At 40.9% G+C, this 130,591-nt stretch overlaps 3 protein-coding genes and 1 long non-coding RNA gene across 4 annotated transcripts; 2 read left to right on the top strand and 2 right to left on the bottom strand.

The window, feature by feature from the left end:
* The first annotated feature begins 11,515 nt into the window (after positions 1-11,515).
* Positions 11,516-24,417, top strand: ALG12 (ALG12 alpha-1,6-mannosyltransferase). Its single transcript, XM_063445061.1, has 9 exons — positions 11,516-11,739; positions 11,830-11,962; positions 12,551-12,724; positions 13,948-14,142; positions 15,840-15,943; positions 17,025-17,248; positions 18,137-18,306; positions 19,254-19,329; positions 24,157-24,417. The coding sequence occupies exons 1-9, from the start codon at positions 11,578-11,580 to the stop codon at positions 24,383-24,385; spliced, it is 1,467 nt and encodes a 488-aa protein (XP_063301131.1). The 5' UTR covers positions 11,516-11,577; the 3' UTR covers positions 24,386-24,417.
* A 3,956-nt stretch (positions 24,418-28,373) lies between these two features.
* On the bottom strand, positions 28,374-32,076 carry ZBED4 (zinc finger BED-type containing 4). Its single transcript, XM_063446795.1, has one exon. The coding sequence runs from the start codon at positions 32,066-32,068 to the stop codon at positions 28,604-28,606; it is 3,465 nt and encodes a 1,154-aa protein (XP_063302865.1). The 5' UTR covers positions 32,069-32,076; the 3' UTR covers positions 28,374-28,603.
* Position 32,077: 1 nt separating this feature from the next.
* On the bottom strand, positions 32,078-43,602 carry LOC134602180 (uncharacterized). Its single transcript, XR_010090418.1, has 3 exons — positions 43,412-43,602; positions 34,056-34,122; positions 32,078-32,295 (listed from the first exon to the last, which is right to left on the bottom strand). It is a non-coding gene; the product is annotated as an uncharacterized LOC134602180 (long non-coding RNA).
* An 8,823-nt stretch (positions 43,603-52,425) lies between these two features.
* On the top strand, positions 52,426-99,719 carry BRD1 (bromodomain containing 1). Its single transcript, XM_063446794.1, has 13 exons — positions 52,426-52,638; positions 58,662-60,044; positions 66,331-66,487; positions 68,442-68,573; positions 69,694-69,822; positions 74,122-74,434; positions 75,712-75,975; positions 82,436-82,930; positions 90,620-90,755; positions 90,942-91,069; positions 91,314-91,423; positions 97,755-97,909; positions 98,879-99,719. Exons 2-13 carry the CDS (start codon positions 58,672-58,674, stop codon positions 99,060-99,062), a joined length of 3,576 nt encoding a protein of 1,191 aa, XP_063302864.1. The 5' UTR covers positions 52,426-52,638; positions 58,662-58,671; the 3' UTR covers positions 99,063-99,719.
* Positions 99,720-130,591: the final 30,872 nt, after the last annotated feature.

Below are 130,591 nucleotides of genomic sequence, written 5' to 3'. Positions count from 1 at the left end.
GTATCACATGATCTGTTGGTACAGAGGGTGTAAATCCCCTACGTTACGGCTGACAAGTCATTTTACATACAGCCCTCCAGCTGCAAGGATGTATCTTTATTTTAAGGTTTAGGAGTTTCTTTTTGGTTAAGTACTATTTGAAATTTTTTATTTAAAGGATACTGGTTGTGGCATGTGATGATTGGATGGAAGGGTTTGGTAGGCTTTGGCAGATGAATATTTATAGATGTATATTATATATAACTATAAATAATCACGTAATGAAACGTACGACTACGTACTATGATCACCAGCACCACTGAAGACCTTGTAGGAAAATATTGGTATTGTTTGATAATGCTGAATTTGGTTTAGTATGAGAATATTTAATATTAGAAGAAAGGGTGCTGCTCTTTCAGTTTTCCCACTGCTGTAATAGTAGCCAAAACTAGATATTTTGTTTTGGAAGACCCAGGGCAACACATTTTCCATAGCAGGACTGCGTCTTTTGATGCACTTGCGCTGGTGGGACAGGAGCCAGGAATTTGGGGCAATCTGGCCAAACCCATCACCTTTGGGAGGGATATGATGGCTAACTCGATAGGAGAAAATGTTAACTCCAAAAAAGTGTCTGATGTATTTACACAATTAAAACATATCTACTTAGGTTATTAAATGGATGTTATTCCTTGTAGCGAGATGGACATTTGCAAGCTACATTTTATCCCATATATTGGCTGTCTGTATCTTCCCCCTGTTATTTTGTGTATTTTGCCCCGGGTTATTTCGTGTGGTTTTTCTTTGGCCGTTCGGGAGACTTCATACAAACGGAATCCATTCGTCTCCCGAACAAGGACCACCCCTGTACCCCATTAAAACGTTAACACCAACCACTTAACTGTGAAACCGCAAAGCAAACAATTAATGAGTGCTTCTCCTGGGTGGCTGCCATTTTGCATAACCAAACACGTGGCTGGGAGAATGGTGGCCATCTTGTCTCCCGAACGAGGGCAGCGGTACTTGGTCGTCGAGTGCCTGGAACTATTTTTGGCTTGGCACTCGTGCAAACACTGATAAACAGTCGAACACTGCCCTTTCCTGTTCCCGACCACCTACACGAACGGCGTTCGGGAGATATAAAGTACCGAAAAGGGGGAGCATTCGTATTATGAAAGCAAGAGATTCCATTGTATGGTTTTCGCACAGCAACCTCATGAACAGAGACCGGCCAAGTCACTTATTCTCCTGGAACTATTTTGGGCTACCACCTCGTGTCTGGACGGTCAAATCTTCCACACGATGCAGTTCCCGTTCTACCGAACCGATCTGAGTTATTCTTGGATATGTAGGTCACTCAGATCGGGGCCATCAGGGAATGTACTTTTTGTGTGGTTCCTATTTATGATTGGGAGACTTTTGGGGTACAGGATACTTTGGGAATTTTTTACCTGAGAGATAATTAAATTGGAGGAGCTTACTCGAACAATTATCTCTCAGGCACAAGGGATTGAAACCATTGCATTTTCTGCCTGTGAGACCCCTTGCATGGGAGATGGCATAAAAGCCGTGTATGTGTGAAAAAAAAAGAGTTATACCCCCAGAGCTGAGTGTCGTCCAGTTGCTGGGGATGAGGTGGGAGATTTCTGGATTATTTTGCTGTGCCTGACTGTTCCATTGGATTGTTTTACTTGTTCCTGAGTATATTTTAGAGTAAACAGCGGAGGACTAGGGCTCTGCTACATTACTTTATTTGTATTATTTATTTTTTTTGTCAATCCATGTAATTTTATTTTATACATTTTCCCTCAATCTGCTTGTGCTGCCAGTGGGAAAATATTGCAGATTTCTGGTGTAAAACCAGGTGAATCTAATCTGCGAATTTACCTTCAACCAGATTTGTTGAAGTAACAAAGTTGAATTAGGTGTTTGATAAATAAGTTAATCCTTTTTTTACTATATAGGATAATCATGTGAGATATACATATTTTCAAGCAGATGCCAAATGGTACTAAATTAGATGTTCTCAATAGTGATGTCCCGAACGGTTCGCTGGCGAATAGTTCCTGGCGAACATAGCTTGTTCGCATTCGCCACGGATGGCGAACATATGCGATGTTCGTCCGCCCCCTATTCGTCATCATTGAGTAAACTTTGACCCTGTACCTCACAGTCAGCAGACACATTCCAGCCAATCAGCAGCAGACCCTACCTCCCAGACCCTCCCACCTCCTAGACAGCATACAATTTAGATTAATTCTGAAGCTGCATTCGTTTTTTTTTTTTGTATTATTATTATATATATTTTTTTGTTTATTATACATTATCCACCATAGCCAGTAACCTGTGTTTATTATACATTATCCTCCCCATAGCCAGTAACCTGTGTTTATTATACATTATCCTCCCATAGCCAGTAACCTGTGTTTATTATACATTATCCTCCCATAGCCAGTAACCTGTGTTTATTATACATTATCCCCCCACAACCAGTAACCTGTGTTTATTATACATTATCCCCTATAGCCAGTAACCTGTGCTTATCATACATTATCCTCCCATAGCCAGTAACCTGTGTTTATTATACATTATCCCCCCATAGCCAGTAACCTGTGTTTATTATACATTATCCCCCATAGTCATTTATCGTTGGACCTAGGCAGCATGATGTCTTAGGCCGGCCCAGATAGTGAGTGAGTGAGTGAATAATATAATATATATGTTCAGAAACATATTAGTAATATATGTAAATCGGGTTCATGCAAAGAGGGTGAAAAGGTATTAAAGAAAAACACACTTATTGCATCAAATTTACAAAGCCAAACTTTTAAAAGCTTTCCTCATTTCTTTCTCGGGATGAGGAATATATCGGTTGTAGACTGAGAATTTCCATCTGCCCAATCTTTTACTAATATGCACTGGAGTGTCAGTGTTGAAGGAGACCGAAGCTGTCCCTATTCTAAATGAAAGACCCGAGACATGGATACAACCCAATCGTAGGAGTAGTTTTCTGATGTAGAAGATGAATTTAGCCGTAGTTAGAGGGATTCAGTGAGAGTAGTGGTGAAATGTGTGTGGCATGACTGAGTGTGGGTTAGTAAGAGTCAAGTATTTTAACTGGGCACTAGTTCTAGGTGGGATAAAGTGGTATAGCGGATGGATGAGTAGTTTGGTTCGTTTTAGAGGTTTGTAGAGAAAGTATATAGTGATCATGATTTTTAGCGATATCCAATATTTTTAAGGTGGTCTCAAACAAACATAAAATACTATATAACATTTGTGGGAATATCGAATAGTCGTGTACAATAAATCAGAGAGGGCTCAGAATATCGAACCATCGATCGGTAACCTGGATGAAGTAGGGGGTCTATCTGTTTTATTAAATACGCGGTAATATGCTTTTAATGGGATAGGACGTTAGGAAAGGTGTGTGATTGGGATAAGTGGTTGTTGCTGTATTTACCTTATCCTGGGACCGACCTGGCTCCTAAGCTTGAGCCGCGCGTGGCTGGATCACTCCTGCCTCCACACGAGCCGCATGTGGCTTGATCTCCTCTTCTGACTTAGCCGCGTGCACTGACCGCAGTGATCGGTCACGTGGCCCGCCTGGCACTAGGAGAACAGCTCGAGTCAAGAGCTCGCTCTTAAAGGGGCAGTGGGAGCCAAAAGTTGATTCAGGCTCCCATTGGCCCACGTCATTCCAGCACCCCCTCACACGAACGTTTTGGGGGCGTAGGCATGACGTCGGACAATCAAATGTTAAAGGATATTTAAACTTCCCTAGCCCTATCCACTTTGTCCTATCGTGGTTTCTGTGTCAGTACCCTTTAGTGCGTTCCTTGATCTATTTTGTTTATTTTGGTATTGACCATGGCTTTGTTCTTGACTCTGAATTTATCTTTAACCCTTTCCTGTCTTGTTTGCCCGTGTGACTGATTACCATCTACCTGACTCTGGCTTGTTCTCGTTTTCGTAGTCTCTCTGTTACCATGACCTCGTCTCGTTTCTGATTACGCTTTATCTCTGTCTGACATTTAGTCTGGCCATTCTAAGTCCAGGTAATAAGTTATATCCTAGTCTTGTCCCTTGCTATCCTAAACTCTGAGTGTTGGGGTATTACATCATGACATTATGATAGGACCATGGGCCCTGCAGGTTTAGGACAGCAAATGGCCTCCTATGAGGCAAGATTTTAAGAACAGGATCACCGTATGGACCACATTGCCCAGGCCCATCAGACACATTTGTCCAAAAATGCTTATTTGGCCCCTGAGACACTGGTATGCGTACCATCTCAACCCGTACCTCCCATTCCAAAGGCATCTATCCTGGCTAGAGATGTCCCGAATAGTTCGCTGGCGAATAGTTCGCTGGCGAACATAGCTTGTTCGCGTTCGCCACTTATGGCGAACATATGCGATGTTCGGTCCGCCCGCTATTCATCATCATTGAGTAAACTTTGACCCTGTACCTCACAGTCAGCAGACACATTCCAGCCAATCAGCAGCAGACCCTCCCTCCCAGACCCTCCCACCTCCTGGACAGCATCCATTTTAGATTCATTCAGCTAAATTTTTTTTTTTTTGTATTATTATTTTTTTTTTTTTTTAGACAGAAGAGTATTATATTTGAGCATGCTATGCTGAACGTGCGTATATCATGGCTAGTTGCACTGAGGGTATGAGTATATAGCAGTACATTGTTGTGAAAGATGGCTGTCATGTTTAGGGTGTAGCTTGCACGTTATCAACTGTGTATGTATATCAGCAGCTCCACCACTAGTTCTAAATCAAGTGTGAGTCGCCCCATGAGATGAGACTAGTGAATAACATAATACATGAACGGTTAAGGTAAAGGCATGTAAGGAACTACGACAATAAACTCTTTAGGAGGTGAAATAATGACATGTTTAAACGCTTGCTACTTTACGATTAGTTAATGTGCAGAGAGCAGTTCATGTGATCAAAGGCATGGTGTGGAGGATCGGCTATAGTGGGACATGCTTGGCAGGCTGCTGTTTACTGCTTGTGCTCATCCGATCCCTTCTGGGTGCCAGGTGCAGACCCTGGGAGTCCCTGATACCTGGAACAACAAAGACAAGTCTCTGGCTTAGTGCCGCGTTCGTGGCTTGAGGTGGTGGAAGCTTGTTTTTTCGGGTGGTCGGATCTGTCCCGGTGGTGCTTCATGTCCGGTGCGGGATTGTGGTGGCTTAAGGTGGAGGCGAGTGCTTGACGTGGGGCAGGCTCTGCATTTCTGTTTGTGCCTCCGGTCCCGTCTTCAACGCCTTTTGCGTTGGTGGATTTTAATGGGGACTGCTTCGCTTAGCTGTGGTGGAGCTTGTTGGGGCTGTGGTGGAGCTTTTTGGGGGCTTCCTGCTTGTTATTTGCTTCCAAAATTGATTAAAGAGTCTGTCCAGCTTAGACTCAATATCCTGCCATGCTTTGCTGGTACCAGGACACGCGGCTGCCGCCATATTGGGAGAGTCGCAGATGAGTATGTCAGCCTGGGCGGCTGTGCTCTGTGCGTCCATTAGCTCCAGACAGCCTCTCAGGGGTGGACCGGGATAACCCCCGCCGGTCTGAGGGGGGGGGGGGGTAACGGAGCTCCTGCCGGGAAGTAGCTGCTCCTGGGCATCCCAGGATCGGGAGATTGGTGAGCACCAGGCCACACTTGCCACGCAGAGGTAAGTAAGACTCTGTCGAGTTGCTGACCGCTATTAAGCATGTCGGGTCGGTCAGGTAGGAGCAACATTGCTGGGTCATCCCCTTATGGGGTGAAATTCGCTTGTTGATATCTGCTTAAAGTGAGATATTGAGGGAGCTCACACGAAGTGCGTCTTTCCTCCATGACAGCTAGGCCCCGCCCCCCGGAAGCTGCATTCTTAGTGAGAGGAGGGACAGTGTAGCTGCTGCTGATTTAATAGGGAAATTGATAGCTAGGCTAGTGTATTCAGTGTCCACTACAGTCCTGAAGGACTCATCTGATCTCTGCTGTAAGGACAGCACCCCAAAAAGCCCTTTTTAGGGCTAGAACATCAGTCTGCTTTTTTTGTTTTCCTGTGTAATCTAATTGCAGTTGCCTGCCTGCCAGCGTGTGTGTCAGGCTCACAGCGTATTCTGTGCCCACTTGCCCAGTGCCACCACACATATCTGGTGTCACAATAGCTTGCATTTAAAAAAAAACAAAAAACTTTTTTGACTGTAATATAATAGCAGTCAGTTTTCTTCACACGTGTGCGTTTCAGGGCCTGCCAGGGCACAGTGTCATACCAGTGCAACTCATATCTGGTGTAACAATAGTGTACATTAAAAAAAAAAAAAACTAGAAATTTGACTGTGAAATAATAGCAGTCAGTTTCCTTCACACGTGTGCGTTTCAGGGCCTGCCAGGGCACAGTGTCACACCAGTGCAACTCATATCTGGTGTAACACTAGTGTACATTTAAAAAAAAAATACAGGGGGCTTGTTGTCACCTTTCGGGGACCCTTGGTGTTGTACGTGGCTGGGTGGAGGAAGAGACCTTCAATGACATCAGTGTGGACAAGGAACGGGACATGGCTAGCTTGGTATCCAACCTTGTGCAAATGGGGTGTTTGCGTTTGTGCAAATGGACTGTTTGCGGTGCGTTAAAAGGGGAGTTTGGTCTATCACTGTGAAGCGGGCGTAACCCTTACACTACCTGATCGATACAACATCATACCTGATGTTTTAAAGAACGTTATTCCAAACAATTTAGGAATGTTAGGTGACTTATGCCCTTTATGGATTAAAACCAGACTCTGTATCAACTATGTAATTTTCCATGGGAGTTTTGCCATGGATCCCCCTCCGGCATGCCACAGTCCAGGTGATAGTCCCCTTGAAACAACTTTTCCATCACTATTGTGGCCAGAAAGAGTCCCTGTGGGTTTTAAAAGTCGCCTGCCTATTGAAGTCTATGGCGGTTCGCCCGGTTCGCCCGTTCGCAACCATTTGCGGAAGTTCGCGAACGGAAAATGTTATGTTCACGACATCACTAGTTCTCATCCAATTAATGGGGAACTGTCACTTCTCTAAAATTTGTTAAAGGATCACTATAGTGTCATGAACACAAATGTGTATTTCTGACAAAAACATGTATTCCTGACACAAACGTGTATTCTTGAATGTCAGTGCCACACATTGTGCAGCACTGACCCAGGAAGCACCTCTAGTGGCCGTCTATGTGACTGCCACTTGACGTTTTCCTAGGCAGCAATGTAAACACTGCTGTGACGGACCTTCTGGCACCCGGACTGGGTACCTCCATCAAGCTCGATTCCTAGCTATCACAGAGACACCATTAGTGCTTCAGCCCCTAGCCGCCTCAGCTTGGCTGGGGTCTCTCCGTAGCTTCCTGTCCTGGAACAGAGTCCTGGGTACAGCTTCAAGTGATTATGCTCTCTTGCAGAGAGTATGGCTGTATAGCCGGTTCACCCAAACACTAGCCTAGACTCAGTGAAGGGTGAAAATGAACTGCTTTATTCATGCAAGGCACACAGAATTTATACACAGACCCCCAGCATGGGGCATCCATTGTATTCAACATAACCCTGCCCAGGCATCTCTGTGTCTGGGAGATAATTGAGTTAATAACCGGTAAACTAATTACCTCCAGGACCCAGAGGGTACAACAAACAAAAAAAAAAAAAACACCCTCAATACAATAAAATACCCCCACATGTCCTATATCCCAGAATACCCCTGATCTGAGTACCCAAGTTGTTTAGATCCATGCAGTGTAGGGGAATCACCACTAGGACAAAGTTCTGACCGGCTGCACATGTGGTCCATGCCTAAGATAGTTCCAGGGCGATTAGTGCCTTTGCTGGTCATCTTTCGGGAGCTCCTGCGGACGAACTATGGAGTGCTCCTCCTGGCTCTCAGGGAGCGTTCGTTCCTCACAGTCTCAAGCATCTTCCCTCCAAAAAGAGCTCTCCTGGCAAGGGGGTCAAAACACCGGATAATTTGTGTAGTGCATATATGAATTGACCACTTGGTAGAGATCAGATGACAGAAGGGATAATGAAAAGTGCATTGGAATGTGAAAGGGGTCAGATGGTTTACCATATGGATTGATCCTTTGATTAATCAAAGGCTCTGCAAGGTGTGAGAAGTAACACATAAGTGGCCTGGTTTAAATATGAACTAACTCTCTAATTTGCCATAGGTCTAGATTCCCTCTTAGATACAGGGTCCTATGATATGTTAATAGCCATTAGCCTGGGTTTCTAGTATCATATCCAAAATAAACATTAATATTAACCCACAAATTATTAATTAAGCATCATTTTTTATTATATTCAGAATGGGTCAAGCACAATCTTCTAATCAAACCTAAACATGATGTGCATAACTTAATCATAGGGGAAGGGGTTGTGATGTCCGCCATATTGGGTCACAAGTAAGGAGTGTGACATATCTATGGATTGGAAAAATGGTAACAAATTCATAGATGCAATTAATATTTCTGTGGCAAGTACGTAAGAGGAGATAGAACCAAATGTTTCTATTTGGATTGATGTTGGTCTGGAACACAAGGGGGTGGTCACTTATAGTTACTATAGGTATGCCTTATCTCCACCTCTGGGCGAGGCTTGGTAATCCACAGGGTATATATCTAATGATACTGAAGTGTGCATTGTACTTGTTTGGGGGCCAGAATCTAATTCTAAGTGAGTCACCACCTTTCTTACCAGAGACCCCATTGGCAAAAAAAAAATGTCCTTGAAATCCTGAGTAAGTTATTAGGACTTTTGTTTTTATCTGTTGTTGGTGTAACTGATTTGATTGTCATCTGTATTTTTGCATGCACTGTGACTATTTTTTTCTCAATAAATATTTCTTTATTAAGTTCTGCCTTTGTCTGGTAAAGAATCACATTACCTGAAGAGACTAGTGTTTTGCAATTGCTTAGATATTGTGCTAAGTTGTATTTGGTGTTTTTTTTTAATTAATTAAGTTACCTTGGGGACCAAGGCACCCCATTTATAAATTGTCTTCTCCCCTCCCTTGTCACTCTCTTTCTCCCCCCTCCCTCCCTCGTCACTCTCTTTCTCCCCCCTCCCTCCCTCATCACTCTCGTTCTCCCCCCTCCCTCCCTTGTCAGTCTTTCTCCCCCTCCCTCCCTTGTCAGTCTCTTTCTCCCCCCTCCCTCCCTCCCTTGTCATTCTCTTTCTCCCCTCTCCCTTCCTTGTCACTCTCTTTCTCCCCCTCCCTCCCTACCTTGTCACTCTCTTTCTCCCCCCTCCCTCCCTCCCTCCCTTTTCACTCTCTTTGTCCCCCTTCCTCCCTCCCTTGTCACTCTCTTTCTCCCCCCTCCCTTCCTTGTCACTCTCTTTCTCCCCCTCCCTCCCCACTCTCTTTCTCCCCCCTCCCCCACCTCTATTGTAGCGTGGCCGAGCTCTGTATGATCTGCGGGTACAGGGAGCTTTTGTTTCCTGTACCCGGCTTGACTAAAAGGAAGTGCTTACTGTGCACTTCCTGTTAGTCCGGCCGGGTACAGGAGACAGATGCTCCCTCTATCCGCGGACCATGCAGGGCTCGGCCACGCTACAGTGAGGGAGTGTCAGGAGGGAGCGCTGAGCACTTCCCTCCTGTCAGCCCCTCTCCTCTGGCTGCGCCCGGGCGGTGCGCCCTCATGGACGCACCAGCCCGGGCAAAGCTGCAGCCGTCTGAGGCTTTCTGCAGAGCGCTTGGGCGGCTGCAGCATGAGGTGGGGCGGCGCTCCTGGCGGCGCCCCTTCCCAATGGGTGCCCTAGGCGGCTGCCTAGTCCGCCTAACAGGTAGTGCCGGCCCTGTATTTATATTATTATGGTTAAGTGTGGGTGGTGTTAAGGGGGATATTTATCATTATTTCTGGTCTAGTGCAGACAAATAATGAACTTTAACCCTTTCACCACCACAACTACGTCACACACACTCTACTACTGGAGTAGGGCGCGTTCGTGACACCGCTAAAGTCTATTCGCGGGTTGGTTTGTTCGAACGACCATCAGTGGCTAAATTCGAGAGAGGGAAAGTACCAAACCAGGGGAACCGAGGAGAAGTCTCTTGGGGAGGCTGGGCAAGTTTACTTACGAATGGGGTCTTTGGATGCGGCCCACAGCCTCGGGCAAAAGGCTAGCTAGCAGGCTCCTCCAGGAGCTTGTGGCATAGGCACGTTTGCCACCACTGCCTTTTCTCTTAACAGGCTATAGACACCAGAACGACCACACTAAGCTGTAGTTGTTATGATGACTATAGGGTCCCTTTAAATGTATAGTAAAGATTTAGTGAATCACAGAATAATTCAGTTAAGACAAATCAGAGCCAGGGCAAACATTGCAAATGCATAGGAGAAATAGAAGCATTGTTACTTCCCTTGTGGAGCAGTCCAATACGTGCCCATTCTTGATAGATCAGGTACCATTACTACACAAACTAACCTGAGCACGGCAAGCAGATTCTCTCCACCGAGTAGATATTGTCTCCTGTATTACTGCTAAATGACTTTGGAAATATATTCACTAAACAACAAACTTTAGTAAATTAAAATCCAAATGCAACATTGAGTCTAACGAGGCGCTTGGCGATTTCTGCGTAAATGTTGCACTTTAATTTTAAAGGACCACTATAGTGACAGGAAAACAAACTTGTTTTCTGGGCACTATAGGGTCATTAGGTTCCCCCCACCCTCAGGGTCCCAGTCCCGCTGGGCTGAAGGGGTTAGAACCCCTTCAGCCACTTACCTTTCTCCAGCGCCAGGCTCCCTCTGTGCTGGGGAACTCTCCTCCTCCTGCTGACGTCAGCGCCGAATGCGCAGGTGTGGCAAGAGCCGCACGCGCATTCAAACAACCCATAGGAAAGCATTACTCAATGCTTTTCTATGGAAATCCAGCGTCTTCTCGCTGTGATTTTCATTTGTCAGTGAGACAGCCACTAGAGGCTGGATTAACCCTCAGTGAAACATAGCAGTTTCTCTGAAACTGCTATGTTTTCAGCTGCAGGGTTAAAACTAGAGGGACCTGACACCCAGACCACTTCATTGAGCTGAAGTGGTCTGGGTGCCTATAGTGGTCCTTTAATTCAATATAATTCAAGATTTGGTGAATAAATTCCTTAGTAATATAAATTACTTGTGGACACATAGCGTTGTTTGATAAACTACCTTCTCGGTTTATGATCATTTTTGCCATCTGTTTAACCTAGTCTGCATCTACACTCTGGGACTGCCCTGGCTCCCATCACCCACAGCCACATACCGTACCGGCATAAACCTGTGAAGGAACAAAATTCACAACATTGAATTAAAATGTCTTTTTTTCCCATTGATTTAATTTTAAAAGCATTCACCTTATTATTATTCTATTTTTGGGAAATAATTTCTACACAATCACTGGGTTTTTTTTTGTAGAACAACCTCATAAATAATTGCTGCTTCTGTAACAAATAGAACATTATAGATGTAACAATGTTGCCACACAGACATTGGTTGAAAATTCTTAACAAGGGCCGCAAGAGTGTGCGAGCGTCCCGTACAGCAAGGCTGCGCAGGCTCCTCCCTCTGACACTCAGCCGGTGGGCGCGGCTATCTCGGCCAAGATGGCTTCCTCCAGGAGCAGCACAGGTGAAAACTCTCTGCTCTTCCTCCTGTTCAGCATTGCCTCTGTGCACCTGATCGCGTGCCCGTTCACTAAGGTGGAGGAAAGTTTCAACCTGCAGGCTACCCACGATCTCCTGTATCACCGGTTGGATTTGGACAAGGTACCAGGCTCCTGCTTCCAAGCTGACCCTTTAAATGCATGTGTCTGAATAATCACCCAATCTATATCTTTCTATTTTTTTTATTTCCAGTATGACCATCATGAGTTCCCTGGGGTTGTCCCCAGATCTTTTCTGGGCCCCTTGTTAATTGCTTTTCTATCTGCCCCTGCAGTGTATGTATTGGAATTACTGGAGTGCTCAAAGTTTTACTCTCAGTTGATCGGTAAGTTGTACCCACTAGTCCAAAACACACACACACACACACACAGTAGCTTTATACACAGGCTCCCTGTATAACTGTTAAACCACAGGTAGGTTTTAATAATACATAATAAAATATTAATAAAATAGAATAAAAATATAATACTACCTATTACTATATATGAACTGACATCTAGTTCAGTAGCAAGTTCGACAATTCTATTTTATTGTAACATTGTAGATATATTGGTTCTGAAAGGGATGATACCACTTCAGGTAGCAAGCTGCAGGATATTTGAAAGCAAGAAATGGCTAATCTGCTGCTGCTGCTGCTGCTGCTATTAAATTCCAGACAAAAATTGCTAGAATGCAGAATATAAGTGGTAGTATAACAGCTGAAGAACTATATATGTGTGTTAAAATCTCCTTTGGATGATCTTTGGGTCTGTCCGATTGGTCAGCTGTACAGTTTTTGGAATAGAAACCTGCACACTGCTGGTGATTTTATTTATTTGTTTTGAGGTTGATGCAGAGTGAATCCATACCAGATTAACTGTTTCTTTAAACTCTATTTCCATTTTTTCCCCCTTTCCCTCCACTCCATACACAGTGAGAGGAACATTAGGTGTGACTGTCATTTTTTCACTATGGATGTTACAAAAAGAAGTCCGCAAGCAATTTGGAGCTTCAACAGCAAACTTTTTCTGCTGGATAACCGCCTCTCAATTCCATTTCATGTTTTATTGCACGCGGACCCTTCCAAATGTATTTGCTCTTCCAATTGGTTAGTAAACATTTGTGTCATGAACTCAGTAATATGTGAACATGTGTGTTTTGCAAACTAGTCTGTAATACATCTATGACTATGCTTACCCTATCACGTGATCATGTGCACTGCACAGATTTCTTTGGGAACTGAAATCATTTTGCAGGAATGGCAATGTTTTCATTGCAGGATTAACTCGTCTCTGGTGTCTTCGTGAACGCAATAACAGAGTTAAAGGGACACTCCACTGCCCAAATACAAAATTAATAAAATTAGTTTAGTAGATATACCCCAAATGAAAACTTGCATGCATTTAATTATGCATTTTATTAATTGGGGTTATATCTAAAAAACGCTTGTAAAACCTACATACCTCTTGTCTACAGCCTATACAAGCCCTCCTCTTTTAACCCTGCCCAGATGTTCTGTGGCTGTCCAATCACAGACTTCCCTATGCAGCTCAATGATAAATCTTTGCAAGGCAGGTGCTCTGGGTAATTGCTGCCTCTTGAGTTCAGTGCAAATAAGCTAAACAAACTAGGAAGTAGTAGGACTTGTTGTCTGACAGCCAATGGGGTGTAACGCGGTTAATTTATGAAAGTGTCAATTTCTCTTGAAATCTGCACTTTTTGCTAGATGATAAAATAGGAACCGCTCTTCAGCAAGCTAAAGTTCTTTAGGGATCTGGAGTGTCCCTTTAAATTCGATTATAGTGCAAATGACTCAACAAGAAAGCGTTTGATTGATGTAGAGCAGCATGTTTGTATTCTTAAAGCCATAGTGTTCCTTTAATGAATACATACTTTATATTTTTTTGAACTTCTACTGCTTCTCCTCTTTTTCCCTCTGTTGGTTACTTCTCATTTGTTCTGCGGACCAAGTGATTGGGAGATGCTCCTATTGGTGTACTGCAAGACATATACATAATGATAGATTTGGTGTATATTTTGCAGTACAGAGGTTAGTCCATTTCTTACACTATTTATTTTTTCTCCTTTCCTAATTTGTAAAAGTTCTAAAACCAACCTTCTGCCAAAATCTAAGTGTCCCGATTTTTTTATTTTTTTTTTATATTTTTTTTTTTCCCTGAATTTTGCGTGTGCACAAGTCTACTTTTAACCTCTTGAATACCAGAAAAGAGTGTGGATGTTCTTTACTTTTGTTTTGAATTGCAAATCATATCACTAATTTAACTCTGTGCATATTTGATGCATATGTTTTCTTATTTCATTTTATTGCAGTTCTTTTGGCTGTTACATCATGGATAAAGTACAAACCCGGCCCATTTATATGGCTGTCTGCATTGGCCATCCTTGTGTTTAGATCTGAGCTGTCTCTCTTCTTGGGACTAATGCTGCTGATAACACTTGCAAGAAAGCGGAAATCTTTCTTGAGAATCCTCTGCCATGCAGTCCCAGCTGGACTTGTTTGGTTAGGTGAGTTTTAGTTATATTTTGGGGTGTTTTTTTTTTTTCGCAATCACTTAATTATTATTTCAAAGGGAGATTCCAAGCTAACATCTACCTAGTTTTTAGTGTTTTGTTTTTAAATGTATTTATTCGTGCATGCAAGACTGTCAACATACATTTCTAAAAAAAACAAAACCACTGAATATTCCATAAACTATATTAAGTATATTCCACATGTGACGGTAGTCACCATCACCAGGAACTTCAGACAGACTATTTATGTTGGTCCCTGGACTATTCTTATGTTTTAGTCACCCTGTGCCCATTATAGGTGCAGGGTTTGTGTAAAACATTTAGTGTTAAATGTTTTGTCTGCTCTCCTGTACTGCTGAGGATTGCTACGAACTAGGTGGATATGGCTATGGAGCCTGTGTAGTGCCCTCTGTTGATAGCAACAGCAATATGCACTACGTGAATAGCAATGCTGGTTAATTTGCATATTCAGGTCGATTAGCATATTGCTGTTTCTGCAAGGAGAGATGTTTTGTGTTTATTATGGTCTTCTCCACCCTTTTTATAAAGATGTTATTAGATTATTATAATTCCCTGTATGTTTTCTGACATGTTTTGTTTATTTGTATTTTATTAAGTTTGTCACAGCAAGCTTTATGTAACGAACATATGGTCTAGTCCCAAGTAAAATAAAGCTTGGCATGTTGCTTCCTTCTGGAACTTGTGTCCTGAGTGGGTTTTTAAGCCCAGTGACAGTCTTTGGACTGGTTTGCTGGCTGAAGGATTCCTCTAGCCTTGAGTATAAGTCAATAGATCTAGGCCTGAGAGCCACAACTGTCTTGTAAAGCGCTGTAAGCAGAGCTCCAGAGGAATGGGTAGAGGGGACGATGCCTGGTTGGGTGGAAAAGCTCCAGAACGACGCCAGTCAAGCTGAGGCGACTGGGAGAAGTGCTTCAGGTTTCCCGGTTCCAGCTAGGGAGTGAGCTTGGTGGAGGTACCCTGCCGGGGTACAGGGAGCTCCTTGAGGGGATTTGTGAAAACATGAAAGGACCACTGACATGAAGTGGTGTAGGAATAGTGGCCCTGAAGTTTTACCCCTGCAATGTAAAACGTGGTTAAGCACACCTCTATTGGCTGTCTACCTGATGCTTCTGCATCAACAACCAAATAAAACCTTGCCATGTGTCTAATGCTGCTCCTGGGAAGCAGTAAATTCCACGCTTTATTATAAGAAGCATTAAGATGCGCATGTGGAGTTTCCCGCGCTTGTGCTGTCCACACGAAAAAGCGTTGGATCTAGTGACCCTACTTTGGTGTCACATATTCTCACTTATGATAAACGGTGATTCCCAAGGATTCTGACTCTAATAATTGCTGCCGTTGATTGAGGTGTTTTTCAACAGTTAGATTTAGATGCAAAATCTCTGAAAACATATATATTTTACTGTTGGGTTAATTTCACATTGGGAGAAAAAAAAAAAAAATAGTCCCCAGCTGTGTAATGGTCACGACTTGGCTATTTTAGCCCACATTCTAGTGAAGTGTTTCGTGAATAAATGCAACAATATTGGGACATATGCTCAAATTCCAGTGACACACATCTAATGGGATTGCATGCATGATATTATTATATATTAACAAACAAGTAAAAACCATAAGCACAGGGTAGAATATCTGTATTGTGTAAGTAACCATTCTATTTCTTACTGCAGGATTAACTGTAGCCGTGGATTCCTTTTTTTGGAAGCGTCTGGTTTGGCCGGAAGGAGAAGTACTTTGGTATAACACTATTTTGAATAAAAGCGCCAACTGGGGTGTATCCTTCCAAGATGCAACATATCCTAGTGTGTCGTTTTGAAGACATGAGTAGTTTGAACAGTTTGGTAATATTTCTATTGTTTAGTGTGTGAGGTGTAGGCATTTAAAAGTTAAGTGTAACTTATTTATGTGTTTTAGGCCAAAATGGCTCAATTGGAAATATTTTCTGTGTGACTAGTTTACTTAAAAAAAAAAAAAAAACACAAACATCAAAACCGGTTTGAATTCCTGAAAATTCAGCTTTTACTTAATAACTCTGATAGTTAAAGGGGCACTATAGACAAAAAAAAAACAACCAACTACAGCTTATTATATTTGTTCTGGTGAGTATAATCAGTCCTTTCAGGCTTTTTGCTGCAAATACTGTCTTTTCAGAGTAAATTTAGTGTTTACATTACAGCCTAGCGATACTTCCACTGGCCACTCCTCAGATGGCTGCTAGAGGCGCTTCCTGAGGCAGTGCTGCACAGTGTGACTGACATTCGGTGTCTCCACCCTCCGCACGCAGACACTGAACTTTCCTCATAGAGATCCACTGAGTCAATGCATCTCTGAGGAAATTCTGATTGGCCAGGGCTGTATTTGGCTTGTGCTGGCTCTGCCCATGATCTGCCTACTTGACAGTCTCAGCCAACCCAATGCTTTCCTATGGGAAAGCATTGTGATAGGCTGAGAACATCACGGATGATGATGTCAGCCAAGCAGGCAGAGCCAGCAGCAACAGACTGGAATATAGGTAAGATTTTTTACTACTATACTCAGGGGGGTTGGGCGGGTGTCAGGGTGCTAGATGGTGGGTTTAACACTATAGGGTCAGGAATACATGTTTGTGTTCCTGACCATGTGTTCCTTTTTAAGTAATTTTTTTTAATTTAAAGTATATGTGTATATATTGAAATGACAAATGTATTTGTTGTCAAATGTATTGATTCTTGTAAGGAAGACTGCAAGAAATGCACAGGTCTAAGTTATAATATTTAAGCTCATTGCACATGAAACAGTCCCTGTATTTCTACTACATTTTGCACAAAGAAATTTTGGATATTGCAGTCAAGATTCTCCTTAACCTAATCTTAAAGACCTCACCTTTTCTTTGGTATTTTTATTCAGCGCTGCCACGTTCTCTGGCATTTAGTGTTCTTTTTTTAGCGTTTGGGCTGATTGATAAAAGGGCACATCTGCTGATCGCACCAACTGTGGGTTTCATATTCTTATATTCTTTCCTTCCTCACAAAGAGCTACGCTTTATCATTTACACATTTCCTGTTTTAAACATAGTGGCTGCTAAAGGATGTTCATATGTGTAAGTACAAGAAAACATGTTGCATTGGTGATTTAGTAATTGTTCCCTTTTCTGCATATTTCCCAATATATACGCATTTACATCATTTTCTACTGCCATGCTAATATAATTTTTTATATATATATATATATATATAATCTCCTACAGCTTTTATGACTTGTCCAGTAGTTTAATTCATGTAATTTCATGAATGAAACTGCTCCTGATTGCTGAACTACAATAGAGTCAGGTTTTTTTTTTTTTTGTATTTATTTTTTTAAAAACAATTTGTGGGTCTTATTTGTACAGACTAGAATTATAGAAGCTTTATTCCTTACCCCCTAATTTTTATTTTTTTTATTGAACAAGGTAATAGTTTAATTGGAAGCAATTTCTTAATTAAACTAAAAAAAAAAAAGGTTTAACAAAACAAAACAAAAAACTAAATACTACCATGGAGAGTTATAGCATTTTTTTTTTTTTTTTTTTTTTGTAAAAATGTTATTTATTTATGGTTACATTAGCTGCACCTTCACTGCCGCTTCTTGCGTTACGATCAGGCAGATAGTAGGGACATTTATGTCTTCCTTAAAAGTAAATCCAGGACTCCTGGTGTGGTGTATTTTAAATTCCTGCTTTGCACATGAATGGTTCTGTGATCGCTGCTCAGTTGTATACTATTGAAATTATTGAGTGAAGTCATACCGAAGCACTTGATTTGTCTAATTTCTGGTACTCTGATGTTGCTTCACTTTTTAAATAACCTTTAATGTCGATATCCTTGGCTCTGGTTTGTTAATTTGTGCTATTACCAGCTGACCGGTCTTTCTTGTAACAGAGTTTGTCACTCGCCTCGCAGGTTCTGTAACACTGTATGTTGTACATTTACCTCTTCTTTGCATGTTTCAGACTAAAGAATTCGCGCAAGTCCTGGTTGTATAAAATTTGGTCTTTCGTTGCAATAGCACATCTTGTAGGAAATGCAGCCTACTCTGGGGCATCACTCTACGTGTCCCATTTCAACTACCCTGGAGGGGTAGCCATGCAGACATTGCATAACAGAGTGCTTCATTTAACAGGTATATGCCCTTTCCCCCCCCCAACTTTTAATAAAATTTTCACATGAGAATTAGTCCCATATGGGTATTTAAATTGAGCTTGTCCTTCCCCACTGAAGAGCGATAGGGCCATTATCTTGTATGTCATAAGTTGGCTTTATTGCCAGAACATCTATGATGGAAAGCAGTTTAACTACCCGTGGGAGGATTCTAGTACTTTCACTGTCATTCACTTCTTGACATGCAGGTCTGTGACTGAATGAACAGGCGAAGGAGGTGACTTTTTTTTTTTCCCACTGTTTTTTGATTAAATGTACTGCTCTTTAATCTAAAATAGTGTGTACTGTGGCTGGTACATTTTAATTAACTATTCAACAGAAAAAGTTCAGTTAGATGTGGACATTTAGTAGCCAGCAGATAAGGAGGCACTTCTAATCGCCTACCAATACAAATATACAGTGAAATTTAGAAGTTCCAAAATGTCTAAGGAGATACTCTGGTAGAAAATGCTTACAGCCAGGACCTCCAGATTCTGTAAATAAATAAAAAGCCGGCAATATCACTGTAATAATAGTTTTTACTCTGTCTGCTAGCCTGTTGATATGTTTATACGTACACACACAAATTCATAATAAGTGGCTTTGTTAGTATGTCAGAACATGGACGGGTTCAGTTTCATGGGCAGTTGAATAAAACCACATCGCTCTGCCACAGCGTCTTCACAGTCTTCATTTTACCGGTACTTTAAATAAAACACTAAAGTTTGCTCATTCTTCCAGGATAGACTTCTGTATGCCCCAAGCACGTTTTACTGTAGTAAAGTTTATGGCGTTTAGAATTTCTTGTATCCACTGAATGAGTACTTCATGCGCCTAATTCCCTCCTGCTAAAATAGAATAAATCTTTCACCTTACTTCACTTCTTTTACCTGCATGTTTTACAGTGTGAATATTTATTTCTGTTTTTAGGTGTGTCTGTACATATAGATGTGGCTGCAGCCCAAACAGGAGTTTCCAGGTTTTTAGAAATCCACCCACATTGGCGGTATGTACGAAGAACTTGTGTTTTTACTATGAATTGAAGAGAGCGTTCAAATCCTTAATCAAAATTGCAGGGGAGTTATCTCCCAGAACTCTGGTTGCAACTGAAAAACGATCTTAGTCAGCACCATGTATCTATTGCTTTCCTGCAAGAAACACAATTTAGGGAGGGAACTGAGCCTGCCTTCAAGAGTAAATATTTCACCATGGCTTTTTATGAAAATCACCCCACGGCGCATAAAGTGGGAGTAGCTATCTTACTAGCTGCAAAATTGCAGTTTGCGGCGGTCGACAGTCGTGGATCCAGGGGACAGGCACCTCCCCTTTTTTTTTTTAAAAGGGATATTCTGGGCCGTAGATACATGCTTGCATCTGTTTATATCCCCAATTGTAACCAATCCCAATACATTCGTAAAATCACAACCATACTGTTCGCTTTCACTGAAGAGAGCCTAGTACTGGGTGGAGGTTTTAATGTCCCCTTGAACCCGATTTTGTAGATACATCATCGGGTAATAGTAGAGCTCAGAAATATTCAAAAGTCCCTACCACTCTGACTGGTGGATTGCTAGAAGGAGCTGCAGCCAGTGGATAAAGAGTTTACGCATTACTCAGCCCTTCAACACCAATATGCCCGGATAGACTACCTGTTCCGTAGGAGACTCTATCGAGCTTACGGAGGACTGTGATTGGGGCAGCGGTCTGGTCTGACCACGGTCCTGTCTAACTTGAATTGGGCTCTCCATTTTAGAGACCCTTCAAATGGTCATGGATACTTAATGACTCTCCTGTTGGACATGGAGACCAGAGAGCGGGTCTCTGAAGAGTTATCATCCTACTTTGCAGAAAAATTCAGAGTCCATGCAGGCTTCCATACTTGGGAATAGAGCAAAACTTGTAGAACTTTGGCAGTTCTGGCTGTGGTTTGTGGCACAGAGATGCAAGTGCTAGAATTGTTCAGTGCATTATAAGTATGGGTTAGCACTTTAAATTGATTCCTATAGGATACAGGAAGCCAATGTAAGGACTGACAGAGGGGTGAGGTATAAGAGGATTGACTAGAGGGCAAAATCAGTCTGGCGGCAGCATTCATTACAGACTGTAGCGAGGCAATACGGCTTTTGATAAGATCAATTAGGACAGGGTTACAATAATCCACGCGTGAAATTACTAGAGCATGAATAAGCTCCTTGGTAGCATCTTGTGTAAAAAAGGGGCTATGTTTTTAAGACGGAATCTACAGGATTTGGCAACATATTGGATGTGAGGCTCAAAGGTGAGGCTAGAATCCAGTATGACGTCAAGACCGCGCGCATGCAAGGATGGTCTTATGTGGATACCACTAACTTGAAGGGAAAGCGAGAGAGGAAGATCAGTATTAGGAGGAGGAAAGACAAGGAGTAAAGTTTTAGAGAGATCTGAGTTTCAGTAAGTGGGAGGACATCCAGTCAGAGATGGAAGAAAGGCAAGCAGTGACATGGCAGACGGCAGGGGAGAAGTATATCTGAGTGTCATCAGCATACAGGTGGTAGTGGAATCCAAATGAGGTAATAAGTTTGCCAAGAGAGGCAGTATAAAGACAAAATAGAAGGGGACCAAGGACAGGGCCTTGGGGGACTCCAACCGAGACAGGACGAGGTATCATTAAAAAGGAGAGACTGAATGAGTGTTGGGAGAGATAAGAGGAAAGAGTCACATAGACCAAGGGAATTAAGAGTTTGAAGAAGGAGAGCATGATCAACGGTGTCAACGGCAGCAGAGAGGTCAAGAAGAATTAGTATGGAGTAGTGGCCTTTGGCTTTAGCTGGGATTAGGTCGTTAGTAACTTTGAAAAGAGCAGTCTCAGTAAAGTGTAGAGGGCGGAAGCCAGATTGAAGACTGTCAAGGAGAGAGTTGGAAGTGAGTCACACGGGTAGAGACAAGTCTTTCCAGAAGCTTTGAGAAAAATGGGAGCAGGGATATGGGACGATGGTTAGCGGGGAAGGATGGGCCAAGAGATTTTTTTTTTCTTTCAGGATGGGTACTACAGTGGCATGTTTAAGGTTGGCAGGGACAACGCCAGAAGAGAGAGAGAGCAGTTGATGTGTATTAAGTAAGGCACAAGACAGGGGGAGAGAGATCTGATAAGGTGAAATGGGACAGGATCGAGTTGGCGAGAGGAAAGGAGAAGTGCAGCCACCTCTTGTTCAGTAGCCAGGGAGAAAGTCTGAAGGGTAGGAAAGGAATGATCTATGTGTGGTTGAGATAGAGAACGGAAAGGTGGGGAGAATTCTTTCCTTAGCTGTTCAATCTTGTTGGTAAAGTAACATGCAAAGCTATTGGCTGTAAGGTTAGTTTGGGGGTGGCCACAGCAGGGCGAGAGTTAAAGGTGTCAGATGCCTGGGATTGCGGGAACATGAACTAATGAGAGAGGAAAAGTATAGTACTGTTTGGCAAGGGCAAGGGTTGCGCTGTATGAACACAATATGAATCTATAATGGACAAAGTCTGTTTGGGTGCAAGACTTCCTACAGGATCGTTCAGCACAACGGGTGCATTTTTGCAGGTAGTGTGTTGATTTAGTATGCCACGGTTGGGGGCGTGTCTTTCTAGAGGTGCATGTTTGGAGCGGGGCTGCAGCGTTCAAGGCCCCAATCACGTAAGGGTAGTGTTATATTTGGAGATGGCCAGTGAGTGACAGGAGAGGGAAGGGATGGATAGCAGTTGCAAATCAATATCAGCTGACCACTGCTGGAGGTCAATAGAATTAAGGTTCCTCCTGAGTTGAGGGGGGTTGGGCTGAGATTGTTGGGTGAGGGGGGTTATGAGAGCAAATTATAAGAGGTGGTGATCAGAGAGAGGAAATGGAGTGTTGCAGATATTAGATACTGTACATGCATAAGAGAAAATTAGGTTGAGGGTATTGCCAGCTACATGAGTGGGAGAATTAGCCCACTATGATAGCCTGAGGGAGGAAGTAATTGAAAGTAGTTTAGAGGCTGCTGAGGTCAATGGGAATATTGAAGTCTCCGAGAATTATGGATGGAATATTAGAGAGGAAGTAGGGTAGCCAGGCAGCAAAGTGGTCAAGGAAGAGGAGAGGGGAACCTGGTTGGCGATAAATAACGGCAATGCTAGCAGAGAAGGGTTTGAAAAGGCGAATTGAATGAATTTCAAATGATGGGAAGGGGGAGGTGGGTGGAGGTTTGAAGGAGCAGTGAGGTGAGAGGAGAAACTCTACACCACCACCACCTTTACATTTAGTGTCTTGGGTTGTGGGTTAGTTGAAAACCACCAAAGGAAAAAGATGCAGGGGTAGCAGTGTCAGAGGGGGAGAGCAATGTTTCTGTTAAGGCTAGTAAATCTAGGGAATAAGACATGAAGAGGTCGTGGGCAGCAGTGGATTTTCTAATATTGCAAACAATTTTTTTTTTAAATCAGCTGATCTGCAATATCTATAAGTATGGTAATGACCATACTTGGGTGGGCAGCCTTACAGAGATGATACCTCTGCTTAGGCTTTCCTGCAGTGCTTGGTTGCTTGTGAGTGTTGCTAGTCAATGCTGTTATTAGGGGCCCAGTCTCTGCTTAGGCTTACATCTTTTTGTATTCCTCTCTCTTTTGGCCTGACGGATCTTGGCTAATTAGGGTAACACACATTGTTTCCCTTATGTTTATCACCAAGACACAATTTTTTGATACTGATATTCCCAGTCTAGGGGAATGCCGGAGTACAGGATACGACGTATGCTCTGATGTACCTATTTATCTCATTTCTACTGCACCTCGAGGAAACAAAAAGAAATAGAATAGAAATTAAGGGGAAAAAATGGGTTAATATGTACTGTGCTTCGTGTAATATATGTTGTTAAAGGTCTGACTTTGCAATTAATTAACCTGGATATGACTCTGTATGGTCAGTTTCTATACTGCTATTGTCTGGACCTGTGTGTCCTATTTATTGTATAGATTTTCTGAATGCAATAATTTTATTCCTTTTGTGTTATCCTCAATAAAAACTGATTTAACACAAAACAATAAATAAATAAATGAGACAGTGATATAGGGAATACAAAATATCTGGGGTAGGGCTTTGTTTTCACTCAACAACCCATCTTGTGGATGCACTAGATTCATGTCCAAGGTCTACTTGTCGTCCTGCTCAGAAATGCTTTACACTTGAGAAAGGGAGGTTCTCCAGAAAGCTTGTCATTAAAATATTCTGTAAGTCCAATAAAAAAGGGATTACAAGATACGGATTTTATCTCTTTTCACATCTCTATATAATTTATTTTTACTTTTTGTAAACCAGTAGTGCAAAGGACATTGTGCATCTTGTTACTGCGCTTTTTGATTGATCCTTTTAAAATAAGTCATTTTTGCATCTTTCAAGGAATTTAAAGTGACATTCTACACACCTTTTACTTGCGGAAGTGCTTTAAGTGTCCTTTTTTACCATAATATAAAAAGTGCAGCTTTCAATAGAAATTCGCACATTAATAAACTAACCTGGTTACACCCCCTGACTGTCAAGCAGACACTCGGTCCCATTACTTCCTGATTTATTTAGCTCAACGGAGCTAAACTCAAGAGGCAGTAATTGCTCAAAGCACCTGCCTTGCAAAGACTTCTCACTGAGCTGCATTGCGAAGTCTGTGATTGGACAGCCATAGCAAGTATGGACTGGGAAGGAAGGGCTTGTAAAGGCAGCAGAACTGTAGCAAACTGTTCTAGATATAATTAAATGGATGCACTATTTTGCACTATTAATCATGTTTAGTACAAAATATTCATAGATGACTATCAAAAACTATTCTTACAAAACTCACGTTTTTCTTTGTATCTTTTTCAGATATGATAAGAGAGAAGATATTACCCCAGAGGATACCGCTATGCTTTCATACACACACATTATCATGGAGATGGACACCACTCACTTATCTAACTTTAAGAATACTCACAAAATACTGGCCAACATAACCGGCCTTGGTGGAACTGCATTTAACATCCATTCTTATCCTCCTGTGCAGCTAAAGTTTCTAACAAAATTAGTAATTTTAGAGAAGCTTCCACCATTTTGATAGGTTGTTTTGTTTGTTTTCTTACAGAGATTTGTATATAAAATGCACTTAAGAAGAAATATTTATCGGTCTTGGTGTTTTTCAATATTGTGAGTTTGAGTATTAGAAATGGGGGGAGGGAAGGGACGAGAGGAATGTAGCTAGACATAATACAAATTTCTGATTCTACTGCAAAGAAACATTAAAGTGGAACTGTCAATAGTAAGATTTATACAGGAGCCAACTAACAAAATTAGCTATGGGGTGTGTTATTTCACTATAAATTAAATTAACTCCAGCACTACTAAAGCTAGTGCATGCAATGAGCTAAACTAACATTTCTGGGGAAATGCTAATGTATGCACCTAAGGCATCATTGGTTGGTGAAGTTGTCCTGGGCATGGAAGTGCAGGATAGACAAGTCACCAGAATCACTACAACTAAGTCTCTGCAGGCTTGCCATAGAAAAGACAGGGTTTGCATAGCTGCCTAGTAACACCTCTAATGGCAGTCACTCAGACGGCCACTAGAGGTGCCTCCTCGATCAGGGTTCAGCGTCTCCACACTCTGCATGGAGGTGCTGAACATTTCCAATAGAGAATCATTAAGTTAATGCATCTCTATGACGAGATGCCAATTGGCTCAGTGTAGTTGTGCTACAACAATAGCTTTCAAATGGAAAAGTATTGGATTGGCTGAGATCGTCAAGACTGATCATTTCAGCCAGGGAAGCGGAGACTGCTGTGGCTAAAGTGATGCGGCAAAACAACTATTTAGTGATTGAAATAGTTTAACACTATAGTGTTCCTTTAGGTTTATTACTGTAACAATACAGCTGCCGCATTATTCATATCCCCAAATGTTTCAGTACTGTTTAGTGGGGTGGGAAACAAAGCACTGCCACTTTTCAACAAGTGAAAACTGCATTATACCTTAAAATTGATGCAGTGGGAAGTTTTTGATTGGACAGCTATGGAAAGTCTGGGCTGGGGCAGAAGTGCAAAGATTTTTAGATATATCCCCAAACAATAAGAATGCGTAATTGAATGGATGCTCCTATTTGGGGTATATCAACTAAACTGATTATAGTAAAGTGAAGTGTCCCTTTAAAGATGGAGACATAAAGACAGGCTGATAGACCTCAACAGTGTAAATCCACCTAACTGCTTAAACAGCAGAGTTTCCTTTACTTCATTGTTCTGGACAATTACTTTAAATCCCGTATTCTGCCCTCGGCATTAGGTACAGTACCATACACTTTATTAAAACCTGGATTTGTCAGTCCATTCAGAGGAGACTAGCGACCCAGGAGCAGTAATTCACTCAAAACACACATCACTAAACCGCATGTAAAGGAAAAAGACCATGAAGATTACAGCAGCTTCACCGGAGACAGGGAAATGATCCACTCCAGCTCCCCCAAAGGTAGGGCGGCTGGGTGGACGTCAATAAAAAAAATAAAAAATAAAGTGTCTCTAAGTTACAGCCTCTCCAATCGTATGGGAATGGTATCTGTCTTGCCATGATAATCTCAGCCAACCCAATACTTGCATTGGGAGACTATTGCACATGCCATTCAGCGTCTCATTATAGAGATGCATTGAATTAGTGCATCTCTATAGGGAACATTCATGGTCTCCATGCAGCGTGTGGAGATGCTGATCATAGGTGCTGCACTGACACAGGAAAAAGCAGTGTTTACATTGAAAAGCATTCAGGGATGGTATAGGCACCAGCACCACTACAGTAAGACCTTATTTGGCAGAAATTATGATGGAAGGCTTATATGAACAGCCTGGCCCTTCAAGACCACTGGAAGCTACTAGGTGCACCGATTCCTGCCAATCGCCTGGAGCTAAATATCTAGCTGGATTTGTAGTTTGTCACTATTTAAAGGACCACTATAGTGCCAGGAAAACAAATTCGTTTTCCTGGCACTATTGTGTTAATAGGTCCCCCTCCCATCGTGCGGAGGAAGGGGTTAAAATCTTACCTTTCTTCAGCACCGGGCTCCCTCGGCACTGGGGACTCTCCTCCTCATTCCAACGTCATCAGCTTAATGCGCATGCGCGGCAATTCTCAATGCTTTCCTATGGACGCTAGCGTCTTCTCACTGTGAAAAATCACAGTGTGCAGCGCCTCTAGCTGCTGTCAATGAGACAGCCACTAGAGGCTGGATTAACCCATATGTAAACATAGCAGTTTAGTGGTCATAGCTGAAGTGGTCTGGGTGCCTATACAACCCCTTACACTCATCAGTTGGGGGTTCTTTATTTTGGGTTCTTGGCATTTCATTTTGGAAATCTCTTATGATTAGGTTTCCTAAATGCATAATTTCACACTTGGAAAATGTAATTTTACAACTAAGGCATTTTACAAAAGTTTTTAAAATATACAGATAAACACACTTAGACCCCATGATTTCTTTAGAAATATTGGATTTCCTTCTATTTTGGACTAAAACTTGAAATTCACCCAATGATCAATCATTCACACTTTTAGTAAATAGCCATGATAAACTTATTGCAAATAGGGGGTGCGAACACAATACGAATATAGAAAAAGATATCTCCATGAGATAACAAAAGAGAAATCATTGTAGGGTGTGTTTTATATGGTGTAACTGGAAATGTGACTCTGTATGAACTGATTTGTGTTTTATATTGTTGGTATCCAATACTAATTTTGTAAAAGTATTTGCATATGCTCGGAATCCTCACTCAAACGGGAAGATTCAATTTTACATACAATAAACTCTCACTCAAATTTAAAAAAAATAAGGTGCAATACCTTACCTACTGTAAATAAAACTGTTTAATTTTAAAAACATTGGGATGACCATTTATAAATACACAGTTACAGAGATGTAAAAATTTGAAATCAGAATTCGGTACAGTATTTTAACAAAATGACAAATTAACGAACATTTATTACAGCAATATCAAAAGAAACAGAAAATTGTGGCATCTGGGCTGAAGTATTTTCAGAATACTTCTACAATGTTAGCATGTACTGACTCTTGATACCATATATATATATATATATAGATATATATATATAAAATCCACACCAATTGAGACAAAAGGGCTCTTTAAATAAGTTAACATTAAAGTCAGCAATTGTGTCATGCTACATTTTAAAATGTATGGTGCATTCTCTGCAATTTGATCTGAAAAAAATATATAAGAAATGTGAGGTGTCCCAGACTTTTACTATGTTAAGGATTCTGTAGGTGTTTTTTTTTTTTTTTCCCACTTCTATTTATGAAACAGACAGAATGTCCCACAATAAATCAGACCGGCAAGGGGGTGGAGGGACGACAAAAAAAAAATTAAATTAACAAAACAAACAGGATTCACAACACATCTAAGATTAATAGGACATTAAAATTACCCAACATGATAATGTCATAACCTTAAAACAGTATCAGGAGTCTCATTGCATGTACACACAAATTACTGTGTTGCAGTGTTACACACTTTGTGCTGTTGCGCTTTGTGGATTTTGTATGACTGACAAATGCATGCTAGAGGTTTTGCTGAAAAACAAACCATGAACATTACTTCTCTTCAATACAATAAGATTCTAAAGGGTAATGCAAACATTGTTTTTAAAGCCCAGTTTAAATGTACTTGACCCAAATCCTTAGACAGGAGCATCTGTAGTCAATCACAAATGGCTGTAAACCATACTATAAATATTACCCAAGATGGAAACATGACCTGATCTTTATATACAAATAAAACAAACCAAAAAAACCGCACATATATATATATATAAAAAAAAAATCCAAACTAAAATACAGTACCTTTAAATTTTTTATATATAATTGAAGAGAAAAACTACAAAATAAAACTGTTTACATCTTTTTTTTGCCGTTCTATTATAACAAACAAAGTTCACTTTTTACATATGTATTTACAAATATGAAGACTAAAACCTACTTTTCTTTAAGAATTATAAAAACAAAACAAAAACAAAACGACAAAAGAGACTTGCTACGGTTAAAAACAAACCGAAAAAAAAAAAAATGATATGTACAAGATCTGGCCGTTTGAAAAACTGAGTAAGGCACATGTAGACTATATTTAAAGCGAAAACATTGGAACGTAATTAAAAAATTACAGTTACTGATCGGATGTCGTACATGACCCCTGTGGAGCAATTTAATAAAAACGTAGAAAAAACAGTTAATTATTCAGTAAGCAACAATAGCTTTCACCTGACAATTGGTTGGTTTCAATACTGAAAGTAAATTAAAGGAAGATTAACTTTCAAAAAGATGAGCTGTTCGAAATGTTCCATCATCGACCGAGTTTGGTTAAAATTACTATTTTCATTTGAGGTGTTAAACAGCCGCTCAGGAGGAATAATGCTTGGGGGACAACCTAGAAATCGAACAGCCAGCTTTGATAGAGCAGGCCATGAAGATTTCTTTAAATTCCAGTACGTTAAAGGATCACAGTTGTGCTCAAGCACTTCCTCTTCCAAATAAGCAAACACAATGTCTTCGGGTAACTTTTCCTTTATAGTTTTCGATTTTTTAAGGTTAGCCATAAGCGACCAAATATTTTCTTCAACATTAGTTTTAGGTGGTGAACTTTTGAGACACCCATTAAGAACAGGCGTGTCATCTGAGGTAGAATTTAGTAATTCCAGTTCCCTGATTAATCCTTGTTTATATTCCTCGGCCTCCTCCTCTGCAAATAAGGAAGCCTTGTACCGAGGATCCAAGAGAGTTGCAAAAATGTATCTTGGATCATGAAGAGTTGATGATAGTCTACAAACCATGGCTTCTTTAAGGGATTTCAACATTGTATCAATTCCCATTGTTTCCTCAAACAACATTTCTATCTTTCGATTTAGTATATGGATCATCGGAATCACCTGACTTAAGGTAGCCATATGCATACTCATTTCTCTCCTGGCTGCTTCAAAAGGTTTCAGAGCATGGCAGACAGACTGCATCACTTCCCACTGATCGCAACTTATTAACTCCCTGAAGTTGCACTCAATGGACATTTCATCAATTGCCCTCTTCTGCTCAATCAGCCTCTCCAACATATGAAATGACGTATTCCACTTTGAAGGAACATCTTGAATGAGTGAGTGCAGAGGCAGTCCGTATTCATTTTGCAACTCTGACAATTTTTCTTTTGCTTTCGTTGACCGATGAACACGTTCACAGATCTTTCTTGCAATGCTCAGAAGATTTTGAACCATTCGTTGACTCTTAATTGCCTCATTTACAATAAGATCCACAGTATGGCCAAAGCACTGCACACTTGAATGTTCACTCTCGTTTAATGTTTTCCCTATGCTATGATTATCTGTTACAGTGATGCCCATTATAAGGCCGAATGAGGTGATCCACGAGTCCCATAAGTATTCCAGATGTTTTTGAACGCTGACCCCATTGTAGTCACAGTCAATCTGTGATACATGTAGAAGTGCCGAACAATGGTAATCGTTGCTGTGTGGCCTGAAGGAAGAATCAAATGTTACCCAGTGAGCAGTGAGTGTTAAATATTCCCGTGTCTGGCTACTCATCCAGATTCCAGCTGTGAAGTGAATTACACCACCCTCTGCTTCTTTTAATTGTGAGGAGATTACCTGTTTCACATTTTCATACATATCGGGAATAGCAGTTGTGGAAAAATAAGAAGCGGATGGTAAGGAGTATTGAGGTTGAAGGTATTCAAGCAGTCTGTTAAAACCAACATTGTTTACAAATGAGTATGGCTGGAGATCAAGTGCCATCATTTCAGCTACAAGACTTGTGATTTTTTTGGCAACTGGGTGAGAGTCACTAAATTTGTCATTGGTTTCGTCAAATGAGGAGGTGGCTGTTAGGTCTGTGTTTATAGATGCGTGTCCATCTGCTGATGGTAATGTGTCTGGAACACCGTTATTTTGCAGTACATTGTTGTGGAAGCGCTGTAAGTGTCTCAGGAGGCAGCTAGTCCCTAAATTGGTCGGTTTTTTTCCTCTGCTAATTGTGCGCCCACAGTGCATGCATATAACCTTAGTAGAATCTGCTGAACAAATTGAGAAGTGATTCCACAGTTTTGAGGTCTTCTTGCTGTTTGTAGGTAAGACAATCTGATCGCGAGTCATTACTGTCGGCAATTCTGGGATTTTTGAAGAAGAGCACTCCGCAGAGGCCAATGTAGCGTAAGGTGAATTAGCTAAACCAACATCCATAAAGCTTTTTTGGTTTAATAGTATTTCAGGATGTCTCCGGTAAAGATGTCTCATTAAACAGCTGGTTCCCAAATCACCCTTTTTACCCCTGCTGATCATACAATTGCAATATCTGCAAATTGCTTTCAAGTTATCAATTGGTGATAATGAAAAATGGTGCCATACTTCAGATTTCAGCCGTTTCATAACTTTTTTATTTTGAGGAGAAATGATGGGTGGCTCATATGCTGTAGAACTCTGACCCTCGTTAAGTTTTTCAGGAGAAGACATCAATGAATCCACAGTATTTGTGGAGGAACGGAGAACTGCTGCTCCATCATCAATTGATAAGTCACCATTAGGGGCATTGCATTGTAGGTCCTTGGATACCCTATCTGGAGATGAAGGTTCTGAAGTAGATTCTTTTATGATTTTGCCAGGAGAGACTGCTGCAGAACTGATCTCTCCACAATCAGTGGGTAAAAGAGATGGTAACAGTGTTGGCGGCACAGAATATGGAGGTGGCAAATTTGTTCCACTGCTATTTTCTTGTAAAACAATTGAACGATGTGCTCTCCACATGTGTCTTATTAAACAACTTGTACCAAGGTCCTTTCCATTTTTCCCTCTGCTGAATTCATTCATGCAGTGAATACAAACAGCTTTTGAATTATCCAATGGAGATAAATAAAAGTGCTTCCAGACTGCAGAACGTCTTCTGGAACCAGATGAATTTTTCTGAATTGGAATTTTTTCTGTCAGGTTTTCCCCTGTATCATCACATTGGTTGTTAGGTAAAGACCTCGGAGAAATGACAGCAACATCCTCTTTGCTAATTTTATCTGAAATGGACAAGTCTGAAGACATCTCATCTGAGGATAAGACGGCAACTGAGTCTTCCACCAACTTTTCTGTGGGTGAAATTTTTGAAGACAGCTTCCTAATTTTTGTAGGAGTCGCAATCGTTTCCACAACATCTGGAGGCTGCGGAGGTAGAAGTAACGTAGGAGGAGAGCAGGATGATATACCTGGCATATTTTCATTATCAGAGACAAGGACTCTAGGGTGAGCCCTCCTCACGTGTCTCATGAGGCAACTTGTACTAAGGTCTTTTTCATTTTTCCCTCTGCTAAACTCTTTCATACAGTAATGGCATATTGCTTTGGTACTGTCCCGAGGAGAAATAAAAAAATGGTTCCAGGCTGGAGATTTTTTCCGATTGCTGATGTTCTTATTCGTAATGATGCTTTGCGTAACAGCCTCCATTGCAGCATCGTAGAGTGTAGTCGTATACTGGGAAAACAGGGCACCATAGTCATCGTCATTTTCATTGGACAAAAAGGTATTTGAATTTTCAGCACAGTGTTCTTTATCGTCATGTTCATCACTGCTTTCTGTTTGTTTCGGATCATCAGGTTCCATTTTTATGTGCACATTATCTAGGTCACAGTTTAAATCGTCTTCTTGTTCTTCTTTGACATTGCTCTTATCCGAAGAAAGGTTACTTTCCATCTCATCCATTTTAAAAAGTAAAGGAAGAATGCTCATATGAAATTCCAATACACTTAACTAGGGGGAGAAATGCAAAGTTCCTGTGTTACGGAGTGAGATTTCTTCAATGCTTAGCTGCTGTGAACAATACATATCTCCTACAAGTTTGGTCGAATGTTCTTGGCAGGGTAATGAATAAATTGACAGTTTCTACACCAGTACGATTACAGCCATCCTGAGAATTCTGAAGAAACCATCTAGTAAATAAAAGAAAGGGGGGGGGGGGGGGAAAAGTGTAAGAAACATATGCTGTACTAAAGAGAAACAAATATTAACATCACAATATTGCAACTGATACATAAAAATTAAAGCGGATCTATCAGTATTTCATAAACAAAAAGTCTTTATAGGTTTAGTCTGGTTCTAAAAGATAGGCATCATTTGTTGCATCTCTTATTGTCCACATATATTATATGCATGACTTATAATATAAGGTGGTAGAAATTCAGGGCACTACAGCTGCAATGGACTTCACTACTATAGCATGTGCTGAAAGGTGTTTTCTCGACATCATGGTGATCTTGTCGAGCCATAAGGCAGACAATTCCAGATTTATAGTTCAATTTGAGTTTTAATGATTCTGGAGAAGATTGATCCTGTTTACCCAATTAGATTTCTGATTGTCCTGCACATGTACACAAGGATGGTGCATGGACTATGCCCAAGTGGCTCGTATTCATGTCTACAAAAACAATTTGCACAAAGAACAAAAAATGATGCATCACTACCAACGCAGTTTATTATTGCAGAGTTAGTCCAATACTCATCACAGTAGGGCTCGCAAGTCCTCACAGGTTGTTCAGGGGGTGAAAAATTACTAATCCTTTAAAGAAAACTATAGTGCCAGGAAAACAAAGCTGTCGTCCTGGCACTTTAGCTCCCTATAGTGTCCCTTATGTGCTGCAGAAGGGATTAGAAACCTTTTCTGTGACTTTCCTGATTCCAGCGCCAATGTCCCTCGGCGTTGGTTCAGGTTCCGCCTCTGCTCCGCTGATGTCGGCGATGGCTGTGCTCGCATAAGGACTTCCTCCATAGAAAAGCATTACACAATGCTTTCCTATGGGGTTTCGGGTGACGCTGGATGTCCTCATGCATACCCGGAAGTCCCTCTAGTAGCGGGTTGGTAGACAGCCTAGCTAGACTAGAGGTGGCGCTAACGCTCAAAAGGTAATTATTTCAGTTTCTTAAAAACTACATAAATAAATAACTATTTACCTGCCCAGGGTTAAGGGGACAGGGACACTGCACCCAGACCACTTCAATGAGCTGAAGTGCTCTGGGTGCCATATTGTCCCTTTAAATTAAATACTAAAAAAGAAAAACCCCTGATAATGGAATGCACTCCAACAAGAAAAACAAAACAAATAAAAGCATAAATCCTTTTTATTTATTAAGGGATTACAAAAAAGCAACGTGTTAGGCAAACCACATACCTAGTTAGCTGGAAAAATTTGTGTCAAATCTACAAGCTTTTTTTAAAAACTATATACAAAACAAGGTATCCCTATATATTTCTCTTGATTTTTGTGTTTTGTCTTCATTCATTATTATTTTTTTCAATGCTGAGAATGTGTTCTTCTAGGGTTTTCTGAACATCAGAGCAATTGGTCACGATGTTAGTCGAGGATATTCTTCTCTGTTGCCACACAATACAGAGGAAGACAGCTCTTACACTAACACCACAGATAGACCTCCAATCCCCTCTCACTTCTTATTGTTGATAAGAAGCACTCAGAGAAGATGTGTGGAACTATCTTGACAGGAGGGCAAATGTTGCGTACTGGGTTCTGTTTTTGTGTCATTAAGATACCCTGGATTTATTGAGCACAATATATAGTGTATTCAAATGTTATTTCTCCCCTCCCCCCCCCCCCCCCTGAAGTGTACCAAAAAACCCAAAGTGGCAGGCATCACAAACTGTCAAAAGAATATGAAAAAAAACCCACAAACAACTCACTTGACTAAAGGACTCTGCATAAGCACATCATAAATGGTTATCTGTCATATTGGTCCAAATGCAGCACCTGCAAGAAAACAAGAAAATAGTAGTATTAAAAGGTTACCCATACGTACAGTACAAGGCAAAATTAACATATAAATGAAACAGACAAAATATGATTTCAAACCATCTCTAATGATGCACACTCACAGAAGTAACACTGATACAGCGATGTCATTGGAGACAGGATTTGACAAAGCACGGTCACTTGAGATTTAGGCTGCTCACACCCCTATAAGGTTTCTGCATTTTTTGTTCTGTCTCAACACGCACACCTGGGTTTCTCCATTTCACCATGATTGCTCACCAATTCCCACCGTATTTACACTGTGCCTTCCCATCTGTTTCTTTTCTAAAATCTTATTTCATCATTTCAAGAAGCACATACAGTCTAGATGCCAAACACCACAATCCTTAACTTACTCTCTGCTCTAATGACGGCCACAGAACCAATCCCTTAGTTCATTGCTTAAATTACACAATATACAGTCTTTCGGACTGCAAAGACTTAAATGGACACCATGCTTAGCAATTCAAAAAACCCTAACTACTCATCAATTAACTGTCAATTTACATTTAGCTCCTCCAATTAAGATTCAGACCAGGAACTACCAAAATCAATAATGCAATACCTGCCGCCTACAACTTTCTACTAGAAAACTAGTGAGTTTGTGCATGATGCGTCATGTCTTCACGCTTCCCGTTATAGCACTGAGATCTACCGCTTTTCAATTTACATGCCTTATAAAATAATCATGATGATTAAAAATAAATAAAATATAAGCTTTTCAGTGAACACCCATTTATCAAAGAATCTGATTTACCTCCTTAAAATTATCACTAAAACAAACTGGCTGAGATTTGTCCTCCTGTAGTTTATATTGAAGAATTCCGGAGTATGTACATATAGATAGATGATCAATACAACTGATCACAGGTAAACAAATGCATATCTGAGCATTTCCTCATTGATTACAGAAAAACAGTCACAAAAAGTGACTAGAAGCCACAGGGCAACTTTGAGCTGTATTTTATACAACACAAGTTATTTAATCATCACAATAACCAGGTCCTCTGAGCCACACTCACTGTTCCACTTTCAAACTGCTGTTCCAAGCAACAAAAGTACATGGAATTTGTATGACCGCACAGCAGCAAACAAGTCTCGGATTACCATGTGTTACGGCAAGCAGAGGCTGGAGTGGAGTAATGTTTGAAGCAGCATGACTGTAGATTGCCGGAAGGGAGTTCATTGGAGAAATCCTTAATCAATAAATGGAGGATAATCCGTTTGGCAGATGACTATATACAGAGCTAACTGTAAAGGCTGGTGAGGAAGAGATTTAATGGTTCAAGCTAGGCCGTAGTGTATCAGTGAAGGAGTATGACACTACAGCATTCAATGGCAAACTTATTTTTATTGACTACTTTAGTCTCCAACAGTAAAAACCACCAGGGTTATTCACTAGGACTGTCTGCAATTCAAAGTGCATTTCAAATCAAAACACAATGGAAAACATTAGCTGGCTTTGAGATTTGTTTTCAGTTTTTCCACTTACTTTCAGCCCAACATTTGCAATTCACTTCGAATTCCCCCAGGTCACGTTTTAGTAAATAACTCTGTACAACCATCAAGGCATAGATCTGCTGCCCACATTAATACCGCTTCCAAATAATCTCAAAAGCTATAGATTTGTTTGTGATATTTCCAGAACTCATAAGAAACAAGGAAAATACACTAAGAGGCTGTGACCCCATAGAACAGGTTCTCCAACTTTTAAAGATCTGCTAAATGGGCGTGCTTATCCAGTGGCTTACTTTGTTAATGACATGAATGCATTGGCCAGCCATACAGAGAAGATCCTTAGGCATTGTGTAGAATAGTAAATAAAAATGCAAATTGTGTAATTGGCCAAAAGGCCTTTAGGCACTGTCCGTCCTAGTGAACACATTCAATAAGCAGTTTACTTTGCCTGAGGATCTTCATTCTAAATGCCTGGAAAGTCCAAGGTCTCACCTTGCTGCAACAATATATAGATCGACTACTGAACCAGATATTTCTGCACTTTACTAGCCCATCAGAACTTCCACACTGTATCTGCAATTTACAACGGTCAGGGATATTTATCAAAGGGAGAATTCCAAGAACATTTCAGCTATGCTTCCAGTTAGGCTACTCCGGCATTTACTCCAAGCAACATAACCACTATTATTATTATTATTATTATTATTGCCATTTATATAGCGCCAACAGATTCCGTAACGCTTTACAATATTTTGAGAGGGGGGGGATGTAACAATAAATAGGACAATTTCAAGAAAACTTACAGGAATAATAGGTTGAAGAGGACCCTGCTCAAATGAGCTTACAGTCTATAGGAGGTGGGGTATTAGAAACATTAGGATAGGAAATATCAAGTAGGAGTGAAGCAGAGCTGGAGGAGAGAGCAAAGCACTATCCCATAGGGACAGGTATGTAAGGGAGAGATTACTCTGGGAGGCCATACGCTACAGCAAAATGCGGCACATACAGATACTAGCCACCATGACCACCTCAAAGCCCTGACGTAGCCATTGTGCTTGAAATAAACCTTTAAATGTGGAATTCACTTTGAATTCTCAATTTAGTTAATAACCCTGTGTGTTACTCACCAAGATAATTGATAAAAATGATCACAGTTCTGAAAGACAGGCAGATGTATTTATGTTTATATGGGATTTTTGCTCATCCTTTTGTTTCCTTCACTGTCCATACATTACACGTTTATGTTCTAAATTCTGCATATCTTTGGATTACAGTGTTTTAAAAAGGCAAATTAAAGATAACTAAAGAATTTTGACTTATTATAAGCTGTGGAGATATATTGTCCAACCAACCCGATATTAAATAATAATATTCCCAAATGTAAATGGAGCAAGCGTACAAGGAGTAAAAAATCAGTTTGGAATGTATGAACAGTTCACTGCTCCTGAAGCAATGCAATATTCAATAAATACTTCAAATGCTGCATATAAAAAAAAATAAAGTTTACTTCTTTATTTCATTCAGAAATTCAAGTTTGAAATTCTATCTTTATAGTGTAGATCGTATAGTTGGGGTCTATGGTTCAACCAGATTAGCCCATAGGTTAGATTTCACTATTTGCACCTGACCGGGTTCATTACAAGGGTTTAAACTGCAAGCAATTTATTATGGGATAGCCAACTGGTAGGCCACCATCTCTCATGGCGCTTAGCCAACCTACAAGTTATAAGTCTGTGAGAGTTACACTCCTAAAACAGCTGGTGACACACACTGGCTTACCTTCCTTTAAACCAGAGGTTGACAAAAAGTCAACTACCTCTAACTGTTGTAGAACTAGAGGTTTAAATGGACACTATAGGCATCAAAACAACTTCATCTAAATTAAGTTGTTATGATGCCACAAGGCCCCCAGAGGCACTCATATCAAGGAGTTAAACCGTTCTCGAACTGTTTAACCCCAAAGTCGACGTCAGAAGTGATGTCCACTCCCCGCCACCCCCTCAACCACAAGGCGGCATCTTGTAACCTTGGAAAATTTAAGTTTCTTGTCATGCCAATTTTGTGAATGGGGAGTCACTGACAGAATGAGAGCATCAGCTGACCGCTTTCAGCAAATCAGCGTCGCCCCGGACCAAAAGCACTCCACACTTCCTAAATCTTAAAATTCAGTAGCCAGATGCCCTCGGGGGGAAGTGGACATTGACGCTGGAGGCAACTTTGGAGTTAAACCGTTTGAGAAAGGTTTAACACCCTGAGGTAAGAATGCCTCTATGGAGCTATAACTTAATTTATATTAAGTTGTTGTGGTGCCTGGAGTATCCGTTTAGTGTATCTCCTGCTGTGTACATTAACTTTAATCACAAACAGGAAGCTCAAGCAGTGCCTAAAAGACTTAACAGAGCAGGAGAGAAAAAAATATTAATAACACAGACTGTGCAATATAGGACGTTTAAACATTAGACCTCTCTTTTCAGGAAGTGTTTAGGAAGGCTGTGCAAGTCACAAGCAGGGAGGTGTGAAGAGGGCTGTACAAACAAAGTGAGTAAAATCCTAAGTGACAAAGAATTTAGCAATAAGACTGCAGAGGTATGATCTTACACTAAAACTGCTCCATTAATCTAAAGTTACGCTCCAGCTCTAAATTCTTACCTACCCATCCTTTACAGGGGAGCACAGTAAAGGGGAAAAATAATTATACATACATACACACACACACACGACGTGCCAGGACTGTCATGATAAAATTGTATTGAATTAAACTTTGCCAAGAAGATGTTGTGGAGATACTTTTCTGATGAGATATGAAAGCTCATCCAACTGTGCAAATGCAGCACCCACAATCAACAGGTAAGATTAAGCAATCTGGACTAAAAAAAAAAAAAAGGAAGTCGGGAAATCCTTCAGTAGTGGAATTTAGCAAAGTGAAGACCAAATATAATAAAAATGATGTAACAGACCTCTTAAAACATGCCTGCGTGTACAACACAACCAGACAAACTTGACTAAGAGGACAAACTCCACTGATCAGGCAGAAGGACAAAAAAAAAGATTAAAAGGATAGTCATACAACCACCAGTTTATTTGCAATGCTACTTTAGACTTTTGATAATTATACTACGGCTCTCAGAAGTTTCTGAAGCAAGTCCTAAGTTCATGTTTTGCCTTCGTACCTGCCTCTATTAAATGCAGTTAATAAAATCATAAATGGATTCTAGAATACATCACTCGCTCACCATTTCTGCTTCTAAAGCAGTTTTACAGAAACTGCCCACACAATCACTTAACCCCTGAAAGCTAAACACAGGGTGGCAATTCACCTTATGTGATCTTTTTTGGACTAGCTGTGTTTGTTTCCCTGATAATCTCCCTCCCCACACACTTCCTGTTGCTTGGCATGTGTAGTTATCTTTGATAACCATGTACTTTTTTGATAAAAAGAAAAAAAACAAAACAAACACATTTCAGTCTACAATACTGGTGCGATCCCACCTGCATCTTTGTAGCAAACCTTTAGGATTGTAGAGTAACAAGCGGAATTCAACGCTTAACATTAAGAGAAGCTTTTGTTGAAAATGAAATGGTTCAAATTGTCTCTCCACCCCTTGCCTAGTTATTTCCTTTCAGAAGATCTGGACAGTGATCCGGTGAAACATGAAGATGTGTCTTGAATAGTCTCGTCCTCCCCTCCTCCTCATACAAGAGGAACAATAGAGAAGACTGGCTCAAATCAAACTAAAGGGCTGAGCACATACCTGTGGTGGTCAATGGAAACTAGACAACCTGCTTGCAGCGTTTTTTTGGTGTTATTAATGAGTAGGTAAACAAACGTTAAACTTTGCTCACTAGTCCACAAGTACTTCTACATGAACTGACAAAACATAAACAAGCTTACAATGCTCTTGTGGATCACAAACTGAAGATTTGCTGTTGTCAGATTCACGATAACAGCAAGTAAAATGTGTTTAACTGGTCTGACAAAGATGATTCTCAGCGTGTGGTTTCAGAATACAAAACAAACAGATACTGTGGGGTCATTCATGTTGCTGTTAATACATATCCCGTAAAAATCAGCAGAAAGGCTCGCCAACCGCGGTGCACTGCCCGAATAGGACCTCCACAACCATTCTGTGTGTTGTATTTGTTGGCGTTGGTAAAGAGAAATCCAGAAGCATTTTCACCCTGTATGAGTCTTATATTGACAAAGACACCTATATAGGATGAAAACGCGCTGCGACACTCACTGACAATTCTAAAAAGACCCTTAGTTTGACAATGTTTACTGTTCAAAAATATGCAACATACTCACACCACGAATAGGATATATAAACCTAAAGGCTTATTATATTAGTATCCGCAACCTGCTGCAAAAATAAGGCTTTGCAAACCTGCCCTTTTATTCTCACCATGCCAGCAACCAATCTAGAGACATTTAAACTGGAATACAACCGATGTAACTCAAAACATTGGCTAGATAATTATTAAAGTATTCAGATAAGTGATGTTTAAATCCCCTCATTCTGTTGATCGCATTTAGTAAGGTGATCTAGAAAGTTGAAATTTTCTTTGTAGTAAATTCTACCAGTTTTCGCAGATATTTCTATTTCAAATAACTGCCAAATTAACGATGGTGGGAAAATCCTGTTGAATCCATAAAAAAAAACTGTGCATATTAAAAAATGGCAGGAAGCAAAAAATGAAAGCAAGATAAGAAAAAACTGACCGATTTAAAACATTAGTTTTATAAACCCCTTACTGTTTATTGTAACCCCCTCCTAATTGGTCTTCCCAAAAACTGTATTACCCCGCTAGAATGAATGCTGCCGCCAGACTGATTTTCCTCTCCTGTCGCTCCTCTTACACCAGTCCTTACATTGGCTTCCTGTATCCTATAGGAGTCAATTCAAAGTGCTAACCCATACATATAAAGCACTGAGTAATTCTAGCCCCTCATATCTCTTCATAGATCCATAGGTATGCCACTCCTCGGTCTCTCCGCTCTGCCCATGACCTTCTCCTGTCCGCTGATCGCACCCGTACGGCCAACTCACGCTTGCAGGATGTCTCGCGGGCAGCTCCCTTCCTATGGAATAGCCTGCCTGTCGCCAGACTCTCTCCTATTCTTCAATCGTTAAAGAAGTGCCTTAAAAACCCAACTCTTTAGTAAAGCATACGGCCTTCCCAGAGTAACCTCTACCTCACATACCTGTCTCTTGCTTTCTCCTAAAGGGCAGCACTCTATGCTCTCCTCCAGCTCTGCTTCATTCCCACCTTGTATGATTGCTATTTCCTGTCCTATTGTGTTTTACACCCCACCTCCTGTAGACTGTCAGCTTGTTTGAGCATGGTCCGCTTCAACCTATCGTTCCTGTAAGTTTTCTTGTAACTGTCCTATTTATAGCCAGATCCCCCCCCCCCCCCCTATAATATTGTAAAGCGCTATAGAATCTGTGGCGCTATATAAATGGCAATAATAGTAATATAAAATAATGATGTAAAGTCTTGTTGTCTAAATTTTACAAATGAAGCTGTCCGCTACATATATCCAAAAGGGTGCTTGGCGAACGCACAACACACATTCTACGACAGTTCTATCCATCTTATTCAATTCATAATTAATATAATAGGTTTTTGTTCTACCACCACATAGGATGTTTAATAAGGAGAAGAGACCGCCCAAATACTGCAAATGTGACCTGGTGAAAGACACAAACATTGCAGAGAACTAGCCATAGTGGATGGAGTATTAAAATTACACTGCCATAGACTAGCCATAGCGGAGTGTTATAATCACACAAGAATAAGCAAAGGTGAATAAAGGGACCTTATATCATTTGATGTTTGCATTTGCTAGATTAGAAAGATTATGGCTTGGATATAGATAGTTCTTATACAGTCCTTAGATGTGGTTCCATCTTATTTCACTGAAGTTATTTCAACTAAATTAAAACAAGTTGGCAGTTCAGGATTGGGTATAAATATGGGTCTGAGTTTAGGGTTTAGAGTCCAATGTTTTCAGCAAATTGGTGGATCCTGTTCATTGTAATTTTGCATATTTAAAACTCAGACAAAATTAAACATACTCTATTTACCTGCATGTACTTGTTTACAATATTGCACAACACATAGTTGCCACATGACATGTTGCATTTATACCCTGATATTGTGTCTATATGATAGGGTTAGAGTGAAGGCACTACTGGGAGTGACAATACGGTACATGTCCACTTTAATTCTATTCACATTGACATATGTGTGCAAAGTTACCATTACTGTAACCCTACTGGTTGGGCATCAAGCAGATGATATAATTCATCCTACAAGCAAGGCCAAAAGTTAACTATTACCCATTTTAGGGTTGCTAAAGCAATCATGTGTTCATGAACACACAATCTTCTTCAGGCTAATGGAAAGCACATGACAAATGCTGCAATCCAGTATGTAGCAATCATGTGCTACAGTGAAAGCCATTAACTCATGGAGGCAGTTTGGTTTGGGTTTTATTTCCCCCTGCAGCATATTATTATGTATAGCTGCCAACATATGCCATACAGTTGTACAATTTGAGGATCCTTACCATAGGCGTAAAGCCCGTTTGCAGCACTTTCATAGGAAGTGGCAAGCATGATGGCTCATGAGCTTACAATCTGAAGGTAATACAGGAGAGTTGAGACAATACTCTTACTCAGTCTGATGGAAAGCACATGCTAAATGCTGCAATCTAATATGTAGCAATCATATGCTACAAGGAAAATCACTAACCCTTACAGGCAGCTTCTTTTGGGTTTGATTCCCCTGCAGCATATTACCGTTTAAAACTGCCAACATATTCCGTAGCCCTGTACACTGTGAAGATCTACTACATTCTGCACTTTCATAGGAAGTGGCTAGCATGATGGCCCATTGGCTTACAATTTCAAGTTAATACTGGGGAGTTGAGACAATCTTCTTCAGGCTTATGGAAACTAGTATGTAGCAATCATATGCTACAAGGAATTCCATTAACCCATGGAGAGATTACATTCTGCAGCATATTATCATTGCCAACATATTCCATACCACTGTACGCGGCGAGGATCCTTACCACTTGCTGCTCTTTCATAGGAAGTGGCTATCATGCTGGCCCATGAGCTTACAATCTAAAAGGTAATACTTGAGAGTTGAGAGAACAATCTGCTACAGGCAGATGGAAAGCACATGACAAATGCTACAGTGTAGTACGTAGCACTCATATGCTGCAGGAAAAACCCATAGTAAGTGGCCAGCATGCTGGCCCATGAGCTTACAATCTAAAGGTAATACTGGAGAGTGGAGAGAACAATCTTCTACAGGCAGATGGAAAGCACACGACAAATGCTACAGTGTAGTACGTAGCACTCATATGCTGCAGGAAGACCAATAGCAAGTGGCCGGCATGTTGGTCCATGAGCTTACAATCTAAAGGTAATACTGGAGAGTGGAGAGAATAATCTTCTACAGGCAGATGGAGAGCACATGACTAATGCTACAGTGTAGTTTGTAGCACTCATATGCTGCAGGGAGACCCATGGTAAGTGGCTAGCATGTTGGCCCACGAGCTTACAATCTAGAGGTATTGTTGGGGATCTCTCCCCAGGCAGGGCAGTATGGTGGGCTGGTGCCCCGGGGAGCAGGGGATCAGGGCTGCTGACATGCTGTGTGGCTGTATGGAGGATACAGGCCTCTGCCCACCTCAAACCGGAACTGGAGCCTCCCGGGGGCAGTGCGATAACCCATGCACCCCCTGCCGGTCCGTCCCGGCCCCCGCACTCACCTGGTCAGCCGGGGGGTCTCCGCCGCATGCCGTCACCGCCGCAGCCGCCGCTCTCCCCCCCATTCATTGGGTCAGCGCTCGCTTTGTCTGCCCTCCCGTCCCCGCTCAGTCCGACCAGCTCGCTGAACACGGGGGGCGGGGCCTGCGCGGCACTGCTGCTCACACGTCACGGAGTCAAAGGTTCTCAAAATGGCCGCCCCCTGTGTCTCCCCCACCTTGCCTGTTTACAGGGCCTGGGGCCGGGGCTGCGGAGTCCGGCCCTCGGAATGGAGGCCATTGGGCTAGAGGTGGGTCCCCACACCCACAGACACGGCTTTACCCCGGCTCCCCTGCTGTCCCTGTAAGAGTACAGCCAGGCTTGGGGGGAGCCCAGAGATAAAGCACTGATACCCCCCTCTCTCTGCCTGCCTGGGTTTGTTATTTAGCTATTTGAACTGACCTCCTCAGTGCAGCAGCTGGTGCTTATTTAGGCTCTGTGCATTGTCCACATCATGAAATGTATTCAGTAATTATTGATTGTACTGTTTTTATTGCAAAGCAAAAATACGCAGACACTCAGTGTTTTAAATTTCAAGCAGGTTTATTGGAACATCCAGGTGCACAGCAACGTTTCGACCAGGTCTTTGTCACGATTGAGTATTAAGTAGCTGAGTATTTTTGTTTTACATTATGTGTATGTGGGGAGTGCTCACCCTAACTCCGTGAGCACCCTGTTTTTTGGTCGAGTGTAGCCATTACTCAATCTTACACTGTACTGTTTTTATTAACCTTATTTTTTTATGTGCAGATAAAATTAATGTTCAACTATTACCTCCCTGTTTAACAGAGTTATTCAGGTAAGTTTGTCCCCTCCCCCACCTTCATCAAGCAAGTAGACATATCAGTTGTTGCACTAAGTTGGCTAGCTTTGGGAAAATCAATTATGCAACTAGAATCTTAACAAATTTTTTTAAGTTTTTCTCAACAGAAATGTATCTTCCAGAACCCAAAGGCCCAAGCTAGTAGAAATTCCTATATATTTCAGCACTGTACATGTGCTTGCTTTGTGGTGCACGTTTTTCCAGCTTCAATATTTCCCATAGGAAGTTTTGACATCTACTGTGCACATATGTGAGTGTGATTTAATGATTGCCGCATGGTGTTTCCAAAAATGTATATGGTAATATACTGATTAGCAAATGTTTGGTTAGCTCTTTTTTTTTTTTTTTTTTTTTTTTATGCAGCATTTACAAGTGCATTTTTTTTTTATTATTATTATTTAAAATGAGGGGGAAAAAAGCACATTTATTTTAATTCATTATTGATTTAAGGGATTAGAGGAACCTTCCAGCACCCTGACCAGTAGGCTTGTGCAAAAATTTGTTTAATCTGGTTTGTCCAATTCAAATTCCTTTTAATCCACCCCAGATGAATCAATCTTCCCAGGATTTTCCTGTGGACCTTAATTATTGAATAAGACTCCAGAGGTAATCCTGGGCACGTAATTAGTTTGGGTGTGGATTAAAAGCAATTTTACTTGGATGAAGTTGCTCAATCACATTTATGCACAAGTCTAATACCCCCCACACTTTCTGGCCACAGAGGGATAGGGAAGGATGCTCACCAGTCCCCGGGTAAGAAGTTATACCATTAGAAAGCAGTTTGCCTATTTACATTGGATGGTTGCCAGGACACTCTTGACACCATAACTACTACAGTGTGCTGTGGAGTAACTACTCCTGTGCATGGAGTATTTTATTAAAAATTAAGGGGTCTGGTGTGTACCTCCTAATCATTTGGACACACTTTGTAAAGATATGGCCACTTTAGGGTTAGTATATTGGGCTGAGTTGTGCACTTTTGAAGTTAAAATTAGTTACATGTTACCATTTTTTTTTTTCTTCACACTATTAACAAAAACAACATAAATAGTAACAACCCCTGCATGTTGGGCTAAGGTAACATCCCCAGGACATAGTTGAAAACCAGAGTAATCTGAATGTACCTTTCCTGGTTAAATACTTTTATTATATTCAAAGTTATCATGTCTCACACACCATTTCTTTCAAGGTTACATAAATCAATTAACTCACACAAAAATTGGGAATTATTTCTGGAATTTGTATTCTGAATTCCAATGGACCCTTCAGCCACTTAACTTTCTCCAGTGCCGGGCTCCCTCGGCGCTGGGAAACCCTCCTCCTCCTGCCAACATCATCGCCATATGCGCATGTGTGGCTAGAGCCGCGCTCATTCAATCTGCCCGTAGGAAAGCATTTCTCAATGCTTTCCTATGGACGTCCAGCGTCTAAGTGAGAAGCGTGAAAGCGCCTCTAGCGGCTGTCAGTGAGACAGCCACTAGAGGCTGGATTAACCCTCAGTAAAACATGCTGCAGGGTTAACACTAAAGGGACCTGGCACCCAGACCACTTCATTGAGCTGAAGTGGTCTGGGTGCCTATAGGCGTCCTTTTAGGAAGTGGGTAGCCATCCAGTTAGAAATAGCAGAAAGGCAATCAGAGACACTAGTCAAGAGGGGCGGGGAGAGATCAGGGGAGGAGAGATAGATTTGCATAGAAGAGATATTGGAAGTCAAAGGAAGCAGTATAGATCAAGAACCTTGACTGAACCTTGGGGGACACCAACACAGAGGTTGGGAGGAAGAGGCAGAGCCAGAGAAAGAGACACTAAAAGAGCGCTGGGTGAGGTAGGAGGAGCACCAGGAGGGAGCAATAGCTCGTAGACCGAGATTACGGAGGATGAGAAGAAGCTGTTTATGATCAACAGTATCGAGAGCAGCGGAAAGGTCAAGGAGAATTAGGAGTAGTGACCATGAGATTTTACAGCGAGTAGATTGTTTGATACTTTGGTCAGAGCCGTTTCCACAGAGTGCTTAGCTCGGAAACCAGACTGAAGTGGGTCGAGCAGAGAGTTGGACTTGAGGAAGTGTGTCAATCTCGCATACACAAGTCTTTCAAGGATCTTGAATGCAAAAGGCAGGAGCGAGATAGGGCGGTAGTTAGACGGGGAGTTGGGGTCAAGGTTGGGCTTTAAGGTCCCATGTTACTAAATGCATTTTCATTGCTTACTAAACATTGTAGAAAAATTCCAAAAATCATAACCAGTACAATTCTGTCATCCTCCAAAAGCAGTCAAACCGTTTAAGAGTGGTTTGACAACTTAACCGGGCCCTGTGAAGGGGCACTATGTGCGATGTGTGGATTTATTGGGTTGCTAATAGAAAGCGGTGAGAAAAAAACAACAAAAAACAAAAGCAATGAGAGTCTTTAAACACAATCCATGATAATGAAAACTCCAATGTAGAAACTCTTTATAAACCACAAAGGTTCACTCTTTTGTGGTCCTGTAGTGCACACTACGACAATGGCAGGGACGTCGGATAAATATCTCGGCATGGTCTCTGCTTCCTAAACAGACCTAGCTGCTGCTGCCCAGAAGAATAAGTGGCAGTGCGAGAGTCTTTCTAAAAGCAGCAGGATAGCCAGTCCACACAAATCATCAGGGGAACAGAGGCCCAGAACAACTTCATCCTACAGGCACCAGAACAGTGATCAGGTATGGCATAAAATACCCTTGGAGTTTGCTGCCTGGCTGACACTAGTAGGTATAGGTTACATTATAGTATAGTCATAGTAGTCGTTATTTTATGACAAAGGTTATCCTTTATTTGCTCATAAATGAAACAATATTGTCATTAGGTGAAATGAGCATGGCTCTCTTAGGAATAAAGAAGATTGGAATTACTAGTGTCTCTCTAAGCTACACGGTGTTATAGAAGTTATGGAGGCTATGCACTAAACAATGAGTACTGTGTATATAATATATATTCTCCCACTTCCCCTGTGTGTAACTTCTTATTGTCAGCCACACTTTTTTATTTCCTACGTTCCAATTTTAGCTACATTGAGCTCTAATTGTGTGGTTTTAGCAATGCTATAGCCAGTAGAACTGTCAAGAAGCGATAAAGTAACCAGAATCTATGATTTTTATTCTGCCAGGTGGGACATATTTCTGCTCACTAACATCTGTTACTTTTCTGGTGTTCATGGACATATAGCAACCCTATAGGGTGGGGTTTTGAGAATTGGTTTAATTCAGTATATGTGGGGAGGGATCATAAAAATGTACCCTTGGGCTGAAGACCCTGATTATTTTGTCACTTAGGAATCCCCCCTCCCCCATCTCAGATTCCCTTTTTCTTTTTATCGCTTGCACGGTCTGTCAATCCGACCGATGTCCCTTCTCTCTAGCTTCATATTAGTTATATTCCCATCTCGTCTCTCTTTAAATTTTCTCTCTATTTCCAGGTCTGTCAGTCTTTCATTCTGTTTTAGCCTAAGAAATAGACACAGAAACTAAAAACGATGCCGAGAGAGGGTTATCGTCACAAACTGGTAATATATATACACTACTAGTTATTTTCCAGTTTACCATTCTCTCTCTAGTCATAGTGAAATCTTATTTCCTATATTTTCCCAGATTTTTGTCCCATTTTTAGATTGTAAATTAGTTTTGGGTAGAGCCCCCTTCACTTACTATGCACTTATTATTATTTATAAAGCGCCATCAGATACCGTAGCACTGTACAAAGGGGCATATGGCAAACTTGTTTTGACAGATTTAATCATTTATCTTGGTTTATTTATCGTACAGCGTTCTGAAATATACAATAAATGGGAGTTGGAGATTACAAGAAGGCAGGGAATGTTAATTATGTAGAGGGCCAAGGAATAGTAAGTTGGTTTTGAGGATTTTGAATGTGATTCTACTGAAATTACCTCAATTTATATAAAAATACATAAATGGGTATCAGAGCAACATTTATGACTCTACTGTTTTATTTTTAATTATTAAAAAATTATGATAAAATTTTATTTTGTACCATCTTGTAGTTTTATATAGAAATTGAATAATGATTTATATCATTAGCTTATCCCTGTCCAAACTAGGTATAATAAATACAGTAAAATATTAAAACAAAATTTCACCAGATGTTATCCTATACCGACCCAACACCAGTTTGTGAAAGAGCTAGATTTCTGCTTTAAAACAAGTGGTCTCATGCTGATCATTGTATTTGTTGGGGTTGCAAATCTTCTCTGTGTTTTTGTTATTTATGCATATTATGTTGTTAGGAGATCATGTCTGATATTGAGATTGCCTAGTGACTACTTTCAGCAAATGCTGCAACAATATCTTAACTAGCATATAGCTCACAATCTTGATACATTCTCACCTTCAGTTTTATTATCCAGTTGCCAGGACTACATTCTGGATATTGATGCTCAGATCAGTTCACCAAGAATTGTATTCCTGCTTTATAGCATTTTCTTTACCCACCCTTGGCCATGCCTCCTATTAAACGAACCTCTGCTTTTCTTTTTCTAACCCAGAATCTAGCTTATAGTCAATCTAGCAGAATAACCTATGCAATTAGGGGGCGATCTAGTTGACTTTACCTAGATGTTGGTCAAAAGGTAAAAAATAAATATAAAATATCCCTCCTTGTGGACACAATTGAGACTATTTTTCTCCTCCTTGTTACACTTCACTAGGAGTAAAATTCTGTATTTCTTCTGGCACCTTTTGATCATGATGGCCATAAATGTAAAATTGTACATCCGACTTAATCTTCTTTTTCTTTTTTTTTCCCCTCTTATTAAGGTATATCTAAAAACGGCTTGCAAAAGCTGCATATCTCTTGTCTGCTGCTTTTGCAAACCCTCCCCTTCTAACCCCATTCAGACTTTTTCTGGCTGTCCAATCACAGACTTTCCAATTCAGCTCCATGAGAAGTCTTTGCAAGGCAGCTGCTCTGGTCAATTGCTGCCTCTTGAGTTCAGTGCAACTAAGCTAAACACACCAGGAATTACCAGGACCAGTTGTCCAATTGACAGCCAGGGGGTGTATCCAAATTAATTTATAAAATTGCTAATTTCTATTCAAATCAGCACTTTTCTCTGAGAAATCTCTGAATCTTGGGTTTATCTCCCCTGAGCAAAACAACAAGGAAGTAACCGGACTTGTCTATGTAAATCTGCACTTTTTGCAAAATGAAAAATTAAATAAATAAAAAAAGACAGTCTTCACACAAAGATTTTCCGCAAGCTTAAAGTGACACTGTAGGCACCCAGACCACTTCAGCTCTTTGAAGTGGTCTGGGTGCAGTGTCCCTTTTGCATCTAGGGACTTCGCCTGACATTGTAGGATCTCTTTAAGCGCTTTATGGGTCCGGAATGTCTTGTGAAATCATCACTGTATGCCTGTTATCTGCTTTGCCAGTAATCAGCAATGTATCATTCCTTTCGGTGGCTTTTTCTTGGCTTGCTGTGTGATCTTAATCTCTGTATCTACCGTACTTTATCTTCAGCTGTCCCAATACTGTCCTTCGTGTGCCAATATAGGTCCTTGCTTACATGTGCCAATTAAATTCCCCCTTATAGACTGAAGGAGCCATATTCGCTCAACTTCCTCTGTGGGTAAGGGGCAATTGTATAAGTAGTATGCTTGCATCTTGGTCTCCAGTAATTCCTATGGAAATATGTTTCCCATCAACTATGTATGTAGAATTGGCAAGACATTAAAATTCAACTGTTATCCATAAATCATTCACATCTAGGTCAGAGCATCTCCAAAAGGGCAAGCCTTGTAGGATGTTCCTGGTATGCAGCGGTAAGAACCTACCACAAGTGGTGCATGGTAAGACAACCAGTGACCTCATTCTGCATATATTGCAGCTGAGAATGCAGTCACTTTGACCGAATGGTAAACTGACATGCCACAATACAGATTCTATGGACCTCGACTTTTGTAGTCAGATACTTTGCCAATATCATATCATGTCATCATCATGTTTTTGTTTTTTCATCCAAGGCCTTTGTTGTATTGTTTATATTAACTATTTTACAAAGAATTAGGCGTATTTTGCAAACCCTTTCAAGATAACATATCCACTTGCATAATTTCATCAATGAGGAAGAGTGATATATTTACCTTAAGTCTCCCTCTGCAATATCCTCTTCCCCATTACATCCATCTCCTGGCCCTGGTAGATGACGTGAATTAAATAATTGATATTTGAATAGTTTAGATGAGATGCGTTTTGTTAAACTTTTGTCCCTGGAGGAAAAAAATACAAATTAACGTTTACCTGTCTAATCCAGTTATTGAAAGAGTATAAAACAAAATAAATAAACCACCTATACATTTTCTTGCACAACACTTCCCACCTGTTAATCAATTCTGGGCAAGATGTCTGCCCTCCTACTCTGTCATTGACTTCTAGTGCTTGCGGAATGAATATAGTAACCGACTGAGGTCACTCCCTCCGTTCTAACTGACTTGCTGGCAATAAAACCAATTTATCTGTCTAATGGAAAAGCACTGTCTTACTTTGGAAGTGTCCCTAAGGAAGGCTGACCACATCCAAAAGGGGCAAGAGCAAGGCAAATACCTGAGTGTGGCTGTTTTATGGCTATGACTGTGCTAGCATGCTGAAAATTGTGTAATGGGGAAAAAAAAAAAACACACGAGGTCATAAACCTAAAGCCTTCCCCCTCTCTCTCTATCTACAATAAAGGACTTTTGTTTGAAATAGTTTGTTTTGATATTTCGTTTGACTGTATATGTCACTGAGCAGGGTTATTTCATGTGTCCGGTGTTCTGAATCGCTGATTTTATATACAATAAAGTTTAACAATACAATAACTGCATACTTATATATTTGGAAAAACTCAACAACACAAAAAATATTTGAAACAATAATTGCATACTAAACCCATACATATAAACATATTTAATTGTTTTTATAAGTTTTTTTTTTTTTGCGGTGTTCCTATGCCCCTTCTTCTATTGTGCAATGTGTAATATGATTTTAGTTATGTCTTTATATGCAGCTCATATGCCCAAAAGGTAGATCTCCAACTGTTGTAGAACTACAGTTCCCATGAAACTTTGATTGTCTTTAGAATGACAAAGCATCATGGAAACTTTAGTTTAAAAACATCTGGGGATCTACCTTTTTAACCCCTAATATACATGTACCAACAGTTCTATATTTGGCTGCAATGTCCATGGAATGTATACACGCCCTTTTACATTAAAGGGCCATTATAGGCACCCCGTCCACTTGAGCTCAGTAAAGTCTGCAATGTAAAACATTGCTGTTTTGTCGTCCTGGCGGCCACTAGTACAGAAGTAGGCAACCTTCGGCACTCCAGATGTTGTAGACCACATCTCCCCTGATGCTTTGATAGCATTATGGGAGATGTAGTCTGTAACAATGTGCCCTTGTACTAGCGGGGGCATCCTCACAGTCAGCCTTGGCTCTTTAATGCTTTATGTGAGGACATTGAACGTGCCCTAATGCCTATACCATGAAAGCCTTGGATTCCGATGATTTGCCATACGAACCAGTTGCGCATGCGCGTCTCATCTCCAGTGCTTCTCGGGGAGTCGCATTGGATTGAACGAGAAGATAGGGGTGATGGCGGCGGCAGTGGTTAATATAACGTAACGCATTAAATGTGAAATTCACTCTGAATTCTCAGCAATGCTCCCTTTAGTAAGATCCCCAGTGCGGTGTGTTGTATAAAGTGACATTTATTGGTAATCTCACATTTAGTTATTTAGTTTTTTCACTCTGACTCCCCCCCTATCTGTAATGGCTAACCCCTTTAGTGACCCAGTGAGGGGGGCTGTGATCATGGCTGGCTGGAAGCAGCCGTTGTTGTTGTTTTGTTTTTTTTTTATCCCGCGGGAGAGGCGATAATTCGCGGCTATTCACAGCCCCGCGAACGGCCTGGTTTGTTTACAGCTTCCCAAGCCTGAGCTTCCCTTCCTCCCTCGCGTCGCCATGGTAACCGGTCCCCCCTCCCCCTCCCCTATCGGCCAGCCCAGCAGCGCCGCGCTCCTGCCTCACCTATCATGGCGGCGCGACGCGGCCGTGACGTCACGACGTGCCACTCGGCGGAGCAGAGGAGGGAGAGCAAGAGAGGGGGGGCGGCACGCGCTCGGCTGCTCTAACCGCATTGTTTGTTTGAAAGACGGAATCTGGGCCGAGCTGCGGCGGCCGCGAGGACTCTCCGGGAGAGGGAGGAGGAGGACCAGGAGGGAGCCGTGCAGCGAGCGGGGCCGCGGCTCGTTCCCTCACAGGGAGGGTCGGAGAGCCATCGGCCGCCATTAGCGGATTCCCCGTCCTGTCAGCCGCTCCCAGTCCCGCGCGGGAAGGTAAGCTGTGCCCGCCGTGTGTGTGTGTGTGTGTGTGTCCGGGGGATCCCCCGCCGGGCTCGGTGTGTGTCCAGGGCGGGCCCGCCGGTGTCTCTCTCTCTCTCTGGCTGTGTCTCCCTGTGTCTGGGCTTTGTGAGGCAGTTGTTTTGTCAGGCGCCATGTTTGGCGGGGAGCCCGGCTGGGGGAGGGGGCCGCGCTGAGCGGGGGGGCTCGGGGGGCCCTCACTCAGCTCCCTGGAAAGGCCACCCATTGATTTGAACGGCCCCGGGAAAGTGGTGCAGTGACGTCACAGGGGGGGGGGGGGGGGTGTGGATACACACATTAACCCCCAAACTACCGGGGTGCAGCTCATTAACCCCCAAACCCTCACAGAGACCCTCACTGACAGCCACAAACTCAGGGCATCTACCTACCTCCACAGACAGCTAACCTACTAACTACACCCCTACCATCTCCACAGACAGCTAACCTACTAACTACACCCCTACCTACCTCCACAGGCAGCTAACCTACTAACTACACCCCTACCTACCTCCACAGACCGCTAACCTGCTAACTACACCCCTACCTACCTCCACAGACCGCTAACTTGCTAACTACACCCCTACCTACCTCCACAGACCGCTAACCTGCTTACTACACCCCTACCTACCTCCACAGACAGCAAACCTGCTTACTACACCCCTACCTACCTCCACAGACAGCTAACCTGCTTACTACACCCCTACCTACCTCCACAGACAGCTAACCTGCTTACTACACCCCTACCTACCTCCACAGACAGCTAACCTGCTTACTACACCCCTACCTACCTCCACAGACAGCTAACCTGCTAACTACACCCCTACCTACCTCCACAGACAGCTAACCTGCTAACTACACCCCTACCTACCTCCACAGACAGCTAACCTGCTAACTACACCCATACCTACCTCCACAGACAGCTAACCGGCTAACTACACCCATACCTATCTCCACAGACGGCTAACTACACCCCTACCTACCTCCACAGACCGCTAACTTGCTAACTACACCCCTACCTACCTCCACAGACCGCTAACCTGCTTACTACACCCCTACCTACCTCCACAGACAGCTAACCTGCTTACTACACCCCTACCTACCTCCACAGACAGCTAACCTGCTTACTACACCCCTACCTACCTCCACAGACAGCTAACCTGCTAACTACACCCCTACCTACCTCCACAGACAGCTAACCTGCTTACTACACCCCTACCTACCTCCACAGACCGCTAACCTGCTAACTACACCCATACCTACCTCCACAGACCGCTAACCTGCTAACTACACCCATACCTACCTCCACAGACAGCTAACCGGCTAACTACACCCATACCTACCTCCACAGACAGCTAACCGGCTAACTACACCCATACCTACCTCCACAGACGGCTAACTACACCCCTACCTACCTCCACAGACCGCTAACTTGCTAACTACACCCCTACCTACCTCCACAGACCGTTAACCTGCTTACTACACCCCTACCTACCTCCACAGACCGCTAACCTGCTTACTACACCCCTACCTACCTCCACAGACAGCTAACCTGCTTACTACACCCCTACCTACCTCCACAGACAGCTAACCTGCTTACTACACCCCTACCTACCTCCACAGACAGCTAACCTGCTAACTACACCCCTACCTACCTCCACAGACAGCTAACCTGCTTACTACACCCCTACCTACCTCCACAGACCGCTAACCGGCTAACTACACCCATACCTACCTCCACAGACAGCTAACCGGCTAACTACACCCATACCTACCTCCACAGACAGCTAACCGGCTAACTACACCCATACCTACCTCCACAGACGGCAAACTACATCCATACCTACCTCCACAGACCGCTAACTATCCATGGTGTACACAGAGCTAACCTGCTGATACCAATACCTACCTACACAGACCGCTAACTACAGCCTATAGCCATAATACCTACACAGGCAGCTAAACTGCTAACTATATCCATGGATTGCTACCTACCTACACAAGCTGCAAAATTAACAATACCCATGGTTTGATGTTGATATAGCTACACAGAGCTAACTGACACAAATTATCCTTGGTGTGATCTCTATCTACACATACAGCTAAACACCTAATGCTCTCTGTATGTCTCTTTGTATCTTTATGTATGCAATTACACTTGTCAGAGGGTGACAATAATTAGTTCCTGCCTGATTATATGGGATTATTCTGTACATGTGTCCAAGTGTGTTAAATACTTAATAGATTTTAAAAGCCACTGAGGAGTCATTTGTACCAGAAACGGTCACTCACCTGTTCTGTAACAGGTATGGGCTCAGAACAATAAAAAAAGAACTCACACAGACATGGTTAGTTTACATGGGGGGAGGGGTGTTTCTGCTTTCTAACTTCATCCACTTCAAAGCTAATTCTGGTTACCTACTTTCAGTGATTGCACTTCATCTTTCTAAACAGTTTGCATAACTTTCCTGTATAATTCAAACTTCACTGGAATTGTGTAACCAATATCTTGTAAGTTATATCAAGAAATATAAACTGCTAAAGCTCTGCTTGTTATTGTGATAGCCTTTCGGAGGAATAAAAAATGTATCATGTTGATTGGGGAAGAGCGAGTGTTTCATGTTGCACTTTGTTCACACAAACCACAGAAACCAGTTCCCTACATCAATCTGTACTATGCCACCCTCCCCCTTCCCTTTACTTACATCTTCCTAAACCACTGCTTTGCATGTAGATTGCACGCTTGGGCACTCACTGTGAGATTAATTCCCCTCTGGGAAGTTAACCCCTTAATGACACATGACATGTGTGACATGTCATGATTCCCTTTTATTCCAGAAGTTTGGTCCTTAAGGGGTTAAAGGAGGAACTGCTGGAGGAGGGAATATTGTATGATCCGCCTTTTCATAGTGAAATTACTTGGGTGGTTGTGATTTATGTCTTTTTATTGTGGCTCATATTGCATCTGTAACTGTGTTTTAGTAATCGTCTTAGTACTTCTGTTTTTGTTTTGAAGTACAATAACGAAAGCTGAAAACTCAATCTTGCAGTGTCCTTTTAATTGAATTTAAGGGATTTCCTTGTACAGTTTGTAGTATTGTCCTGCACCATGTGCCAGTCTGTTTCTGTCCGCTTTAGGGGGTGTGTATAAATGTGCATAATTGGTGCTTGTAAATCTGTAAATGTCTAGCATCAGAGGAGCAAACCTGGCATATTTAGTAAAGTCGTAGAAAGTATTTTTTTTTTTTTTTTTTTTCTTAAGGAAGTTTCAGTGTTATGCAAGATTTCTTGTCCGAAACACAAACTTTTATTTTTATTTTTTTATTACTCTCTTCCACCCCCATTGCCATCTGGCTTTCTTGTAAGATTGCTAGACCTGTCTGAGTGTTTTGGTTACTCTCAAAGGACATTCTAATGCCATTTAAAGACGAACTGGTGTCCTTCTCCTCCCCCCCGCCCCTCCACCAGGATAGCAACATGACACCCCCCTCCACCCTTTTTTTTTTCATTCCTAAGAGACAATGGAACACCTGATTTGCTACATAACTAGAGAGTAAAGACACCTACAGCTAATACATTTTACCATATGTGGCAGGAATATTTGGTGGCTTCTCTACTCCATATATCCAAAAGACTTTATTAAAAACAATTTCCCTTTATTTTAACATATGAGGGACAAATTAACACCCAGAATATATGAAGGAGCATGTCATTGGTGATACATGGATAAGAAATTCTGTGGAGTAAAATATGTAATATAGGATATAAACCACGGCACAATCTGCTACAAGATCTGCTTGGAACAAGAAGAAACTGTGATCCATGCAACATTCACTTTTAGGCATTTTTTTTGTTTTCTGTCCACCTATTTATTCTCTTATTTGCTCCAAAATATTTTTTTGTGTTCATCTTTCATTATTTTATTTTCCTGGTTCATTTTCGTACCTTTCTTTAAGTTAACACATTTGTTACGTACACTCATGTATAAGAAAGGAGGTGAAGAGGTAATATTACTAATTTCTTACAAATTCTTAATTTGTAAATATTTGGTAAAACCATCAAAAACTAAAAATATGAGAAATTTAAAACATTTGTTGGAAATCAGCTTATTTTGGCATACTACAAAAATAACAGTATCTAATCCGTGTTTTATACCCCACCTTCTATAGACTGTAAGCTCATTTGAGCAGGGTCCTCTTCAACCTATCGTTCCTGTAAGTTTTCTAGTAATTGTCCTATTTAAATCACCCCTCTCATACTATTGTAAAGTGCTACGGATCTGTTGGCGCTATATAAATGGCAGTAATAATGTATAAAACATGGAAGAAACTGTTATACATAAGAAAATGGTGCATGCGCACAAAACTGGTACAAAAGTAAACACAGCACTTCTTATATGTACAACCCTAAGAGTCGTGCAAGTGTTACCATAATCTAATACTAAACAGCCTACAAATTAGGGATAAACCGATATTGATTTTTTTCTTTCTTAGAACAGATACCGATAATCTGTGAACTTTCATGCTGATAAGTTACTGATAGAGATATTCTGTACATTTACCATTTTAAAAACAACAATAAAAAACTTTTTTGCACAAATCTACTGTTAACTGAACATGTTTATTATTTATTTTTTTGCAAATCTTTATTTATTAAATGCAAAAAATAATCAATGAGAGTATTTGAATACTTTTGAATTTGAATGCAGTGTATGTTTGTGTAGTGGATGCAGTGTGTATATAATGTGTAGTGTGTGCGAAGTGAAGTCAGTGTGTATATGTATATATATATATATATGTGTGTGTGTGTGTATATATATATGTATAATGCAGAGTGTGTATGTTTTTGTAAGTATGTTAAGCGTGTAAAATGGGGAGGGGGGGGATGACAATTTTATTTTTTACATTCCCTGGGGGGCCCAGCATACTCTTACTTATCTTCCCAGCTGCTCCCTTGTCAAACTCTTGTGGCCTGTGTGCCGCACAGAGCGTTGCCATGGTAATCCGTGGCAACGCTCTGACGGTCGCGGCGCTCACGAGAGTTAGACAGGGGAGTGCTGGGGAGGTAATTAAGTGTCCTGGGCCCCCCAGGACCCTGATGGCGGCCATGGTCTGCATTATCGGTAATATCGGTATCTTTATTGACCAATACCGATATTGCTGAAAATACACAAATACTACAAATATTTGGGTAGATTCTGTTTTGTGTCTGAGTTTTTGGAAATTCTGATTAAATATTTAAAGGGACACTATAGTCACCAGAACAACTACAGCTTATTGAATTTGTTCTGGTGAGTAGAATCATTACCTTCAGGCTTTTTGCTGTAAACACTGTCTTTTCAGAGAAAATGCAGTGTTTACATTACAGCCTAGTGATGACTTCACTGGCCACTCCTCAGATAGCTGTTAGAGATCCTTCCTGGGTCATGGCTGCCTAAAATGCATCCAAACATTCAATGTCTCCTCCCTCTGCATGCAGACACTGAACTTTCCTCATAGAGATTCATTGATTCAATTCAACTCTATGAGGAGATGCTGATTGGGCAGGGCTGTGTTTGAATCATGCTGGCTCTGCCCCTGATCTGCCTCCTTGTATGTCTCAGCCAATCCTATGGGGAAGCATTGTGATTGGATCAGGCTACCACTTCTGATTATGTCAACAGACTGCTTGTTTTTCTGAGACAGACAGGGCAGAGCCAGCAGCTTCAGGCTTGAATACATTAAGAATCTTACTATATTTATGGAGGCATCAGGAGCCCAGGGGGGCCAGATGGTGTTTTTAACACTATATGGTCAGGAATACATGTTTGTGTTCCTGACCCTATAGTGATCCTTTAAATTCTTGGCCGCAATAGTGTGTTTGTGCCCAGCTAAACCAGACTTCCGAACTTGGGAACCTGTTTTAGTTTCTGTTGCTCTCCCTGTGCCTTATGCGTGTTATGGATCTTTTGTTTTGCTTAATTTATCTTGTCTTTGTATTTATTTATCTATTTTCTCTTTTAGGTCACCAAAAATGAGGCGTAAAGGACGCTGGCACAGAGTTTCTGCACCACCCAGGACATCTACATCTCCGTGTAGTATTAAACATTCCCCCACTCGGGAAACCTTGACATATGCACAAGCCCAGAGAATGGTTGAAATAGAAATAGAGGGTCGTCTGCACAGAATTAGTATTTTTGATGCATTAGACATTATTTCTGATGATGATCTCACTGCTCAAGAAATGACAGAATGTAACAGCAATAAAGAAAACAGTGAACAGCCACCACAGGTTTGTCTTCGGTCAAAAAGGCATAAAGCTAGTAACGGCAAAAAGAAAAGTGAAGTTCTTCCAACAGCACATGGACATGCTGCCACAAGTGTTCTCCCTGAGCCTAAAGTACGTGTCATAGAATGCAGCCCTCCATCTGCTCCCAACAGGCCTGCAACCTACTACAAGTTTCAAGAAAAGTCTGCGGAAGAACTGGACAAAGAAGTGGAATATGACATGGATGAAGAAGATTACGCATGGCTGGAAATAATAAATGAGAGACGCAAAAGCGATGGACTCTCGGTAGTTTCCCAAGACATATTTGAATTCCTTATGGACAGATTTGAGAAAGAATCATACTGTGAAAATCAAAAACAAGGTGACCAGCAGTCATTAATTGATGAGGACGCAGTTTGTTGTATCTGCATGGATGGGGAATGTCAAAACAGTAATGTTATTTTGTTTTGTGATATGTGTAATTTAGCTGTACATCAGGAATGTTATGGAGTGCCATACATACCTGAGGGACAGTGGCTTTGTAGACATTGTCTGCAGTCTCGTAATATGCCTATTGATTGCGTGCTGTGCCCAAACAAGGGAGGTGCCTTCAAAAAGACTGATGACGATCGCTGGGGACATGTTGTTTGTGCTTTGTGGATCCCAGAGGTTGGATTTGCAAATACAGTTTTTATTGAACCTATCGATGGTGTAAGCAACATTCCCCCAGCAAGGTGGAAACTAACTTGTTACCTCTGTAAGCAAAAAGGTGCTGGTGCCTGCATCCAGTGCCATAAGGCAAACTGTTACGTTGCTTTCCATGTGACTTGTGCTCAGAAAGCTGGACTTTACATGAAAATGGAACCTGTGAAAGAAGTCAACGGAAGTATCACAACATTTTCTGTTAAAAAGACTGCTTATTGCGATGCTCATACACCTTCAGGGTGTGTGAGAAGGCCATTAAATATATACGAAGAGCCAGATTCGAAAAATGGCATCTGTAGAAAGGGTAGTGATCGGACAGTACGGTCAACTTCCAAACTTAGGAAAAGAGCAAAGAAAATGAAGAAAGAAGAAGAAGAAACAGAAGCTTGTGCAATTGTACCCACAGTCAACGTACCAGATATTCCACCTCAGAGGTAAGGAGTAAAATTGGTAATAGTACTCTTTGAATTTAAATGTCTCACTTTGTGTTGTTTTCCAGTTCTGGCTTTTAGTCAAAACTAGAGAACAAAACAGGTTTATTCTCTAAACAACCAATTGTAGTGAGTTGAAAACCTTACGTCAAATTCAGGCTGAAATAAATTATACCGAAGTTGGACCATGCTGTCAAAAATGTACTATTGTTGCTCAAATATTGCAGCTTGTTATCAAATTTACTACAGTTAAGTTTAGTGAATACAGACTAGGAATACATTCTACTATTATAAACTAGGACTAAGTTTGTTTCCCAGAAAGTGTGCCTTAAAATGTCAGTAGCTGTGTATATGTTTCAGGGTGTGCACCTTCTGCCCAGGTCAGACAATTACTTGGCCAATATTGATGCACCTTTAACCCCTTAAGGACCAAACATCTGGAATAAAAGGGAATCATGACATGTCACGTGTCCTTAAGGGGTTAAATTTCTATGACAGAAGCTCATCACATAAATTACAAGACATACAATATATGGGAGTAAAGCAGTGTGTAGGGACTTGTAGTTTAATTGACCGCTTTTTACGATAAAAAGCAAATAGCTGAACTACAATGTCCAGAATACTTTGCTGTACAGCATGTCTAACTCTTATACCACAGACTACTTGTATATTTGGTAACACAGATCTTATACTGTAGCTAACAGGAAAATACTGCAAGTTGGGAGGGGAAGATTTAACTTAAGAAAATATATATTTTTCTAAAAACAAAAACATATAACTGTAATCATACCGGTTGGAATCTGCACCTTTTGAAAAATGAAAAAGAGGACATGTTTTCTTTTATGCGTGAGGTGCTTTAGGTTTTTGGAGTGTTCCTTTAATCTTTAGATTGATCTGGCTGGGTTATATGAAACATCTTGCTATACCATGGTCATGAAGAATAAAGCCACAACAACTGTGCATGTTGCTTGATTCAATGAATATCAAGAAAAAAAAAATATTATTCTACGCTAGAGGCTAAATTCACAATTCTCTCTGTTCACAGTATTCTAACTTGTTAAAAAATAAAATGTTAAAATCTACCACGAGGACAGTAAACAACAAAACAAAAAAAAAAGACGTAGGTTATCCTGGACAAATTTCATATAAAATTCCAGAACGGGATTAAGGGAAAAAAATATATTATATAGGTTTCTTTAGGATACCAGATAGACAGAAGAAGAAACCCCAAAAAGCAAACCCATTTATACCTAACTGATACAAAGGGACAAATTAATTGAATACTGTAGCACTCACTGTCCCAGCAAAGTAACAATATTTTCTGCCCCAAGACCGCTTTTGTTCAAGGGATTGATTATCCAATAGAACTCACCATTTGCATTACAAATGTTATCCAAAATGAACCAATGAACCAGTCAGAAGCTGGTATATGGTCATGTCTTTATTGCAATGGTTCTGAGAGCATACACATTAATGGGAAACTTTAGTGCTAGGAAAACAAAGCCCCCTCCCCCAGGGTGCAGAAATGGTTAAAGAAAACATATAGGAAAGCAATTGTGTAATGCTTTTCTATGGGTTTTGGGTGGCTAGATTTCCTCATGCATGATGTGAGGATGTCCAGCGTCAGGCGACCAAAATTCACGTAAGCCACCCGGAAGTCTCTTTAGTGGCGGTCTAGTAGATGTACATGTACATGTAAACCACCATCTGGCCCCCTTCTTTCCTCCATAAATATAGTAAAATATTACTTGAATTTGTGTGTTCAGCTGCTGCCTCTGCCTGCTGTCTCCTCACATCATCAGAAGTGGTGGTCTGAGCCAATCACAATGCTGAGGATTGGCTGAGACTGTAAAGGAGGCAGATCAGAGGCAGAGCCAGCACGAGTCAAACACAGCCTTGACCAATTCACATCTCCTCATAAAGATGAATTGTTTCAATGCATCTCTATGAGAAAAGTTCAGTGTCTGCATGGAGAGAGTGGAGACCTTGAGTGGCAGTGCTGCACAGTGAGGAAGCTCCTCTAGCAGCCATTTGAGGAGTGGCCAATGGAGGTATCACTAGGCTGTAATGTAAACACTGCATTTTCTCCGAAAAGACTGTGTTTAGGGCAAAAAGCCTGAAGGGAATGATTTCACTCACCAGAACAAATACAATAAGCTGTAGTTGTTCTGGTGAATATAGTGTCCCTTTAGGGGACTGGGACACTGCACCTCGACTACTTGTTAATGAGCTGAAGTGGTCTTGGTGCCTATAGTGTCCCTTTTAAGATCTTGAATATATACATGATATCCGTTAAATTTTAAAGGGACACTATAGTCACCAGAACAACTACAGCTTAATGTAGTTGTTCAGGTGATTAGAATAGCGCCCTTCAGGCATTTTCATGTAAACACTGCCTTTTCAGAGAAAAGACAGTGTTTACATTGCCCTTAGGGACACCTCCAAGTGGCCACTCCTCAGATGGCCACTGGAAGGGCTTCCTGGCTCGGGGCTGCACATTAGGCAGCCCTGCTGTACAGCATCCCCACGCTCTGCATGGGGACACTGAATTTTCCTCATAGAGATGCATTGATTCAATGCATCTCTATGAGGAGGTGATGATTGGCCAAAACGGTGCTTGGCCCCGACCATTGATGATTTTAGCCAATCCAATGCTTTTCTCATGGGAATGCATTGGATTGGCTAAAATCGTCAATTTTGTCATCAAGGGGGTGGGGCCTGCGCTGGTGGACCCGTGGAGAGCTGAAAATAAGGGGAGTTTTAACCTATTCTGAGGGAGCTATGAGAGTGGGGGGCAAGCCACCTAAATGGTGGGTTTTCACTATAGGGTCAGGAATACATGTTTGTGTTCCTGACCCTATAGTGATCTTTTAGGGTCTTGGCAGACTTGGCATACACTGTTTTTTGTCCCACCTGCTTGCCTTGAAAACCTTGGTTACAAAAAAATGTAAAGCTTTGTTACAAAATAATTATATTGCCAAGTATGCACTTTCTATTATCAGACTGTAGCTTTATACAATATATCAGTTGGATTATACATTTTAGCATTGTATAATTAATATATCTTCTTATTATTAAGGCTCTTAACATAATATTCACCACATAAATGTAAGATGCATTAGATGTTTTATACACCTTTTTCAGGTTAATTTCGGGTCACTAGGACTGCTCTCCGGAGGGGAAGATAAGTGCATCCCAGATTAGGCAAAAATAAATAAATACAGTGACAATATATTTACATACAAATACATCTCATTGTAAATCATTCTGATCACATCTAAATAAATCAGATGAATTTTATACTAAACATTGTACTCTCCAGCAAGTATTAAACCTGTGCTGTAGGTCCCCAATGCTCTTTCTTTTTAGTGCTTTTTAGTGCCAATCAGATAACCTGTGTGAGACACCCTAATAGAAATGGCAGTGTTTCTTCTGCTATTTCAGAGGAAGTGCCTCCAGTTGCTGTCACCTGCTGGATGCATTTAAACCCTACAATGTAAACATTGCCCTTCCTGGTAAACAGAAGTGTTTTTACATTACATGGTTAAACTGAGAGGGACATTAGACATAGACACAATGGTTTGGGTGCCTATAGTGTCCCATTCCCACAACCCCCCACCCCAAACACAAAAGTAGGGATTCCGGCACAAAATGTAGTTACTCCGCATTAAAATGCTATTCTATGGTTCTAATGTATTTTTTTTTATTTATTTATTCAGTTGGTCTGAATTCCCTATTCAGTGATTACATCCCTTACAAGTAGCTTGTCTAACTACCATCTGTATCAGTTTTTACTGAAAGCAGGAGGAGGCTGGGAAATATGCTTTTCCATTAAAATAATGTTTTTCTTCAACCGTAGCCATGACAAATTTGTTGGCACAGTTTTTATAATGCTGACGTGTTTCATGCTAATGTGTTTACTAGGGAGAGGTGTGCCATCATGTTCAAAAGATGCCCAGTGTGCTCACTTGCATTGGTTATTAATTTGCTGTGAGGGATGACTGGCTTATTAAAATAAAGTACAGTTACTTCTTCAGTGTCAAGTATTTTTTATTTTTAGTTCCTGAATTGATTACTTTTATGTAATGGGAAGTTAATTAGCAGTTATTATTTTGCTTCTGTGCAATGTTATGCTTTAAAGTGACGTTGATAAAGACTTAAAATGTGTTAGAAATGCTTATTCCTCTTAGAGAAGACTGCTGTTGATTTGCCTCGTGCAGAATCCAGAAACTGGCTATGATCTCCTTGGTCTTCCATTGCTCTCGGTAGAATTTGTGTGGCGCTTAATGAATGAATGACAAGTCTCTCGCACAAGTGAATATAAATGGACAGCAGTTTTGTTTGTGCTTTTCGCTTTCTTTTGGTAATATAGATGCTGTTTAGGGCAGGATAGTGTTTTTTTGGAACTCCATATTTGTTTTATTAGAACCTGACCAGGGGATTGTTGGGAACTTTCAGCTGTAGGTTGCTCACCAGTTATTGGTGGTTCAGTATGAGGCTGTGTGCATAATTTTCCTTTTCCAAATGGTATCTGACTCCGACAACAAGTAGATGTTTTTGTTCCTATACATTCTACAGAAATAGTTATTTTCTGGTAGTCGTTGAATAGTAGAGTGGACTAAGGAGACACTAATGTTATTGCAGAGGACAGACGGCTAAAGGAATGAAAATTACTCAGAGGGACCTTAGGCCAGGGCTTAACAAATCCCAAGCGCCAGGTCGCCATGACGACTAGGAATTTTGTCCCAGCACCTGAATATTTGCCAGACTGTTCCCTCCTAGACGGGCGGCTAGCGAGGGAGTTGTAATCTTGCTGGTCTTCTTGCTCTACTCTCTTGTGTGCCCTGCATTAAAGCCGGGAGACGGAAATGATCTCATGGCACATGAGGGAGCAGAGCAAAATGTGGTTGAAGATTACTGCAACCAGACTGGACCCCAGTGAAAGGATCCCCGCTGGACACCAGGGAAAGAGATCCATTCTACCTCCCCCAAAGCTAGGGATGCTTGGTGGACTTAAATTGAATTAAAACAAAATAATTTGTGAGTGTGTCTGTTAAGGGTTACCGGCCTAAAGAATGAGAGTGTTGTTTTTACTCACTTTATTCCCACAACGTGTTGGCATGTCCGTGGCTGGCCCTGCCTACATGGCTGAAGTAATCAAGCTTGATGATATCCATAGGAAATCATTGTGGGAGGCTATTGCACATGTGTGGCAAAATGCTGCGCTGATCAGCATCTTCTCATAGAGGTACATTGATTCAAGCGCTTCCATGCAGAATGTGTAGACGCTGAATGTAGGTGCTGCACACTGTGCAGCACTGAGATAAGAAGCACTTTAGAGGCAGTATGAGTGACTGTCACCTGAGATGTTGCTAAGTAGTGTTTGCACTGAAAAGACTGCAGGGACAGGTTATAGACACCAGTACCACTACATTAAGCTGAAGTGGTTCTGGTGACTATAGTGTTAATTTTAAGAATTGTAATTTTGTTGTTGAAAATAAAGCTTTTAGTTAAAAAATAAAAAAATAAAGTCTCTAACATTTTTTGCTGGCTCCTAGATTCAAACAAAATGTATCAAGCCTTAGGCCTTCCTAAGAAGTTGAATTTTAAGGATATTCTTAATGGTTATGAGATAAGGTGAAGGACTGATGGGGGAGGGGGCAGGCTTTTCCCTAGGTATGGCGTTTCATCACAAAGCACTATTTGCTGAAACTGTGAACTTGGCAACTAATTCATATTGCAAAATTGGAAATTGCTTTCATAGAAAGGAAATTCTTAATTTTAAAGTTTTTCCTCTAAAAAAAAAAAAAAACAAAAAACCACTAAACAAACCCTAAAACCTCTCCTTATTCGGTCTGTACACTGGCACAGAAATTAGGAGGCTGTACTCTGCATGTCTGCCATCAGGGAACCCCTTTCTCTAGGAGTCTCGCTTGAATTTAGCGTACGGCAAATTAATGTCTGCTGGGACATAGGAGGGGGTCAGGCCGTGTGTGAGCAACCTGCACAGGCAATCTGAGAATGGAGAGAATGAACACATTTTTTTTTATATACATCAAATCAAGCATAAAATGTTGGGGACTTTTAACCTGTTATGAGAAGTAAATCTGTGCTTCTCAAACAGGGGCGTATATTACAGAGCTGTGTCTTACAGCAAGTGTAACACCCACTGAAGCAGGGCAAAATGAATACATTAAAATATGACAGATTCACTTTAAATGTGCTTGGTAACTGTATTCCTGAAATCAGTCTTGTTTTCAGTGTTTAAATCTGTGTTTACATATTTCAGAGTTAACAAAATAATGAACCAGGTGTCTATTCAACGGAAGAAACAGTTCATTGAGAGAGTGCACAGCTATTGGCTGCTGAAACGCATGTCAAGGAATGGCATTCCCTTATTGAGACGGCTACAGTCCAGTTTACAGTCACAGAGAAATATACAACAGGTAAAGCAAATCTTATTTTACCCTTGTTGATATGGGCTACATTCTTATATTTTTGGAAAAGCTTTTCAAATGATCACTATTTGCTAGAAAAACATTTTTCAAATGATTTATGTACAGGATCACCATTAAAGTCACTGGGAATTTTTGTAGATAAATCATTTGAAAATATTTTTTGTAACAGATTGTGATCATTTGTTATGCTTATTCAAACAAATTAAATCAAGGCCATTGTCTGTTGCATTTTCTGTCAATGCTAAATTGCAGTAGGTTAATAAAGGAGACTGGTAATCCGTCTAACTTGTAGATTTATTTTTAAGAATACTATATCTGATTAGTGTGAATTCTAAGATAATACATAGACTTCATATCATAGGCCAGAACAGTCAAGTTTAACTTTAATCTTTCAAGTAACCTTGTTTTCAGTGTAGCTATTTTGTTCTAAAATTTGAATTCACTTTGAGTTCCTAGTAATTCATACTTTATTAATTGAATCTGACAGCTTCTGCTACACCAGGCAACTTTTTGTACTCCAGATTTTGTTTGACTACATCTCCCATAATGCTAGCAAATAATGACAAATGTAGTCCACAACATCTGGAGTGCTGAAGGTTGCCTGCCCCTGGTCATCTTGTCAATAAAGTTTTACAAAAATGTTCCAAATTTGGTGACACGTGTAAGGATCATTTTTTGGTGCAATTTTTGAAGTCTACCTCCCCCCCTTTCCTCACCTTTACTGCTTTTTTTTTTCTTTCTTTCTATCTTGTCCTATTTTCGACCACACACAATTTGAATTTTTCCACCACTTTTTCATACAGGAAAGTGTTCTTTCACTCCCACCTCTTAATAAATATGATCAAAACAATGAAGGAATTTAACAATTACATTTCAAAACACTTTGAGAACTATCCGCTGATGTGCTTTCATTTTAACTTTCATTCACAAAATTATAATTTCTGCTATTCGTATCTTCTTTGGCAACATTATTGTGGCAAGTTATTATACAAACACAAAACTTTGCTTTTAAAGTTAAAATCTTGTAAAGAAATAAAATTTGCTCTGGTGCTGGGCCTGTCTTTGCAGAGCTCAGGTGGGCCAGCGTGATATCTTGCCTAGAAAGCTAGACTTATGCTTTTAAATTTATTATACCTCTATCTCACAGAGAGGGACAATTCTGTTACAGCAGAAGCCTCTACGTCAGGGGTGGGGAACCTTTGGCCCTCCAGATGTTTTGGACTACATCTCCCTTGATGCTTTGCCAGCATTATGGCTGTAAGAGCATTATGGGAGTTGTAGTCCAAAACCTCTGGAGGGCCAAAGGCTCCCCACCCCTGCTCTACGTGATCATTTTATACACAAACACGTTTTTGATAGTAGTGTGAATTATGCTTCAATTAGGCATATACGAGTTAAAACATAGTTAAAAAATTTTTTTTTACTCATACATGTAATATCTTGAGTCAGAATTTCCACACATCTCTACAAATTAATTACATATATCTGTGAGATGGATATTAAAGCATTTCATTAAACTGTTACACCAGCTGTGATCTAAAATTTTCATTTGTCCCACGTGCTGGTTGATATTTACTTTTCTCATTAGATTTGGCCTTACACAAGTTTTGCTTACTTTGATAAACTACTGCAACAATAGTCCCCCATCACTCTCAGCATAATGTAATTGTAACAAAATTATAGCATGGAGAATGTAGCTCTAATTAGCCAGGACATTAATGTTTGTCTTGTGTTTGTGCTTTATTACTGCCAGTCTGTATCTAGTGTAAATATACTGAGAGTTCCTGCTGCTCAGATATTGGAAGCTTTCCATGTGAATTTTACAGTTTTGCCGACTGAATTTAGCTTGAACTTGTCTTTTGGTAAATGTTCTTCTGACTAGCATTTTGTAAAAAGGCATTCTTAAAACAATAACACATTCTGTAACACTGGATTTTCCTAGAGGGAAGATGATGAAGAAGTACAGTCCTTGAAAAATAAATTAAAATATTGGCAACGGTTAAGGCATGATCTTGAAAGAGCGAGGTTATTAATTGAACTCATACGAAAACGGGAAAAGCTAAAACGTGAACAGGTAATGTTATACTTTTTGTTAATACCATTTTATTTAGGACAACCCTCCCCCAACAATGTTTCTATATATACTGTGAATTGAATTCTATTCTATAGTTACTGTGACGAACGCCCTTTGGTCTGATCGTTTGCCACAACGACCTGCTAGCCAGCCTCCTGCTCCAGGACTATGGGCCATGGAATCGGCTCATAAAAAAGACTTGGTTTGTGGGATTTATTTATTCTGTTCGGGAACCGAACCAACTCACAAACTGCGGACCACCTCTGTGCTTGCTAACCTCTCCTGACACTTCTATCATCATGTGTTCTAATTGTGCTGCTGGGTGGCCACCATTCATATGCACAAACACTTGTTCGCGAGATTGCAGGCAGCGGTGTTTGAGCGTCGATTACATGGAACTCAAATCAGACACTAAAACTCCCGAATATCGCTGAACTTTGAACGTCTGCTTCTTCCCCACACATGTCAGGAGAGCGCCATTCGGTAGGTTTCTTCATATGAACCCGTCGAACAAGCGCTACCAACAAGCCAGAGTGTGCTTTCGGTATTTCTTTTACGTGGAACTCTCGAAGTTGACCGGCAAAAGCACCAAACGCCCTGGAACTGTTTTGTGCATAGGACCATGTGTGCGGCCGGTCAGAAATTTACCCCGGTGGCGATTCGGCTGTTTTGGGGGGATCTGAGTGCTTTTTGATTATATACTGGTCGCTCAGATTGGATTGGCCTAATGAGTGAGAAGACCATGAGAGAGAAGCAGTAATGCTGGAAAAACTTAAATAAAATATTTTTTTATAAAAAAAATTGGGGCTAAACAGGAGGACAGGGACACTAAAGAATTAGGAATACAGGTTGTATTCCTAATGCTTTAGTGTTCCTTTAGGAAGCACTAAGTACTATGATCGTTTCAGTCTATAGTTGAAGATATGAGGCTTTTAGAATTCTGAAAGACTTCAACATTTTAAAATATGAATATTATATTTCAAGAAGAAAATAAAAAAGTACGTCTTACTGCTAGATGAATAAAACCACATGTTCATTGTCTGACATTGTCTTTTATTAGCTTTCTGTTAATTATGTATGAAGGTTGACTGACCGTATTCTTTATTGTGGGTATTTTTAGGTTAAAGTTGAACAGGTAGCTATGGAGCTCCAGCTAACACCGCTGACGGTCCTGCTACGCTCCCTTCTTGAACAACTGCAGGAGAAAGATCAGGCTCGGATATTCGCTCATCCTGTAAATCTCACAGAGGTGAAGTGCTTTTTATTTTTTTACTATTCCGGTGCCTTGTGTTGCAAATAGGCCTGCCACGTTTTCTGGGTGCACATCACTTATGTAAACTTTTGGACAGGATATAAAATGCTTCCCTGCAGCATGTAGAAATAGGTTGCAGACAGTATAGTCGGTCAATATATACCCAAGGCAAACTACACCTTGATTTAATTTCCCTTTTGCAGCATAGGAATGCCACATATTACAGAGCTGCATTGTACCAGTAGAAGCCTATTTATGAGGAATGCATTTTATAGTGTATAAACATTGGAAAAAAAACACCATCCCTAAAATGACACTTCTGTATTATAAATAATCTATTTAAAGGGACACTATAGTCACCTGAACAACTTCAGCTTAATGAGGTTGTTTAGGTGAGTGCTACAGCTACCCGGAGCCTTTTTCTTGTAAGCACTGTATTTTCTGAGAAAATGCAGTGTTTACATTGGAAGCTTGGAACACCTCTTGTTGCAGTCAATCAGACGGCCACCAGAGGGACTTCCGAGTTCAGAGGCCCTAAAAAGGCCTCTCGTCCGATGCATTCTGGGTGAATGCATCAGACGGGCTATCAGCACACAAAGCACTGTGAACGCGCTTTGTGTGCTGACAGCCTGTCAGCACTGCTGTGGGCGTGGCTTCAGCTGACAGCTGAAGCCCGAACCCACAGGGATGCTGTCCGGCCACAATAGTGGTTGAAGGGAGGGGGGGGACGGACCTACTCTCCTCCCCCCCCCCCCCCCCCCGGCCCCCACCCCTGAGCGGTGAGTGGGGGCCCTAAAAATAAGGGTGGCACATACTGCCCCCCCGGCCCCCACCCCTGTGCGGCGGGTGGGGGCACTAAAATTATCAATAAGGGGGGACCTATTGTCCCCCCCCGGCCCCCACCCCTGTGCGGTGGGTGGGGGCCTTAAAATAAAAAATAAGGGGGGGGACATACTGCCCCCCCCCGGCCCCCACCCCTGTGCGGCGGGTGGGGGCCCTAAAATTCACAATAAGGGGGGGGGGGGCCTACTGCCCCCCCCCCCGGCCCCCACCCCTGAGCGGTGGGTGGGGGCCCTAAAATTCACAATAGGGGGGGGGACCTACTGTCCCCCCCCGGCCCCCACCCCTGTGCGGCGGGTGGGGGCCCTAAAATTCACAATAAGGGGGGGGACCTACTGCCCCCCCCCCAGCCCCCACCCCTGAGCGGTGGGTGGGGGCCCTAAAATTATCAATAGGGGGGGACCTATTGTCCCCCCCCGGCCCCCACCCCTGAGCGGTGGGTGGGGGCCCTAAATACAAAGGGGGTGGGGACCCTAGTTAACCCTCTCCCCCCCCCCCCCCCCAAAAAAAAAAAAAACTTATCTCCCTACCTACCCCCTCACCCTAAAAATAATGAGGGGGGACCCTTTAACTAAAAACCTGTAAAGAAAAAAAAAATAAGATAAAAACAACTTACCATTCGATGTTTTCTTTCTTCTAAAATCTTCTTTCTTCAGCCCCAAAAAAGGCCAAATAAAAATCCATAATAACCGACGCAATAAAAAAAAAAAAAAAAAAACCCGAGCGCAAAAAAAATAATCCATCTTCACCCATGGAGGGCTCCGCGCAGACTGAGCTCCGCAGGGCGGGGGAAGGCTTATAAAGCCTTGCCCCGCCCTGCAATTAGGCTAAGAACACTCTGATTGGTGGGTTTAAGCCAATCAGAGTGCTCTTTGTCATTTTACAAGCGTGGGAAAGTTCTTTGGAATTTTCCCACGCTTGTAAAATGACGCAGAGCACTGTGATTGGATGGATTTCAAGCCATCCAATCACATTGCTCTGTGTCATTTTACAAGCGTGGGAAAATTCCAAAGAACTTTCCCACGCTTGTAAAATGACACAGAGCACGGTGATTGGATGGCTTGAAATCCATCCAATCACAGTGCTCTTTGTCATTTTACAAGCGTGGGAAAATTCCAAAGAACTTTCCCACGCTTGTAAAATGACACAGAGCACTGTGATTGGATGGCTTGAAATCCATCCAATCACAGTGCTCTGTGTCATTTTACAAGCGTGGGAAAATTCCAAAGAACTTTCCCACGCTTGTAAAATGACAAAGAGCACTCTGATTGGCTTAAACCCACCAATCAGAGTGTTCTTAGCCTAATTGCAGGGCGGGGCAAGGCTTTATAAGCCTTCCCCCGCCCTGCGGAGCTCAGTCTGCGCGGAGCCCTCCATGGGTGAAGATGGATTATTTTTTTTTGCGCTCGGTTTTTTTTTTTTTTTTTTAATTGCGTCGGTTATTATGGATTTTTATTTGGCCTTTTTTGGGGCTGAAGAAAGAAGATTTTAGAAGAAAGAAAACATCGAATGGTAAGTTGATTTTATCTCATTTTTTTACAGGTTTTTAGTTAATGGTCCCCCCTCATTATTTTTAGGGTGAGGGGGGTAGGTAGGGAGATATTTTTTTTGGGGGGGGGGGGAGGGTTAACTAGGGTCCCCCCCCCCTTTGTATTTAGGGCCCCCACCCACCGCTCAGGGGTGGGGGCCGGGGGGGGACAATAGGTCCCCCCCCCTTATTGATAATTTTAGGGCCCCCACCCGCCGCTCAGGGGTGGGGGCCGGGGGGGGGGGGGGGGGGGGACAGTAGGCCCCCCCCCCCTTATTGATAATTTTAGGGCCCCCACCCGCCGCTCAGGGGTGGGGGCCGGGGGGGGGGGACAGTAGGTCCCCCCCCTTATTGATAATTTTAGGGCCCCCACCCGCCGCTCAGGGGTGGGGGCCGGGGGGGGGGACAGTAGGTCCCCCCCCCCCTTATTGATAATTTTAGGGCCCCCACCCGCCGCACAGGGGTGGGGGCCGGGGGGGGGACAGTAGGTCCCCCCCCTTATTGATCATTTTAGGGCCCCCACCCGCCGCTCAGGGGTGGGGGCCGGGGGGGGGCAGTAGGTCCCCCCCCTCATTGATAATTGTAGGGCCCCCACCCGCCGCTCAGGGGTGGGGGCCGGGGGGGGGGGGGACAGTAGGTCCCCCCCCTTACTGATCATTTTAGGGCCCCCACCCGCCGCACAGGGGTGGGGGCCGGGGGGGGGGACAGTAGGTCCCCCCCCCTTACTGATCATTTTAGGGCCCCCACCCGCCGCTCAGGGGTGGGGGCCGGGGGGGGGCAGTAGGTCCCCCCCCTCATTGATAATTGTAGGGCCCCCACCCGCCGCTCAGGGGTGGGGGCCGGGGGGGGACAGTAGGTCCCCCCCTCATTGATAATTTTAGGGCCCCCACCCGCCGCACAGGGGTGGGGGCCGGGGGGGGGACAGTAGGTCCCCCCCCTCATTGATAATTTTAGGGCCCCCACCCGCCGCACAGGGGTGGGGGCCGGGGGGGGACAGTAGGTCCCCCCCCCTCATTGATAATTTTAGGGCCCCCACCCGCCGCACAGGGGTGGGGGCCGGGGGGGGACAGTAGGTCCCCCCCTCATTGATAATTTTAGGGCCCCCACCCGCCGCACAGGGGTGGGGGCCGGGGGGGGGGCAGTAGGTCCCCCCCCTCATTGATAATTTTAGGGCCCCCACCCGCCGCACAGGGCGGGTGGGGGCCCTAAATTATTATTGATAATTTTAGAAAGCGAGCTGAGCTGTCAGTCAGACAGCTCAGCTCGCGAACGCGCATTCCGCGCACATGCGCGGTAAAGCGCTCAGGTTCTTCATAGGGCGGCATTCAATGCCGCTCTATGAAGAACGCGATTGGTCCAGCGCGAAGCCGTCCCATTGGGCCCCGCGATTTCGTCATTTTGACGAAAAAGGGGGCGCGGCCTAGCGGGGAGCTCGGCGCTGGAACGGAGGTAAGTTTTTAATATAAAAACACCGATTTTTTTTTTTTAATGAATGAAAGTTCATATAAAAGCAAGAAGGAAGGCTGGGGGACCTGTCTTTCTTGCTTTTATATGGTGACTATAGAGTCCCTTTAAAATTGCAGGGCTTCATATAGTGGAAGCATTGAGAGCAATTGTTTTGTTTGACAACGGGGATTTGGGGGAGCAACCCATACACACTAGAAAAGATTTCAGGAGAAATTGGCACTCTTATAAAGTGTAAAACAAGAGACATTCTACTGACCGCTTTAGACAGCAAGCTCTTTACGGGTTTGGGGTCTTTCTTTAACCCCTTAAGGACACATGACATGTCATGTTTCCCTTTTATTCCAGAAGTTTGGTCCTTAAGGGGTTAATGCAGTCAAACTGCAGGGCAGTGAGGAATAAAGAAATACCCCCAGTACATTGATTTATTCACAATTAACTTACCCTGAAAATGTTCCTCCCAGGTTCCAGATTACTTGGATCACATTAAGCATCCCATGGACTTCACTACCATGAAGAGACATCTAGAAGATCAAAGATACAAGAATCTGAATGAGTTTGAAGAAGATTTCAACTTAATTATTGAGAACTGCATGAAATACAATGCCAAGGACACCATGTTTTTCAGGGCTGCAGTGAGGTTACGAGATCAAGGTGGGGTGTTACTGAGACAGGCTAGACGTGAAGCAAATGCTGTTGGTTTTGATGATGAAACGGGGATGCATTTACCTGAAAGACCAAAAATTGAACCACCACCACAATTTACATGGGAAGATGGTAAGTTGCATGTTCCTGTTAGCAAGCCTAACACATTTTTGGGTTGTTTCTTTTCCTCCCTGAATTCAATTAGTCGAAATCTAATTGTACTCTGAAAGATTTTTTTTTTTTTTCTTCACTGTACTATTTGTGCCCAGAAGTTTTTTTTTTTTTAATTTTTATTTATTTATTTATTTTTTATTTTTTTTATCCACCGCTGCCATACTACCTCTCTGATGTCCTGTTTTCTTGTGAAAGCACAGGTCATGGGTCACCAGAGCATCTGTTGCCAGTATAGACCATTTGTGATACCATTTGAAGTGCAAATCTGTTTAAAATGTATAAGATTTACCCCAGCCTCCCCCATCCTTTATAAAACCTATAAGATTTAGCAAATATCCTATATAGTTCAGACAAGGCAAATGTTGCAGATGAAGAGGAGAAATACGTTTTTTTCTTATCACTGCGTACTTGATTTATACGGACTGCCGGTGTCAAAGAACAAAGATTGTAACAATAACTCACGGGAAGCTAAGATGGCGCTGTCTAGTAGCAGGATTAATAGGTGTTGATTTCTACTTTTAATTTTATTTTTCGCAGTTCCAAAATAAATATTTTTTAAAATATAAAGATAAGTAAACAAGAAAAGAATACTGGGAAAATATATATATATATATATATATATATATATATATATATATATATATATATATATATATTTTACCCTATTTTATAAACCTTTATAAACCATTCAAATTATATATATCTATCTATCACAATACTTAAAAACCCCTAATGTAAAAGTTGGTTGTAAAAGTACTTGTTGAACTGTTGAGACAGTAGATTAGATCTAAATACCTGTGTGTGTGTATGTGTATATATATATATATATATATATATATATTCCCATTGTAGATACTTAGGTGACAACATATGTTGATCAGTTCTTGCCTGGTGTTCTCTTTCGGAGCAGATCACAAATGGCCACCAATATTTCCTCTATTATTATTTTTTTTGTTTGTAGCATTAATTTGGTTGGTTGAAGTGTGCCTTAATGAAACCTGTTTGAGTAATTGCACTTGATGTTGTGCTTAATTGTCCACTTAACCTTGCCTACGCCTGCAAAGAAAAATATATTTTGTGTATCCTTAACAGTGTCCTTTCCCTAGGTGCTAATAGTCAACAGTGCTAATGTGGATTGTTGGCTTTGCAGCCATGAATGCAGATAATGTAGCCAATAATTGTTTCTCTCCTCCCTCTACAAAGCATGTATTAAGCCTCTGTTTGTGTTTATGCAGTTGATAAACTACTGAACCCGGAAAACAGAGTGAACATGTCTTTAGAGGAGCAACTGAAAGAGCTTCTAGAAAAACTAGATCTGACCTTTGCTATGAAATCCAGTGGATCAAGAAGTAAACGATTAAAGTTGTTGAAAAAGGAGATCAATAATGTACGTCAGATGCTGTCTCAACAACATGTCCAACCTCCCCAAATAGAATCGGGTATCGGAAGCTTTGAAGAGGAGAATGGATCTATAATGGAAAATGATGGCGAAGAGGATGGTAAGGAAATTTAGAAATTTACAATGTGTGTGGTTTGTGTAGGTTAACGTGGATCTGTCGCCTAAACATGTGTTGGCTTCTTTTAGATAAACTTATAAAAGGTAACCATAACTCTGGCTTCTTTCTTCACTTCCGTGGGATTAATTTACCTAGGGACAATAACTGCTTTATATACTCTAACCAGGAATTTGTGGAGAATGCAAATGTTAGGCAAGCATAGCAAAATTGGAAATCCTTTTCAACTTTACTATTGATCTAAAGCTTGCAATTCTCTTTGCGGTTCTCCACAATTCCTGATTTACTTTGAAAAAAGAAGAGACCAAAGTCTGAAGAGAGAGAGGTTTTGGTCCTAGAAAAAGGATATCAATTGGATATAGTGTAATCCAAGAATATGAGAGCTCTGAAAAATTGTAAAATAGCTAAAGAAGTAATAATTTTTTTCATATATTCCTTTTTAATAGACTATTTTTCATTTAGTTTTTTACTTCTTTTATCAGTCATCAATCAGATTGTCCAGGTGTGTAGAATGCTAGTGTATACAATAGGACTTGCAATTTAAACTCCTGTGCCAGTAGCCTGGCTTTAAAAGTTACTGGAGGGTCCTTGGTATAGTCACCAGGGGTAAATTTCTACCTGCCAGGCCTGACTTTTAACTCGCTTGTGGGACTTTCAAGCCCTGTTATATACATAGTTTTCATGTTTAGGTATAAATGTTTCTATAGTGGCTCCAAAGCTGGAATTGGTGCTATTTGTAACAATTTACTCTATAAATGGTTCAATATATGATGAACTCCGTGTAAAGAGAAAGTTGTGTTTTTGTTTTTTTTTTACTTGAATTGTATTTCAGAGGAAGGATGAGATAACCTCCTCTTTTGTCTGAATCACTAAAGATGCTATTTAAGGCTAATAGCTGCAAACTGTAGTACAGCTGTATATCTGAATCATTAGGAGGGCTGCTTAAAACTGAAAGCCCTGGGTCAAAAGCCAAGTTGCTGGTGCTATAAGCTTTTTACACATACTGTACATTTTATCAGGGAGATTACAAAAGGCACAGTTGCGCAAAAAGAAAATTCTGCAAAATGTAAAGAAAAAGGTTTGAGCTTGTTAATGTTGGCACAGAGGGTTCAACATGATAGAAATTAAACTTAATAGCCTAAGAATTCTTGCTAAACTCTCAAAGTACTTTCTTGAATAGTAGGCTCTTACTGGTTCAGAAGTGTTGGTCAGTCAAAGCAGGAAATAGTTCTTCCAAAGCTTACCAGGAGTGCTGTTCTCCCTCTGACATATCAAAGCAAGCTGCTGACAAATGATGAGCAAACTCTATATTGGAGTGTGGGCAGGGACAGAAGATGCTTGAGCTATGCATGTTATCGGCGTCAATACAACACTATCCTAATTAGTAGGCATGGCTGTCTTGCAAGAACAGTGAATACTAATACAAAATATGAATCTAACCCTTTCATGTTAACATTGCCAAAAAGCCAGTAAGGTCCCCTAAAGTAGCGATGTGCAAGTCATGTGATTAATAGGTTTTGCTTCTCTAAATTTGGTGTTCAACCTGTGTAAACGAGTTTTCCATATCATACTTTTAAGTATAATGTATAAAAGGCTTTGCATAAAACAAACTTCTCGAATATTGAAAGCTAATTTTGAAGGGTGCGTGCATATGTTTATGGTTCAAGCAGCCGTAAGATTTGCAACTTGCCTCCTCACCCTGCCCATATTTCAAAATCTTGTTTCTTAGTTTTTAATGTTGGCTGATTATCGAAATTTGGTAACATCCTGAACTAGATCTTAAAAACTTAGTCATAGCATTTGAATCCTGGTTAATGATTTTATGCACTGTAGTGGGATTTTACAGCAATCCACATTTACTTGGCTGCTTTTTTATGTACTGAGATGTGGTACTTGTTTCTTCGAGGAGCTATTTGACCGATAACAATGCTTTTTTTTTTTTTCTCTCCCCTGTAAAATGTTCTTTGCTACCATAAGCTTGTTAACCATTCTAGTTTCTGCAGCATGGCTTTATTTGTCCAAGATGTTGGTCCAACTAATCAGACTTTATGACTTTTTTTTGGTTGAATTAAGATTTTGTTTGTTCCTGCTGTTAAGATTACAGTAGAAAAGTTCAATCATAACCTTCCTTATTTAAAAAATAAAATAATTTTTGTTAGCATTTTTTGTGCTGAATTCAGCTTAGTCTCCAATCTAGTATAACCTTCTATTTTGTCTTGTATTCCTAGATTACACCTCTCTTTGTTTTCTGACATGGAAAGTACATGGCCATTTATCATGGCAACATAAATGAACGGCAGAATGTGTTTCATTTATCGTCCTATTTTGTAATTTTGCTTATTTTACCGATTGTTGCCTTGTAAAGTCAATACCAGTCACATTGCAGAACGTAACATTGCCAAGTTATTCCCTGGTTTGTTGTGAATTATGTTGGTTATGGCTTGAAAGAGGTACTGTCACAAGATTTTCGTATACAACCCAATAGTTTACTGAAAGTTGACTCTTCGTTCTACTCCTTGTTCTAAAAAAATCTCACATTAGGTACTTGGTTCACCCCAGTGAACTGCAATAGCATGTGACAAAACAAAGGGCAAATTCTTCTTGAAATGCTGCCTGGCTATGTGTGGATTCTATATGCACTGGGTGTAAAGTCTGTTAAATGATCTTCACCATGTTTAGTGCAATTAAACATTACACCAGACAGCGCTTTTTTTTTTTTTGTGTTTTTTTTTTTTAAATAAAAATATATATTCATATTTAAAAGTCATGCAACATGGCTATCCCTAATTGTCCTGGAAATGTATTATAGAGAAATACGTCTTGGACGTTACAATTCTTGCCACTAATAGGCATTTGCTCTGTAGGCATCTTTTTTTTTTTTTTTTTTTAATTTCTAGAATTTTTTTTTTTTTCTCCTCTTTATTTTTTTTTCTTTGTGTTACTTTTGCAATGACACCTCCACCGATTAGATTATGCTTCATATAATTAAAGGCTATAAGCATATTGCAGAGTTTTTACTTTTCACGTCTTTATTTCATTAGTATAAGATCTTATTTGTAGCCTTTGAGTGGTGAGCATATTGTGTGGCAAATGCTCTAAAGTCTTCATGGTAATTTGAAGACAACTGGGATCAAAAAGAGTCCTGTGTGAATTATTAGGATTTTCTGTGGCCTAAAGTGTATTCATTGTGTAGCTCCCAGCACACATTATCTCTGTGAACCTGTTAAAGTATTGTATTTTTTTGTTCTTCAGTAATAAGAGGCCTGTGTTTAGAAGCTGTTCCCTGGCATCTCATTGTTCCCATTTCTTTTCTTACCATATGAATGAATACCATATGGTCGAGTCTTCTAGTTTTACCCATTAAGGCATTAGGGACCTTCAACAATTATTTAGAATTCCTTTTTCTGCAAATCTGCTTTTTGTAAATCAAACGTACAATTGGGTCGTTAAATTAATACAAGTACTTGAGGAAATCACACATTCGTCTTCCCAGTGACATTGCCTTCCTAGGGCAGTGTAACGGTTTGTTCTTCAGCTTTGAGTATAATTTCTTCTTGTACCATGCTAGGCTTTTTAGGTGCTTCTTTTCATTAAGTCTTTGCAATAGTTCCTTACTGGTTTGTTTTTATATTCCATATTATACTTCTATTCTATTGCTTTTGAAACCTGGTTTGGTCCATAAAATTAGTGGTGGGTCCCCTCACCAGCCCTTTATTTCTTTTTAGAGCTCTTTTGAGCACACTGAAGGCTGTCTATTTTGTTGTCACTTTAACCCCTTAAGGACACATGACCTGTCATGATTCCCTTTTATTCCAGAAGTTTGGTCCTTAAGGGGTTAAGTAAATTTTGCATACTTTATAAGAAAATTTACTTAAGCATGTCTGTGCTTTTATCTAATCAATAAAGGACTATAGCGTTGGTTATACAAATCACACAGCACTCTGCTCTCTGTGTCTGGCTTCGCTTCCTTGCCTGAGATCCTCATAGATAATTATAATTTTAAAACTAATTTTGAAGTGTATGTGGTACACTTATGGTCCAAGCAGCCATAAGATTTACAACTTGCCTCCTAACACACACCACCCATATTTCAAATCTACTTGTTTCTTAGTGTTTATTGATTAGCTGATCATTATCGAAACTTAGTAACATTCTGAACTATGTTACTATCTATATCCATTTTGATCATACTTGCAGAAATGCAAAATGTTAAAGGAACATACATCAGTTTGCGACAACTGGCTCATTCAAAAGCTTTAGCTTTTAGCAAGACAGTTGCCATACTCTGCAGGCTGAATTTTTTTTTTTCTAATTATTATTTTTTCATCATATTTACCTGTTTCTTCTTATGCTTTCCACACCAACTCCATGGGGGGAACACTAATGTAACCAATCGGTGTCCTATCCCTAGGAATGCTGGAAAAGTGCATTGGGAATGTCTGACAGATTTAAACATACAGCTGGAAGGTCTTTTCACACTCAACACTCTTGACAGGGGAAGAATAGAGGAAGTCTGATCAGTGTGATCATACAGAGCAGGCTCCGCTGTCTGGTTTCTCTCTCCTATTGCTGCACATTGATGCCCTATTTTTGTCATTAGTGGACTTGTATGCAACTGAGGTGGGTGGAGACAGAAAAAACTCCACTACCCAAGAAGCATGTCCATCAATGCAATCTGGCCAAGTTTATAGTATGTTTATAAACATTTATTGCACACTCTTGAAAGGTGTTTTTTTTTTTGTTTTTTTCTTGCTTTCTTTTGGTTTGTATATTTGTTTAAAAGTATTTGCTTGCTGGTTTAATAAAATAATTGTAGAAGTCATGCATGTCCTTTTAATCGGCATGAGACATGGGACAGTCATGAAACGGTCATCCCTCTCGCTGATTCATGCATGGCAGTTTGTAGCAAATCATGTAACTCAACAAAATGGCATGCACTACTAGTATCTGCTATTCCTCTTATTCCTCTTATTAAGCAATGCTTTTTGTGCAGACTTTTCAGGAAGCCATCTCTATGCACTGGGGCTTTATGGGAGTGCCGTACAAATTAACTGTCTAGCAGAAAAGCTAATACACAGCAGCAGGTTTAGGCTGTGTCTTCATGATCCTATACTTTATCAGGGCACATGACTCTGGAGAATCAAAATAAGTCCCAGTCTGTCAATACTGTGGGGAAGCATTGTGATTGGCTCAGAACAACACTTCTGATGATGTCAGCAGACAGCTTGCTATTCTGAGGCAGACATGGGGCAGAGCCAGCAGCTTCAGGCTTGAACACATGTAGGATTTTACTATATTTAGGGAGGCAAGAGCGGGCCAACGGGGCTAGATGGTGGGTTTAGCACTATAGGGTCAGACCTATGTTTGTGTTCCTGACCCTATAGTGCTCCTTTAATGTCACACACATTATACCAAACTAAAACCCAAACATTTTGAGCAGTTCATCTTTCTTTTCCCCCTAACCCTTTACTTGTGAACACTAATTCAATTGCTAACTACAAAGAAGAGAGGAGAGCACATTTGAGGATGTATGGCTGTGGTTTTATCCTGTATCCTGCTTAGTGGTTACAAAGAATGAATTGGTGCTTACATACTGTATAGCATGAACCTGCATTGAGGGATTATAAACTCTGAGTTATGGAGAATTACATTTACCATTCTCTGCAACCCCCCTCAGTGCTACCAAGTGCTGTAGTGGGATCTGAGAGTTTTACTGTTGCAGCACTGAGTCAGTAATTTATACGAATCTGAATATGAAATCCCTTCCCAATTATTACATATGAAAACTTGCTATGACAAGGCATGAGCTACTGATGGTGAATAGCTTGCCTCTTAATTCTGTGGGAAGTGTTGCGACTCCCTGTATTATTTTAAATCTTGCCCCTTTAAAGTTAAAAAGTAACCGTTCTTTGAAACACAACTCTATAGTTGTACTGAACCGAAAAGATTGCGGTTTATATACTTGGGTTTTAGATAACATCCTTTGACAGCTCATCTTTTAGATGTAAACATCACCATGTCTATTTGCCATTCTTTTATAATCCGGTACACACTCTCCAAACTGGAAAGATGCCTACTTAGGAATATTTAAAATTTGCACTCTGTTTCCACCAACCACTGCTGTACAATGTTAGGGGTAGAACTGCAATAATCATACAATTAAATGTTAAAACATTTTTGGGGGAATGCATTGGACTAAATAGTGCTTTCACTAAACACATATCCTTAATGAATATTTTGTATAGGGTTTTGTTTAAGAATTCCTACATAAAGAGGATACACTAAACCTGTTAATGCTAGAATTGGAATTTAAGCTTACATTTAAGTTTCGTATCTGTCTGTTTAAGAAATACATAACTTTTATAGTTTAGATTTGTTGCGTAGATTTATTTTTTTTAAGTAATACAGTTTTCAAAAATGGCACTTTTATTTATAATTTTTTCAGGAGATAAATCTCCCCCTAAACTTGAACCATCTGATGCATTACCTCTACCTTCAAACTCGGAGACTAATTCAGAACCACCAACCCTCAAACCAATAGAACTCAATCCCGAGCAAAGTAAACTTTACAAAAGAGTCACATTTGATAATGAATTACATAGTACCACTGTCCAGAATGAAATGCTAAATGGACACAATCCAGAACATTTACTTAAGGACAGTAATCTCACTGAGTCGTCAGATTCTGAAGTAGCGGAATCATCAGCTGATGTAAACAGACGTACATCCATTCTCTTCCGCAAATCAAAAAGTGTAAGCCCCCAAAAGCCTGCAAAGAACGCTGAAACTCAGCCAACTTCTCCACAGCTAGGGACCAAAACCTTTTTGTCTGTAGTCCTTCCAAGGTTGGAGACACTCCTGCAGCCAAGGAAAAGATCGCGGAGCACGTGTGCAGCTTCAGAAGCAGATGAGGAGTCCCCTGTAAAGCGTTTGGATACAGGTAAATACATTCATTTATTTCATGTACATAAGTTAAGCATGAACATGATATCATGGATACTGTAACTTTAACACAGTTTATAAAGCTGGTAATAAATATGTAATTTCACTCACAGACCCATTTAATATATTGATGTTTATTTATAGACAGTGTCCATGATGTCTCTCATTTTTATTTCTGCATTTCCTAGTTATGCCTGGAAAGTTGAATATTCCTTGTAAACATTTACACATTTGATTTCTAGCTTTTTACTTTTTTAATTTGATTTCTAATATTATTAAGGAAGTTGAGGATTTCTCATTTATCACTTACATTTCATGTTAATTTGACTTGAGCATCACAATGTGTTCTAGATCTTCACTAAAGAACAGTCACCCCCTACAAAATACTATTGCATACAAACTTTGTAATTGTGCTAAATTTAGTTTAAACTTGGCGAATCACAAGTGAAAAATCCAGAAAACGCATAGCCAGTTTTGGTGTGTGGTTTTCTTTCTTTTTTGTTTCACTTAACCGCATATACCTGTGTTCCCATTTTTAAAGCCATTAGAAAGTCAGATAATTTCTTTACAGCGGACCATCTCTTAATTAAAATACTTTTATTTCCCTCCAACTGCAAGTCTTATTTAAAAGTTAAAATCAATGAAAACCAATCTGAAATTAAAATAAAATGCTTAGCCATTGTATCATATATAATAAATATATTATAGGGATACTCTAAACACCAAAACAACTTTTAGCTTAATGAAATTATTTTATTGTACAGATTGTGGCTTTACAATCTCACTGCTTTTGGTGCTTAGTGTCTCTTTAATTCTAGATTTAAACATATGTTTACATAATACTTTAAATATTTGACTGTAAAAATACACATTTCTGTATTATCATAATTGTCTTTAAGACCCCACTTCCATTAGGATCGATATTGCAGTTATGTGCGGCCCCTACCTTTGATCGTGTCAAATGTTGTTTTTTTCTTCTCTCAATTGGTTGAGGTCTTGTGTGGGATTTTCTTTTTTTTTTTTCCTACCAGAATTGAATTCTCTGTGTGTTGGTTAGTATGTATCAGTATCTGATCACTTTCAACTATATATAAAAATATGTTGCAGTTGAATAGGCAGAAATAGTGCAAACATGGTGTCGTTATTTGCAAACTGATAAAGAAATGTTTTGGTAGTCTTGTACTTTGTTGTAGAGATTAAATCTCAAATCTTCCCAGACCTGTTAGTTAGATTATGCCTGCATAAAGTTAGCAAACTCTGCTTTTAACTCAATGTAGATCTAGTTAAATTTCCAACATTTTTAAGGTAGTGCTATAGGAAGCAGGGTTTTTACTCGAGAAGTTGTTTTTTGCATTGTTTTTTGAGCAGCTGCTGTGATTTTGTCATGTTAATCTAAGCTTGCAATTGGTGTACTTATCATTTCCCCCCTACCCCTCTCTGTGAATGTGCCAATTCTTAAACACTTACAAAGTGGCAGGCAATACCAACGGTCGCATGTCTCTCTTGGTGGAGCCAGATGACTTGTTTGTAAAATATTGCCAGTAGGCTTAAGAAAACCTTTTTGTCGGGTGGCAATGAACCATTTCTGTTTTAGTATACATTTATATGAACAAAATGAACTCTGTCTATATAAGGAGCTGTCTCGATTCACTGCTGCCGGTACATGCTGGACTTCATGTGACATCTGACATTGAGCCCTGGGAAGCATTACTATTCCCCTTAGTAGAAAAAGCTTCAGAAAATGATTAAGCCACTTTTCATGAATTCACAATCTTTAAGTTGTGTAAGGTTGGCTTTCCTCAATAGTTCATACCTACTCATTTTGAACATGCATAATTAAATGCAAAAGTCGTTTTTTTTTTTTTGTTTTTTTTTTGTATTAGGTTTACAATAGCTTTCTTTTTATGGCTCTCCAATGTAATATTATGGAAACCTGCTTATGTTGTTTAAAATGCTATGTAACATGTAGCAATGTTAGTAGGATCTGTGTAGTGTGATGGCCCCTCCAAACCAAAGAAGACTACAAATACTAGCCATTTCAAATCCACCATTACTCCATTTGCTGTTGGTTATTAAAAGGACACTCTAGTCACCCAGACCACTTCATCTCATTGAAGTGGTTTGGGTGCACTGTCCCTGTCACACTTAGTCCTGCATTGTAAAACATTGTTGTTTTTGAGATTGCAGTACGAAGACCGCTTCCAGTGACGGTTTACTAGAAAGCCACTTGATGGGCTTCCGGGATTTTACAGAAATTAGGTAGCCTGACAGTGGACATCTTCACGTTCTGCAGCGTCTGTGAAAACCCCAATAGAAAAGCATTGATTTGATGCTTTCTTATGTGGAGGGCATATACCGCTCGCTACGCATGCGCATTAGCCACCTGCTGGCTGACGCTTGAAGAGGCGCTGAGGGATATTGGTGCTGGAATCGAGTGATTGTTAAAAAGGATTTTAACCTTTTATTAGCTGTGGGGTGGTCTGCTGGCAGAGACCACCAGAGAGCACTTTAATGTTAGGAATACAAATGTGTGTTCCTAACATAAGAGATTCTCTTTAAATTGCTTTATTCCAGTTGCTTTTCTATCAGACAGTACTGTATTAGCTTTGTGCTGAGACGAATAGTACGATAAATATCTAAAAATGGATAACCATTTATAAATATTTGGATGTGATTTACAAAACCGCAAAAAAAGGTTTATGTATAAAATGCAGTTATGAGCCCATGTTTTATAATGAAGAAAAATGACATCATGTGCTGGGTCAGTACCCTTGGAGAACTCTGACTCAAGATTTCTTCGTACTTGGAAATGTATGTAAACAGACTCATGGCACCGACACAACTGCATTAATAGGCTTTGATCTCTTATTCATGTTGCATTTTTTCACATTACAATCTAGTTAACTGTAAAAATAGTTTTCCCCCATTTTAGCCCCTTATTAGCCTGTTTATATTCACTTGTATTATTGCCTGGAGTGTCTCTTTAAATTAATATTTGCAGTCAAGGTGCTGTTATGGACTATGTTTGACTTGGTGGTTTGAAACCTAAAATTGGTGGCATGGGACTCGGAATTATTTGCTAAATTCTTAAAAGGCATAATTTTAAGGAAAAAGTGCAGATGTGTATTTTTTCTTATCTCCAACTTTGCTTTAGTTGATGCTTGGCTATTTTAGCTTAAATCTTAATTTGGTTTTCAGCTCCCTGTAGTTGGATGTTTAGAGAATATAGACAGTTATGTCTAAAGCAATTTAAACTGTGAAATGTTTCTCTTCTAACATGTAATATGTTTAAGAATGTAACACTTATGTTTCGTATATGTTCAGAGATTGGAATAGGACATACAAAAAATATTATTAAAGGGACACTCTGGGCACAAATACAACTAAAATGCCTTTGAAAAGTTTTTAGCTTCATTCATTTGCAGTATTTTTTGCTTGCTCATACCTTGATAGTTTTTGCAAAAAAATAAATATTTTGTAGAATACTGCATCATAAGCTTGCTTCCTTAGCCAAACTCGTTCATACCGGAAATACTTCCTTATCAAATATCTGCATGCACAGCTCAGCCACTGACAGCACTGAGTGATCTAAACTACAAAGCAACCAGCATTCAAATATTAGGAGAGAACACTCAAAGAGACATTAAGGATATCACTACCTGTTAGTAGTTTCTCGGTCTGCAGCCAGAGTGAGATTAAAAGCCACTCACTTAGTGCTGTTGAGATACACAGATGAGGAAGTCATTCTGGCATGACTGGGTGAGGCTTGTGGTACACTTGCATGCAAAAAATAAAGCACATTAAAGGAACACTATAGGGCCCTGAACCTATAATGTTAAAAACACTATCTAGCCCCACTGCTCCCCCTTGCCCCCCATAAATATAGTGAAATCTTACCTTTATTCCAGACTGCTGGTACTGGCTCTGCCCCTGACCTGCCCGCTTGGCTGAAATCATCAGAAGTGGTGTTCTTAGCCAGTTACAATGCTTTGGAAAGCATTGGATTGGCTGATATTGTGAAGGAGGCAGATCAGGGGCAGAGCCAGCACAAGCCAAACCTAGTCCTGGTCAGTCAGCATCTCCTCATAGAATCAATGCATCTCTGAGGAAAGTTCAGTGTCTCCATGCAGAGGGTGCAGCGGAGGTGTCCCTAGGCTGTAATGTAATCTAATCACTCTGAAAAGACAGTGTTTACTGCAAAACACCTGCAGGGACTGACTAAACTCACCATAACTATTACATTAGGCTTTAGTTGTTCTGGTGCCTATATCCCTTTTAATGAAAACCAAATCAAATGCATTATAGTTGTATTTGTGTCCAGACTGTCCCTTTACAGGAGTTTCCTATGGCATTCATGGATGTCACATGACATTTATTTATATATATATATATTGGAATTAATCTTCTAATCTAACATTTAAGTTTAAAGACACATTATACCTCACTGGCCTTTTATTTTTATGTATTTTTTTTAACCTTTGCAGTTTTATTTATTTTGTATATTTCCCCTAAACTGCATGCATTCAGTAATAACTGTCTTGTGTTTGCGTAGCAAAATACAGCATGTTTCAATTTGTGTTCATTCCTAAACAGAAAAAAGAGCTGACTCCATTGCCAGTAAAGACCTGTTTTTTACTATTTGTGGAAAACATCAGGTAACTTAAAGGGATTCCAAAAAACTGTGAACCATTTTGGACCTGCAACAGTTTACCCAGTGGTTTTACATGAAACGTGAAAGCCTAGAAAACTCCTTATATGGAATGTTGCCTGTCATAGAAGCCAAAAAAGGCATTTATACAAACATTTATTGAGAAGATGTAACAAACCATTCATAAGCTGAAAGGACAGATTCATTTATTGGAGTAAATTCTGCAGCAAACTCTTGCCTTTTATACGAATCAACACTTTTTACATCGATCAACTTACGGTTTCATATTATACAGCATTACGGACTATTGTCTACCTCGCTACATTCATCTAGATGCCTTAAAACATTTTCCTCCCTTCCCCTTTTTACTGTCTGTACTGGCTTTTGCTTGGTACTCTTAACCAGTAGGAGTTAGTTTGGAAAATATTATATTTGTAACAAGTGCAATTACGTTCTTGTACATTTTTTTTAGATGTGTCTATTTCAAATGTGTTTAAAACCTTTTTAGACAGATGCAGATCAGAATTAAGCTGAATTGGCATTGTTTTCTGTGTGTGAACTGGGTAATTCATAAATTTATACCATCTATGTGTGTAGATACTTTTTTTTTTTTTTTTTATCTAAAAGTATAAATCTGAATCTGTAAGCCAATAAAAGACTTCTTTTTTTTACCATATGTAGGGAGTTTTTATTTCCGAGGCATTTACTTGTATAATTAAGAGTGTAGCAAATTGTTTTTTTTTTTTTTTATATTTCATTTTTTTTTTTTTTTTAAATGTATCTCTCCCACCCCCTGCGCACACAATTTCATATCCAAGTGCTTTTAAAAATGATCAACCCAGGTGATATATACTGATCTAATGCTGTAACAATAAGAATATATCCCACATCTGTACAATGAAGGCAGAGCAAGCTTTTCTGAGTGTTGGCGTTTTTAATGTTATTTTTGTGTGTATTTTGGAAATGTACTCCTATTTGCCATTTGGCAAAGTTCTATAAAGCAAATCATATCCCTACGTTTTATTTCATTGGGATCTCTGCAGAGTTGGTCCCTAACTTGAATGTGGTATTTTCCTCTATTCTGTCAGGAGCTCATGAAACATTAGTTTCAGAGTTGGCTCTGAATTTAGCACTTTAATTGTACATGACATAAAGGTTGATTCACATAGATTTCAGTACAAAGTGTATTGTAATGAACACGTTACACATTTCATTTCACACAATAAAACTTTTTTTTTTCTTTTTTTTTAGTTTGTTTTTTGTGTGTCAACCGACAGTGTTTTTATAGTCTTGATCTATATACTATGCACAAATACATAAATATCTCACTGGCAGTAATGTTACATTATTTTAATCATTCAGAGAGATTTATTGTAAAAATACAGAGGACTGTTTCCTTTTTTTATGAAGACTTCTCTAATGGAGTCCTGGATTAGCTGCTATTATATCCCAGATATCTACTTCCAATATTAAATTAAACTGGGCTCTTCTATTAGCAGACCATGCCAGAATAGAGATATAAAGATGTCTTTTTATAATGTTGCATTCAACAGTTTTAAAGGAACAGTCCAAGCTCCATAATCCTTATAGCTGTAGTGATTATAGTGACAGGAGTGCCTTGGTGGGGTTTTTTTTTTTTCCCCACTGTAAGTAGTCTTACACTAGTCTTAATCTTAGAACGGTTTGACTTTTTAGGGGTTTTCAGGGCAACTCTCCTCGCTTCCACTACTTCTGACGGATAGCCATAAGCTTCTAAGCAGGAGTTTCCATTCTCCTGAGTTAAGTCCTGTAGTGCATGGCTAGCACATTGACTGAGAGTGCCAGCGACTTCCTCTCAGCCAACAAGTTACATCCGGCACCTCCAGACTTTGCTCAGAAAGCTTCCGTTTGTCTGTTGGAAGGACTGGAGGCAGTGGACTTAAGGTAAGAAGTCAAACCGTTCTAAAATAGTTTTACTATTTAGAGTGGGAACTACGGTGCACTCTATTGGTTATGGTGCTTGCAGAGTTCAAGTATTTTAGTTCTCAGAAAGCTCCTCTCTTCAGAATAGAAAAATAAGAGACCAACTGTTTTATTGACACAGATACACAAATAGAAATACATGTAGAATAAGTCATTTAAATAGTTAGTTTACGAAAAGGAGTCCATGGAATTGCTAAAAAAGGCGCTGTCACCATCTGGGGACTTTGCAGAATTAGCGAGGGGAGCAGGTAAAGGGGAATTCTACTTACCTGACCCTGTCCCACTGGGGCACGGTCATCTTCAGCACCAGGAGCCGACATCACTGCTTTACTCTCATGCTTGTGCGAGTGTGTACAGCATTGAAGTCTATGGAGGATCCAGCAAGATGGAGGGTTCCTCCACAGACACAGCCAATTTCCTGCAGCAGTCACTGATGATGGCCAGAGGGATTGGCACTTCTAGATGGCAATAGCTCCGCTTGGTGTCTAAAAGTGTCAGGCTTAGAGGAAATACTGACGCTAAGTTGTCCCTACTTTGTCTCAATATATCTCTGGACTGCGTTGAAATTTCAGTGAAAGTCTAACACAGTCTTAATGAGTATTTCATAAAGCTATCTCAATGAAATACAAATTTTTCAGGGGGTGGCAGTGCCACTTTAACTTATTTTTCATTAAAAACCCATACCAAGAGGCATCTATGTAGCTATTGTGCTGCAAGTGCCATTATGTTCAGTCATGCGCAGAGCCCTGTGATGTCTAAGGATTTCTGGAGTTGCAGTTGCCTAGCATGTTGTATGACAACGGGCCTTCCTGTTGTATCACAAATTAATTTCATCCACATATATCAAAAAGGCAGTTAATGAAACTGGATATCGTAGGCCTGGGTACGTAAAAATTCAGTGCGATTTATTGCTAGGTTTGTATGGCTTCATTTAAATACTGTCAATTAAAGGTTATTATATTGTGTTAAAAATCAAAACCTGGAACTCTCATTGGACCCAGTCATGTTTTCTGTATCACACCATTAATTAGATCCTGCTGATACCTGTTGTGACTCCATATTTCTACCTGTTTTCAGGTCTCGCTAATGGTTATGCAGAAGGCGAGAAGGCAAAGGACTTTGATCTAGGTCGAAGTCGGAAGATGGAACCTCGGCGACGTTGTGCGTCAGAATCCAGTATCTCTTCGAATAGCAGCTTGTTGTGCAGTTCGAGGTAAGGCGACATTCTACACCAATGCTTTTTTTTTTGTCCAAAAATGTATTAATTTAAATTTATTAATTTAAAATAATTTACATTTTATGTATTTTTGTTACTTTGTCCCCCCTTTTTAATTTTTTTTTTTACTTTTTTTTTTTTTCCCCCTTACATTTTAATAAATTGATGTTATTTTTCTCTCAGTTTTAGTTTGCCAAAATGTGGCAAGGGCAAACCAGCTCTCATACGACGCCACACCATAGAAGACAGAAGCGAATTAATATCTTGCATAGAAAATGGGAATTACGCAAGAGCAGCCCGAATTGCAGCAGGTATGTAGATTATTGTGGGCAAAATGCCAATTTATGAGGTTTCATAAAGAAAATAAGTTTTCTTTCTCCTGACCAAGATCTTGCACATTACCAGTTTAGTAGGCTATCTTTCATTTAAAACCAAAAGCTTTTCCACCCAACAAATGCACTAACCTACATACATACATATTTTTTACGAATTTGTTGGTGGCTGAAGTCTCCTTTAAGAAGCAGTCCTCAATATTTTTTTTCATCTCTTCTTTAGAGGTTGGGCAGACTAACATGTGGGTCTCTGCAAGTGCAACTGCGTCGTTTCTCGAACCGTTAAAAGTTGTCTGGGCAAAGTGCAGTGGATATCCTTCTTATCCAGCATTGGTAAGTAAACCCGTTTAATATTGTATGAATAGGGTAAATATATATTATATTAAGGTGGTGATCATACATCGGGTGTGTGTAAATCTTTCCATGCACCTTGTGATGTGTACCTGGCCCTTTCAGTTTCTAACTTCTATTATGTTAGAATCCAAAATGGGGTGTGTGGGTATTTCCATTAGCCTTTGACCAATGATAATTTAACCCTAACTAGTAAATACATATCCTTGATGATTGTATTTGGGACACTCTAGCTTTCATCTGTGAATAACTTTCATGGCCTGACAATCAGTTTGTGTGTGTGTGTGTATACATATACATTTTTTTAAATTTTTTTTTCATTATATGAATACCGTATATACTCGAGTATAAGCCGAGTTTTTCAGCACATTTTTTGTGCTGAAAAACCCCAACTCGGCTTATACTCGAGTCAGAGTCTGTATTATGGCAATTTGCATTGCCATAATACAGACTGGGGGGAGAGGGGTGCTGGCAGAGCTGTACTTACCTTTCCTGCAGCTCCTGTCAGCTCTCTCCTCCTCCGCGCCGTCCGTTCAGCACCTCGGTCAGCTCCCAGTGTAAATCTCGCGAGAGACGCGGCTCTCGCGAGACTTACACTGTGAGCTGACAGAGGGAGCTGCACAGACCGCGCGGAGGAGGAGAGAGCTGACAGGAGCTGCAGGAAAGGTAAGTACAGCTCTGCCAGCTCCCCTCTCCCCCCACTGAACTACCAATGACACTGGACCACCAGGGAAGGAGCCCCCCTCCCTGCCATGTATCAAGCAGGGAGGGGGGACGAAAAAAAATATAATTAAAAAAATAAATAAAAATAATAATACAAAAAAATAATAATAATATAACAAAAATAAAAAATAATAATAATTAATAATATATTAAATGCCCACCCCCACCAACACATACACAAACACACACTGCATCACACACACTCACACTGCACTCACACACACTGCACTCACAATATACACACACTGGAAATAAATATTCAATTAATATATACGCACACACACTGCACTCATACACGCACTGCACTCATACGCACACACTGCATTCATTATATACACACACTGTAAATAAATATTCAATTAATATAATTTTTTTAGGATCTAATTTTATTTAGAAATTTACCAGTAGCTGCTGCATTTCCCACCCTAGTCTTATACTCGAGTCAATAAGTTTTCCCAGTTTTTGGGGGTAAAATTCGGGGCCTCGGCTTATATTCGGGTCGGCTTATACTCGAGTATATACGGTATCTGTTAATGTTCTAAACTAATTTTTTTCTTTTAATAACATAAGAATTAACATCTATCCTAGAGGCAATACTAGTCTGCAAAAACTGTTTTTGTTTGCATTTAGCAGAAGTGTGTGTGTTTTTTGTGGGATATTTTTGTATATGAAAAGTAAAATTCCCAATATACTCCACTAATAGAGAGCGCAAAGGGAAGAGGCCCAGTAAGAAAAAAATTATCTTAGAACCTTTTATTGAGATCTAATGTTTAAAAAATAAACCAAAAATAGCTCCGTATTAAAAGGGTAGAACTGATTGAGTCTGTGGGATAGAGGAGAAAGGTGGAATTAGACCGATAAATTTGCAGCTATGTAAATGGTATCCACCTCTGGGCAGGTAAGTTTCTCAATGGGGCAAAACAAAACCCCTCTGATATTCAACCTAATAATAGTCTGAGCCAGCGCCTCAATAGGTAATTCTACAGGCAAGTATAACGCTCTGATAAGACTCTACCATCTAAGAAAAAAGACTCCACTTCCAAACAATTTTTTTATTTTTTTTTAAAGATTAAAGGACCACTCTAGGCACCCAGACCACTTCAGCTTAATGAAGTGGTCTGGGTGCCAGGTCCAGCTAGGGTTAACTAATTTTTTTATAAACATAGCAGTTTCAGAGAAACTGCTATGTTTATCAATTAGTTAAGCCTTCCCCTATTTCCTCTAGTGGCTGTCTCACTGACAGCCGCTAGAGGCGCTTGCGTGATTCTCACTGTGAAAATCACAGTGAGAGCACGCAAGCGTCCATAGGAAAGCATTGTAAATGCTTTCCTATGCGACCTGCTGAATGCGCGCAGCTCTTGCCGCGCGTGCGCATTCAGCCGACGGGGAGGAACGGAGGCGGAGAGGAGGAGGAGAGCTCCCCGCCCAGCGCTGGAAAAAGGTAAGTTTTACCCCTTTTCCCCTTTCCAGAGCCGGGCGGGAGGGGGTCCCTGAGGGTGGGGGCACCCTCAGGGCACTCTAGTGCCAGGAAAACGAGTATGCTTTCCTGGCACTAGAGTGGTCCTTTAAAGTAAAAAGGGAACAATTCCCTAAATATCCTAAGGGAGGGCTATGGGTAAACACAGAATATAAATATCTTAGACTGTGTCCCCCAGTCCAGCACACAGACTAATAGCCAGACATACGGAGATCCAAAAAATAAAAAAACAAAGTAGTTGCTGTCCCTGTTTACCTCGGCACCTCCAAAGGTAGTGCCTACCTGATTATTTGGATCTGCATATGTCTGGCTATTAGTCTGGCATTTAAGGGTCTCACCCCCTTTTAGGGAGCACAGTTTAGGTGACTGTCCTCCAAATAGGAGGTGAGATTCTGTGATACCACCCCCTAGTTTAGGTAGGATAGGCAATCACTGCATCTCCTTTCTTGCTACTGTCATTTATTGTTATACGGTATCTCACAAAAGTGAGTACACCCCTCACATTTTTGTAAATATTTTATATCTTTTCATGTGACGACACTGAAAAAATTACATTCTGTTACAATGTAAAGTAGTAAGTGTAAAGCCTGTATAACAGTGTAATTTTGCCTAAACACAGTCATTATGGCCTAAACCGTTGGCAACAAAAGTGAGTACACCCCTAAGTGGAAATGTCCAAATTGGGCCCAATTACCATTTTTCCTCCCCGGTGTCATGTGACTCGTACAAGGTCTCGGGTGTGAATGGGAAGCAGGTGTGTTAAATTTAGTGTTATCGCACTTGCACTTTCTCATACTGGTTGTAACGGATCGCCTGGCACCCCGACTGGGTACCTCCGTTAAAGGATGCTCCTAGCGTTTCCTGAGGACTCCAAGCACTCTGGCAGACACCACAATCACCGAATCTGAGAAGCATATAAATCCTCTCAAGCCTCTGAATGCTGTAGACAGTTGAATAGGAACCATACGAATAGGTTTGCACTCCTAGCAGTCAAACTGGAACAGCATGCAATATATCCTCTCCCAATAATGAGACGACACTTCACTTTGAGGGTTAAACAGGAACTGAGGTGCTGGCACACCCAGCCTGGTTTTTATTACAGTTGTTGCAAATACAGGTCCGCCCACAGGGAGGGATAAAACAACCAATCACATCACAGTTACATCCCACATATTCCCTCTCCTTATCCTGAGAGGAAACTCAATTACACATACAGTTAAAACATACTTTCTACCCAACTTTCATAACTCTAAAACCATACATCACATTCACATAAAAATCACATATTCACAATCAATCCATTCAGGGGAACACCATATTAAAGAAATGGCATGAATCAGACCAGGGGTTCAAAAGTTAGTAAAATATCTTTTGGGCCCTGGCTGGCACATGGCTATCTGGCTCAGACTGGTTTTACAGAGCCCTCTCTCCTGGAGACAATGGAGAAGTAATCCAATTACCTCCCAGGACAGAGACCAGACTCCATTATGCACACGGGGACACAAAGACAGTAAAACACTTTAAAATACATAAAGTCACCTTTTACACATCACAGACATTTCACATATCCCCAGATAGCTGGGATCTGAGCGCACAAAACTACTGAATAGCGCTCAGATCCTATTCACACAGTTCAATTGCCATGGAGCTAAAGTCTTTCCCATAGTCTTTCATTATATGAATGGGCTCCATGGCATAGCTATCTGGGGTATCGCCTCTCACACAGGGCAAGTACCGAATGACCCCACTGTATTTAAAGGGCCAGATTGAGTGACATGCACTCTGTTAGGGCCGAATATGTTTTTTTTTTTTAAAGGGCCCAATCTCCCAGGGCCATAGTCCAAAGGCAGCAGGCGGGCAACCAGGCTTCTCCAGTTCATAGTGGCGAGGTTGGTTTCGCCACACTTGTCACTTGAAGTTGTCACAACATGGCGCCTCATGGCAAAGAACTGAGTATCTGAAAAAAAGAATGGTTGCTCTACATAAAGATGGCATAGGCTGTAAGAAGATTGCCAAGACCCTGAAACTGAGCTGCAGCACGGTGAGCAAGACCATACAGCTGTTTCACAGGACAGGCCTCGCCATGGTTGACCAAAGAAGTTGAGTGCACGTGCTCTGCGTCATATCCAGAGGTTGTCTTTGGAAAATAGACGTATGAGTGCTGCCAGCATTGCTGCAGAGGTTGAAGGGGTGGGAGGGTCAGCTCAGAACATTGCCGCACACTGCATCAAATTGGTATGCATGGCTGTCAGCCTAGAAGGAAACCTCTTCCAAAGATGATGCACAAGAAAGCCTGCAAACAGTTTGCTAAAGACAAGCAGACTGAGGACATGGATTACTGGAACCATGTCCTGTGGTCTGATGAGACCACGATAAACTTATTTGGTTGAGATGGTGTCAAGCGTGTGTGGCGGCAACCAGGTGAGGAGTACAAAGACAAGTGTGTCTTGCCTACAGTCAAGCATGGTGGTGGGAGTGTCATAGTCTGGGCCTGCATGAGTGCTGTTGTCACTTGGGAGCTATAGTTCATTGAGTGGAATCATGGATGCCAACATGTACTGTGACATACTAAAGCAGAGCATGATCCCCTCCCTTCGGAGACTAGGCCGCAGGGCAGTGTTCCAACATAACAACCCCAAACATACCTTTTAGACGTCCACTGCCTTGCTAAATAAGCTGAAGGTAAAGGTGATGGACTGGCCAAGCATGTCTCCAGACCTAAACCCTACTGAGCATCTGTGGGGCCTCCTCAAAGGAAGGTGGGGGAGGGAAAGGCCTCTGTGATGTCATCATGGAGGAGTGGAAGAGGATTCCAGTGGCAACCTGTGTAGCTCTGGTGAACTCCATGCCCATGAGGGTTAAGGCAGTGCTGGAAAATAATGGTGGCCACACAAAATATTGACACTCTGGACCCAATTTGGACATTTCCACTTTGTTGCCAACGGTTTAGACATTAATGTCTGTGAGTTGTTATTTTGAGGAGCAGCAAATTTACACTGTTATACAGGCTATACATTTACTACTTTACATTGTAGCAGAGTGTAATTTCTTCAGTGTTGTCACATGAAAAGATATAATAAAATATTTACAAAAATGTTGAGGTGTGTACTCACTTTTGTGAGGTACTGTAGGGATGGTTAGTAGCGTGGCTTGTACTTTCTAGGAGTGGGAGGCAGTTATGGGGGTGTTTAAAGAGACATTAACCCACATAAATGCCTCAGACTCCTAGAAAGTTCAAGCAATGTTTTACAATACAGGATTTAATAACACTGCATTCAGACCACATGATCCCATTGCAGTGTCATTAAATCCTGTAATGTAAAACATTGCAGAATTAGAGAAATGGCAATATTTACATTGCAGCACTAAGACAGCCTCTAGTAGCAGTCTACCAGACAGCCACTAGAGGCACTTCCAGGAGTTTACCGGACTTTAGTTCACCTAACTGACACTGAATGTCCTGACTCTGCATGAGGACATCCAGCGTCTGAAATTCCCGCAGGAAAGCATTCAAGCAACTCTTTCCTATGGGGAAGGCCCAATGTGCTTGCAAGAAAAAAATTGTATAAAAACAAACCTCCTACTGTAACCTGATCTACACCTTTTACCTAAACTTCACCTTTATGACTTAATATACACATTGCTGTTATTAAATTTGAAAAATCCTGTTGCGTATCTTTCTGCAAAGGCCAATAAAATCACTTGGCATGATGTAATAAATAAATTTAAATAACAAAATCACAATGCATTTGATGCATCCTGTGACTTTTTTAAATGCAAACCCAGTTTTGTCTAGTGCTCACAATGTCTCCCTCTAGTGGAAGCTGCTTCATGTGTTCTCCTATAAATATATACTTACTTTACCTCTTCAACTCTACGAACCACTGACTCCTGAATGTATGTCAGCTTACAAAGTTTGTTGCGCTTAACTCTCTTCCCTACTATAAAAACAAGCATGATGGGGATTTCTAGAACATAACCTTTATAGTTAGTTGTACTTTACATACCTTTTCACTATACCAAACCATTTATATTTAGTGTGCATTTACCGGTAATAACTTGATTCACATTTCTTGCTTATGTGACTAGTAATATTAATTTCCTTTATCTTAGATAATTGACCCCAAGATGCCCCGTGTTGGTTGTCATCACAATGGTGTTGCTATCCCAGTGCCCCCACTGGATGTTTTGAAAACTGGAGAACAAATGCAGACAAGGGCTGAAGAAAAGTTATTTTTGGTTTTATTTTTTGATAATAAGCGAAGCTGGTAAGAGCAGTTACATATAATGCAACCTTTCAGTTTTGCCACTTCTTAATTTAAGTATACTTAGTGCTTTGATGAGATCTCTTTTTGCAGTATGTTCTTCTGTGTAAAGGGATTTCCCCAAATTGTGTTTGCCCTCCATATTTTTCAGACTTCTGTCTGTGAGAATTAGCGTGAGCTGCTAAAACAGGTGCCAACGGTTCGTAGCTGGTCCTTTTTTTAGTTAGTATGATTGCTTGGATATTGGTGCTCGGCTCACAGATGCATCCTAAAATTCTGATGGTTGGCAAACACTAGACAGATTAAACTTATAGGACTCTTAAAGCTAAAACAGGCCACAAGAGAACACGGAGAACAGGCAACACCAACTCAAATTGCTTACTCTTTGGGTCCCTGCTCAGATCTCAAACAAAGTCCTTGCTCATTCTGCCTAGACCTCCCTACACCTTATTGACTAGGCGTAACTAGGCTGAAACGATCATCTGGAGTTGCTGTATCTTTCGTGCAGAGATAGTTGGCCTACATTTTGCATCTAGACTTCCCTTTTGTATGGGATATGTCTGATATGTAAATGGTTTAGGTTATTTCTGTAATTACACAAGATGAGCTAAAACCAGCTTGACATAAGTGGGGACCAACTGAACTGCATCCTTTAGTTCATTTGCTCTCCTTATGACACTTATGTATTAATGATGATGGATCAAGTTAGAGCAATGTGCTGGGTGTGGAGGGGGCAAGCTATGCAGAAAAAAATATAAATTAAAATTCTATTTCCTTCTCATTGCAATTTGATTTGATGAAATTAATATGAACAAGATGCCCTCTTTCTGTACTGACAAGCACAACAGCTGTAGGCAGGCACCTTATTCCTGCTAAATGTAACTTTGACTTTTTCATGAACTCTAAAAACTTTTAGTTAAGATTCTGATATATTTTATTATGTTATACTAATAAATATATATATTTTCTTAGGCAGTGGCTCCCAAAGTCAAAGATGGTTCCCCTTGGAATTGACGAAACCATCGATAAATTGAAGATGATGGAAGGAAGAAATTCAAGCATTCGAAAAGCTGTACGGGTTGCTTATGACAGAGCTGTGAACCATTTAAGCAGGGTTCAAGGCGAATCAGTTAGTGACTTTAGCGATATCGATTGACTGCTAAAAGGACACAACGAGCCTCACAAACTGTTTATCTAAGCTTTACTTCTAACCTCTTCCTCTGAAAGAATGTATTGAAGATCTGATTCCCAGTGACGGAATGGGTGAAGATGTTTTGTTATGGAGCATGCACCTTGCTGCCGTTCTCATGATTTTATCCATTTCCTGTAGTTCAGAGGAGCTTCCACTAAAGTTGTTAAATGTCTTGTTTATAGTGTTCATAATCTGTATATAACTGTATATTGGGGGAAAATTAACTTATTCAGACTTTTGAGGTAGTTCTTAAATTCCCTAGGCTTTTGCCTTTTTTCTTTTTGAAGTTTTTTGGTTTTTTTTTTATTTTTTTTATTTGATCTAAATGTAGATTTTGTTTTAAAATGTAAAACAAAGGGTTGAATCTTAGCACCACTTTACACAAAGAAAATTGTTTTTTTTTGTAAAACTGCTAAATTGGAAAGAATAGCTATGTTTAAAATATATTTAATACATACTGCTACCTAGCGTGTCCATTCTCATATTTTGACTACTGTATTTAATGGAATATTTTAAAAGATGCAATGACCATGCAGAAGAGTACAATGGGCTTATAAAATATGCATTTATTTTATTACAACGTCTGAAGAATGCACTGGCATTAAAGTATTATATATAGTATATTATGTATCATGACTCCTTTAAAAATCCTCCCAGCAAAAAGTATATTTTTATTTTTCATGTAGGACACTAAACCTTTTTTATTTAGAAAACATTTTTGTTTTTCTGCAGAACTCTAAATATAATTCTTGAAAGTATTTCCAAAACAATTTGAATTTGGTAGATTGCAAAATTAACATTACCTTCAAGTTTTTCTGCTGAAGCAGATTTTTTTTCAATACATATATATATAGAGAAGTATATAGATATACATTTTTTTTTTAATTTATTTTTTACATTATGGAGAAGTCTTATTCAGCACATGGTTCTCTCTATAAATCCACTACTCCCTTAGATTTTTTTTTTTAAATACATAAATATATAAATTTAATTATATGTGCCTGTTTGTTGTTGAAACTTGCTTTGAAGAAATTAATTTAGAATTTTTTTTATTAACGTGTATTTTATTACAGGTGAATACATATGACAACTGGCTTTGGGATAAGTATGCATCAAAATCTGTTGAGAAATATAAAAAAAAAATTTCTGTAGGTTTACTTTTTTTTTTCTGTAAAAGAAAAGGTTTTATGTAACCTGTTAAAATTTAGAAAAAGCTTGGTAGCAATAGAACCTTTTGGATACACTTTGTATGGTACACGTGTTGTATATAGAACTATTACTTTTATTTTTTTGAAACCTAAAGCATTATATTAGTGTGTGTATGTATGTATGTATGTATGTATGTGTGTGTGTGTGTGTGTGTGTGTGTGTGTGTGTGTTTCAGGAGCTACATTTTTATATTAAAATAAAAAAAGTCAAGATTTTGATGTACTGAAGCATTCTGGTGCCATACTCTTTTTAGGTGTAATCTAAAGGTTTATAGGTGAACAAACCAAAAGAAGTGATAATGACCAACATTGACCACTTTACCTCTGTATATATTATTGCTAACAGAAAAAATAAAAGCAGGTGCGCCCTTTCAATTATTCAACAAAGTGTTTTTTAGTTTCCACTCTTCCGAGAAGGCATGCAAGATGTTTTTCAAAATGAAATGTGCTTAAACAAATTGAAAAAAAATCATGTGTTTATTTTATATTTTAAACTATTGAACAATGTTGCTGTGTTATATGAAAGGATTCCCAATCGTGGTAAAGATTGTTTGTATAGACTAGTCTGCGGCTACACCGGCACATGACGCTGCCCAAAAGGGAACTTTATATGCTGTATTTTAAACAGTTTGCAGAGTTTATACCCAGGTTGGACAAACGCATTTAGACTTTTTGGCAACTTCCAAATCAGAGATTCACAAAATGAACTCTTTCGACATTATAGGTTCCTTAGAACTGTACAATAAGTTTGCTGCAAAGCTTAATTTGATGCAAATCAAGGGTTAAATATTTGAAATTCACATGGTAAAAAGAGCTACTAACTTTACCTCATGCAAACAAGTATTTTATATTGTGCACATTCTCTCACTATCCATATCCATCCCACTCGCATTACAGAAGACATTGCTTCCACCAACCACAATTTAGCTTTCATTTCCAACCAACAAAATGCATATTAAAGGATCACTATAGGGCCAGGAACACAAACATGTATTCCTGACCCTATAGGGTTAAAACCACCATCTGGTCCCCTCATGCCTCCCTAAAAATAGCAAAATCTTACTTGTATTCAAGTCTGTAGCTGCTACCTCTGTCCCGGTTTCCTTTAGACCTGCCTGCTGACATCAGCAAACGTGGTAGCCTGATCCAATCACAACACTTCCCCATAGGATTGGCTGAGACTGACAAAGAGGCAGATCAAGGGCAGAGCCAGCACTATTTAAACACAGCACTGGTCAATCAGCATCTCTTCATAGAGATGAACTGAATCATTCAATCTCTATGAGGAAAGTTCATGGTCTGCATGCAGAGGGAGGAGATACTGAATGTTTGGATGCATTTTCGGCAACTGTGACCCAGGAAGGATCTCTTACAGCCATCTGGGGAGTAGCCAGTGAAGTTGTAAACACTGTTTTTTCTCTGAAAAGCCAGTGTTTACAGCAAAAAGCCTGAAGGTAATGATTCACCAGAACAAATTCAATAAGCTGTAGTTGTTCTGGTGACTATAGTGTCCCTTTAATATGTGTGTTTCAAAACAGTTTTTTTGTGATGGGGGATAATTTTTATCTGTTGGGGCTCATCGTGCAAGGGGGTGCCATGTCCCTACATCAGTTGTGCCCTCTCTGATTATGATTGCTGTTCTCTTGTGATTTGGTTGGCTGAATTAGTCTGATCACCTTGCGAGTTGCACAGACCGCTCCGATTCCTTGGCAAAGCGAAAAGCTGATATTGCTGTATTTTTCAGTAGAGCCTGTACAGGTTCTCCCTTGGTCCACAATGCTTAGCTATTTAGAAATGATCTCATCTTCTCAGTTGGATCATACCATCAAACACTGACGAGATAGACTGCACCCCGAGACTGATTATGTGACCAGCTCCCATCACTTACCAGTTGTTTTAGTTTATTTTCTACAATCAGCAGTTCTTTGCATTAGCTTGTCACATTAGCTTGTCTACCTTCTGTATATCCTGAGCTAGGGGTGTTTTGGAGAAATTGTTCCATTCAGCTCGGGGAATTCTGAGAAACTACATGAAGCAGACATCCAACTAGCAATCATGCAGTAGAAAACAAGATGCAGATTCCATGTTGAAACTGCAATAAGTAATATAGCTTGTATTCATTCTTGCTGGTGTGAATCAATTAGAGCATAATCCTGTGCCTCTCAAAATACATTGTAACTTTATATTAATGTGAAACCGTTCCGATTTTATACACAAACTCTTAGTGACTACCCTCAAGCTTATCATTCTACTACTGTCTTCCTCTTTAAGACTGTTTTTTTTTTTTTTTTTTTCTTCATTACTGATCAATTTCACTTTAAAACATAAGACAAAATAAGGGCTAATTTGTATTATGTATTGTTTCTACAGGGAGTGCAGAATTATTAGGCAAGTTGTATTTTTGAGGATTACTTTTATTATTGAACAACAACCATGTTCTCAATGAACCCAAAAAACTCATTAATATCAAAGCTGAATATTTTTGGAAGTAGTTTTTAGTTTGTTTTTAGTTATAGCTATTTTAGGGGGATATCTGTGTGTGCAGGTGACTATTACTGTGCATAATTATTAGGCAACTTAACAAAAAACAAATATATACCCATTTCAATTATTTATTGTGTGTGGCTTGTGCTTGCTCTGCACCTGATCTGCCTCCTTGACAAGCTCAGTCAATCTAATGTGAAAGCATTGTGCTTAGTTCAGAACACAATGTCTGATGCCAGCCAAGCAGGCAGAGCCAGCAGCAGCAGACTGAAGTAAAGGTAAGATTTTGCTATATTTAGGGGGGGGGGGGGGGGAGGGGAGGGGGGGGGAGAGAGAGAGAGAGATGCATGTTTGTTCCTGACCCAACATTGTTCCCTGAAGGTTGTGTTGGAAAAACCATTCATGCTAGTGTGTTTTTAATATTGTTTTAGGTTGATATATATTCTTTGGGGTGGGCCTCTCTAATACATGGGGAAATTAAATACCTGTTGGCACCTAAATATCCGTGACTGTTTCCCTTTTCCATGCTTCAATTTTTATAGGCATAACTGAAAATACACTGCTCAAAAAAATAAAGGGAACACAAAAATAACACATCTTAGATCTGAATGAATTAAATATTCTTCTGAAACATAGTTGAATGTGCTGACAACAAAATCACACACAAATTAAAAAATGGAAATCAAATTTTTCAACCCATGAAGGTCTGGATTTGGAGTCACACTCAAAATTAAAGTGGAAAAACACACTACAGGCTGATCCAACTTTGATGTAATGTCCTTAACCCCTTAAGGACCAAACTTCTGGAATAAAAGGGTATCATGACATGTCACACATGTCATGTGTCCGTAAGGGGTTAAAGCAAGTCAAAATGAGGCTCAGTAGTGTGTGTGGGGCCTCCATGTGCCTGTATGACCTTCCTACAATGCATGTGCATGCTCCTGATGAGGTGGTGAAAGGTCTTCTGAGGGATTTCCTCCCAGACCTGGACTAAAGCATCTGCCACCTCCTGGACAGTCTGTGGAGCAACGTTGGTGGATGGAGCGAGACATGGTGTCCCAGATGTGCTCAATTGAGTGTACATAGGCTTTGCAAAATTTGGTAGAACAAAGGCATTTTACAGGCTTAATAATGCATTGTGTAGGCTGTTTAGTCATCTGGGCCATTCTTATATCTAACTCCACGTGTAATGGCGCTTTCCGTATGGGTAGCCTTATATGTAGTTAAATAAACATGCTAGTAAGGAAATTAAGTATACATTAACTGCGTGAGATCCGTTTTAGCTTCGGATAAAACCCAAAAAACTATAACCATAAAACTGCCAAAAGGGAGGCTTAAGTATGATTAAAAGTTATGCATCTTATACGCGGGTGCGAAGTATGAAATGATCTGTAAGTGCAGGATTTGCTTAAATACGCGGCTAAATATTCAGGTCTGTATACGTGAGGCGGGCTCTTCTTGAGCCAGATGCATACGCTCTAAGATATATTGCAAGCATGTTAACATACGTTATATATTACATCTGTCTGGCTAGCAAGTTAACAGTAATAACGGCATTAAACGGTTGCCCTAGGGGGCTCTGAAATGCGAGTAGCAAGGTCATCTTTCGAATTAAGCAAATATTACCTAACTAAAAAATATAGATATATTACAATGCATAGCGGCCTGGTAACGTAATCTCAGATATTAAGGCTTCCTGATCTATCAGATTGCAGAGGCCTGGTGCTAACAGGTCATGCAGTTTTATGCTATCTAGTTGTACTGTAACATATATCTTGCTGTTTTCAGTACCGTGCAGTTATAGTAAGAGTGTAGTATTGACATCTTTAACTCTCATAGCCAGAGCTGGACTGTTCTCAATGTCCGTTCGCTGGGGGCTGTCCATTGCTCAACTGCCCTGTAGTCCTTAGGCCGCTGGGCCTCCGTCTGTCCACCCTGCAACGACCCCAGTCCGTCTCCAGGACCCTCCGTAGCTTTGTGGGCACTCGGGAGCAGGGGCGATCCATTCGACTCCCACACCTAGAGTCCACGGGCCCCTCTCTCCCTGCACCTCTCCATCGCCACCCAGTGCCCTAGACTCAGAGGCGCGCACCGCCCTCAGTCTCACCCGGTGCCGGCCACTTGCTTGGAGCCAGCGCGGACCCCCCCAGCCACCGGTCCGCCGGAGGGGGCTGTGCAGGCCCGCCCCACCGGGCTCACAGCATCAGGGACATGGCCCTCTGGGGACCCCTCATATCCACAGGCCAGGGCGCCCACACCTCCAGCGGGCCGTCCGTCCCCGCAGGGAATCCATCAAGTGCCCAGCTGGGCCCAAGTCCATTTGGGTGGTCTCCCATGTCTTCTCCACCTTCCTTCCTCCGACTCAGCAGTAGTACCTTTATGAAATGTTTGCGAGTGTTGCGGCAATCACCGTGTGCGCCCGAGACTCAGTGCGCCTGATCGGGGTGTTTCTGGTGTTTCAGCCTCCCCGCGGCGACTTCTAATGTTGCTGGCTGGCTGATTTTCGGGCAGCCTGTGCTCGTGCAGGCGGTCGGTATCTGGGCCGCGCGGGGGACTCCCGTTGCGGCCAGTACTTCCGCCTGAAGGCCAGGATATCCCCCACCGGCCGAGGGGGGGACAGGGCCGTGCCCCGGGCCGAGGTTTTTCCCCCGTCTGGATGTCCACAGCGGGACCGCTTTGTTGTGCTGCCTGCCATGGGGGCAGGGTTTCCAGCTCTCTGTGTAGGCCGTGCTCGGCCTTCTCTGCTTGCCTGGTTTACGGTGAGTGTCAGGTATCAGAGGTAAGCTGGTGCCTTCTCCGGTACATTTCTAATGTGGCATTATGTTTTTAAGCAGTCTGCGGCGATATTTTTCGCTTTTTTATCGGCATGGAGCTGGAGTTCATGAGAATAGCGTCTGGTCGGCCCGGCCCCGCCCCCGGACGGGCCTTTGGCTGACACACTCCAGCCACATGAGGTCTAGCATTGTCTTGCATTAGGAGGAACCCAGGGCCAACCGCACCAGCATATTGTCTCACAAGGGGTCTGAGGATCTCATCTCTAGTGATGTACCGAACTGTTCGCTGGCGAATAGTTCCTGGCGAACATAGCGTGTTCGCGTTCGCCACGGCGGGCGAACATATGCGCGGTTCGATCCGCCCCCTATTCGTCATCATTGAGTAAACTTTGACCCTGTGCCTCACGGTCAGCAGACACATTCCAGCAAATTAGCAGCAGACCCTCCCTTCCAGACCCTCCCACCTCCTGTACAGCATCCATTTTAGATTCATTCTGAAGCTGCATTCTTAGATAGAGGAGGGAAAGTGTAGCTGCTGCTCATTTGATAGGGAATTGGATAGCTAGGCTAGGGTATTCAGTGTCCACTACAGTCCTGAAGGACTCATCTGATCTCTGCTGTAAGGACAGCACCCCAAAAAGCCCTTTTTCAGTCTGCTTTTTTTTTTGTCTAATGTAATTGCAGTTGCCTGCCTGCCAGCTTCTGTGTCAGGCTCACAGTGGATACTGTGCCCACTTGCCCACTTGTGTCAGGCCTTCAGCGTGTACTCTGCCAACCTCTGCCAGTTCACTTTGCCACTCATATCTGGTGTCACAATAGCGTGCCTTTAAAAAGAAAAAACATTTTCACTGTAAGCTAATAGCAGTCAGTGTCCTTCAAGCGGGTGTCAGGCCTTCAGCGTGTACTCTGTCAACCTCTGCCAGTCCACTTTGCCACTCATATCTGGTGTCACAATAGCGTGCCTTTAAAAAGAAAAAACATTTTCACTGTAAGCTAATAGCAGTCAGTGTCCTTCAAGCGGGTGTGTCAGGCCTTCAGCGTGTACTCTGCCAACCTCTGCCAGTGTACTTTGCCACTCATATCTGGTGTCACAATAGCGTGCCTTTAAAAAGAAAAAACGTTTTTCACTGTAAGCTAATAGCAGTCAGTGTCCTTCAAGCAGGTGTCAGGCCTTCAGCGTGTACTCTGCCAACCTCTGCCAGTGTACTTTGCCACTCATATCTGGTGTCACAATAGCGTGCCTTTAAAAAGAAAAAACGTTTTTCACTGTAAGCTAATAGCAGTCAGTGTCCTTCAAGCGGGTGTGTCAGGCCTTCAGCGTGTACTCTGCCAACCTCTGCCAGTCCACTTTGCCACTCATATCTGGTGTCACAATAGCGTGCCTTTAAAAAGAAAAAACATTTTCACTGTAAGCTAATAGCAGTCAGTGTCCTTCAAGCGGGTGTGTCAGGCCTTCAGCGTGTACTCTGCCAACCTCTGCCAGTGCATATTGAGAACGACTCGACCGACAGGTAGCAGACTACCTCGCCTTAACTGCAGATATCGACACTCTGAGGAGCGATGAACCCCTTGACTACTGGGTGTGCAGGCTTGACCTGTGGCCTGAGCTATCCCAATTTGCGATAGAACTTCTGGCCTGCCCCGCTTCAAGTGTCCTGTCAGAAAGGACCTTCAGTGCAGCAGGAGGTATTGTCACTGAGAAGAGAAGTCGCCTAGGTCAAAAACGTCTACATTACCTCACCTTTATTAAGATGAATGAGGGATGGATCCCGAAGGGACTGACAGTGGGCGATACATTCGACTAAAAAAGGCCTGATGAGATGAGCTGCCTTGGGCTAAAAATGGTCCACACGCTGCTGTATTTTACCTCTGAATGCCGGTTGACTTGCGTGACTTATCCGCCACCAACTAGGGTTTAAGCCGCAATGTTTTAGGGCACTTTCTGCCTGGGAAACAAACATCAATTTTCCTGGCTAAAGCAGCGGCTGCAACAATACCTAATTTTTCAGGCATGTGTACATGCCTAATTTTTCAGGCCTCTGGTGCTGCACTGTGGCTTCAAAAACCAAACCAAAAAAAGGCACATAACAGGGATTAAACTGATAGGAATAGTACTTGTGGCTAAACCAACTTCGCCACTGTGAACTGGAGAAGCCTGGTTGCTAGCCTCCTGCCCTGCGACTATGGCCCCTGGACATATTGCACTGTAAATACTATATTTGGGCATGTAATAGTTTATATTACTGCTACTGGGTCTTTAAGGGCCATCCGTGGACCTATTGGGACTTTTTGGGATACTGTACCTTTAAGACTTTGGAGCATATTACAGTAATACTGCCTTTAATCCTTTAATATCATGTATGTATTTATGTGTTCAGTTAACCTGGGTTATATGTATGCAGCATTCATCTGATTGTTCGGTAGAATCCCTCCATTCATTGTAGTGAGTGAAACTACCGAACAACCAGACCACTCAGGAATAAGTGTGCCTCCAATTACCGTTTGCAACAATGTTGCGAACGGGTAATTGGCACTCAGTGTAATGTATTCTTTGTCCTCTGGTTGGCCGCCATTCGGGAAACGAACACGTGGCGGCGGCCATCTTAAACTCCCGAACAGCGGTGTTTTGCCGTCGAGTGTCTGGAACTAAAATCGGACACTCGACTAGGCAAACACCGCTGAGACCTCCATACTTCCAGAGGTTCGTATGGGAACTACCGAACGGCCCGCCGTTCTGTAGAAAGAACCCCACGAGCTAGGGGATTCATTCGAATCCCCCTTAGGCTCCATAAACCAGGCAATTCGTCTGTTTTCATTCCCTTGTCTGTGACCAACCGCAGGGCCAAAATGCATGGAACTGTTTTCGGATACTTTACCCATGCGGTCGGTCAATACTTTAAAGTCCCATAACTCCCGAACCCTTTATCCGAATGGGCTGATTTTAACGTATGTTGTTCCTCCAGACTAGGGCTATCTACTCAAAACTTGGGTAGAACTATGTCCATGTTAATTGTGTTAACAGATAAGTTAGAGGGAGGAGATGTGTGGGTTGTACCTTAAACTGGATTGGTGTATTGTAAACCCCTCCCTTGCATGAGAGAATCTCATATAAGCCTGTGTGTGAATAAATCAGTGTTGTTGCTGTTTAACCCTGAAGCTGGAGTGTTGTCTCTTTCTTGGGGGGAAAAGGGACTATATGCCGACTGCCAGGAGTGTAAGCTGTTCGTATTGCTTTTCCTGTTCGGCTGCTTCCAGGGTTCGTGTGTCTGCTGTTCGAGAGTTGGTGAATCCGTGCAGTTTGGGAGTTCGGGAAATCGGTGCTTAAAGTAGCTGCTGGTATATCTAAAGGGGATTATCGCCTAAACGGATTTTCCCCTTTTATGCTGCTGTTATTCCTAGCCAGCATCTGTGATGGGAAATCAGGCAGTCATCTAAACGTTTAGATTGATCCTTAGCTTAGAACACCCTTGAAGGTGTTTAAGGTGATTAGGGCTAGTTTAGAGGATTCTTCTTAGACCTCTCTGGGTCTTTATAGCCCTTCTACCTATCCAGCATTTCTGGAAACTAGCTAAGAGAAAGGGTGGCTGTGTGTCTGTGATACAATTAACTTTATATCACCTTATTGACACTTTATCACTCCGGTCTCCATACTCTCTGCCTATTCCCATCTATTTAGAGGGAATTTCCTTGCCCCTGCCAATATTATATAATAGGTAATAGTATTACCATTATTACACAATTAGCCACTATAGGGGAATGAGTATAGTATCCCTTTGTTATTTTTAAATGATACAATAAAGACTTTTGTCCATTACTCAATTTACTTTAACAAAGGGTACCACGGTATTAGGAAGCATTACTCTGCTTTCCCTTTCTCCCTCTATTATACACCTATGCTCACTAGGATTTGTAGGTATCACTCTATTATAGTTGTCTAACCTTTTCCTATGCCAGTTTTAGATCTCCTTCTTGGGAGATTTTTTTCTTTTTTCAGTTTATTAGTATACTTTAAGGGACCCTTGGTGGTGTACGTGGCTGGGTGGAGGAAGAGACCTTCAATGACATCAGTGAGGACAAGGAACGGATATGGCTAGCTTGGTATCCAACCTTGTGCAAATGGGGAGTTTGCAGTTGTGCAAATGGACTGTTTGCGGTGCGTTAAACGGGGAGTTTGGTCTGTCACTGTGAAGCGGGCGTAACCCTTACACTACCTGATCGATACAACATCATACAGTAGGTCCCCCCCTCATTATTTTTATGGCCCCCACCCACCGCTCACGGGTGGGGGCGGGCGGGAGGACAGTAGGTCCCCCCCATTGTGATTTATGGCCCCCACCCACCGCTCAGGGGTGGGGGCTGGGGGGGAGGACAGTAGGTCCCCACCCCTTATCTTTATTTACTGAATATTCCCCTGTATAACAATGTTTGGCATTTAGTGAATATTCCCTATTCTGCTCTTTGTCAGTGTGTATCAGGGTCTCTGAGGACAGGTGTCAATCCATATCTGCCAAGTGACCCTATGTAGGAGGAACAGTCCCTATTCTGCTCTGTGTCAGTGTGTATCAGGGTCTCTGCAGACAGGTGTCAATCCATATCTGCCAAGTGAGCCTATGTAGGAGGAACAGTCCCTATTCTGCTCTGTGTCAGTGTGTATCAGGGTCCCTGAGGAGGTGTCAATCCATATCTGCCAAGTGACCCTATGTAGGGGGAACAGTCCTTATTCTGCTCTGTGTCAGTGTGTATCAGGGTCTCTGAGGGCAGGTGTCAATCCATATGTCAAGGTGTCAATATATCATATGTCAGGTGTCAATCCATATCCATTGTGATTTAGGAATATATATACACATATACACACATACACATACACTGTCTAGGTGTATTTTACTATTAATATATATCATTATATATATATATATATATATATATATATATATTAATATCAAATTACACGTAGACTGACACTGATTAAATATATATATATATATAATTATTGTTATATATATTTATATATAATATAAAAAAATATGTAAATACGTTAAAAATACAATTAAAAATAAATAATTAAAAAATATATAGATGTGTGTTATTTCGTTCTAACTGTATTTTAAAATTTATATATATATATTGATATCAAAATACATGTAGAACGAAATAATATATATATATACATAAATATATATGTATGTATCACTATATATATATATACCTATATATAAATAAAAATATTTTAAAAAATTATATACATATATACATATATACACATACGTATATATATACGTATATATATACATATATTAATTCTACACGTATATTTATGTACAATTTTTACATAATTAGGTATCTTAATTAATTACAATTAGCGGGACCTGCCTGACAACCCATGCCGAAAGTAAAGGGAATTTAATTTGCTAGCACTATATTTAACCCTATAACTTTCCAAGACACCATAAAACCTGTACATGTGGGGTACTGTTCTACTCAGGAGACTTCGCTGAACACAAATATTAGTGTTTCAAAACAGTAAAATGGATTACAACGATGATATCGCCAGTAAAAGTGAAGTTTTTTGCATTTTTCACGCACAAACAGCACTTACACGGACGATATTATTGCTGCGATACTTTTTACTGTTTTGAAACACAAATATTTGTGTTCAGCGAAGTCTCCCGAGTACAACAGTACCCCTCATGTACAGGTTTTATGGTGTTTTCAAAAGTTACAGCGTCAAATATAAGGCTTGTGTTTTATTTTTTTAACATTAAAATTCGCCAGATTGGTTACGTTGCCTTTGAGACCCTATGGTAGCCCAAGAATGAAAATTATCCCTATGATGGCATACCATTTGCAATAGTAGACAACCCAAGGTATTGCAAACGGGGTATGTCCAGTCTTTTTTAGTAGCCACTTAGTCACAAACACTGGCCAAAATTGGCGTTTTTTGCATTTTTCACACACAAACAAATACTAACGCTAACTTTGGCCAGTGTTTGTGACCAAATGGCTACTAAAAAAGACTGGACATACCCCATTTGCAATACCTTAGGTTGTCTACTATTGCAAATGGTATGCCATTATGGGTGTAAATTTTATTCCTGGGCTACTATACAGTCCCAAAGGCAACGTAACCAATCTGGTGAATATCAATTTCAAATGTACCGTGCTATATTTGACCCTGTAACTTCCCAAAACACCATAAAACCTGTACATACGGGGTACTGTTTTACACATGAGACTTTGCTGAATACAAATATGTGTATTTTATTGCAGTAAAAGCAAACAGTATTATGACATTGACAGTTAAAATGTCATGTAGAACTAAAAAAATAACAACATTTCTTATTTTCTCCCATTTGTTTCATATTAAATTATGTTTCATAGCTAAATATTTGATATTAAATGAAAGCCATGTTTCCCCTGAATAAAATGATATATAATAAGGGTGGGTGCATTTAATATGAAAGAGGTGAATTACGGTTGGACAGACATATAGCGCAAATGCCAGGTTTTGTTTACGTTTTGTTTTGTTCACAATTTGTACATTTGGCTCAGTCCTTAAGGGGTTAATTGAAAACATTGCTATTTTAGAGGATTGGCCATGTTTACATTGCAGGGTTAACATGCCTCTAGTTCCTGTCTCCTGACCGCCACTAGAGGAGCTTCCACCCCAGTAGCAAAGTTAAACTCTTCTATTCAATCAGCTGCTCTCACATGTCTCACCTTGCTGTGCATGTGCACTAGCCGTTCCACAGGTTTCCTATGGGGTAACATTGAACTGGCTGAGATCATGATTCTTGAAGATCTCAGCTGAGGAGGTAGAGCTTTGGCATGAAGACCAATGTGTTGAGGGAGAAAAGGTAAGTCAATTTTACCCGCGTGACCTACATAGGTAGGGAAATGATATGTTTGTATTCCTAACACTATATTGTTTCTTTAAATGATGTTTAGTTATCTAGGTTGAAAAGAAAAAAAAGACTAAAGTCCAAATTCCATTTTGGAACACATTCTTGTATCCTGTTAATACAATAGAAGGCAAAACAATTGTAACCATTTCCAATGATGCCACACAAAGAGGAACATAATCCTTCTGACTCCATAATTCTAATCAGATTTCACCTTGGATCAACATGTTTACATGTAATATAATATCCTTGATTATTCTGTTTTTGCAAATTAAAAAAAAAACATCCAAGCTTTTAAAATAAATGTAAAATAAAAAATTCCACATCTTTATTTTTCATACTGTAAAGAATCCTTCCTGTAAGCCAAAAAATACCTTTCTTCCCATCTCAGTAAGTAACCGCTTGTCAGTTCTTTATTCCTGATCGTGAACAAGTTGGCACATAGAAGTTTGTAGCAAAATAAATAGTATCAGTGCTTAAGAAATCTTCCCCTGAGAAAGATTATGGAGAAAAAGCATAACAGGTAGAGTTGAGCAAATCCGAACCGCAAAGTTGGGGTTCGTACCGAACATTACGTTTTTTGGGCCCTGGACCCGAACATGGACATATCACTGTATGTTCGGGTTGGAGTTTGGAGTTCGGTGTTTGGCGATTTAATGAGGCATTTTGAAAGGCTGCAGGGCAGCCAATCAACAAGCGTTTGATTTGTGTGCCCTTAGAAGCCATCACAGCCATGCCTTCTAATGGCATGGCTGTGATTGGCCAGTGCAGCATGTGACCCAGCCTCTATATAGGCTGGTTACTTAGTATTATTAATTTATGCCCCTACTCGCTATACCGCGAGTAGGGGCATGTCTATTAAACAGTGAGCAGCATGTGGCTGCTCACTGTTAAAATAAATAAAAAACATTCCCCCGTCCTGAGCCCCCACCTGTGACGCGAGTGGGGGCTTTTAAACTAAAGGGGGAACCTATTGTCCCCCCCCCTGGCCCCCACCCCTGAGCGGTGGGTGGGGGCCCTAAATATCAATAAGGGGGGGGACCTATTGTCCTTCCCCCCTGGCCCCCACTCCTGCGCGGCAGGTGGGGGCCCTAAATAACAATAAGGGGTGGGGGAACCTACTGTCCTTTCCCCCTGGCCCCCCACCCCTGCACAGCGGGAAAGAATCAGAAGGAGCACAAAGGTAAAGTAGAAGTAGGAGCAGAAAGGGACAGCAAGGAGCACAAAGCTAAAGTAGGAGAAGGAGCAGAAAGGGTCTGCAAGGAGCAGAAAGGAATCAGAATGAGAAAGGAGCAGAAGGGCGCAAAATAAGCAGAAAGGAGCAGAAAGGTAAAGGAGCAGAAGGAGCCAAATATAGAAGACAGTGTCAGAAGAAAAAGAAGACTGTCAAATGAAGGAGAAGAAAAGGCGATTTGAGCAGGAAGGACAAATTAAGTGAACCCTCCACTTTATTCTGGACACCACATCATAAGGCTTTGGTACCTGGGCCTGGCAGAGAAACTCTGGACCTTCTCATCTCCCCAGGTAAAAAAAATATCAGTGTTAATGTGTCACGTCAAGGGTGCATAATTCATTGTTGCACAATAGAATATTGCCATTTAATGTAATTTGTGTAGTGCATATATGAATTGACCACTTGGTAGAGATCAGATGACAGAAGGGGTAATGTAAATTGCATAGAAATGTTAAAGGGGTCAGATGATTTACCATATGGATTGATCTTTTGATTAATCAAAGGCTCTGCAAGGTATGAGAAGTCACACATAAGTGGCCTGGAAGTCTGGTTTAAATATAAACTAACTCTCTAATTTGCCATATGTCTAGATTCCCTCATAGGCAGGGGGTCCTTTGATATGTTAATGGCCATTAGCCTTGTTTTCCAGTATCATATCCAAAAGAAACAATATTTACCCACAGATTAATAATTAAGCCTTATTCGTATTATATTTAGAATGGGACAAGCACAATCTTCTAATCAAGCTCATACACGATGTGCGTAACTTAGCCATAGGGGAAGGGATTGTGATGGCCTCTATATTGGATCACAAGTAAGGAGTGTACATATCTATGGATTGGGAAAATGGTAACAAGTTCATAGATGCAATTATTATTTCTGCGGCAAGTACATAAAGGGAGATAGAACCAAATGTTTCCATTTGGATTGATGTTGGTCTGGAACACAAGCGGTGGTCTGGGCGAGGCTTGGTAATCCACAGGGTATATATCAACGAATGATACTAAAGTGTGTGTTGTACTTGCTTGGGGGCTAGAATCTAATTCTAAGTGAGTCACCACCTTTCTTACCAGAGACCCCCTGGGCAGAAGTTTTACCTTGAAAACCTGAGTAAGTGATTAGGACTTCTGTTATTGTATCCCATTGTTTTTTTCTGTTGTTGGTGTAACTAATTTAATTGTCATCTATAATTTTGTATGCACTGTTACCATTTTTTGCTCATAATAAATATTTCTTTATTAAGTTCTGCCTTTGTCTGGTAAAGAATCACGTTACCTGAAGAGACTAATTAATGAGTGTTTTGAATTGCCTAGGTATTTTGCTAAGTTACATTTGGTAGGTTTGCATTGTTAAGTTTACCTGGGGTACCAAGGCACCCCATTTATGAATTGTCTTGGTGGTGGCAGCGTTAAGATAGTAATATTTATATTATTATGGTTAGGTGTGGGTGGTGTATTTGTGCAGACAAATAGTGAACTTTAACCCTTTCCCCACCACAACTACATCACGCACACTCTTGGAGTAGAGTGCGTGTGTGTCAGTTATGATTTAACAGACCACAATACAGTTACCACAATAACTTGTGTCGTATATCTTCAAACATGTACAAATAATCTACAAAAGGTCCAAATATGTTTGCTCCCTTAATTAGCAGTCCACACTGTTATAACTATCCCTTCTGTAAGCTGCCTTCAAAAAAAAATAAAAAAAATTGGCACTTTTACAATTTAAAGGGACACTATAGGCACCCAGACCACTTCAGCTCCTTTAAGTGGTCTGGATGGAGTTAATTTATAAAAGAGACAATTTGTATTGAAATCAGAACTTTTTGTTAACTGAAAAAAGAGGACACTCTCTTCACACATTTCAGCAAACTAAAGTGCTTTAGGGTTTTGGTGCAGTGCTCAGTGCTGTCAGTAACTGAGCTGTATACATGCATTTGATAAGGAAGTATTTATGGCATGAGAGGGCGTGGCTAAGAGCCAGGATTCTGGTACAGCATTCTGCAACAATTTTTTTTTTTGCACATGCAAAGTTACACAACATTTCAATGAGGCCAACACCTATCAAATGCATTAAAGTTGTTTTGGTGTCCAGTGTGTCCCTTTTATGTAGGACATCCAGGCTGCCTTACAACTTCGCCGTAATGGGTAACAGGAAAACTCAGTCCATTGTTTAGCTGCATTTTATTGAAATAAACATATATCTATTTACTTAAATGTGTCTACTCAAAAACACTTGATGACTATCTTGGTAAACAATGAAAATGTTTTCTAATCATACTATCGGTTTACATAAGGTGTGCATACTCAAAATTAGCCACTTGGTGGCAATCTTGTCCAGCTAACCCGTGCATACTTTAGCTTCATGCTATATGTTTACAAATTTGCCTTTGGTTTATTTTCTTTTCTTTTTTTTTTTTTTATTAATGATTGTTTTTTGGGTTTTAAGGTAAATTATTGCTTTTCAGGTAAACTAAATTAAGCTATCATACATTCATATACATTTTAAACAAGTATCTAAAAGTAAAACAGCGCTCATATCTCATCAATAAATCTCTTATTTAGGTTGTGGCTTTTATTAATAGACTTCTACACAAATTATTTTCAGCTGCTACAAACAAATCAAATTCCTTTTAATCTGAATCTTGAATAAATTAATAAATCCGCAATTTACCTGTCGAGTCTTATTTATTGAGTAAAACTCTACAGGTATATCGCGGACAGATCAATTCATTCAGCAGCAGATTAAAAGGAATATCATTCGTTCACACCAGCTTAAAAGAATTTGTGCACAAGTCTTATTTTTTAATTATTACAATAATTGCTCTATTACTATCAATGAACCACATTCATTGTTATAAATAATAATATTTAAAACTGAAGTTTTAATCTAGGAAAGGGAATGAAAGGCTTCAGAGACTTTGCTGGGATATGACTTTGTGAGTCTGTCTATGTGCACTGAGTTATCTCACTAGCTAATATGCATGGTCCTTGCTACATTAAGGTGGTACAAATAGCAGCTTTAGTCAGCCACCCTAGGCAAAAGAAAGATTTTCACTCCCCCCTCCATCCCTGAAATCTTCTCCCCCCCCCTGTAATTTTCTTCACTCCCCACTCCCTCCCTGTAATCTTCTCCCCCTCCCTCCCTGCTATTTTCTTCACTCCCCCCTCTCTCCCTGTAATCTTCTCCCTCCCTCCCTGTAATCTTCTCCCCCCCTCCCTCCCTGTAATATTCTCCCTCCCTCCCTGTAATCTTCTCCCCCCTCCCTCCCTGTAATATTCTCCCTCCCTCCCTGTAATATTCTCCCCCCTGCCTCCCTGTAATATTCTCCCCCCTCCCCTTCCCTGTAGCGTGGCCGAGCTCCTCTCCGGTCCGCGACCCGGCCGGACTGACAGGAAGTGCACACTGAGTGTGCACTTCCTGTCAGTCCGGCCGGGTTGCAGACCGGAAAGGAGCTCGGACACGCTACAGGGAAGGGGAGGTGAGGAGAGAGGCGGCTGCAGCATTTAAAGGGCCGGCAATGGGGGCGCAGGGCCCCCCTCCTATATGGCGCCCTAGCTAGCTGCCTAGTTCGCCTTATAGGAAGCGCCGGCCCTGGCTTTAGTGCTCCTTGGAGGTTGGCTCAATATCTGAGGATACTGCTGCCCCCCCGTGAAATTAGCAAATTCATTCTTAAGATATTGCAGAGTTACAATAGATTGGCTAAAAATGATTCCCTGGTGGTTTGCGGTGGGCTGCATGATCATATTAATCTCTCTCTTGTGGTTCCGGCGCTCTGTGAGGGCTTTTCAGCCTGTAGTCTGACCTCACAGTGTACTGGACCAGAAGGAGCGATTAATATAATCTAGTTAAGTGCAGACCATGCACTTCACTAGAGACCACCAAGGAATCAAAATCAACTGCTCCCCGCTGAATCACCATGGACAATAGTAACCCCACCACCAGCCGCTGGAGGCAAGATACCTCTCCTGCTTAGCCAAGATTTTATCCTCCTCCCTGTGAAAACATTGAGCAGTATGTTTGTCTAAATCGAACACCCACTATACACACTTTTCACACATATGACACATATCACAGCTATCACACATTTTGCACATTCTCATCTTCGCGACCAATGGGGCTTTTCACTGCAATTTGTCTGCAATAGCAGTGGTGGGTCTTTGAATTTGGTTTCCTAGTGGAACATTTTAAGAGTGGTAATGTATGTGTTTTCTACATTTTAGTTTATTTGTTTAGAAAAAAAAATTGTTTTTCATGTTTCACTGAATTGACTTGTTTCCTTTCCTTTTTTATGTTTCCGTGTCTCGTATGTATTGAAAGCTACAGAATTGGTTATTATTTCTGCATACATGGTATCTAGTGCCCGCTAGGGTATTTTGGATTTATAACTTAAGTTTGCTCATACCTTTTTTATCACTTTCAATGCTGGATTCATAACTGTACAGTTTGAATAGGAAACACATATAATCAGCACACTACTAATGTGAGAATTTGTAGCCAACCACATTGCATGTGCATCCATGCAGCGCAACAGTTAGATCTGTCTGAAACTGGATTTTCTCCCATTACACCAAAGATTCATAGGCCGGCAAAGCTGAAGCTGATTGTAGGTCAAACATAGTAACAGCTGTTGCAGATAAAAATATACATTGCAATTCCAAGATCAAAGCTACTTTAAAAGTGAGGGCAGGAATGAATATATCATGCAGAGTTTTTAATTCGTGCAATTCACTTCTTCTTTGAAGCGGCAATGATGTTGATGATCTTGGCCTAAAATGTATATTCCATTGTCAAATCACCCAGGAAGTGGGGGGTTAGAAATTGACAGGAACGTGTGATTGAAACAAAGCGCTGTACCTACAAACCTTAAATTCTACTGACATGGTATAACAACTTTATCTTAATGAAGTTGTTTTGGTGTATAGATCATACCCCTGCAGTTTCACTGCTAAATTCTCTGCCATTTAGGAGTTAATTCACTTTGTTTATACAGTCCTAGTCACACCTCCCGGCATGTGACTTGCACAGGCTTTCTAAACACTTCCTGTAAAGAGCCATCTAATGTTTACACTTCCTTTAGTGCAAGTTCTGTTTAATTTAGAATTTCACATTTCCTGCTCTGTTAATAGTTTGCTAGACCCTACAGGAACCTCATGTGTGTAATTAAAGTTAGGTTTACAGAACAGGAGATAACAACTTTTAAAGTATGTTACATCTGATTGAAAATGAAACCATTTATTTTTATGCAGGCTGCGCCAGTCACAGCCACGAGAGATGTAGCTAGGGCTGCATCAACATAAACAAAGTGATTTTACTTACTTTGGCAGAGAATGGAGCAGTGAGACTTCAGAGGAATGATCTATACACTAAAATTGCTTCATTGAAATAAAGTTTTTTTGGTGACTTTAGTGTCCCCTTAAGACTCTCACATTAAAGTCACCTGAAGACATGCTCTTGCATGCATTGCTGATTTTGCTATCTGAGTTAAGTAAAAATGAGAGTGAACTTTTCCAGATAAGTATTGTAAGACATGGACCACATGGATGATTACAGAAAAGCAATTCCTAAAAACAATTCAGTAGGAGCTTCTCAGTTAAGGACAATATCCTACACCAAGGGTAGGCAACCCTCAGCACTCCAGATGTTATGGACTACATTTACCATAATGTTCTTATAGACATAATGCTGACTATATCAGGTAGATGTGGTCCACAACATCTGGAGTTCTGAAGGTTGCCTACCCTTATTCAAAACCAAAGGAGGTTTAATTCTTTAATATTTTAAAACGAATGGGATTTCTTTATGGTAACTTTCTGTGTTAAGTTTTTAAAAAATACTTTGTTACAGGTTGAGTGATGTTTTGGTAGATTGTGGTGATCACTGATTTTTGTTCTGCAAGTTTGTAACTTTTTGGAAATCAGTCTCCGGGATCTGTACAAAACACTTATCTTTTAATCTTCTGATTGGTATAAGATATAAGATATTAAAACTGTAATCAGTTGGAAGTCATCCTGTAATCGTTGCATGTCAGTAGAATTTCAAGGTTTGTAGGTACAGGTGACATTTGCACTTGATGAATTGGAGCTGTTTTGAATGATGTATACACTTGCATTGTTACCGTGTGTGATTGATCTTTGCCTGTGTGATGGAGGGTTGCTGTACATGATTGAGTATTGATGTGCTTCAGCCCTCATGTTTGAAAGTGAGTGATACATACTCCGCGTGGAAATCCAATAATGTCTAAACATTGTGCTAAGGAACCAACTAAAGCATTTCTGTCTGCATGCATCTACTATTTCGCTGTCATTTGGATGTACAATTAATTAACAGAAACTTTTTTGTATTTAGATATTCCTTTTTTTTTTTTTACTGAAGATTTATCATAAATATGCACTAATAGATTGTAAATCTTTGTACAAAGACATATCAGATTATTCATGATTCATTTTGTTATATGAATTATGTATGCCCTGCACCTTTATTATAAGGACACAATGAATAGGATCATGCTGATATTTTATAAATAAGAAGGTGCATAATGATAATATATCTGGTACATTATCTTTCTTGTGCTATTCTTTCTGAAAATCTGTTGCATCTTATAAAAATATACACACTTTGTTCAACATATTTATATTGAAAACTAGTATTCAACAGAGAACTACAGTGCATTCAATACACATTAAGAAATAACGTTTATACAAGGTGAGTAGAAGATTGTTTCCCAATAAAATGTCAATCTTCTCTGAATTGGGACGTGATTTACAATAATACATTGTAGAAGTGGTATCAGGTACCTACAAAGAGTTATCGATGAACTTCTACCTTCTCAGAAGAGTCTTGATCTTATTTTCTAAGCAATAGAAAGTGGTTTTGTAAAGAAAATGTTTGAGATGATTTTGGAGTTTGGAAAAGAGTGAAGAGGATTAGGGATGCCCATTTGCTAAAATATCACGTGGCTTCTCTCCCTGTATGTAGCAAAACATCCGTCAAAAATACTGAAATGTGGAGAGAAGTCTTTCAACGGTCATTGAAAAGGTGGGACAGAGTTTATTTACTTTTTTAAGTTTTTACTTAATACTGGTGGAGAAATTACTGTTGTGCATCAAACTCAGGTTGGACTTTGGAAAGTCATCCAAGGGCACAGAAACTCAAAAAATAATGTTTCTACAACTACCCCAGAGTTCCCAGCTTGACATAGAAATTAGTACAGACGGGCATTGTATTTCAGATTTCACTCTGCATTTGAACAGGTACACCATCAAAGCAAGGGTTGTAATCTGTCAGTGTGTCAGTGTGTATCAGGGATCATTTGGATAGGTGTCAATCCATATCTGCCAAGTGACCCTATGTAGGGGGAACAGTCCCTATTCTGCTCTGTGTCAGTGTGTATCAGGGATCATTTGGATAGGTGTCAATTCATATCTGCCAAGTGACCCTATGTAGGGGGAACAGTCCCTATTCTGCTCTGTGTCAGTGTGTATCAGGTTCTCTGAGGACAGGTGTCAATCCATATCTGCCAAGTGACCCTATGTAGGGGGGACAGTCCCTATTCTGCTCTGTGTCAGTGTGTATCAGGGATCCTTAGGATAGGTGTCAATCCATATCTGCCAAGTGACCATATGTAGGGGGAACAGTCCCTATTCTGCTCTGTGTCAGTGTGTATCAGGGTCTCTGAGGACAGGTGTCAATCCATATCTGCCAAGTGACCCTATGTAGGGGGAACAGTCCCTATTCTGCTCTGTGTCAGTGTGTATCAGGGGCTCTGAGGACAGGTGTCAATCCATATGTCAAGGTGTCAATATGTCATATGTCAGGTGTCAATCCATATCCATTGTGATTTAGGAATGTTAGGTGATTTATGCCCTTTATGGATTAAAACCAGACTCTGCATCAACTGTGTAATTTTCCATGGGAGTTTTGCCATGGATCCCCCTCCGGCATGCCACAGTCCAGGTGTTAGTCCCCTTGAAACAACTTTTCGATCACTATTGTGGCCAGAAAGAGTCCCTGTGGGTTTTAAAATTCGCCTGCCCATTGAAGTCAATGGCGGTTTGCCCGGTTCGCCGGTTTGCGAACGTTTGCGGAAGTTCGCATCCGCCGTTCGCGAACCGAAAATTTTGTGTTCGCGACATCACTACTGATCACTTGACCTATTGAGTTGTCATGTCTATTCAACTCCATAGATAAAGATACAGATACCTGGGAATAATCAACCACTTTACTGATGTTCAACTCAACCACTGATGCTGTTACCTAATAACTGCCATAGAAAACAGTACAATTTACAAGTCTTTTCCGACATCCATGATTTGATGGCCCAATTCAAAGCCAATAGGTGATGCCAGAAATCCTGTTAGGGCAGACTAAGCTTGTCTCAGGGCTGTACATCCCAAAAATAGGATGTTTTTTTTCTTTCTTTCAAAAATTCTCCAGATTCTTGGCAGTAACATTTCCAGCTAGCAATAACAATAGGTGCGACATGTGTTATTTATAATACACACTAATCATTAGTCTTTACCACGCCGATGGATCTAGTTTTTTTAACTCCAAAAATTGAAGAGGCAGTGCTCCACCCATCCCTACAGGGCAGCCTCCACTTATCAGGAAACCTAACCCCATTGATGTCTTTGTTAGGCCACCGTCCGGGGTCTCCACGTCAATTTCTGGTCCTTGTTCTTAAGGAGATGTGGTACCACATTTTTTGGAACAAAGGCTTCTATTTGACTCTACCATGTCAACTTGAGAACAAGGACCAGAAATTGACGTGGAGAACCTGGAAGGTGGCCTGATAGATGCAGATGCGGCAATAGAGGTCGATTTCCTGTAACCACTGAAAGGAGATGGAGCCGAGTTCCGATAGCAAGGTCTTTTTGGCACTGGCAGAAAGAGTCTTGATAAGTGATACTTTTGATTTTCTTAACTTAGTCATTTCTCTGCCAGACAGTTGCACTCTTGGTACTAGATGTACAAAATTTGTTCAGTTTAAGGGACACTATAAAAGACAAACAAACCTGCTCTTCACTGAGCCATTTCTCTGTCAGACACTTGCACTCTTAGTACTAGATGTACACAATTTGTTGAGTTAAAGGGACACTATAAAACAAAAAACAAAAAACCTGTTTAGGAGATATACCCCCAGTGAAAACCCTCACGTATTTAATTATGCATTTGTTCACATCTTGTCTTTGCAGGCGCTCCCCTTCTAACCCCGCCCAGAATTTCTACAGCTGTCCAATTACAGCAGTCCAATTACAGACTTTCCAGTGCAGCTCAATGAGAAGTCTTTGTAAGGCAATTCCCTGCCAATTAAGTTTAGCTCTACTGAGCTAAACTACCAGGAAATAACAGGGCTGGTTGTCTGGTTGACAGCCGGAGGAGGGAGGGGGGGGGGGGTGTGAGAGGGGGGGAAGGGTGTAACACGTTTCATTTGCCCAGGGTACTAAAATTAAAAATAGGGCACAAAAGCACTACTGGCACAATTACTATGTTAACGGATAAGAACTGGGTAAGTCTTATATATTTTACTTGTAGTGAGAGACCCTATATCTAGAAGAAATAGACGTTTGTTATTTTCATAGTTAAAGATTTTCTTTAAATGCTACATCTTGTTTTTAAATTCATTCAACATAAAACCTATTTTCCTTTATTTTACGTTGAACATAATTAATTCACAGCTTTTCTCGCAATGATCTAAAATCAACAGCAATTTTACGACATCACTTTACAATTTTGAACTTTAACTGGAGGTATTTCCCTTAGCATGTACATTTAATAGAAAAAAAGGGTTGAACTAAGTGATCAAAAACAAAATTTCTCATTTCGAAAACACTTTAAAATACATTTGGACAAGCTGTACTTTTAAGTTACGAAACGTACTATTTGTTAATCCTTACATTGCTATTTTAACTGAAAGTAAATGTAAGAAGCAAATTTTGCTCTCAGTTGGAATTATTTAATGTTTGAACCGGAGGGCACTGAATACAGATCATGATAATCATCTCATGGTCTTTGAGTTATGAGTGTCCGGGTCATGAAACCTTTTAAGAAAGTCTAGACTTCAAAGCTACAGGCAAACGAGAAGGATGGAATGTCTGGGACTTTGAGCTGCGGAGACTATGTACCAGTCTTTTGGATAACTAAGATCGTTGTACAGCTGTAAGTTCAAACGGAAGAGTGAGGTGTTGTTATTCCCCTTTGTCGCTGATATTTAATAGTATGTGCTCTCCAAAAAAAAAAAAGCCCCTCGGCAGGAAGGGAACTGTTTAAAGTAATAAAATGAAGATAATGTGATCAGAATTGCACTGTATGAAGCATATCATCCTTAAGCAAACTGTTACAGCCTACAATGCCTAGACCCAGTAGCTCTGTTGAGAAATTAATGGTATATTCTTTAGCAATAAAGTGATGCTGATAGATTGAGGATGGCAAGAACATTCACAAACGTGATAATTCAGCAAAGCATCAGGTGTCTGTACGCTGTTTCCGCAATAAAAAATAATGTGGGACATTCATTGCTCTCCTGTGCAAAACAAAGCCAGTGTTAAACTATACAGCAAAATGCACCAGGCACACATATTTTCTCCCGCAGTAAAAATGAAATATGCAGTTTTTTTCTGATATTTTTTTTAAGGAGCTGCATTTCTTAGTATTTTTTCTTTAACGTTAATCCTAAATATTAAATTTGCAGTGATCAAACCATATTCTAGTTCGAGGAGATACAGGCATTGAAAAGATTTAGATCATTGTGGATACATTTGACCCGCTTTTCTTATTCGATTAAAAGCCAACCATGTATATGATTACAGTTGTTTCAGAATTTAATTTACATAAAATAAAAAAACTAAACAAAACAAAACAAAAAAACAATAAAAACACAGTAACATCTCTTCCTTTGAGTTTTTGGAATGTATTTGGCAAAATTGCATTGTAAAATTAACCGAAGATGAGATTTCGTGTACAAGGTAAAATGTAAAAAAAACCAAATATTGAAACAACGTATAAAAAGTTAATGAAATTAAACATTTGCTGCAAAGTTTAGATGAAATAAAAAAGATGTTTATTAGAGATGAAGAATTCACAGTGTTACTGTGACACAGGAGGAGAATGCTGTGTCTCTGGTGTGATGAACAGAAAGTCTGCTTGATTTCTGGAAAATGCGACATGATTACAGTGTTCAGCTATGGATTCTCATATGAATAAGAAATTAGATAACCTTCAAGGTGGAAAATGGATGTGTCCACAGAGACACTCCTGGGAGTCCTGATTACTCAAATGCAACAGTAAACAAACTAGCACAGTAAAACACTGACCATACAATGCAGAGAGAGATATCCCGCTTAGAATGTCTTTCAGATTTCTACATGATATAGCTCTGAATGTATCTAATTCCACCGGTTTATCTTTTTGAAATTTTCTTTGTCTTTGTTTAATTCGATGAATTATATGCCAGCCTGCGTCCTTACCCATTCCTCCACCCCTTGACCTGTGTGGTAGAGGGTAATGGTGGTAAGAAGAAAGAGCGAGGGTTTCATCAAGACAATTAAAAAGGGGGAAATTTGAAGTAGGAGGACCGACCAAGCATCTTTTTCCATCTCCCGCTTCCTAAAATGCTCTGTCCTTTGGTCTTACTACACATTGAGCAGATGGTGCACAATCCCTATGGTCATATTTACAAAAACTAGCCCTCTCATTGCCCGTGCCTATATATGACTATGGGATGCCAGATCCCTTGGTCCCAAATAGCTCCCTCTCCAGACTCTAGCCACCAAGTTTCCAGAAACACAGCACTTGCCCCAAAAATGTACTAGATGCACCATCTACTATTCTAATAAACATTAGGGAGGAGGTTGCATGCAGCAGAATCTTAAATAAATAAATAAACCAAATAAAATTTAAAATAATAATGAATTAGCTACCTGTCAGTGAGTTATTTCAATGTCTATGTCTAATTCAAAATTAATTGTTCATAATAAAATACAAAATAAAATACAGCGACGGTTATACCAAAATAAAACAAATAAAAGAATTGCACTGCAAAAAAATACATTGGTAACAAAGACAATGGTCCATAAAAGCTTAAATAGTCTCCACTGCACTGTTAGTGTTTAGCTTTCAGAAGCAGCTAATCACAATTTGCGCAAAGCACGTGTCACTCTTGCGAGGCTTTGTGATATTATTTAAGGGACACTATAAGCACCAAAACAACTTTAGCTCAATGCGTGGTTTTGGTATTAAGACCATGTCCCCTGCAATCTCACTGCGTGGTTCTGGTCCAGTTAGGAGTTACCTTTCCTGTCTGTGACTTACACAGCCTCTCTACACACTTCCTGTGAACAGAGATCTAATTTTTACACTTCCTTTATTGCACAGTATGTTTCATTTAGTATTTCTTATCTCTTGATCTGTTAACAGTAGTGATGTCGCGAACATAAAATTTTTGGTTCGCGAATGGCGAACGCGAACTTCCGCAAATGTTCGTGAACGGGCGAACCGGGCGAACCGCCATAGACTTCAATGGGCAGGCGAATTTTAAAACCCACAGGGACTCTTTCTGGCCACAATAGTGATGAGAAAGTTGTTTCAAGGGGACTAACACCTGGACTGTGGCATGCAGGAGGGGGATCCATGGCAAAACTCCCATGGAAAATTACATATTTGATGCAGAGTCTGGTTTTAATCCATAAAGGGCATACATCACCTAACATTCCTAAATTGTTTGGAATAACCTGCTTTAAAACATCAGGTATGATGTTGTATCCATCAGGAAGTGTAAGGGTTACGCCCGCTTCACAGTGACAGACCAAACTCCCCATTTAACGCACCGCAAACAACCGCAAACAGTCCATTTGCACAACCGCAAACTCCCCATTTGCACAAGGTTGGATACCAAGCTAGCCATGTCCCGTTCCTTGTCCTCACTGATGTCATTGAAGGTCTCTTCCTCCACCCAGCCACGTACAACACCAAGGGTCCCCGAAAGGTGACAACAAGCACCCTGGGACGCCTGCTGTGTTTGGTCTTTCACTTCCTCAAAGCCACCTTCCTCCTCTGACTCCTCTTCTTCAGACTCCTATCTCTGCATTGCCTCTCTCTGCGTTATTATAAGGTGTGTTAAGTAGTACTATTCCTATCAGTTTAATCCCTGTTACGTCCCCAATCAGGGGACGTGTATATAAGGCATCGATTTTAGGAAGCGGGAGATGGAAAAAGATGCTTGGTCGGTCCTCCTACTTCAAATTTGGGGCACTGCGCGTGCAATCTAATGTGCAACCAGATAGGAGTGGTGTGTTAAAGGGACACTCCAGGCACCCAGACCACTTCTGCTCATTGGACTGGTCTGGGTGCCAACTCCCACTACCCTTAACCCTGCAAGTGTAATTATTGCATTTTTTTTTAAACTGCAATAATTACCTTGCAGGGTTAAGTCCTCCCCTAGTGGCTGTCTATTAGACAGCCACTAGAGGGAACTTCCTGGTTTCTAGCACACGCTGTGTGAGGACCTCCAGCGTCGCTCTATTCCCCATAGGGAAGCATTGAAATTCATTTTCAATGCTTTCCTATGGGGTGCGCTAATGCGCATGCGCGGCAAGTCAACCCCAAGACCGTGTGACACTGCCGTATCCGGGATGTGGAACAGTACCTGGGGAGCTGGGGGGGGTGCCGTTGATGTGGAGCAAGACGCAGCAGCAGAAGAGGACTCAGCCGAGGAGGTTATGGAAGAGGATGGAGTAGGAGGAGTAGAGGAGGTGGCAGCAGACCTGCCTGCAAGTCGTGGCGGTATAACCAACTCCTCTGCAGAGCCACGCATTCCATGCTTGGCAGCCGTCAGCAGGTTTACCCAATGCGCAGTGTAGGTGATATACCTGCCCTGACCATGCCTTGCAGACCAGGTATCAGTGGTCAGATGGACCCTTGCCCCAACACTGTGTGCCAGACATGCCATTACTTCATTTTGCACAATCGAGTACAGGTTGGGGATTGCCTTTTGTGCAAAGAAATTTCGTCCGGGTACCTTCCACTGCGGTGTCCCAATAGCTACAAATTTTTTGAACGCCTCAGACTCCACCAGCTTGTATGGTAAAAGCTGGCGGGCTATGAGTTCAGTCAAGCCAGCTGTCAGACGCCGGGCAAGGGGGTGACTTTGTGACATTGGCTTCTTACGCTCAAACATGTCCTTGACAGACACCTGACTGTGGGCAGATGAGCGGGAACGTCTCTCATGGCGAGAGACTTAGGGGCGGATAGTTGAGAGGGGGCAAGGAGGACAGCAGTGGTTAACGTGGCTGAAGATGCTGGACCAGTAGGAGGATGGCGGCTTTGAGTTTGCATGCTGCTTGTACTCATGTGTTGATCCCATAGGCGTTTGTGATGTGCGATCATGTGCCTTCGCATAGCAGTTGTACCTAGGTGGGTGTTGGACTTCCCACGACTCAGTTTCTTTTGGCACAGGTTGCAAATGCCATCACTGTTGTCAGAGGCAGACACACAAAAAAAAGGCCACACTGCTGAGCTCTGCAATGACGGCATTCTGGTGGTGGCAACAGCATGCGTTGATTGGCGTGCTGTCTGGCTGACCCCGGGTGCCGATGCATGCTGTCTGACTGTGTCACTAGCTCCTTGCGACACTAGCTCCCTGCTTCCAACTCGTCTCCTCCTCCTCCTCTCTGTCTCCCAATCTGAACTTTCCCCCTGTTCTTCTTCTCTTCTAGCGGGCACCGACGACGCATCGTCATCATCAACCGCTTCACTTGTATCTGACAACTCAGCAAAGGAAGCAGAAGTGGGAACAACATCATCATCATCACACCGTACGTGTGTAGTGCTGCCTGACTGAGACATATCCCTGTTATCTACATCCTCTGGCAATAATGGTTGCGCATCACTCATTTCTTCCAACTGATGTGTAAATAACTCCTCTGACATACCAAGTGAAGCAGCTGTGGTGCTAGTGTTGGTGGTGGCGGCAGGCGGGCGAGTGGTAACTTGAGAGGTGCCTGAAGCTAAGCTGGAGGAGGATGGTGCGTCGAGGTTCCGAGCGGAAGCTGTAGAAGATTGGGTGTCCTGTGTTAGCCAGTCAACTATGTCCTCAGAACTTTTCAAGTTCAGGGTACGTGGCCTCTGAACACTGGGCATTATTCTAGGGCCAAAGGGAATCACAGAACTACGACCACGATGGCCCCTGCGGGGTGGCCTGCCTCTGCCTGTCATTTTTTTTTTCGATTAGTGGTACTATGCGTGCAAGCTACTGTGACAACAGATATGAGTGGCACTGGTGTGACACTGTGCCCTGGCAGGCCCTGAAACGCACACTTGTGAAGGAAACTGACTGCTATTATATTACAGACCAAAAAGTTTATTTTTTATTAAATGCAAGCTATTGGGACACCAGATATGAGTGAGAGGTGGCACTGGGCAGGCCCTGAAACGCACACTAGTGAAGGAAACTGACTGCTATTATATTACAGTCCAAATAGGTTTTTTTTTGTTAAATGCAAGCTATTGTGACACCAGTGAGTGAGTGGTGGCACTGGGCAAGTGGGCACAGTATACGCTGTGAGCCTGACACACACGCTGGCAGACAACTAACTGCTATTCAATCTATTATAGTAAATTTTTTTTTTTTTTAAATGTACACTACTGTTGCACCAGATATGAGTTGCACTGGTGTGACACTGTGCCCTGGCAGGCCCTGAAACGCACACTAGTAAAGGAAACTGACTGCTATTATATTACAGTCAAAAAAGGTTTTTTTTTGTTAAATGCAAGCTATTGTGACACCAGTGAGTGAGTGGTGGCACTGGGCAGGCCCTGTAGCGCACACTAGTGAAGGAAACTGACTGCTATTATACTACATTAAAAAGGGTTTTTTTTTGTTTAAATGCAAGCTATTGTGACACCAGTGAGTGAGTGGTGGCACTGGGCAAGTGGGCACAGTATATGCTGTGAGCCTGACACCCAGCCTGGCTGGCAGGCAGGCAACTGCAATTACATTACACAAAAAAAAAGCAGACTGATGTTCTAGCCCTAAAAAGGGCTTTTCGGGGTGCTGTCCTTACAGCAGAGATCAGATGAGTCCTTCAGGACTGTAGTGGACACTGAATACACTAGCCTAGCTATCAATTTCCCTATCAAATCAGCAGCAGCTACACTGTCCCTACTCTCACTAAGAATGCAGCTTCACAATGAATGTAAAATGGATGCTGTCCAGGAGGTGGGAGGGTCTGGGAGGGAGGGTCTGCTGCTGAATGGCTGGAATGGGTCTGCTGACTGTGAGGTACAGGCCAGGGTAAAAGTTTACTCAATGATGATGAATAGGGGGCGGACCGAACAGCGCATGTGTTCGCCGTCCGTGGCGAACGCGAACAAGCGATGTTCGCCAGGAACTATTCCCCAGCGAACAGTTCGGGACATCACTAGTTAACAGCCTGTTAGCGCCTGTAGGATTTTTATGTGTGATTAAAGTTCAATTAACAGAGCAGGAAATTTACTTCTAAAGTAAGATCTGATTGAAAGTGAAAAGTGTCAAGAATCAAAAGTAATTTAACTCCTCAATGGCTGAGAACTGAGCAGTGAGACTGTAGGGGGTTGGTCTGTACACCAAAACCGCTTTATTGAGCTAAAGTTGTTTTGGTGCTTAGACTATCCCTTTAAAGATAAATTAAGCAACCCTTGTGGGTATAAAACTTGCATTTGCTGTATTGTGATTGGTTGTTTATACAAAAAAGTGTTTTCAAATGTAGTAGGAATAGGGTAGGGAGCAGCACCTTGGAGAAATCCTCAGAACCAGGATAATGTATGGTAGAGAGAAAGAAAGAAAAAAATATATAGTGTAATATAGTAGAACTTCAATTTGAGAAGAAAAAAAGAGATACACGTGCAGTCTGTGGAA

This window comes from Pelobates fuscus, chromosome 3 (genome assembly GCF_036172605.1).
Source record: "Pelobates fuscus isolate aPelFus1 chromosome 3, aPelFus1.pri, whole genome shotgun sequence".
Classification (NCBI taxonomy): domain Eukaryota; kingdom Metazoa; phylum Chordata; class Amphibia; order Anura; family Pelobatidae; genus Pelobates; species Pelobates fuscus.
Note: the sequence above shows the minus strand (reverse complement) of the source record. Positions and strands in the feature narration are given on the sequence as shown.

What these genes read in the sequence shown, in the direction of transcription:
- ALG12 (XM_063445061.1), top strand. Translation starts at nt 11,578, where the DNA reads ATGGCTTCCTCCAGGAGCAGCACAGGTGAAAACTCTCTGCTCTTCCTC. An exon ending in GCTAAAGGATGTTCATATGT is followed by an intron (nt 17,249 to 18,136) that starts GTAAGTACAAGA and finishes TGCATGTTTCAG; the next exon opens with ACTAAAGAATTCGCGCAAGT. An exon ending in GAAATCCACCCACATTGGCG is followed by an intron (nt 19,330 to 24,156) that starts GTATGTACGAAG and finishes TATCTTTTTCAG; the next exon opens with ATATGATAAGAGAGAAGATA.
- ZBED4 (XM_063446795.1), bottom strand. Translation starts at nt 32,068, where the DNA reads ATGGATGAGATGGAAAGTAACCTTTCTTCGGATAAGAGCAATGTCAAA.
- BRD1 (XM_063446794.1), top strand. Translation starts at nt 58,672, where the DNA reads ATGAGGCGTAAAGGACGCTGGCACAGAGTTTCTGCACCACCCAGGACA. An exon ending in CCAGATATTCCACCTCAGAG is followed by an intron (nt 60,045 to 66,330) that starts GTAAGGAGTAAA and finishes TACATATTTCAG; the next exon opens with AGTTAACAAAATAATGAACC. An exon ending in ACAATTTACATGGGAAGATG is followed by an intron (nt 74,435 to 75,711) that starts GTAAGTTGCATG and finishes GTGTTTATGCAG; the next exon opens with TTGATAAACTACTGAACCCG.